General features: G+C 44.0%; 2 protein-coding genes across 2 annotated transcripts; one reads left to right on the top strand and one right to left on the bottom strand.

Annotated features, from left to right (window-relative positions):
- Positions 1-31,881: 31,881 nt before the first annotated feature.
- LOC139268448 (divergent protein kinase domain 1A-like) lies at positions 31,882-110,708 on the top strand. The gene is made up of 5 exons (XM_070886605.1): positions 31,882-32,190; positions 95,682-95,816; positions 102,954-103,061; positions 109,015-109,191; positions 109,268-110,708. Exons 1-5 carry the CDS (start codon positions 32,110-32,112, stop codon positions 110,078-110,080), a joined length of 1,314 nt encoding a protein of 437 aa, XP_070742706.1. The 5' UTR covers positions 31,882-32,109; the 3' UTR covers positions 110,081-110,708.
- A 2,409-nt stretch (positions 110,709-113,117) lies between these two features.
- LOC139268447 (large ribosomal subunit protein uL18A) lies at positions 113,118-142,797 on the bottom strand. The gene is made up of 8 exons (XM_070886603.1): positions 142,691-142,797; positions 131,876-131,945; positions 131,644-131,759; positions 131,153-131,287; positions 128,726-128,928; positions 121,007-121,184; positions 118,740-118,828; positions 113,118-115,316 (listed from the first exon to the last, which is right to left on the bottom strand). The coding sequence occupies exons 1-8, from the start codon at positions 142,691-142,693 to the stop codon at positions 115,217-115,219; spliced, it is 894 nt and encodes a 297-aa protein (XP_070742704.1). The 5' UTR covers positions 142,694-142,797; the 3' UTR covers positions 113,118-115,216.
- Between the last annotated feature and the right edge of the window lie 1,382 nt (positions 142,798-144,179).

Genomic DNA, 144,179 nt, shown 5'->3' with positions numbered 1-144,179 from the left:
TTTTTTTACCCTGTAAACGCACGCCAGAGCCTCTTTTTCATTAGCCTGTTGCAACACACACCCGACCCCGTATGATGACGCATCGCAAGTTAACACCAATGGTTTACATGGGTTATACAGGACAAGCAGTTTGTTAGAACAGAATAAATTTCTGACTTTCTTAAAGGCAGCCTCTTGTGAATTCCCCCATGTCCAGTCGTCTCCCTTGCGCAGTAGGGGTTCTAGCAGGGTGCTTAACCCAGGTAGGAAATTACCGAAGTAGTTAAGGAGTCCCAGGAACGACCGCAGCTCCGTCACGTTCTATGGTCGCGGCGCGTTCTTGATAGCCTCCGTCTTGGCGTCGGTGGGTCTGATGCCGTCTGCTGCAATTCTCCTTCCTAAGAATTCAACGTCCTGTGCCAGGAAAACACACTTCGAACGTTTCAACCTGAGCTCCACGCGATCCAACTGACTAAGAACCTCCTTCAGATTCTTCAAGTGCTCCATGGTGTCCCAATCTGTAACAAATATGTCGTCCTGGAAGACCACTGTACAAGGAACCGACTTTAGCAGGCTCTCCATGTTCCGCTGGAAGATCGCTGCAGCCGACCGAATCCCGAACGGGCACCGGTTGTAGATAAACAGATCTTTGTGCGTGTTGATGCAGGTGAGGCCTTTCGAAGACTCCTCCAGCTCCTGCGTCATGTAGGCTGAGGTCAGGTCCAGCTTGGTGAACATCTTCCCTCCAGCCAGGGTCACGAATAGGTCATCTGCCTTGGGTAGCTGGTACTGGTCCTGCAGCAAAAAACGTTTAATCGTTACTTTATAGTCCCCGCAAATTCTAACAGTACTGTCTTCCTTGAGTACCGGAACAATCGGACTGGCCCTGTCGTTGAATTCCTCCGGCGCGATGATGCCTTCATGTTGCAGCCTGTCCAACTCGATTTCCACTTTTTCATGCATCATATACGGTACCGCCCGAGCTTTGTGGTGGATGGGTCGCATATCGGGAACCAAATGGATTTGCACTTTCACCCCCGAGAAGTTTCCAATGCCTGGCTCAAATAACGAAGGGAATTTGCTTAGAACCTGGGTACATGCGGTGTCGTCGACGGACAAAAGCGCTCGGATGTCGTCCCAGTTCCAGCGGATTTTCCATAGCCAGCTAGTGCCAAACAACATGGGGCCATCTCCTGGCACAATCCACAGCGGGAGTTCGTGTACTGCTCCATCATACGAGACTTTGACTTCAGCACTGCCAGTTCCTTTGTGTAAGTCCTTAGTTTGGTGTGCATGGGGCTGAGCTTGGGCCTGCGTGCCTTCTTTCCCCACAGCCTGTCAAAGGCCGTTTTACTCATTATGGACTGACTTGCCCCAGTGTCCAGCTCCATAGACACTGGAATACCGTTCAGTTCAACTTTCAACATTATTGGTGGGCATTTCGTCGTGAACATGTGTACCCCGTACAGCTCTGCCTCCTGCGTACGAGATTCCAATTCCGTCTGATCCACTGTGGATCGATCTTCCTCTGCAACGTGGTGGGTTGCAGGGTTTGCAGGGCTTGCAGCTCACCTGCACATTCGTTGGGTTCTGCAGCCATTGCATGCATAGTGCTTAAAGTGGCATTGATGGGACCAATGATCATCTCCACAGCAGCAACAGGGTGTTAACTGTCTCGCATTAACAGTTGATGGCGGACTCTGGGACAATTGAGGTCGGGCCATAGCAGCTAGCGTGTACGATCTGCGCTGTACATTTCTGCTCAAAACCGATGTTACTTTATGCACAGTACTGGCCGAAACTTCTTTGTTCTGTGAAATCTGCTTGGTATTGTCGCTGGTGGACATAAATGCCTGGACTATCATTATGGCTTTACTCAGATTCAGAGTTTCTACAGTCAGCAGTTTGCGAAGGATTGTCTCATGTCCTAGTACAAAAAAGTCTCTGAGCATTTGTTCTAGGAATCCCACAAACTCACAATGTCCTGCAAGGCGCCTTAGTTCGGTGACGTAGTTCGCCACTTCCTGGCCCTCCGATCGTTGACACGTGTAGAACCGATATATCGCCATCAAAACACTTTCCTTAGGATTTAGGTGCTCCCGGACCAGATTACACAGTTCTAAGTAGGATTTCTCTGTTGATTTTGCCAGAGCCAGGAGATTCTTCATGAGGCCATAGGTTGTTGCCCCACAGACAGTTAGGAGGGTGGCCCTTCATTTGGTCGCGTTCTCGTCCCCTTCCAGCTCGTTGGCCACAAATTATTGGTCAAGTCTCTCCACGTAGGCCTCCCAATCATCCCCCTCTGAGAACTTCTCCAGGATGCCGACTGTTCTTTGCATTTTCGCGCGGTTGTTCATTACCTCGTTGCCAATTGATACACTCATAATAAATGGTCAGACTGAGTATTGTGTGTGATGAACAAGTGTGACCTTAGCTCCTTTATTAAGGTTCCAGAGTGCAGGTACCTCGTGGATGACCTGCTTATATACTGTACTCCCAAGGGATGCTAGGAACCCTTGGGACTCGAACAGGTAGGCCCTCTGGTGGTGTGATGCAGGTTACAAGGGGTTAAATACATAACAGCAGGAAAGTGATTGTGGTAAGGATAACCAGATTATATCAGGAAGGGATAGAGCATACAAACAAAAGAGTGCACTAACAAATAGAGTCCAGGTAAGAAAAAAGTGAAAAGACAGATAGGGCTATAGTACAAAATAATGTTATGATGTCTAATAATGTTAAAAAGACAAATCTAAAAGCACTGCATCTGAATGCACGAAGCATCCGTAATAAGATAGATGAATTAACAGTACAAATAGAAGTAAATGGATATGATATAGTTGCAATTACAGAGACATGGTTGCAGGGTGACCAGGGTTGGGAACTGAATATCCAAAGCTATTCAATATTTAGGAAGGACAGGCAAAAAGGAAAATAGGGTGGTGCGGCGTTGTTAGTAAAGGATGAAATCAGAGCAATAGTGAGAAAGGATATTGGCTCAAAAAATCAAGATGTAGAATCAGTCTGGGAGGAGCGAAGGAACACCAAAGGGCAGAAAACAATGGTGGGAGTTGTCTATACGCCTCTAAACAGTAATGGTAATGTAGGGGACGGCATCAAACAGTAAATTAGAGATCCATGTAACAAGAGTATTACAGTAATTGTAGGTGACTTTAATCTACATATAGACTGGCCAAACCAAATTAGTAATAATACAGTGGATGATAAATTCCTGGAGTGTGTACGAGATGGTTTTTTTAGACCAGTATGTTGAGGAGCCTACTAGGGAACAGGCTGTCCTAGATTGGGTATTGTGCAATGAGAAGGGGTTAATTAACAGTCTTGTTATGCGGGGTACTTTAGGGAAGAGTGACCATAACATGATTGAATTTTTTATTAAGATGGAAAGTGAAGTAGTCCAAACCGAAACGAGGGTCCTAAATCTAAACAAAGGAAACTACAAAGGTATGATGAATGAATTGGCTATGATAGATTGGAAAGATTCATTAAAAGGCATGACAGTGGATAGGCAATGGTTAACATTTAAGGGACAAATGTATGAATTGCAACAGTTATACATTCCTTTCTGGCGCAAAAACACAAAAGGAAAAGTGGTCCAACCATGGCTAACAAAAGAAATTAAGGATAGTATTACATCCAAAGAGGAGTCATACAAAGTTGCCAGAAAAAGTAGCAAGCCTGAGGATTGGGAGCAGTTTAGAATTCAGCAAAAAAGGACCAAGAGGTTGATTAAGAGGGGAAAAATAGAGTATGAGTAAACTTGCAAGGAACATAAAAAATGACAGCAAAGGTTTCTACAAGTATGTAAAAAGCAAAAGATTAGTGAAGACTGTCATGTATTCAACTGTCATTGTAACCCATGTATAAACTGACCTAAGTTGCACACCGTGAGAACATTGACCACGAGGTGGTGAACTTGTGGGAGACACTCCTAACCTGGACTTTAAGGTATAAAAGGGGAAGCTCCACCCACCTTCATCACTTCAGTGCTGGCTAATAAAGGTTACTGATCAGAGAGTGACCTTCTCTCAAGTGTGGGCCTCATGTGCATTTATACTTTATTTTAAGCCATTTAGGACCGAGATGAGGAGGAATTTCTTCACCCAGAGAGTGGTGAACCTGTGGAATTCTCTACCACAGAAAGTTGTTGAGGCCAATTCACTAAATATATTCAAAAAGGAGTTAGATGAAGTCCTTACTACTAGGGGGATCAAAGGGTATGGCGAGAAAGCAGGAATGGGGTACTGAAGTTGCATGTTCAGCCATGAACTCATTGAATGGCGGTACAGGCTAGAAGGGCCAAATGGCCTACTCCTGCACCTATTTTCTATGTTTCTATGTTTCTATAGTAAGGACATATTATTGGCGATGAGAAACTGGGATTTAAACACACGACCATGACCACTAGCAGCACAGACGAGAGGTACTGTGTTGGTGATGACTGGGACGATTTTATTGCGACTACAGCAAAGTTTCATCACCAAGGAATGGTTGGGACAGGATTTGGCCGACAAACGCAGGGCTCATCTCCTGACGGTTTGTGGATCCAGGATGTACTCCCTGATGAAGGACCTTCTAGCGGCAGAGAAGCCGGTGGACAAAACTATTGAAGAGATCAGTAAGTTGATCGGGGAACACTTTAAAATGAGCAGCATGCACATGACGATACACCGGTTTTACATGCACCGGCGGCGAGAAGGGCAAAGCGTTCCAGACTTCGTGGCAGACCTCCGGCAACTGGCGAGCCTATGTAAGTGCCCAGATGCATGCAGAGCGGAGATGCTGCGAGACTTTTTTATTGAGGGCATCGGGCACGCTGGGGTTTTCAGGAAACTGATTGAGACCAAAGACTTGACCCTGGAAACGGCAGCTTTGATGGCCCAGACATTTATCTCAGGGGAGGAAGAGACCAGAATGATGTTTGACAAAAATCTTGGCTTAAATGCAGAAAATGGACAGGGAGTCAACATTGTTAACGCGGGACACAGTTCTCTAGGCAGGCAGGGGCAATCAAACATGGGTAGTCGAACCCAAAGGGGGAATTCAACAGAGACAATGGCTAGCTGAACGGCGATTCATGCCATCGCAAGGGGCAATGCGGCCGGTAATGGGGTCATCAACACCTGTCAATGGTGCACTTAAGGACAGTTACAGAGACAGTCAGAGACGATCGACTGGTAATGGACCTTTTGTTTCCAACAACGGCTCATGTTGGAGGTGTGGAGGCAAACACCCAGCCAGAGCTTGCAGCTATCAGCAATATACCTGCAGAAACTGCAACGTCAGCGGTCACTTGGCGCATATGTGCAGGAAGCCTGTAGCCAGGTTGATATACGAGGAGGATGGGCCCGATGTAAGCCCTACGAGGTCAAATGAACACTGGAGGAAATCGCTGGAAGCTGAAGTTCAGCGGGTTGATGTGGAGCACATATACAGCTCGTACACCAGGACGTCACTGATAATGATGAAAGTGCTCCTCAATGGCATCCCAGTATCAATGGAGCTAGACACAGGGGCCAGCCAGTCCCTGATGAGTATTAAACAGTTTGACAAGTTGTGGGCGTCCAAGGCCAGGAGGCCAAAATTATTTCCGATTGGCGCACAGCTACGGACATATACAAAAGAGAACATTCCGGTGCTAGGCAGTGCCACGGTAGTCGTGACCCACAAAGATTCGAAGAACAGATTGCCACTGTGTATTGTCCCGGGGGACGGTCCCGCACTACTGGGGAGAAGTTGGCTTGCTGTCATGAACTGGAAATGGGGCGATGTCAATGCAATTTCTTCTGTGGAGCAGGTATCATGCTCCCAGGTCCTGGACAAATTTGACTCATTATTTCAACCCGGCATTGGTACTTTCATGGGGACCAAGGTAGTGATTCACATAAACCCGGACGCCAGGCCAGTACACCACAAGGCCAGAGCGGTGCCATACGTGATGCGGGAAAAGATAGAAGGCGAATTGGACCGCCTGCTGAGGGAAGGCATCATCTCGCCAGTCGAATTCAGTGACTGGGCGAGCCCGATTGTGCCAGTGCACAAGGCGGATGGGTCGGTCAGGATATGTGGTGATTACAAGGCCACCATCAATCGTGTGTCACTCCAAGACCAGTACCCACTACCGAGAGCGGAGGACCTCTTTGCAACGCTATCCGTTGGCAAACTTTTTTCAAAATTGGACCTGACCTCAGCTTACATGACCCAGGAGCTGGCGAGTGAGTCGAAGAAGCTGACCACCATCATGACACACAACGGGTTGTTTGAGTACAACAGATATCCATTCGGGATTCGCTCGGCCGCCACGATCTTTCAACAAAATATGGAAAGCCTCCTCAATTCAATTCCAAGGACGGTGGTTTTTCAAGACGACATCCTCATCACGGGTTGCGATACTGAAGAACACCTCCACAACCTGGAGGAGGTGCTACGCAGACTGGACCAGGTAGGGCTGCGACTGAAAAAGGCGAAGTACGTCTTTCTAGCTCCAGAGATAGAATTCCTGGGGATGAGGGTAGCAGCAGACGGGATCAGACCTACTGCATCCAAAACGGAAGCGATCCAGAGAGCACCCAGACTCCGTAACACGACAGAGCTGTGTTCGTTCCTGGGGCTGTTGAACTATTTTGGTAACTTTCTTCCCAAATTGAGCACGCTGTTAGAGCCGCTACACGTGCTCCTATGCAAAGGTCTCAATTGGGTCTGGGGGGACAACCAGGAAAGGGCTTTTGATAGAGCACGCAATTTGTTGTGCTCCAACAATCTGTTAACGCTATATGACCCATGTAAGAAACTTGTTTTAACGTGCGATACGTCGTCCTATGGGGTCAGGTGTGTGTTGCAGCATGTTAATGCTAAGGGTCAGTTACAGCCGGTAGCTTATGCCTCCAGGAGTCTGTCCCAGGCAGAAAGGGGCTACGGGATGGGAGAAAAGGAAGCACTTGCATGTATATATGCAGTAAAAAAAAAATGCACCAGTACCTGTTTTGCAGGAAATTTGAGCTGGAGGACAGATCACAAACCCCTAACGTCCCTTTTGGCCGACAACAAGGCCATAAATGCAAATTCATCGGCACGCATACAGAGGTGGGCACTCACGTTAGCCGCCTATGACTATACAATTCGGCACAGACCGGGCACTGAAAACTGCGCCAATGCACTCAGCAGGCTCCCACTAGCCACCACCAAGGGGGCAACTGAGCAGGCTGCTGAGATGGTCATGGCTGTTGAAGCTTTCGAAAGCGAAGGCTCACCCGTAACAGTCCGTCAGATCAAAGTCTGGACAAATAGAGACCCGCTACTGTCTTTAGTCAAGAAATGTGTCCTGAATGGGGACTGGGCAGCCACGTACGGGGCATGCCCTGAGGAATTTAAACCATTTCACAGGCACAAGGATGAACTCTCAATTCAGGCCGATTGCCTACTATGGGGAAACCGAGTAGTCATGCCCCAGATGAGCAGAGAGGTGTTCATCAGAGAACTCCACAATGAGCACTCGGGCATTGTCATGATGAAGGCAATTGCCAGGTCACATGTTTGGTGGCCAGGGATAGATGCAGACCTGGAACTTTGTGTTCGTAGGTATAACACGTGTGCCCAGCTGGGCAATGCGCCCAGGGAAGCCCCCCTTAGCCCCTGGTCCTGGCCCGCCAAGCCATGGTCACGCATCCATGTGGACTACGCAGGTCCTTTCATGGGAAAAATGTTTTTGGTTGTAGTAGAGGCCTACTCCAAATGATCGAGTGTGACATTCTCAATTCAAGCACATCCTCTGCCACGGTAGAAAGTCTACGGGCAATGTTCGCCGCCCATGGTCTACCGGACATCTTGGTCAGCGACAATGGCCCGTGCTTTACAAGCATTGAATTCCAGGACCCCATGGCAGGAAATGGTATCAACCATGTCAGAATGGCACCATGCAAGCCGGCCTCAAACGGCCAGGCAGAACGAGCAGTGCAGATAATCAAACAGGGGATGCTCAGAATCCAAGGGGGTTCCCTACAAAGCCGCTTATCACTCCTCCTGTTGGCCAATAGATCCCGACCACACTCGCTCACAGGAGTTCTACCCGCAGAGCTGCTAATGAAAAGGACGCTCAAAACCAGGTTATCCCTTATACACCCCACCATGAAAGAAATTGTTGAGAGCAGGCGCCAGTCACAATGTGACTACCATGACAGGAATGCGAGGGCGCGATGTATTGGTGTCAATGACCCTGTTTTTGTCCTTAATTACGCTGCAGGGCCCAAATGGCTTGCAGACGCTGTGATTACCAAAGAGGGGAATAGGACTCTGGTAGTTAAACTTACCAATGGACAAATCTGCCGCAAACACGTGGATCAAACAAAAAGGAGGTTCAGCAACCCCATAGAAGAAGCAGAGGAAGAACACGATGTCGAGTTCACGCCACCACACCGGAACCAAGTGGAGGAGAGCCCAGTCACTGTGGGCAGTCCGGACAGGCCTGAGGCACTGCAAACAGCAGACACTCAAGCCAGCGCCCAACAACCGGAGCCCCAACTCAGGCGCTCTATAAGGGAGCGTAAACCACCAGAGAGACTTAACTTGTGATCCCAATAAGACTTTGGGGGTGAGGTGCTGTCATGTATTCAACTGTCATTGTAACCCATGTATAAACTGACCTAAGTTGTACACCGTGAGAACACTGACCACTAGGTGGTGAACTTGTGGGAGACACTCCTAACCTGGACTTTCAGGTATAAAAGGGGAAGCTCCACCCACCTTCATCACTTCAGTGCTGGATAATAAAGGTTACTGGTCACAGAGTGACCTTCTCTCAAGTATGGGCCTCGTGTGCATTTATACTGTATAGTAAGGACATATTAAAGACAAATGTAGGTCCTTTACAGTCAGAAATGAGAACATTTATATTGGGGAACAAGGAAATGACAGAACAATTAAATAAATACTTCGGTTCTGTCTTCACGCAAGAGGACACAAATAACGTCCCAGAAATGCTAGGGAACCAAGGGTCTAGTGAGCAAGAGGAATTAAAGGAAATTATTATTAGTAAGAAGATAGTGCTAGAGAAGCTAAGGGGACTGAAAGCCAATAAATTCCCACGGCCTGATAATTTGCATCCCAGAGTATTAAAAGAGGCAGCCATGGAAATAATGGATGCATTGGTTGTCATCTTCCAAAATTCTATAGATTATGGAACAGTTCCTGCAGATTGGAGGGTGGCAAATGTAACCCCACTATTTAAAAAATGAGGGAAAGAGAAAACAGGGAACTACAGACCGGTTAGCCTAACATCAGTAGTAGGGAAATGTTAGAGTCTATTATAAAGGATGTGATAACGGCACACTTGGATAATATCAACGGGAGTAGTCAAAGTCAACATGGATTTATGAAAGGAAAATCATGTTTGACAAACCTACTGGAGTTTTTTGAGGATATAACTGATAGAATAGATAAGGGAGAACCAGTGGATGTAGTGTATTTGTATTTTCAGAAGGCCTTTGATTAAGTCCTACATAAGAGGTTAGTGTGCTAAATTAAAACACATAGGTTTGGGGGTAATATACTGGCATGGATTGAAAATTGGTTAACTGACAGGAAACAGAGAGTAGGAATAAACGGGTCTTTTTCGGGGTGGCGGGCAGTGACTAGTGGGGTACTACAGGAATCAGTGCTTGGGCCCCAGCTATTTACAATATATATAAATGATTTGGATGAGGGAACCAAATGTAATGTTTCCAAGTTTGCTGACGACACAAAACTAGGTGGGATTGTGAGTTGTGAGGAGGATGCAAAGACGCTGCAAGATAATTTAGATAGGTTGAGTGAGTGGGCAGATGCAGTATAACGTGGATAAACACGAAGTTATCCACTTTGGTAGGAAAAACAGAAAGAATAAGTATTATTTAAATGGTGATAGCTTGGGAAATGTCGATGTACAAAGGAACCTGGGTGTCCTTGTACACCGGTCATTGAAAGCAAACATGCAGGTACAGCAAGTTAGGAAGGCAAATGGTATGTTGGCTTTCATTTCAAGAGGATTTGAGTACAGGAGCAAGGATGTCTTACTACAGTTATACAGGGCCTTGGTGGGTCATACCTGGAGTATTGTGTGCAGTTTTGGTCTCCTTACCTAAGAAAATATGTACTTGCCATAGATGGAGTGCAGCGAAGGTTCACCAGACTGATTCCTGGGATGGCAGGACTGTCGTATGAGGAGAGATTGTGTCGACTTGGCCTGTATTCACTAGAGTTGAGAAGAATGAGAGGGGATCTCATTGAAACATATAAAATTCTGACGAGGTTGGACATACTGGATGTGGAGAGGATGTTTCCCCTGGCTGGGAAGTCTAGAACAAGGGGGTCACAGTCTCAGGATACGGGGTAGGAAATTTAGGACTGAGATGTGGCAAAATTTCTTCTCTCAGAGGGTGGTGAACCTGTGGAATTCTCTGCCACAGAAGGCTGTGGAGGCCAAGTCACTGAATTTATTTAAGAAGGAGATAGATAGATTTCTCGACACAAAAGGCATCAAGGGGTATGGGGAGAAAGCGGGAATATGGTGTTGAGATACAGGATCAGCCATGATCATATTGAATGGTGGTGCAGGCTCGAAGGGCCGAATGGCCTACTACTGCTCCTATTTTCTATGTTTCTATATTTCTATTTGAGATAAGAAATTGATCGATTAAACCACATTATTAGGCAATTAGAAAGAGGGGCCAAACAGGCAGCTTCATTGCTACAGCAACAAAGGCTTTCAAATTTAAATGCCACAGCAGCCATTGTTGAAGTGAATGAAAACAAATTAGAGTTAAAAAATACAAATTGGAAAACTTGGGGTTCCGGCAAGAGATAGAAGATGCTAGGGGAGCATTAAGGGAAGTAATTAAGAGGCCACATAGAGAGGCAGATCACTCCCTGTGCCAACTAGAAACAGCGAGGTTAAAAAGTAAGTTAGGGGAGCAGCAGGCCCTGGTATCCGCAGTAACATGGGGAGCCATAACAGAGACAACAGAAGAAGACAAGTGGGAGACAGATTTGGAAGAGGAAGGCAGTCAGTATAATTTCCAGGAGGGTGGTGAAGGATGGGATACCTTGGAGACACGAGAGCCAACCATAACAGTAGTAACCATTTCTTTACGATGTAATGCTCATGCTCACATCACCAGTAACCATAGCAACTCACAGCCCATATCTGGTGCTGACGCCACAGCAGGTAGCCACGAGTTGGGGCCCATTAATGATGGGGATGACCCACTGGGAGTTAACAGGAGGTGGGCAAATTTCAGGAGAAGTCACCTCGAGTTAGAGGAGAGAGACGTAACATGAGTCCTCCTCTTGGCCTATTCCACTTCCCTAAAAGATAATCTGCCAGACGCAGTCCTCCAGCCTGGCACAGCAGGTGGTAAAAGACCAGTTAAAGGTGAAGTCACCACCCACCGCAAATAAACCAGTGTCAATGGTGGAGGGATCTAGGTGTTACCTCTTTAAGGGACAGTGCTTTAATTGTAAGAAGGTAGGCCACATAGCAAAAAACTGCAGCAGACCCAGACAGGCACCGGACCATGATGCAATGCATAGATACCTCCCGAGAGATTAATCCAAGCCCTCTGGGACAGATCAATGATTGGACCAGTTGATAACCCTCATACAAACCCAAATTGCCACGGCGGGGATGCAAAATCATTTACCAGTGCATAGAATCGCCGATGCACACTCATTAGAGAGACCCCTTCAAGGATCCACCCTATAATGGGGTCCGGCCCCCAAAGATTGGTCAGAAGTGGGGTTCCAATGTGATGGTAGCAGAGGCCCCGTAGTCCTTATTGTCTTAAAAGGGGCAGGCGGCAGATTATGCTTATCGATACTGGCTCAGCCATTACCATCATCCACACCCGATACCCTGAACACCATGCAGCGGCGGGCAAGGGTTGTATGACCCTTAAAGGATATAACGGTGATACAACCACCACGTATACAGGGAAGGCCATTGAACTTTTGTTGGGAGGCCTCACTTATAAGGTCCTAGCACCGATGCTGATGACCATCCCCGACAGAAGGGGAATTGTAGGGACTGATGTGTTGGATCAGTATGGCGCAGTAATAGATTACAATCGCGATGGTGTTTGGATGGGATTGAGAGATAATGCAAGAGTGATAGAAATTTCAGATACTCACTCGGGTTTTGCAATTAAAAAGCCATCTGGGTATGACCCTCCAGGGAGCGAAAATGAAGCTGTGGCAAAACTAATTCAGGAACATTCGCCACATGGAAGCATGACTGTGGAAAAATGGCAGGCGAAGTCTATTGAGGGACCCCCGACTCATTCACTAAACAGTACCCCATCCCAAGGGAGAGTCACTTACATCCGAGACACCATAAAATCCCTCGTCGAGCAGGATGTTGTTAGGTCAGGCACTTTCACGACCAATTCACCCACAACTCTTTTGGTTGGATAAAATAAAACAGTTCAGTCAAGTGCCCTCCAATCTGGGGGACACTCCAAACATTTTTCAAAGCCCTTTTTTCCTTTTTTTGTTTTTTTTTTTGTTTTTTGTGTTTTTTTGGGGGTACTAAAATCATACATTTTACAAGTGCCCCCTATAAAAGGGGAGGGGGACACTAAAACCGGCAGTTAAAACAAATTAAAGTTTAAAACATATAAAATCAAATTAAAATTTGGTTGCCGGGCGTGATGATGCACTCCAGTCCCTCCGGTGCCCACCTCTCACGGAAGGCCGCGAGCATACCGGTGTACACCTCGTGCTCCATCTCCAAGGACACCCTGGCTCGGATGTAGGCGCGGAAGGGAGGCAGGCAGTCGGGCTGAACGACCCCCTCGACCGCCCGTTGCCTGGACCGGCTGATGGCACCCTTGGCCGTGCCCAGAAGCAGTCCTACGAGGAGGCCCTCGGACCTACCCGCTCCCCTCCGCACAGGGTGCCCAAAGATCAGGAGCATGGGACTGAAGTGCAACCAGAAATTGAGGAGCAGCCCCTTTAAATAATGAAACAGGGGCTGCAACCTCGCACACTCCATAAAAACGTGGAACACGGACTCTTCCAGACCGCAGAAATTGCAGGCGGCCTGGGAGCCCATGAACCGGCGTAAAAATTTATTGCATGGGACTGCTCCATGCACCACCCTCCAGGCCAAGTCCCCAATAAATAGTGGGAGGACTCCCGCGTAGAGTGCACTCCATCGGGGACCCTCGCCTCCTCCGGACGGCAAGATGGTACGCCATGGCGTGTCCGGACGGCAGACGAGGATGGCAAGGTTGAGAGTGTGCAGGAGCAGCCCGTACAGGAAACCCCTCCGCGCAGAACTGAAAGGCACGGAGGGGATTTCCCCGAGGCGGCTCAAGTTGTGAGGCGCCGGCTCCCGAGGGAGGTTCCGGGGTTTGGCGCCGATGAGGAATTCCGTCCGGACGGGGGTCAGTTCGGACGGGATCTCCCCACATGCTTGAGCCTCCTCGACACACCTAAGGGAGTCAGGGCCCAGAGCTGTTTTTAGCGACTCGATGGCATCGGCCGCGCGGCGGACGTCGGCCGAATTTAGGCGCCGTGCCAGCATGTCTGGCGCCATCTAGCCCGCTCCTTCGCCATCGAGCAGGTCCCTGACCCTGGTCACCTCGCCAGCCACAGCCCTCTCGTCCACCTGCCACCTGAAACCTCAGTCGTGGAGATACGGATTCCTGAGCAGCGGCTCCTACAGGACAGCCGCCACTCCAGACGGTGGAGAGCTGCACTTGGTGGAGACTTTGTTCCAGACCCTGATGAGTTCCTGGTAAAAGACAGGCAGCCTCTGGACGGCAGTCCTGACGCCCCCCAAGCTCACAAACAGGAGCTACGAGTCGTAGTTGAGGCCGTGCTGCTGGCGGAAGAAATACGTCGCCAGCGCACGCCACCTAGGAGGGGGCTCAACATAAAGGTATCTCTGCAGGGTCTGAGGACAGAAAGTCACTAGCTGGGTGCTGACACACACCAACGACTGACCGTCCTCCCTAAGCGGGAGACTCAAGACCGCGGCAGAGACCCAGTGCTTCCTGTTGTTCCAGAAGAAGTCTACCAGCTTCTTCTGTACCTTGGCGACAAACGTAGGGGGAGGGGCCAAAGTGACCAGCCGGTACCACAGCATAGCGGCCACCAGCTGGTTTATGACTAGCGCTCGACCCCTGTAGGACAGCACTCGGAGCAGTCCTGTCCAGCGCCCTAGGCGAGCGGCGACCTTGGCCTCCAGCTCTTGCCAGTTCGCCGGCCAGGCTTCCTCGTCGGGGCTAAGGTAGACTCCCAGATAGAGGAGATGGGTCGTGCTCCAGGCAAAAGGCCTGAGCTCCTCCGGCAGGGAGTCCACCCGCCACTGACCCACCAGGAATCTGGAACATTTCTCCCAGTTGATCCTGGCGGAGGATGCGGCCGAGTAAATCTCCTGGCACTCACGCATCTCCGCAGGTCAACGGGATCCTCTACCGTGAGGAGCACGTCATCGGCGTAAGCCGAGAGGACGACCTCCACACCCGGCCTTTGCAGAGCCAGTCCCGCCAACCTCGTCCGCAGGAGGCGCAGGAAAGGCTCCACGCAGATGGCGTGTAACTGGCCGGACATGGGGCATCCCTGGCGCACCCCTCTCCTAAAGCGAAGGGGCGCCGTCAAGGACCCGTTAACCTTAATCAGACACTCCGCGGCGGCGTACAAAAGTCGGATCCGGGCGACGAAATGCGTCCCGAACCCGAAAGCGCGCAGAGTTCCGAACAGATAATCATGATCCAACCAGTCGAACGCCTTCTCTTGGTCGAGGGATAGGAAGGCGACTGACAGACCAGCCCCAAATCACCCACATGGCCGGTTAAAAAGCCTGATGGCAGCTGGAGACTGACTATTGATTACAGAAAGTTAAATACTAACACCAGCCTGCTCATCGGTAGTAGGAGAAACTCCCACCATATTATCTCAAATTCCTACTGGTTCCAAGTACTTCTCGACCCACAACATTGCCAATGGATTCTGGAGTATCCCTGTTAAAAGGGAAGACCAGTACAAATTCGTGTTCACATTTGAGGACCAGAGCTACACCTGAACAAGCCTGCCTCAGGGGTTTCACAAAAGAATGGCTGCAATTTTAAAAGACTTTTCCTGCCCTAGCTGCTTGCTGCAGTACGTACACAACCTACTGCTGGCAACCGACAGCATGGAAGAGCATCTGTCCCTTTTGCAAGAACTGTTGACATTGTTGGCTCAGGCAGGACTAAAGGTGAATCTGCGTAAGGCTCAATTAGTAAAAGAACGGGTCACCGTTCTAGGAGTGTCCATTTCTCCAGAGGGATCATTCCCCGACTCTCACAAGGTGGAGATAATACAGTGACTGCCATTACCCAGTTCAAAACTGCCCTACGATCATTCTTGGGTTTGGTGGGGAACTTTATCCCAGGCTTTGCAGAGTGCGCAAAGCCCCTGTATGATTTGATAAATTGCAGGGTGATGACATACGCCCGGCATAGACTGATGCTCACACCCAGTCCGTGGCTAAATTAAAAATTGCAGTGATACAGGCCGCCTGTGTGATCTCTCCTGATCCCACGCAGCCCTTTCATTTGGAGGTTGGGGCCACAGTACAAAGCCTCACTGCAGTTCTGTGCCAAACGTGAGCTGATCGACTACAGCCAATGGCATATGCGTCTCGAATCCTGCAGGGGGCAGAAAAGACGAATACCTCATGTGAGTGCCACCTACTGGTCGTCTTCTGGGCGGTGCATCACTTTACTTTTATTACTAGGTTACAGGCTACAATCCTGCACAGCGGACACACACCTCTAAAACTACTGATGAAACCTGGAGATTCGCTAGTTTCCTTGCAGCGCCTCAGCAAATGGACATTGGAATTTATGGAAAGAGAAATTGATACCATTTCCAAACCCACCACATTGCTGCCACAATTTCTGATCTATGAGGAGCACCTGCATGAATGTCCATTACCACTGATTAACTTTGAGACCCATCCTGTGCAGAAAGAGCCCATACAGGGTGCCCCAGATGTCTAATCGATGGGTCCTCATATCACATTGAGAAATCCCCACACACCGGGTATGCTGTGGTATTGCCAGAAAGAATCATCCAGCCAAGGTGCAAAAGACGGTCTTCATAATATGCAGAAATCGCCGTACTTCTAACCTCAGATAGACCCATGAATATTTGCTCAGATAGTACCTATGCTATAAACACCATGTTCTCCTTGCCCCTGTATTACAAAAAAGATTATTGTACAATAGACCGTAACGCCCTGGTCCATGGGCCCTGGGTCACACCTTAAACAGTGATCCCAGTCCTACTTCATAGGAAAGGTAGCAGCCATAGAAAAGGAGGTCCACTTAGTGAGGGAAATTCCAGAGCAGACAGAACAGCCAAGGATGCTGCAATTTATGGGAGATAGAGGATATAGTTGTTGAGCCCTGCAATACTGTTAGCAAGGCCTCCCCAACAGATTGCCTCGATTTAAAATCTCTGCAGCAGCAATACTGGCCATATGCTGTTATAAGCGCCTGGCATGAGGAAGGCAGACCCCTTTGTCAACCGACAGCCTGGGCTCCCAATACCATACTAGCCACTGCCCCTAACTCAGATGAACAGTTGCTGACGTTCAAAAGAAAGCCAAACGCTTTCTTTGGTATGTGTTCCACCAGAGTTGGGTCAGGAACTGCTCTCCCTCTTTCACTCCCACTCCACAGCAGGGCACTATTCAGCCCTGGTAACCTTCTATAAGGTAGCATCCACAGCTTGGTGGCCTTCCATGAGGGAAACAATCAGCCAATATGTGGCACAATGCCTACCGTGCCTGCAGCACAATCCCCCTGTGTGCAATAACCGAGCCTTGCTTCAAAGCGCATCCCCACCTCAAGGGCCATGGACTCACCTCCAGAACGAATTCATTGGGCCACTTCCACAGGCACAAGGCAATTTTCAGCATGCCGTGGTGGTGGATCAATTCACTAAATGGATCGAAGCATACCCCTGCCACTCCAACACCGCAATCATGGCAGCCAAAACACTATTAAATCATCTGTTTTGTCGGTGGGGAGTACCAGTACAAGTGGACCGCGATCAAGGTTCACACTTTACCAGTAACATTTTTCCCACCTGCAGGAAATATTGGGGATAAAACATAAATTACATATTGCTCACTACCCCCAGTCATCCGGAGGGGTCAAAAGGGGGAACAGGACCCTCAAGTAAACATGAAAAAATTTGTGCGTGGACCACCCCACTCAATGGGCTAACATGCTGCCAATGTGCTTAATGGCAATGAGGTCCACACCTCACAAAACAACAGGGGTCTCCCCATATCAGGCCATAATGAGAAGACTCATGAGAATGCCAGGCCAGTTAACACTAACAGGGATGAGTCCCCTGACAATGAAATCATGTCGGTCCAAGTTGCTGGAACACGTGGTCGATCACACTGTTGCGCAAGCGGCAATTTCTCTAGCTGTGTGACTAGTAGTTGCCTGCGATGGTTCCTGAGTTAAATATCAAATTACACAAATGACAGTATCATTAATGTTCATTTAATACAGGAAAAGTACAAGACTCACTACTTATACTCTATAATTCCCCAATACAGAAGAAGTACAAGTCTCACCACTTATACTCTATTTAACTCTGCTTAACTCTGTTTAACTCAACTCTGTTTAACTCTGCAGACAAGGCATTCCAAAAGGTGTTCCTTTCTGCTCAAAATACTAACTCTGTTCAATTCAACATACTTTCATAGTTACCCAATAGTCCCGGGTGATCAATCCGGTCCTGACACTGTTGCTTCAAGGGTCGCTCCCTGGTCCCTGCTTCTGTTGAGTGTTGTTCCCAGGTTCTCGCTCCGGACTGTCCGAGCTTGTCTATCTTTATACATTTTTTGTCCCTCAGTTAGCCATGTGTGTTGCTATTAATTGCCTGCTTGTTTCTACAAGATACAGAGACATTCTGCTGTTATCTCAACTTGTCTCTCGCCTCCAAAAGTTATTACCAAGTTGGGAGTCTCCCTTCCCATGTGTGAACATTATCTTGATCAATTAAATTCTTTTACCACCCCTCGCTGTTTCCGCAGCTGGTTCTGTTACGTTAACTCCCTCCGTCCGTAGGCCTTCAATCTGTTATTCCTACACCTGACCTTTTGTTCAGTCATTAGCAATTGCCGGAACTTTATTAATTGGCATTCAGTATTTACACACTATCTCTTATCCTTTGAATTTGGCTTTATTATCCTGAAGCTTCCCAGCTGTTTTACAACTTTACCTCATCTCTTATCTCATTGACCCTGAGGTTAACGCCTGCTTGTGTTTTGTGCAAGAGAGTTTATTAGTTTTTTAGACCCAACGTCTGAACTAACTTCTTAAGCCTTTCTGATATTTCCACACACACCGATCAGATGAATCTATTTGTGGCCACCAAATTGGGGAAGTCAAAAAGACAAATTAAAAGGTACTTTGACAAGAGGTGGGAGACTCAGTAATGATTCCAAATTATGGGGAAAAGAAGCTGCCTTTGAGCCCAGGTGGTGGCGACTGCATACGATTATAGACCGATTGAACCCCGTGGTTTATTTGATTCAGTTACTGGGGAAAAAGGGCGTTAAGTACAAGAAATGGTTTCACATTAATCAGTTAAGAACTGCCAAAGAGTAAATACTGCACTGATCTTGTTTCCCACAGATTACGGATCCTCACGATTGTCGGGACGATACTGGCCACGACTGAAGCCGAGGGAAGATGGAGAAGCGGGAGCTGCAGCATGACTCACGAACATCATCAATGTGCTTTGAGAAGCGACAGTGCACTGAAGATACAGGAAGGGGAGGATCTCCGCTGGAGATGGTATTGTATTATTGTGAATCCCCTACGTGTGGTATACACCTTATGAGGTGGGGACTGAGTCAGGCCATCCACTTTTCTCTCTCTCTCTCTCTCTCTAAGTTTAAAACACATTATACCGCGGTCATGCACCTCACAGAAACATAAACAGCAGAGCTATCAGAGCCCTCTCAATGTTTATGATATGTGAACCCTGAGGAGATAAACCATATGAGGAGTCAATAAGGATATTTCCCCCTCAAGGTGGGAAGTCTGTAAGAATTAAAGTGTTTAGTAGTGATAACATTGATTCTGTATATATATATAAATGTTAAAAGTGTAGATTACATGAAAAGACAAGTTTGAAGAGACAAAATGGATACCTTCCCCAAGTTCATGTCTCCTGGCTGGGCAGAGCTCAAGTTGCAAAGGAAGCATGGCTTTGAAACGCACCAAACTAGAAAAAATGTAAATTGGAAAGTCATTAACCTAATCAAGGAATGGCACCGGCCCTCCAGACAGACACATGTATGAGGAGAAGTCAATCAGGAACGGCCGTGGAAACAATACCCAATCCTGAGGCTCTCTGAGAAACGATGGCCTTAAGAGGTATAAAAACTCAAGCCAAAGATTGCGCTCTCTCATGGCAAAAGCAGGACCTCCCTCTACAAAGGAGCAGGCCATGTGCTTTTCCAGAGGGAAGTAACCTATACCTTTTTGTACCTTTTTTTATTGTAACATTATTTATCTGTTGTAATTAAGTAGAGTTCGTAGGATACGAATAGACTGCTGTTGTGTTCGACAGGCTATGTGCATGTGTGTGTTTAATAAACTATTCCAAATTGTTTTAAAAGAATCAGTCTTGTTGTCAATTTAATGCCAGAGATTTAGAAATCTTACAGGGCTCTGGCCATAATCTTCCAATCCTCCAATATGGGAGCGGTGCCAGAGGATGGGAGGATTGCAAATGTTACAACTCTGTTCAAAAAATGGGAGAGGGAAAAACCTGGCAACTGCAGGCCAGTCAGCCTAATGACAGTGCTGGGGAAACTTTTAGAGACAATGGGGCCAAGTTTCGGCCTGAGTTGCTCCTGTTTTTTTGGAGCAACTGGTTTAGAATGGAGTATCTTAGAAATTTGAATTCTCGGCATTTAGTTTGCTCCAGTTCTAGTCAGTTCGAACAGTTTCACTTTGGAACAGAATTTTTTTTTCAAAAGGGGGCGTGTCCGGCCACTTACGCCTGTTTTCAAAGTTTAGGCAGTGAAAACTTACTCCAAACTAACTTAAAATAGAGTAAGTGAAGATTTTTGTACGTTCGAAAAAACCTTGCCTACACTTTAGAAAATCAGGCGTAGGTTACAAATTAGGCGTAGGGAACGAGGGAGGGGGGGGGGGGGGGGAAGAGGGTGGGGGGCGGAGGGAAGTCATTAAATTCTACAATCAATCCTTAGTCATACTTATACAAATATTATTCAAATAAATCCAACCTGAATAAAAATTTATAAGCAAAGAAAAGATTAAATAATCCATGTTCCTACCTGTGTGGAACAGCAGCAGTCTTCGAGCTGCTGTGCTTCAGGCAGGCCTTTCATGTTGGAGACAGGCAGGGGTGGCATCAGTGTCTCGACGGCAGCCCCAACAGCGGCAGCAAGCAGCCTTCAAGCTGAGCTGCGGTGCTTCAGGCAGGCCTTCATTCCGTTAGTGGCTGGCCGGCAGCCGAGGAAGCAACACGCACGCAGCTTTCGAAGGGGGTTGAGGCCAGTCGGCCATGCGATAGGGACGGCGTCAGTGGCTCGACGGCAGCCGAAGATACAGCAGCAGCCTTCGAGCTGTGAGGGGACTGAGGCCATTTGGCCACGGGATAGGGGCATCGTCAGTGACTGGACGGCAGGCAAAGACACAGCAATCAAGCAGCCTTCGAGCTGTGAGGGGGACTGAGGCCATTTGGACAGGGAGAGGTAGCCACATAGACAGTTTTATACTTAAATTTGCATAATGGTTGCTGCATTGTCAACACCACATATTATGCAATGGTTCGCCATCAATTCACTGCATAGGAAAGAATTGATTAGAGCTCACCGCACCAGGAACGTCGTAGCCCGTAGGTTGATGGGCAGGAGACCTTACCCACGTCGACAATATCGAACCAGGCGCTCGTACCTGGACATGAGCGAGGCTGATTGCGTGAAAAGGCTGCGTTTTCGCAGAGAAGTTGTCACTGAGATCTGTGATATGGTGAGAGCAGATCTGCAGCCCAGAAGCAGAACGCCAACTGCCTTGTCTGTTGCAGTGAAGGTAACAGCTGCACTTTCTTTCTATGCCTCGGGATCGTTTCAGGCTACAACTGGAGATGTGTGTGCCATCGCTCAACATGCAATACATGCCTGCATTTACCAGGTCACGGCTGCACTGTATGCGCGAAGGAATGACTTCATCAATTTCCCAATGACCGCACAAGCGATCCATGAGAGGGCTGTGGGCTTCTTCAGGATTGCTGGCTTCTCAAAGGTACAGGGCTGCATTGATTGTACCCACATAGCCTTGCGAGCAACTGAGAAGGATTCTGAGCAATACCGAAATAGGAAAGGTTTCCACTCTATCAATGTGCAGCTCGTGTGTGGCGACAAGCAGCGCATCATGTCAATCGATGCGAGATACCCTGGCAGCACCCACGATGCGTTCATCCTACGCGACAGCGTTCTATCTGACATGTTTGAGCAACAGCCAGAAGGGCAGAGCTGGCTACTGGGAGACAAAGGGTACGGCCTGACCACCTGGCTCATGATGCCCCTACGCGTGACACGGACAGAAGCTGACCGTCAATACAACATGGCGCACATAGCGACGCCCAGCATCCTTGAGAGGACCATTGGCATATTGAAACAGCAATTCCGATGCCTGGACCATTGTGAAGGACAGTTGCTATACTCTCCTCAGATTGTCGGTCACTTCACCGTTGTGTGCTGCATACTTTATAACTTAGCCATCATGAGGCAGCAGGAGCTGGTAGTGGAACCAGAAGACCGACGTGAGGGTCCAGTGCATGATGATAGTATTACGGAAGACCAGGATGTGGATGATAACGACGATCAGGAAAGCATGCAAGTACCTGATGCCGAGCACGAGGTCGGAGGAGGGCCGTCCATCGTGCCCCTTTAACGATTGCTCGAGCCTTGCGCCAGCAGCTCATCTGTGAACGCTTCAAGTACTGATGCCTGAGGGCTCTGCGACCACTTTTGCGCATGGACATGTTTATTCTTTGCAGTTGTTCCTACGCTGTGTTGTGTTAATGGAACATGAAACAGTTTTAATGAAAAAATATTTTATTGACAAGTTAATGTCACTGTAATAAAATATTTGTTGTATTAAACTATACTTTTTAATATGACTCTTGAAGATCACTTATAAACTTGTAAAGTTACAAAAGTTACAAAACAATCGCAATGTGAAAAATCTTACACTCTTAAGATCACTTAAACTTCAAGATCACTTTTTCGATGCAAAATTAAATAAGTTACAGAATGTGAGAGCATTTACACTATAAGATCACTTGAAAACCCTGAGATCACTTATAAGTTGTAAAGTTACAAAACTTACAAAACAGTTTCAATGTGAAAAATCTTACACTCTGAAGAACACTTAAACTTCAGGATCGCTTTTTAGGTGCAAAATTAAATAAGATACAAAAAAATGTGAGAGCATTTACACTATAAGATCACTTAAAAACCATAAGATCACTTATAAGTTGTAAAGTCACAAAACTTACAAAACAATTTCAATTTGAAAAACGCTACTACAGCTACATCAAGAACAAGAACAAAAGCAGCAAAGAAAGGCTGCAACCATGTCTCATCCATATCTCAGTGAATGTTCACTTCCTCATGGGGCTGTCATTTGATTGGCTGGGCTGTGTGCCCTTATTGCAGCAGCTACCTCAACCAGGCCCTCCCTGATGGCCTGTGCCGTTATTTGCATGTCCTCCCTGACGGCCTATGCCGTCGATTGCACTCCCTCGGACATTCCCTCCCTAAGTTCCCGTGTCATTACTGCTATTTCTCTCGTCAGGACCGTCAACTCTTCACCCACTGCACTGACGCCACCGGTGAGTGATCGGGTAAGCTTATTGGTCTCCATACCCAATGCCACAACCTGAGTCGCATCTGTTGCACGCTGCATCTCAGGAGAGCGTGTCTCCAATCTCCTTCTCATCTGCCTGGGTCTGCCTCGTGGCACCACTACACTGAGAGGCGCGGGCACGGACAGTGGGACTCTCGGTGTTGCAAGCGGCACCACTACACAGGGAGGCGCGGGCTGGGACTGTGGGATGCTCTGTGTTCCAGATGGCAGAACTAGAGGGAGAGGCTCGGGCTGGAACGGTGGGATGCTCTGTGTTGCAGATGGCAGAACTAGAGGGAGAGGCTCGGGCTGGAACGGTAGGACACTCTGTGTTGCAGATGGCAGTACTAAAGAGAGAGGCTCGGGCTGGGATGGTGGGGCGCTCGGTGTTCCAGACGACAGCACTCGAGTGCGAGCCATGGGCTGGGAGGTTGGACGAATGGGTGTAAACTGCTCCATGATATCAGCAGCAGCACTGGGACCCGCAGCGTCGGAATCAAAACCATAGTAGGTGGAACCAGAACCTATGCGAGAGGGAGGCGCAGGCTCGGATGGTAGTGTACTGACTGTAGAATGCTGCATTATACCAGCAGCACCACTGGGACCCGCAACAGCGGAAGCAAAGCCATGGAAGGTGGAACCAAGACCTATGCTAGGGGTTGAAACTCTGATGCCCCTTGATGGGGGCTCATAAACATTAATTTGGAAGCTCTCCCCTGCAGACATTTCAGTCATCGCTGCCATCATCCAGTCTGGATCGTCCGCAGCTGGTTGTACTGGTTCTTGTTCTATACCCTCAGGATCCTCAGAGTTGGCAGCAGCAGCATCGTCATCATCATCATCATGTTCTGCAAAATACATCAGAACAGTCAAATGTTTAACAGCAGGGAGGGGGCCGGATGGGTGGCATGAGTACTCTCACACATAGCAGGTTAGGCAGCAGGTTGATTTAAGGGCCACAATGCATTTTCAGGACTTACCCTCTTCCTCGCGTGCGGGCCCAGCTTGTGCTGTACTGATTGCTTTTCTCCATGTACGAATCATCATAGCAGCTACCCTTTGTTCCAAGGGTGTCAGTGGATGCAGATTGGGCACGCCTCCTCCTGTCCGAGTTGCCTCCCTTTTGTTGTGGGCCAATTTCTTCTGCAAAGAGTAAAATAGAACTTTTTACAGAGTGTGTCAGTCTGCAAGGTGGGACATACAGATAGCCAGGTTACAATTACAATTAAATTAAAAATGGGAAATATTACTTGACCAAGGTCGTGCCATTTTTTTTTACACTGGCTTCCAGATCTCATGGTATGCACCACTGCGCAGTAATCTTCTGCAACTTGGTTCCACCATTTCTTCATTCCTTTTGGTGGCACTTTTATGCGACCTCTGTTGCTGGTATCTAGCTCCTGCCATCTCTGCTCAATTACGTTGACCAATATCTCTACTTCCTCATGCAAGAAATTCTTTGTTCTTGGTGGACGTTGATCCATTGCAAAGTTGAATTGGCACTCTTATTTCTCAAAACACACAGTCCTTAATTTGCATACACCAATGCATCACCGATCCTGCAAGTTTAGCAGTGAAAAGCTGAACTCACTGATTTCAGCAGGTGATTTATTCAGCAGTGCTGCTAAAAGCACTCCCTCACACACAGAAATATCACAAACATTAAATTACAAGCCTGTCCAGGAACAAATCTTCACTTTTTCTCCAGTCCCTTTAAAAATGGCCGAGTGCCAATGTTTGTTTCACACTGCGCATACGCGCACGCTCCAACGCGCACGCGCAGGGTTGCCGGCACGACGTTGGCTCATTTGAATTAGACCTGCCCCCCCACTGCTTAGAGAATCGGCGCGAGTGTCTGGCTCCGCCCCCTGCTGTGATGTGCGCGCCGCGCCAAGCTGAGTTAGAGCTCCGAGGAGCCGGAGAATCTCGCAGTTTTTTTCCTGCGCACTTTTAGGCGCGAAGAACAGGCGTCCAGCTCGGGGCTGCGCCGTGCGGCGCAGCCCGAAACTTGGGGCCAATAATCTTGGCAAAAATAATTCTCATTGAAAAATATGGGTTAATGAATAACAGCCAGCATGGATTTGTTGAAGGCAAATCGTTTGTGGCTAACTTCATTGAGTTCTTTGATGAAATAATGGAGAGGATTGATGAAAGTAGTGTGGTTGATATTTTGTACATGGACTTTCAAATGGCATTTGATAAAGTACCACATAATGGACTTATTAGCAAAATTGAAGTAGGATTACAGGGGTAGTGGAAATGTGGATACAAAATTGGTTCAGGGACAGAAAGCAGAGAATAGTGGTGAAATGTTTTTCAGACTGGAGAGTCTTTTTGATGTATATTATTGACCTGGACTTGGTGTATACAGGGCATAATTTCAACGCTTGCAGATGACACGGAACTCGGAAATGCAGTAAAAAAATTAGGAGTACAGTAACAGACTTCAGGAGGACATAAACAGACTGATGAAATAGGCATACACATGGCAGATGCAATTTAATGTAGATAAGTGTCAAGTGATGCATTTTGGTATGAAAAATGAAGAGAGGCAATATAAACCAAATGGAACAATTTTACAGGAGGTGGAGGAACAGAGACCTGAGGGTATACATATACAAATCTTTTTTTTATGTATTCATGGGATGTGGGTGTCGCTGGTAAGTCAGCATTTATTGCCCATCCCTAATTGCCCTTGAGGAGGTGGTGGTGAGCCCCCTTCTTGAACCGCTGCAATCCGTGTGGTGAAGGTACTCCCACAGTACTGTTAGATAGGGAGTTCCAGGATTTTGACACAATGACGATGAAGGAATGGCGATATTTTTCCAAGTCAGGATGGTTTGTGACTTGGAGCGGAACTTGGATGGGATGGTGTTCCCATTCACCTGCTGCCCTTGTCCTTCTAGGTGGTAGAGATTGCGGGATTAGGAGGTGCTGTCTAAGAGTTTCTGCAGTGCAACTGTAGATGGTACACACTCCAGCAACGGTGCATCAGTGATGGACAGAGGGAATGTCTTAAGGTTATGGATGGGGTGCCGATCAAGCGGGCTGTTTTGTCCTGGATGGTGTCAAGCTTCTTGAGTGTTATTGGAGCTGCACCCATAGAAACATAGAACCAGAGAAACATAGAAAATAGGTGCAGGAGTAGGCCATTCTGTCCTTCCAGCCTGCACCGCCATTCAATAAGATCATGGCTGATCATTCTCTCAGTACCCCTTTCCTGCTTTCTCTCCATTAGCTGTAAGGGCCATATCTAACTCCCCCTTGAATATATCCAATGAACTGGCATCAACAACTCTCTGCGGCAGGGAATTCCATAGGTTAACAACTCTCTGAGGGAAGAAGTTTCTCCTTATCTCTGTCCTAAATGGCCTACCCCTTATCCTAAGACTATGTCCCCTGGATCTGGACTTCCCCAACATCGGAAACATTCTTCCTGCATCTAACCTGTTCAGTCCCGTCAGAATCTTATACATTTCTATGAGATCCCTTCTCATTCTTCTAAACTCCAGTGAATAAAGGCCCAGCTGATCCAGTCTCTCCTCATATGACAGTCCAGCCATCCCTGGAATCAGTCTGGTGAATCTTCGCTGCACTCCCTCAATAGCAAGAACGTCCTTCCTCAGATTAGGAGACCAAAACTGAACACAATATTCCAGGTGGGGCCTCACCAAGGCCCTATACAACTGCAATAAGAACTCCCTGCTCATATACTCAAATCCCCTAGCTATGAAGGCCAACATACCATTTGCCTTCTTCACCGCCTGCTGTACCTGCATGCCAACTTTCAATTACTGATGAACCATGACACCCAGATCTCATTGCACCTCCCCTTTTCCTAATCTGCCGCCATCCAGATAATATTCTGCCTTCGTGTTTTTGCCCCCAGAATGGATAACCTCGCATTTATCCACATTATACTGCATCTGCCATGTATTTGCCCACTCACCTAACCTGTCCAAGTCACCCTGCAGCCGCTTAGCGTCCTCCTCACAGCTCACACCGCCACCCAGTTTAGTGTCATCTGCAAACTTGGAGATATTACACTCAATTCCAACATCTAAATCATTAATGTATATTGTAAAGAGCTGGGGTCCCAGCACTGAGCCCTGCAGCACTCCACTAGTCACTGCCTACCATTCTGAAAAGGACCCGTTTATCCCGACTCTCCGCTTCCTGTCTGCCAACCAGTTCTCTATCCACGTCAGTACATTACCCCCAATACCATGCGCTTTGATTTTATACACCAATCTCTTGAGCGGGACCTTGTCAAAAGCCTTTTGAAAGTCCAAATACACCACATCCACTGGTTCTCCCTTGTCCACTCTGCTAGTTACATCCTCAAAAAATTCCAGAAGATTCGTCACGCATGATTTCCCTTTCATAAATCCATGCTGACTTGGTCCGATCCTGTCACTGCTTTCCAAATGCGCTGCTACTTCATCCTTAATAATTGATTCCAACATTTTCCCCACCACCAATGTCAGGCTAACTGGTCTATAATTACCCGTTTTCTCTCTCCCTCCTTTTTTAAAAAGTGGTGTTACATTAGCTACCCTCCAGTCCATAGGAACTGATCCAGATTCGATAGATTGTTGGAAAATGATCACCAATGCATCCACTATTTCTAGGGCCACTTCCTTAAGTACTCTAGGATGCAGACTATCAGGTATCGGCCTTCAATCCCATCAATTTCCCTAACACAATTTCCCGTCTAATAAGGATATCCTTCAGTTCCTCCTTCTCACTCGATCTACTGTCACCTAGTACATTTGGAAGGTTATTTGTGTCTTCCTTCGTGAAGACAGAACCGAAATATTTGTTCAATTGATCTGCGATTTTCTTTATTCCCCATTATAAATTCACCTGAATCCGACTGCAAGGGACCTACATTTGTCTTCACTAATCTTTTGCTCTTCACATATTTATAGAAGCTTTTTCAGTCAGCTTTTATGTTCCCTGCAAGCTTCCTCTCGTACTCTATTTTCCCCCTCTTAATTAAACCCTGAGTCTTCCTCTGTTGAATTCTAAATTTTTCCCAGTCCTCAGGTTTGTTGCTTTTTCTAGCCAAATTATATGCCTCTTCCTTGGCTTTAACACTATCCTTAATTTCCCTTGTTAGCCATGGTTGAGCCACCTTCCCCGTTTTATTTTTTACTCCAGTCAGGGATGTACAATTGCTGAAGTTCATCCATGTGATCTTTAAATGTTTGCCATTGCCTATCCACCGTCAACCCTTTAAGTATCCAGGCAAATGGAGGGTACTCCATCACACTCCTGGCTTGTGCCTTGTAAGTGGTGAAAAGGCTTTGGAGAGTCAGGAGGTGAGTCACTCGCCACAGAATACCCAGCCTCTGACCTGCTCTTGCAGCCACAGTATGTATGTGACTGGTCCAGTTAAGTTTCTGTTCAGTGGCGACCCCCAAGGATGTTGATGGTGGAGAATTTGACGATGGTAATGCTGTTGAATGTCAAGGGGAGGTGGTTAGACACTCTCTTGTGGGAGATGGTCATTGCCTGGCACTTGTGTGGCGTGAATGCTACTTGCCACTTATTAGCCCAAGCCTGGATGATGTCCAGGTCTTGCTGCATGCAGGTATGGACTGCTTCATTGGAAACAAATTCAATAACTTCCAAAATGGAATTGGATAAATACTTGGAAGGGGAGAAATTTTCAGGACTTTCGAAAAAGGGCAGGGAATGGGACAAATTGGATATCTCTTTCAAAGAGCCGGTAAAGCACAATGGTCCGAGTAGCCTCCTGTGCGGTATCATTCTATGATTCTGTTATATGTGAAGCCATTGGTTTCAGTTTTCACAAAAAAGCAAACTGAATTGTGAAATGTGATTCTAAAACACTAATAAAATCCCTGAAATCCAAAGCACTTAAAAGGAATTTAGCTTATTCAGTGGCCTTAATCATAGGCCTTTATTCAGGGCTTTTTTCCCATTTTTTTTTGAGCTGTCAGCTTTTTTGAGGCTGCTCGTCAGCTTTTCTGTGTTTTACAGATTGGCATGTAGGCAGTCCTTTGACACCATGAATCAGCTTTGTAGCCCTTCTCTGCATGATTCCAAGGTTTGGTACCTGCTTTATGCCTTGGTGACCAGAACTGAATGCAGTACGAGGCTAAACCAAAGCTATTCATACTGTGTCAGATGTAAACGCTACTGAGGCTGAACTCCAGGATATAGTCAATGTATTCGCTGAGGCATATGAAAGCATGGGCCTTACGCTTAACATCCGTAAGTCAAAGGTCCTCCACCAGCCTGTCCCAGCCGCACAGCACTGCCCCCCAATCATCAAGATTCACGGCGCGGCCCTCGACAATGTGGACCATTTCCCATATCTCGGGAGCCTCTTATCAACAAAGGCTGACATTCATGCGAAGATTCAACATTGCCTCCAGTGTGCCAGTGCAGCCTTCGGCCGTCTGAGGAAAAGATTGTTTGAAGACCTGGCTCTTAAATCTACCACCAAGCTCATGGTCTATAGGGCTGTAGTAATACCCGCCCTCCTGTATGGATCTGAGGCATGGACGATGTATAGAAGGCACCTCAAGTCTCTGGAGATATATCACCAACGATGTCTCCGCAAGATCCTGCAAATCCCTTGGGAGGACAGGCGCACCAACATCAGTATCCTCGTCCAGGCTAATATCCCCAGTATTGAAGCACTGACCACACTCGATCAGCTTCGCTGGGCAGGCCACGTAGTTCGCATGCCAAATATGAAACTCCCGAAGCAAATGCTTTATGCGGAGCTCCTTCATGGTAAACAAGCCAAAGATAGGCAGCGGAAGCGTTGCAAGGACACCCTCAAAGCCTCTCTGGTGAAGTGCGACATCACCACTGACACCTGGGAAACCCTGGCCGAAGACCACCCGAGGTGGAGAAAGTGCATCCGGGAGGGCATTGAGTTCTTCGAGTCTCAATGCAAAGAGCGTGAAGAGGTCAAACGCAGACAGCGGAAGGAACGCGCGGCAAACCAGCCCCATCCACCCTTTCCCTCGATGAATGTCTATCCCACTTGTGACAGGGTCTGTGGCTCTCGTATTGGACTGTTCAGCCACCAGAGAACTCACTTTGGGAGTGGAAACAAGTCTTCCTCGATTCCGAAGGACTGCCTATGATGATGATGACTGATTTGCCATTACAGATCAGCATTCGGTTTGCTATGTTAATTGCTGCAATGTAATGACTGGACATGACCAATATTGAGACTACTATCATGCCTATGCCTCTATCAGTTTCTCGCCAAGCTAGGTTTAGACTAAGAAAATCAGCTTTTATTTGGGAGATATTAAGGTTTTCGGTAAGAGTAATGGAATTGCCTGCCCTGCTTTGAGATTCTCAATCAGGCCATCAGTGAGAAGTAGCAAACAGAAGAAAGGCAGACCCTCACCTTGGCTCAAATGGTAGCACTCTCACTTCTGAGCCAGCAGGTTGTGGGGTCAAACCCCACTCCTTCTTGAGTACATAATTTAGGCTGACACTTCAGCATATTACTGAAGTAATACTGCATTGTTGGTGGTGCTGTCTTTTGGCCGAGACGTTAAAATGAGATGCCATCTGTCCTCTCAGATGGATGTAAAAGATTGCAAAGGCACCATTCAAAGAGCAGGTGAGTTCTCCCAGTGTCCTGACCAACATTTATCCGTCAACCGACATGACTAAAACAGATTAGCCGATCATTAATCTCATGGCTGTTTGTGGGACCCTGCTGTGCGCTTATTGGCTGCCGCATTTAATTATAACAATGACTACATTTCAAAAAGTATTTAATTGGCTGTGAAATGCTTTTTGAATGAAAGGCGCTATGGAAATGGAAGTTTTCTTTCTTTTACTGCTGTGGCTCAGTGGGTAGCATACTTGCCTCGAAGTCAGAAGGTTGAGGGTTCAAGCCCCATTCCAGAGACTTGAGCTCAAAAATCTAGGCTGGCATGCCACTGCAGTGCTGAGGGAGTGCTGCATTGTCTGAGGTGCTGTCTTTTGGATGAGATGTTAAACCGAAGCCTCTTCTGCTCTCTCAGGTGGATGGATGTAAAAACTCCTATAGCACTATTTCGAAGAAGAGCACGGGAGTTATCCCCGGTGTTCTGGTCAATATTTATCCCTCAATCAATGTCACAAAAACAGATTATCTTGTCATTATCATATTACTGTTTGTGGGAGCTTGCTGTACGCAAATTGGCTGCTGTGTTCCTACATCATCATCATCATAGGTGGTCCCTCGTATCGAGGATGACTTGCTTCCATGCCAAAAAGGGATGAGTTTAAAGGTGTTTCAATGAAGGATCCAATATTCCAGGTCCCAAACTACATCCTGAAGGATGGAAGATGCTTGTGCGAGGATTTTTTTAACGTGTGGTGGCTATTGCACACCAGCCAACATATGGGCTTGACAGAGCTAGGTTTTGGTCCAGTGGCAAGGATTAACCAAGACGACTGGAGACCAGCTCTGCTGGATGACCTAGTGCGCGCACATATTGCAGTGTGGGCTGGCCCATGCTGTCCCTGGGCTCACGCCTCTTCTGGGCCCCAAACTCCTTGCCTCTCCTGGTGCGAGAGACCATTAGCGGCAGGTTGGGGCCATAAAGGAGCGGCGAGCGGCGGCCTGGAGCAGCGTGTTTCCGACACTACAACAGTGACACTGCAAAAATACTTCATTGGCTATAAAGTGCTTTGGGAGCGCTGAAGTCGTGAAAGGCGCTATATAAATGCAAGCCTTTTTTTCTTTTAACAGTAGTTAAATTTAAATATGTAGAAACATTCCTTGTGTTGACTCAAACCTTATTTGAATAAGATCACAGTTGAAAAGAGACATTTTCCCTGTTTGCACTAACCTCGCAGTTGGTTCAAACAAAAATGTGTCGGCGAACTCCGCTCCATTGGCGGCGTTCTAAAAGCAGCTGCCGTGGCACTGCGCCTTTAACAGAGAGTGGTCAGAGTCGCTGGAACAGCAAGTGACAGCTTCAAACAAAACCTGGCAACGGGGAGAGCGAGGGGCAAATGAAGCTGCACGCACACAAGGTGGGGGCGGCTAGCTGTGGGGGTTGGAGTCAGGCGGCTGCCAAGTGTTCGAGGGCGTGAGAGAGAGAGAGAGAGAGAGAGGAAGAAGAAGAAGGAGTGAGTGAGAGTGAGGGAGGGAGGGAGTGAGAGGCACGGGCTGGAGTGGATGCGCTTCATTACCATGGCGAGGGGGCTGCTTTCCTGGGCCTCGCTGAGGAAGATCTGTGGCAGCCACTACTACATTCAGGTAGGTTAGGCCGGCTATTTAAAAAAATATTATATACACATATACATGCTAATTGATTCACATCGGGTTTAAATGGAAATATTTGAGAAACCAGAGAGAAGTTGGGGTTGCGGGAGGGGGGCAACACCAACCGTTTTTTCTTTTGAAAACGGTCATCGCTCGTGCTGGTGAGACTGTGTCACGTGACGCCGCCTCCATCCATCCATCCCGCCCGCGGCGGCTCGCCCGCCCGCGCTCTCCATGGAGACCCTGCATTGAATGAATGGCTGTGGTGCAGGGCGAGCTGGCCGGCAAGCCCACCCTCCATACACACACCAGCTTTGTAATACATATCTGCGTGTATAAACCATGTACGTTTTTTTGTATCTGCAGCCCCACACCACTCACACACAGAGACCACCTTTGTAATAGATGTGTGTGTGTGTATATATATAAAACATGTATGTTTGTGTGTTCACCCGGCCAGCTGCAGCCCCATACGCGCACACACACACACACGCCAGCTTTGTAATACATATCTGCGTGTATAAAACATGTATTTTTTTGTGTGTGTCTGTAGCCCCACACAGACCACCTTTTGTAATAGATGTGTGTATGCAAAACATGGATTTCGTGTGTGTGCACCCGGCCAGCTACAGCCTCTCTTTCTCCCCCCCCCCCCCCACTCGAGCTTTGTAATAGATGTGTGTGTGTATGTACATAAACATGTATTTTTGTGTGTGTGCACCCGGCCAGCTGCAGCTCCACGCATACATAACTACACACCACCTTTGTAATATGTGTGTATATAAAACATGTATTTTTGTGTGTGTGTACCCGGCCAGCTGCAGCCACACACACACACACACACACACACCACCTTTTGTAATAGATGTGAGTGTGTATAGTATTTTTTGTGTGTGTGCACCACCAGTGTGATGATATCTGGAATGCTGTTCATCTGTGACATTAGTTACTGTTTTAAATTGTTACACCCCTGAGTATTCTATTTTTGTTGTTGGTTGAGTTAAAAGTAACTCAGCCTTTCGGACAGTGATTTTTAAAAAAAAAAAGTGGATTTGTAATAAAGCAAAATGGTGAAATTAAAACAAAGGATGATTCTCTGTGGGAAAACAATCATTTCAGCCGGTGTGGATGTGGATTTGTATTGAAAATACTGACAATTCTGAGCTGGCTCCCTTTGCAGTTAGATTGCAGCACAGACCATGTTGTGGAGGATAGGTGATCGATGTGAAATCAAACCAACTAAGTAGTAGATTTTTTTTTTGCTAAAAGATTTGTGTTCGATTTCCTTGGCAAGTGCAGTTTGCTTTTTATTTTTATTTGTTTGTGGTTATGTATTTGGACAGAGTGGATACCAAATTATTTAAAAAGATGATGGTTTTCCAAAAAGGGGGTTTAAATCATTACGCCACAATTGTGCAAACCCTGAGGGGATGACGCACTTGGAACTATGAAATGTTCGGTGAAAATGCAGACCTTAATCCAAACCCTAGTTGGCATGTTGCAAATTTAATTTCGTACTAGTTGGTTGTACTGAAATATTTAAACAGGGCACTGATGTAAGTGATCAGTTTACTTTCAGATTGTGGAATCTGTGGAATGATGGTAATTAACCCCAGACTTGTCTTAACCTGAAGAGAAGGACAGAACAACTAAGGTCAACTAACAGCGCCGACTGGGGATTGAACCTGGGACCTTGCTGTCCAGTGTGCTATCGGGTCCGCTCAGATTTGGTTGGTTAAGGCATAGAGTTATACAGACCATGGAGGTTCCAGGTTTGATCCCCAGTTGGGGTCAAGGTTAAGATCCCACAAGTAGCTTGAACATCCCCCATTAGGATAGATTCCTTGACTTTGGTTCCTGTTGCTGATTGAGCCCTTCTCTCCCCCAGTTGGAAATGTGTGTGGATATTAGGTGAGGCTAGGATTGGGCTCATCTGTGAGAATTCCGCTCCCACCTGAGGTTGAATAGATTTGTAGCGTTCACAATTCGGCTGGCACATAAATAATGGACACTTGGTGTAAGATACTGGTAGAGGGTGGGGGGGAGGAAATTGGTAGAAAAAGGGAATTAAAAAAACCCTTTTACAGAAATATTTTAATGGATTTTTTTTCAGTGTATCTTTTTGAATTTAGCCTATCTCCCGTGACATTGCTCATGCAGAAAATTTTAAACAATTTGTCCCTTCCTGTAATTGTCTGCTTATATCCCTCTCTGGTTGTTGTTTGTTTGCTTTCCTCCCTGCTTCCCTCATTTTTCCTTTCGCTGTACGCATTCAGCATTTTCTTTCATTGTTCCTCTGTATCTCTCTCTGTTTCTCAAACAATTCTCTCATACTGTCTTTATAAGTCTTTTTGTAGGAGGAGAGGGTGGAAGGGGTAGGTGAGAGGGATTTAGGGAGACAGTTGGTCGTGGCAAAAAGAAGCCTGGAGTTTCAGGATCTTTGCATTTTGGGATGATCCTGGAGTAGTGAGCAGTTTTGGCAGCGGAGATCAGGGCACTCTCGCACTTTTGAAGTGTAGTCATTGTTGCAGTGTCGGAAACATGGCGACCAATTTGCACACAGCAAGTTTCACAAACAGCAATGTGATACAGGCTAATGAACAAATAATCTGTTTTAGTAATATTGATTGAGGGATAAATGTTGGCCAGGACACCGGGAATAACTTCCCTGCTCTTCTTTGAAATAGTGCCACAGGATTTTTTACGTCCACCTGAGAGAGCAGACGTCAGTTTAATGTCTCATCCGAAGGACGGCACCTCCGACAGTGCAGCACTCTCTCAGTACTGCAGTAGAGTGTCAGCCTAGATTTTTGAGCTCAGTCTCTGGAATGGGGCTTTGAACCCACAACCTTTTGACTCCAAGGCGAGAGTGCTACCCATTGAGCCACGGCTGGCACACATCTGGCGAAACTACGACAGTTTTATTCTGAACTTGAATAGAATGAATTGAATGTTTTTTAAAATAATTTCTTTACTTATAAAATGTCAGCTTGGAGGAGGAAAAAAAAATCAAGCAGAATTTATGTTTTTGAGCATTATTCAGTTATGATCCCTGCTGGAAAGTGTACATGTGTGGATTAAAAACAGAAATGCTGGAAATACTCAACTGGTTGGGTAGCATCTGTGGACAGAGAAATAGAGTTAACGTTTCAGGTCGATGAATGTGCAAGTTAGGGAAGGTTATCTGTAGATGGCAACATCCTGAGGAATTGTATCTCAATACCTTCAGGAGGGGACATGGAGTTCATTGGAATTCAGAAGAATGAGAGGTGATCTTATCGAAACGTATAAGATTATAAGGGGGCTTGACAAGGTGGATGCAGAGAGGATATTTCCACTGATGGGGGAGTCTAGAACTAGAGGGCATGATCTTAGAATAAGGGGCCGTCCATTTAAAACAGAGATGAGGAGAAATTTCTTCTCTGAGGGTTGTAAATCTGTGGAATTCACTGCCTCAGAGAGCTATGGAAGCTGGGTCATTGAATACCTTTAAGACAAAAATAGACAGTTTCTTAAACGATAAGGGATTATGGGGAGCGGGCGGGGAAGTAGAGCTGAGTCCATGAGCCAATCAGCCATGATCTTATTGAATGGCTGAGCAGGCTCGAGGGGCCTTATGGCCTACTCCTGTTCCTATTTCTTATGTTAACGGAAGGATGAAAAATTACAATATTTCTGAGCTGACAGTTTGTTAAATGGACTTGACCACATCCGCTCCATCATCAAGACTTCCACCTCTGTAACATTGCCCAACTCCACTCCTGCCTCGGCTCATCTGCTGCTGAAACCCTCATCCATGCCTTTGTCACTGCTAAACTTAACTATTCCAATGCTCTCTTGGCCAGCCTCCCATCTTCCATAAACTTGAGCTCATCCAGAACACTGCTGCCCGTATTCTAACTCAAACCAAGTCTCATTCACCCATCACCCCTCTACTTGCTGACCTACATTGGTTTCTGTTCCAACAATGCCTCAATTTTATAATTCTCATCCTTGTTTTCAAATCCCTCCGTGGCCTCGCCCCTCCCTATCTCTGTAGCCTTCTGCAATCCTACAATTCTATGAGGTCTCCGTATTCTTCCAATTTTGGCCTGTTGTGCATCCCTGATTTTAATCGCTCCATCATTAGTGGCCATGCCTTCAGCTGCCTGGGCCCTATGCTCTGAAATTCCTTCCCTAAACACTCTGCCTCTCTATCTCTCCTCCTTTAAGACGCCCCTTAAAACCTATCACTTTGTCTGTCCTAATATCACCTTATGTAGCTCAGAGTCAAATTTTGTTTGATAAGACTCCTGTGAAGTGCCTTGGGATGTTTTACTATGTTAAAGGTGCTATATAAATACAAGTTGTTGTTTTAAAATAATTAGCAAGCTAGGATTGTGACAGTGGAATGCACTTAATTGTGTCAAACTTTTAATTTTTTTGACTACTTACTTTCATGATGGGAATTTTTAAAGAATACCTATAATCTACACTGCAATTAAGATTACGGACTGAAAGTGCGAGACATTCAACCTATATATGTTATGTTGTGCTCTTTTTTTAAGGTAAGAATTTGTGAAACAACGTTACAAGCACAGTCATGCATCACATGTGAAAAACATGGAAAACACTAAGGTTTTGAGTTTGCAGTGCAGAATAACAGTATACAACTGTTTAATGGGTTCAACTGAACTTCCTTTCTACTATTTTAGCAGTCACGTTATGCTATTTAAAATAAATGGGTTAATGTCGCTGTGAAATCGAAGAGAGGGGAATTTTAGAAACTGACATTAAATGCTTGTACAGTGTCTAATTGTTTATAAAATTACATGTAAACTATACAAATATACCATGAAATCTTGCTGATACAGTATCTACAATATACATTGATAAAGCTGATCATATTTCTGAGATTAAGTCTGGGGAAAGCTAATGCAAGAGAGTTTACCCAGCCACATTTTCAAAAATATGCATAGTGGAAAGGCAGTACATTCTAAATCTCTTATGTCCACAGTGACCTTGTTTCTGATCTTTCCATTGCATATAACTCTCTTAAAAGATGTCCATGTTCTGCAAAATGGCAGTGAATTGGAGAATAACAAAACCAGTATTCTCCTCATGTTCCTTTTTTATATTTGCCTATTCAGTGTATATAGACTGAAGTGGGTTCCATGTTTTTCCAGGTTTCCAGTGCAAAACCTAATCAGAAATGAGGCTTCGTTATCTAGGTCAACTTTCTCTATGCTGGAATTTCAGTTGGGTTAGATTACATAGTGTTCAAATTGTGAAGACTGAATAAGAAGGAGACACATGGTTAAAGACTGAGTTAGAGAAAGGCTGGAAGGGAGGTCAGAGCAGAGATCAGAAGGCAGCCAATCAGGCTTTTTAAAAAAAAAACGACATTGATTTGAGGAGTGAATATTTACAGACAAAATTGCAATGACTTCCAGTGGCGTGCAGGAGCAATACAGAAAGGAAATTTAGATCCTCCCAGATATTCTATGTGGTACTGCCTCTCTATCTGTAAAAAAACACAAAAGCTGTCCTAATTGAGCGTTCTTAAAATCCTGGCAATATTGTTGGTCATTGGGACAAAAGATTTGCTTTCTCAACTTGGCCATTTCAATCACAAAGGACTCAGTAAAGGGAATCAATCACTGTACAATAGCAGGAACTTATACATTATACTACTTGCTTGTATAACTTTAGCATTTCGATCCTACACGATACATCTTCAAGTATTGTTCTGATGTATAATTGTTTAAGTTTCACAAGATGCTGTGCCTGAGAGTGGTAGTTCTTGTGCTACAAATAGTTTACTTTGAGAAAACCATCAAGCCCTAACATCTGTTTTGTTTTATACAATATATACAGAGGGCTTTAATAATTTTAGTTTTGATTTACTCACATAGAAAGTTGTATTAAACTTTGTCAGTAACAATTTTATCAAAGGAGAGTTGAAGTTGACACAACAATTTGCATTTATATAGCACCTTTAACATAGTAAACTGTCCCAAGATGCTCCATGGAACTGTTAACAAACAAAATTTGACACCGAGCCACATGAGATATTAGAACGGGTAACCAAAAGCTTGGTCAAAGAGGTAGGTTTTAAGAGGCATCTTAAAGGAGGAGAAATATGTAGAGAGGTGGAGAAGTTTAAGGAGGGAATTCCAAGCTTTAGGGCTTAGGCAGCTGAAGGCACAGCCGCCAATGGTGGAGTGAAGAAAATCGGGAATGCGGAAGAGGCCAGAATTGGAGGAGCGCAGAGCTCTGAGGGTTGTTGGGCTAGAGGAGATAGTGAAGGGTGAGGTCATGGAGTGTTTTGAAAATCAGGAGACATTTCTGGAGTGGGAGCCAATGTAGGTCAGCGAGCATAGGGCAACAGGACTTGGTGTGATATGGACAGCAGAGGTTTTGATGCACTCAAGTTTATGGTGGGTGCAAGGTGGGAGGCTGGCCAAGAGTGAATTGGAATAGTCAAGTCTGGAGGTAACGATGGCATCGATGAGGGTTTCAGCAGCAGATGAGTTGAAGCGGGGTGGAGAAGGGCCATGTTACAGAGGTGGAAGTAGATGGTCTTGGTGATGGACATAACCCAACAAATCAATGGTGCATGGAAAGCAATTGGAGCTTGTTGGTGTAAGAATTTGATAAATATCTTTTGGTCGAGTGGATGCAAAAATGTCTGTGCAAACTCAACACAGATGATTAAAAATAATTGTGCAGAAATGTCATAATTGGAAAATACAATGTTCTCTAAACACTGCGGCTGCATGTATGTTTCATTTGAAATTTGGGTTTATTACTGGGACATGTGAGCAGGTGGGCACAGAATTATATTTTTATAATCTTCAATAAATATTTTGTAACTGGCGAAATTCTATTTGACAGTGTTACAGATAAACAGCCCTATCCCTCAGGGTTATTATAAGATCAGAGATTTCCAAGAAAACCATCTTGAATATTTCTTTTAAAATTGCATTGAGGAGGTTTCTCCCATTGTAACTGTTCCAGACCTACATTTCTCACAGGACATAATTGTTCAATGAAAATATTTATGATTGTAATGAAGAAACATGCATTTTGATCGATATTATTAAGTTTTAATTTTAATTAAAAATCAGATTGGTATACTTACGTTACAACAGTGGCTACACTTCAGAAGTGCTTCAGAAGTTATGAAAGGCGTTGCATAAAGTGGAAGTCTTTTCTTTAGTGCTCAGTTACCTGAAATGTAGATAGTCAAATATGCTGTAGCACCATCGTGGGCCACCCCGACCTGCGAGAGAACATCTCTGCAGGTCGGGGTTTCAAAAAGAGCTGGCGCGCCGGGCCCTGGGATATCATGGGCCACCCCAACCTGTGTGAGAACATCTCCGCAGGTCAGGGCTATAAATAGAGCTGGAGCGTGCTACTGCAGCTTCCAGCGCGAGCTGACACATGTGCGATGGCTTCAAGGTGGCGACTGGGCGATGTCATCAGGACCCAGGTTGCTGTTTGGAGCGAAGGAAGAAACATTGGCGGGGCCCTGGTAAAGCAGAGGAGCGGGAAGGTCGTGGCGACTTGCAACAAATGATCGGGGCGGAGGAGCGATGAGGGATCATGGCTGAGATTTGGTGGGTGATTGTGGCGGAGGTTCCGCGAATGTTTTCATGGCGGAGGTGCGGCGAATGTTTGTGGCGGAGGAACGCCGAGAAATCGTGGCGGAGGTGCGGTGAATGAGGGTATGGGGCCCAGAAGAGCCGAGGGCCCAGGGGCCTGCCCACACTGCAATATGTGTGGACTAGGTCCGTGCAGCAGAGCAGGTCTCCAGTCGTCCTGGTTAACCCTTGCCACTGGATAAAGGCCGAGCTCTGTCAAGCCCGTGTGGTGGCTGATGTGCAACGGTCACCACACGTTAAAAAAAATTCCACCCTCTCAATTGCTGTTTAGGACTGGAACATCGAGTCCTTCATTGAAACATCTGTGAACTCATGTCATCCTCTTTCGAGGGACCGCCTATGATGATGAGGACTTCTTTACACCGTACAATTTTATGTAAAATCACGTGGTTGAATTTCTAATCTCCATGAAGGAAATTACAATATTGACATGCTTAAACTCTTAAGCTCTTGAGGTTGTACTATGTGAATTTTAGTATACAAACACTTAATTTGTTCACAAATTCCTTTGTCTACCATATTTGTGGATGTGTTAAGCCGTTTACTTTAGTATTGGTATGCAAATATTCACACACTACGATTTTGAAACCTAAGTATATTCTGATCACATTTCAGCAATCGGTTACGTAGCTGTCGGATTGAGTGGGTGGTATAACATTCCACTGAGCCCTTTTAGTCATGGATTTTACTTTGATGCGCCATCCTTCTCTGCTACCAAATCTATTGGATGCAGATAATAAGAGCAACTTTGCCAAATTTTAACTTTGCTTACATTGTAATGTTAATATGGGAAAGCAAACGGAATTTGTATTCATAGGGATTACTTTCTTTAGTTTTAATTGTTTGGGTGTGGAAAGAGAATCTGATCTATTCTTTCCCGACACCCTTCTGTCATTGCCACATACCCGATATGATCTGTTTGGTTATAGTGGCAAAGTGTCAAGGTTACAGTAAGTATTTTTAAGTACAAAACCAAGATGGACAGAGCCCAAAAATGCAGGATACCACCAACATTGAATCGCCTGAAGGAGAAGACTTGGCAAATCAGGAAGTAGTGATTCGGTGATGCGAAGCTTGGGTTTTAAATGCCTGAAATTTGTAGGAACGACTGCAAGAGGAAATTCAGTTTTATGGTCTTGAAGAGTTAGAGTAACAGATGGCAGGATGATGAGGCTTTATTTCAATATAGTGAGGATGGTGTATTTGGAATTCAAAGGGAACAAGAAAGGAAAGGTTGAGAGGAGCACTGACCATAGTAGTAGAAGTAAATGAGAGAACCAAAAGAAATGTTAAAATGGAAAAAAAGCTTGGAGGCTAGAGGTGAGAGATTAACATTTAATCACCAAGCTCTTTTCTTTTGTATCTTGTCCAGGAGCATGAGAGATGTAATTCAATCCTTCATCATGATGTTTATTTTTTTTAAATTACGCTCATTAAGAGTGAGGGAGGAGTGAATATTAGTGCTGGGGAATAGATCTCCACATTTCAGGCACCCAGTAGGAGCATCAGGCACTCCCAGGTGAGATATAGCATAGCCACATGCAAGATAAAGTTCCGTCTACCCTCTCGGACCTCAAATTCAGAAGAGCACGCCACTGCATCAATGGGATATTTATTTTTCATTTCGCACCAGCTATTCCGTAGCCCTCAGTGTGATTGCCAATTAGTACCAAATTAGGAAACGTTTTGTGCTGTAGGCATCTGTTTGCTAGGAACTAGATTGAGACAGCCCAAACTGATTTCGCTTGGACCCTTGTAGCCAGCAGAAAGAGGTGACTTTCATCCCATCAGTTTAGGGACGGATTTCAATCCAGATTCCAAAAGTGAATCTGCTTTCACCACCACCTCCCCTGGGCACTGAAGAAGGAGAAAACCTCTTCAATCTCATCTATGAATATTTGTGGTAGCGGTTCATCTGGACCTTTCCTTCTCCCCAACACAAACAACTAGGCCTCCAATTTTCCTTTCCGAACTAATAATATAATTATATAATTTCATATCTAGAATGATTTATAGTTCGTGTGATGTATAAAGCACCAGTCTCTTCTCCCCCCCCCCCCGCCCCCCACCAGTTGTTAAATAATTCCAGGGGTTCCCCTCCACTGCACCACTTGGAAACCCATTTCATGTACTGATCACTCTTTGCCTGTCACTAAATAGAACCGGTGCCCCCTTGTCCTACACTCACAATTTAATTTGAAGCTTTTTTGGATCGACCTTTTCCATACCGTTTACTGTCTTACACATTTCTGTAAGATCATCTCACATTTGTCTCTTTTCCTGGCTGAATATCCCTATTTTGGCATTTTTTATTTAAAAGTAGCAGTCAGTCTTGTGCTGTTTCCTGGGATTCTGTGGTTTTTCCTTCAGTTTATACAACATCCTGTTTGTTCCCTGTATTGCTCTTGCACAAAGTGCTGATGGCTTCAGCAAGCTATCCATAAGTACTCCCAAATACCTCTTGTGTCCTGTAGATTAACACCACTTCATTTATATTCTTCAGCTCATTCCCTTTCCCTAGTTTTACAACTTTGCACTTCTAGAATCATCGAATGATACAGCACAGAAGAGGCCATTCGGCCCATCGTGCCTGTCTTTTTAAACCATATCTGCTGCATGTCAATCCAAATGGCAGATGTCATTTAAGCTATTCCAATTTACTTGCTCTTTTTCACTTTCACATATAGTATATTTCTCATTGACAAAAGTAATCATTGTTTTTCCAGAAAAAATCTAATCGCAAGGGAAATAAAGTTTATAAATGACATTTTTGATATCATGGCTCGGAGTTAATTCCAAGAGACGCCCAGACCAGAAAACGCCCAGGTTGCTCGGTCAGTTTGTTCTCAGCTTGAACATTGCATAGGGCATTGCTGTTAGTGTCTCTGAGCTAGTTAGGTATAAGCTATTATTTAGGTATCAGGTTAGGTCCTTGCTCCCGGTAGTTTTCAGTTTAGTAAAATTGAAGCCCATGGGATTAAAGGAACAATGGCAGCGTGGATCAACGAGTTACTTTAGGCTCAAGTTTCCCGTTTTTTGGTGTATTGCCAGAGTTACACCTGTTTTTGGCCCCGACTTCTCCAAAAAAAATAACTAGCAAGTTTTGAAATTGCCGCCGCACAGCCTGTTCTTTAGCTTCGGGGGGTAGAGCCTAATGTCTGCGCCGACAAAACAATGCCCCCCCCCCCCCCTTCTGCGCATGCGCAAAAAAAGGACGTTTTTGGCGTGACTGCTATGCCCAGTACAGCTCCCAGTCTGCATTCGGCCATTTTTAAAGAGCCAGTTGTGTGTGAGAACTTTAATTCTCATTGGAAAAATCAGAACTGCAGTACAATATGCAACGCGGCTCAAGGATCAAGCATTTCTTACAGGATGAAGTGGAGGCACCAGTTACTGTAATTGAGGCCAGATGGCACGAGCTGGACACCAGCAGAGGTGTCACAAAAGTTTCACCAAAAGAAACGCTGAAACCAACTTGCAGATTACTGTGCAATGGTGACCACCCTGAGGTCTGGAGGCCAGTGCAAAAAGAAGTGGCAAGACCTTGGTCAAGTAGTTAGCGTAAGTAATATTTTCATTTATTCAATGGAATTGCAATTGTAAATGTGACCATCTGTATATGTCCCACCCAGCAGAAAGACACCCTCTCTAAAGTGTTATATTTTTATCTTTGCAGAGGAAGATGGCACACAACAAAAGGTAAAGAACTCGAACAGGAGGAGGCCGGCAAATCTGAATCCACTGACCCCCTTGGAAGAGAGGGTCGCTGCTTTGATGGGTCCTGCCTGGAGAAAAGCAACCACCACTGCACCAGCTGGGACCATACTCGAGGGAGAGCGTAAGTCCTGCAAATTCTATCGTCTGGCTTTGCTAAATGTTAAGTACTGCATGGGCTAGCCATGCTTCGGTTCACGGGGATGTCTCTGTCAGCTACGCTTCAGTTGATGCAATCATTCATCGTGGTCCTTCAACTGAGCCTGCTGCCTGTGCTGAGTGAACCTACTCATGCCACTCTGCCCCCTCCTCTGCTGCTAACCATTTGCTCTGTAATATTTTGCAGAACCTGAGGCCAACCCTGACGAGGCTGAAGCTGATGCAGAAGATTATTCAGACGCGGACGAGCCTAAAGAGGAGAACATCTTCCAATCCCACCTTCCAGACCAAGAGCATAGGTGAGGGGAAGGGGGGAGGTGATGGATAAAGCCCACATTGTTGTACTCACTCTGGAGGAGGTGCAGGTGCTGTCCATTGAGGTACCAGGCCCTTTCCTGAGTGGTATGAGTGTTGGGACATTCATGGTTTCTCATAGTCCGAGGCTGCGGGTTCTAGTGGGGTGCAGCGAGCCACACCCAGGGCTCCATCGTCCGAGGCTGCGGGTCCCAGTGGAATGCAGCGAGCTACACCCAGGGTGAGGAGGGGAAGGAGAGCTCGACAGCGCTCTCCTGAGGTGCAGGATCTAAAGGATATGGTTCAGATGATGGCAATAAGTGCGGAGAGCATTGACGTCATACTCCTGCACATCATCGGTGGGGTGGGTGATGAGGTATGGGGACTGTCGGGAGAAGTGACAACCCTCTCACGAGAAATGGGAATACTGTCGGTGAACATGAAGGAGGGAATGTTGCAGGTAGTTGACACACTGTTGGTGAACATGAGGGAGGGAATGTTGGAGGTAGTTGAGACACTGTCAGGGCACATGAGGGAGGTAATGTCAGAGTTAGTTGCTGCAATAAGGGAACACGCCCAGACCCCGTGCTCATTGACAGAATCAACTGCCACTCCCACTCCAATCCCCAGACCAGCCTCCGAAGAGGCCCAAGCCGGGCCTTCCACATTACTGCCTGCCCCTCACCCCCATCAAGAAGTGCACATTATCCGAGATGTTCAAAAGAATAAGCTTGGTACCAACCCGAGAAACGCTGCGCCACTGCCTGCGGGCAGGAGTGGAGTCAACAAGACCAAGCGCTGTGGGCAGTCTTGGAATAAGGTGGAGGAGAGATGGGTGCAGCCTTTCTTTGCTGCTGTTCTTATTACTGTTGTAACTGTTCTCAAATTAAAAGTTTTTTGTAAGTTATGTAAATTTACAGGTTTAAATATTTGTAAGTGATCTTAAAGTTTGTAAGTGATCTTAATTGAAAACTTTAAAGTTTGATACAAGAATATTTTTATTTAAGTTAAAGACAAGCAAGTGTTAAACTTTTGAATAAAATATATTTTAAATTATAACTGAATCATTTCCATTATTAACACAACTTTTTAAAGTAAAGAAGAATCATTTCCATCATTTGTTCCATTAACATAACATAACATTATGGAACAGGTCCAAACAGCAAACATGGTCCATTTGGAATAGTTGCCGCTGAGTCTTCAGGTAGCAAAGCATTCATGGATGACCTGCTGGCGCAAGGCTCATACAGTCGTTAAAGGGGCACGATAGCCCGCCCTCCTCTGCTGTTGTGCTCCGGGTTCAGGTAGTTGTATGGCTTCCTCGTCCTCCTCCTCCTCATCATCTGCATCTTCCTCATCATCAGCCACTCTCACCTCGGGTGGATCTTCTACTACCAGCTGCTGCTGCCTCGTGATGACGGAGTTATGCAGCACACAACAGTGAACTGATCGACAATCTCAGGGGAGTATTGCAATTAGAGTTCAGAATGGTCCAAGCATCGGAAACGCTGTTTCAAGATGCCAGTGGTCCTCTCTATTATGCTGCGCATCGAACATTCGACATGTTGTATTCCCGGTCAGCTTCCGTCCGGGTTACACTGAAACATGGCGGATATAGTGCTCTCGCACAGGATGAACGCATCATGGGTGCTCCCAGGGTATCTCGCATCAACTGACATAGAAACATAGAAAATAGGTGCAGGAATAGGCCATTCGGCCCTTCGAGCCTGCACTGCCATGCAATGAATTCATGGCTGAACATGCAACTTCAGTACCCCATTCCTGCTTTCTCGCCATATCCCTTGATCCCCCTAGTAGTAAGAACTACATCTAACTCCTTTTTGAATATATTTAGTGAATTGGCCTCAACAACTTTCTGTGGTAGAGAATTCCACAGGTTCACCACTCTCTGGGTGAAAAAGTTTCTCCTCATCTTGGTCCTAAATGGCTTACCCCTTATCCTTAGACTGTGTCCCCTGGTTCTGGAATTCCCCAACATTGGGAACATTCTTCCTGCATCTAACCTGTCGAAACCCATCAGAATTTTAAACGTTTCTATGAGATCCCCTCTCATTCTTCTGAACTCCAGTGAATACAAGCCCAGTTGATCCAGTCTTTCTTGATATGTCAGTCCCGCCATCCTGGGAATCAGTCTGGTGAACCTTCGCTGCACTCCCTCAATAGCAAGAATGTCCTTCCTCAAGTTAGGAGACCAAAACTGTACACAATACTCCAGGTGTGGCCTCACCAAGGCCCTGTACAACTGTAGCAACACCTCCCTGCCCCTGTACTCAAATCCCCTTGCTATGAAGGCCGACATGCCATTTGCTTTCTTAACCGCCTGCTGTACCTGCATGCCAACCTTCAATGACTGATGTACCATGACACCCAGGTCTCGTTGCACCTCCCCTTTTCCTAATCGGTCACCATTCAGATAATAGTCTGTCTCTCTGTTTTTACCACCAAAGTGGATAACCTCACATTTATCCACATTATACTTCATCTGCCATGAATTTGCCCACTCACCTAACCTATCCAACTCACTCTGCAGCCTCACAGCATCCTCCTCGCAGCACACACTGCCACCCAACTTGGTGTCATCCGCAAATTTGGAGATACTACATTTAATCCCCTCGTCTAAATCATTAATGTACAATGTAAACAGCTGGGGCCCCAGCACAGAACCTTGCGGTACCCCACTAGTCACTGCCTGCCATTCTGAAAAGTACCCATTTACTCCTACTCTTTGCTTCCTGTCTGACAACCAGTTCTCAATCCACACTACCCCCAATTAGCAATCTTGTTGTGCAAGGCCCCTTGGGAAAGAGTGACCATAATATGGTGGAATTCTACATTCGGATGGAGAATGAAACAGTTAATTCAGAGACCATGGCCCAGAACTTAAAGAAGGGTAACTTTGAAGGTATGGGGTGTGAATTGGCTAGGATAGATTGGCAAATGATACTTAAGGGGTTGACTGTGGATGGACTTTGCACATTAATCTCTTGTGTGGGACCTTGTCGAAAGCCTTCTGAAAGTCCAAATACACCACATCAACTGGTTCCCCCTTGTCCACTTTACTGGAAACATCCTCAAAAAATTCCAGAAGATTTGTCGAGCATGATTTCCCTTTCACAAATCCATGCTGACTTGGACCTATCATGTCACCTTTTTCCAAATGCGCTGCTATGACATCCTTAATAATTGATTCCATCATTTTACCCACTACTGAGGTCAGGCTGACTGGTCTATAATTCCCTGTTTTCTCTCCCACCTTTTTTAAAAAGAGGGGTTACATTGGCTACCCTCTACTCGATAGGAACTGATCCAGAGTCAATGGAATGTTGGAAAATGACTGTCAATGCATCCGCTATTTCCAAGGCCACCTCCTTAAGTACTCTGGGATGCAGTCCATCAGGCCCTGGGGATTTATCGGCCTTCAATCCCATCAATTTCCCCAACACAATTTCCCGACTAATAAGGATTTCCCTCAGTTCCTCCTCCTTACTAGACCCTCTGACCCCTTTTATATCCGGAAGGTTGTTTGTGTCCTCCTTGGTGAATACCGAACCAAAGTACTTGTCCAATTGGTCTGCCATTTCTTTGTTCCCAGTTATGACTTCCCCTGATTCTGACTGCAGGGGACCTATGTTTGTCTTTACGAACCTTTTTCTCTTTACATATCTATAGAAACTTTTGCAATCCGTCTTAATGTTCCCTGCAAGCTTCTTCTCGTACACCATTTTCCCTTTCCTAATCAAACCCTTTGTCCTCCTCTGCTGAGTTCTAAATTTCTCCCAGTCACCTACTTCATAATGTTCTGCTCCAATGAGATTATGGAGAGTAGAATCACTCACTCAGGAAACAATAAGGAGTACTCTCCATTTAAAAAAAAAAAATCACAGACAAATGTTATGATCGCAGTGCAAAGAAATACTGCATAAAATATCTGTTGGGCTGCTTTAGACACAGTTCTCAGCAAACATCGGTAATATTTAGGATTAAGTGCTAATTCAAATGATTAGCGCTCCTTAAAATCTTTATTGGTAAAAGACCTGTAATAAAATTTGAACTGAACCTGCAATTATAAATATAAAGCCTCCCCACCAATCTTCTTTGTCCTCCAACCATCAGAGACTCTTTGCTGGGGTATGAGTCCATGGATGCCAGTCACCATCTAGGACCTTATGCAAATGGCCATTACTTTTGTTTGAACTTTAATGAGGGTCAGTAGGGTGTTCAACCATGGGGAAAATCGGAGTCGAGTCTGATCTGATCTTCGCCCGATACCAACACATGCACATTTCCAGCCAGGGTTTCTGGAAAACTACCAAGATTAAGGGCTCAATTTTCCCCAGTTATCTGTGCTGTTTTTGTGGCCTAAATTAAAATATCCAAGTTTCCCCAAAGATTGTGCGCCAGCGGAACTCAGTTAGTTATGATTTTTTTAGGTTAATTTTTTTTTGCATCGTAGGGAGCGTAACCTGATGTCTGTGCCAGTTTTTCACATTTATGCAAGTTTGGCCAATGTACATTTTTCCTAGGATGGTGTATGTGACCACTCCCAAAAAATCTTCTGGGCACTTAAGAAAAACCAGCGCACAGTAAAAAAAATCGGCGCAGAAAGAAGCGATTGTTTTTAGGCGAAGTTTTGGAGGGAGTCAATAACACATTAAATATGCATCATAAAACTTAATTTTTTGAAACTTAAAATGCAGAAAATGAAGTCTAATGTAATTCTTTAATTTTGGATTTTTTTCAAAGTGCCACGCCACTACCGAACGTCTCGAAACCGGACCGGAGGTTCAGAGTGCCGGCCGCCAGAATCAGTCCCTCGCCCGGTCACAGGGGCTCGGCTTCAAAAGAAGCCAGAGGGGTGTGGAAGCCGAACTGAAGGAATGAGAACCCTTGCGCTTATGCAGCAGCCCGGGGTGGGTAGGGGCGGGGGGGGGAAGGGAGGGTGTTTGCCGAGCCCGTGTCTGGACGAGGGAGCGATTCTGCCAGCCAGCCCTCGAGCCCAGTGAGAAGACAGTCAGTGGTAGGGTGGTACTTTGAAAAAAGTCTAAAATTAAGGAATTGCATTAGACTTCGTTGTCCCAAATGTCTTCATTTGAATGCTTCCCGTTCTAAGCAAGCCTATTGCGCATGCGCAGACCTGGGTGTGGTCCATATTAGAGCGTCGACCTTGGGGAGAGAGAGAAAAAAAAGCTTGTCCTGCTGTTTTTAGCTTCTTGCATAGGTTCAATTTAATAATGGGGGCAATACTGATAATGCCATACCTTGTGCAAGCCTTCTGCATGATGGTGCTGCGGAGGAGACGATTGATTCAACATCATCGCATGAGGAACCTCAGAGTCCGCAGGAGGCCTTACCCAGGTCGGGTATATTGAGACAGGCGTTCGTACCTGCACCTGAGTGATGCAGACTGAGTGAGAAGGCTGCGTTTCCACAAAGAAGTTGTAACCGAGATCTGAGTTAGTAAAACAGACCTGCAACCTAGAAGCTTCAGGACTGCTTTGTCAGTTGAAGTGAAGGATACAGCTGCACTTTCATTTTATGCATCGGGATCATTCGAAGCCACAACTGGGGATGTGTGCTCCATTTCTCAACATGCAACACATATCTGCATTCGGCAGGTGACTGCTGCACTATATGCCCGGAGGAATGACGACATAAAGTTCCCCATGACCGTCCAGGCAATGTGTGAAAGGGCTGTGGGCTTCTCCAGGATTGCTGGCTTCCCAAAGGTACAGGGCTGCATTGATTGCATCTACATTGCCTTGCGCGCACCTTTGGAGGATTCCGAGATGTACTGGAACAGAAAAGGCTTCCACTCCGTTAATGTGTGTGACGACATGCATCGCACCATGTTTGATAAGTGGGTGAGTTTTAAGGGTTATTCTCTTTAACTATTTGGAGGCTGGAATAAAGTGTTAGTGGCAATTGCCAGTAGCTTCTAAGTAAGTAGCAGTTTAATTTAAAGGGGAAAAGTTAAATAGTTGGAAATCTTTCAGGTTTAGGCAGAGAAAAACAAGGTAACTCTCCAGAAGGAGGCAATTAGCAGCTAGTTAAAACCAGTTCTGTAAACGACTGACCAGTAGTGAGTCATCTGACCTAGACACAGTTTAAAAAGAGGCAGCTAGTGCAGAGCACGGAGTGCAACAGCATAGAGTGGCATTTGTGAGTTTGATAAGTAGGGGGTGGCTGGTACTGTTTTGTCTTGTTTTTCCCTACCAGTGCTGACACTAGAGCAGCTGATCAGGAGTGCGAGAGTAGGAGACGGAGGCCCAGAGACCAGCCCAACCAGTTGCAGACAAAGATAGAGGGGTGCAAAATCGAGAGGTGACTTACCAACTTGGCTGTTAGGTGATTGGCTGTTCGATTGGTAAGTATAACTCTCTTTTAGATTGGTTTACTTGGCAGCGAACTACTAAGTAGCTGTTTGGTGTTTAAGTAAATTAATTTAAGGGTTAAGTCATGGCAGGAGAGCTCGGACCCATGTCATGCTCCTCCTGTGCTATGTGGGAAGTCAGGGACGCTTCCAATGTCCCTGACTACTATGTGTACGGGAAGTGTGTCCAGCTGCAGCTCCTGACAGGCTGCATGACGGCACTGGAGCTGCGGATGGACTCACTCAGGAGCATGCGCGATGCTGAGAATGTTGTGGATAGCACATTTAGTGAGTTGGTCATACCGCAGGTAAGGGTTAGGACAGATAGTGAATGGGTGACCAAGAGACAAGGCAAGAGCAGGAAGGTAGTGCAGGAGTCCCCTGCGGTCATCTCCCTCCAAAACAGATATACCGTTTTGGATACTGTTGGGGGAGATGACTTACTAGGGGAAGGGACCAGCAGCCAGGTTCATGGCACCGTGGGTGGCTCTGCTGCACAGAAGGGTGGGAAAAAGAGTGGGAGAGCTATAGTGATAGTGGACTCTATTGTAAGGGGAATAGATAGGAGTTTCTGCGGCCGCAACCGAGACTCCAGGATGACATGTTGCCTCCCTGGTGCAAGGGTCAAGAATGTCTCGGAGCGGCTACAGAGCATTCTGGAGCGGGAGGGTGAACAGCCAGTTGTCGTGGTACATGTAGGTACCAACGATATAGGTAAGAAGCGGGAAGAGGTCCTACAAGCTGAATTTAGGGAGCTAGGAGTTAAATTAAAAAGTAGGACCTCAAAGGTAGTAATCTCTGGATTGCTACCAGTGCCACGTGCTAATCAGAGTAGAGGGAGCAAGATAGTTAGAATAAATACATGCTTGAGCAGTGGTGCAAGAGGGAGGGATTCAAATTCCTGGGACATTGGAACCCGTTCTGGGGGAAGTGGGACCTGTATAAAAGGGACGGTCTGCACTTGGGCAGGACTGGAACTGGGGGTAACATTTGCTAATGCAGTTCGGGAGTGTTTAAACTAATATGGCAGGGGGATGGGAACCTATGCAGCGAGATAGGGCGAAGTAATATGGAGTCAGAAACAGATGGTAGAAAGGTAAAAAGCAATAGTGAAAGGCCGAGTAAACAAAGGCAAGAAACAAAAAGGGCTACATTACATCATAATTCTAAAAGGACAAAGGGTGTTAAAAAAACAAGCCTGAAGGCTTTGTGTCTTAATACAAGTATCCGTAATAAGGTGGATGAATTAACTGTGCAAATAGATGTTAACAGATATGATGTGATTGGGATTACAGAGACGTGGCTCCAGGATGATCAGGGCTGGGAACTCAACATCCATGGGTATTCAACATTCAGGAAGGATAGAATAAAAGGAAAAGGAGGTGGGGTAGCATTGCTGGTTAAAGAGGAGATTAATGCAATAGTTAGGAAGGACATTAGCTTGGATGATGTGGAATCTATATGGGTAGAGCTGCAGAACACCAAAGGGCAAAAAACGTTAGTGGGAGTTGTGTACAGACCGCCAAACAGTAGTAGTGATGTTGGGGAGGGCATCAAACAAGAAATTAGGGGTGCATGCAATAAAGATGCAGCAGTTATCATGGGTGACTTTCATATGCATATAGATTGGGCTAATCAAACTGGAAGCAATACGGTGGAGGAGGATTTCCTGGAGTGCATAAGGGATGGTTTTCTAGACCAATATGTCGAGGAACCAACTAGGGGGGAGGCCATCTTAGACTGGGTGTTGTGTAAGGAGAGAGGATTAATTAGCAATCTTGTTGTGCAAGGCCCCTTGGCAAAGAGTGACCATAATATGGTGGAATTCTACATTAGGATGGAGAATGAAACAGTTAATTCAGAGACCATGGCCCAGAACTTAAAGAAGGGTAACTTTGAAGGTATGAGGCATGAATTGGCTAGGATAGATTGGCAAATGATACTTAAGGGATTGACTGTGGATGGGCAATGGCAGACATTTAGAGACCGCATGGATGAACTACAACAATTGTACATCCCTGTCTGGCATAAAAATAAAAAAGGGAAGGTGGCTCAACCATGGCTATCAAGGGAAATCAGGGATAGTATTAAAGCCAAGGAAGTGGCATACAAATTGGCCAGAAATAGTAGTGAACCCGGGTACTGGGAGAAATTTAGAACTCAGCAGAGGAGGACAAAGGGTTTGATTAGGGCAGGGAAAATAAAGTACGAGAGGAAGCTTGCAGGGAACATTAAGACGGACTGCAAAAGTTTCTATAGAAATGTAAAGAGAAAAAGGTTAGTAAAGACAAACGTAGGTTCTGTGCAGTCAGAATTAGGGGAAGTCATAACGGGGAACAAAGAAATGGCAGACCAATTGAACAAGTACTTTGGTTCGGTATTCAGCCTGACCTCAGTAGTGGGTAAAATGATGGAATCAATTATTAAGGATGTCATAGCAGCGCATTTGGAAAGTGGTGACATGATAGGTCCAAGTCAGCATGGATTTGTGAAAGGGAAATCATGCTTGACAAATCTTCTGGAATTTTTTGAGGATGTTTCCAGTAGAGTGGACAAGGGAGAACCAGTTGATGTGGTATATTTGGACTTTCAGAAGGCTTTCAACAAGGTCCCACACAAGAGATTAATGTGCAAAGTTAAAGCACATGGGATTGGGGGTAGTGTGCTGACATGAATTGAGAATTAGTTGTCAGACAGGAAGCAAAGAGTAGGAGTAAATGGGTACTTTTCAGAATGGCAGGCAGTGACTAGTGGGGTACCGCATGGTTCTGTGCTGGGGCCCCAGCTGTTTACACTGTACATTAATGATTTAGACGAGGGGATTAAATGTAGTATCTCCAAATTTGCGGATGACACTAAGTTGGGTGGCAGTGTGAGCTGCGAGGAGGATGCTATGAGTGACTTGGATAGGTTAGGTGAGTGGGCAATGTATGGCAGATGAAGTATAATGTGGATAAATGTGAGGTTATCCACTTTGGTGGTAAAAACAGAGAGACAGACTATTATCTGAATGGTGACCGATTAGGAAAAGGGGAGGTGCAACGAGACCTGGGTGTCATGGTACATCAGTCATTGAAGGTTGGCATGCAGGTCCAGCAGACGGTTAAGAAAGCAAATGGCATGTTGGCCTTCATAGCGAGGGGATTTGAGTACATGGGCAGGGAGGTGTTGCTACAGTTGTACAGGGCCTTGGTGAGGCCACACCTGGAGTATTGTGTACAGTTTTGGTCTCCTAACTTGTGGAAGGACATTCTTGCTATTGAGGGAGTGCAGCGAAGGTTCACCAGGCTGATTCCCGGGATGGCGGGACTGACCTATCAAGAAAGACTGGATCAACTGGGCTTGTATTCACTGGAGTTCAGAAGAATGAGAGGGGACCTCATAGAAACGTTTAAAATTCTGATGGGTTCAGACAGGTTAGATGCAGGAAGAATGTTCCCAATGTTGGGGAAGTCCAGAACCAGGGGTCGCAGTCTAAGGATAAGGGGTAAGCCATTTAGGACCGAGATGAGGAGAAACTTCTTCACCCAGAGAGTGGTGAACCTGTGGAATTCTCTATCACAGAAAGTTGTGGAGGCCAATTCACTAAATATATTCAAAAAGGAGTTAGATGAAGTCCTTACTATTAGGGGGATCAAGGGGTATGGCGAGAAAGCAGGAATGGGGTACTGAAGTTGCATGTTCAGCCATGAACTCATTGAATGGTGGTGCAGGCTAGAAGGGCTGAATGGCCTACTCCTGCACCTATTTTCTATGTTTCTATGAGAGGAATCATACGGATTCATCCAGCATTTTCTGCTTTTGCAACAGAAAAGTTGTTTTACAAATGATTGTTGGAGCAAGAGGAAGTCTGAGAGACTCCATTTATTGCACAAATATCTTCCCTGATGCATTCACATGGAGTTAAAGAAAATACACAATTTCTTACTTGTAGAAGACATTAGTTAGGTCATGGTTGCAATATTATGTTCCGTTCTGAACATCCCATTATGTGTCCTCGAGACTTGAGAACAAAAATCTAGGCTGACACTCCAGTGCAGTACTGAAGGGAATACTACAGTATCAGATGAGACATTGAAACTGAGGCTCCGTCTGCACTCTTGGGTAGAAAGGTCCCAATATTTTGAAGAAGAGCAAGGGAGTTATCCCTGGTGTCCTGGCCAATATTTATCCCTCAATAAACATCACTAAAACCGATTATCTGGGAACTTGCTGTGTGCAAATTGGCTGCTGCGGTTCCTACAACTGTAACTACACTTCAAAAGTACTTCACTGGCTGTAAAGCACTTTGGGATGTCCTGAGATGCTCATGAAAGAAGCTATATAAATGCAATTCATTCATTTTTTTCCATTTTGATCCATTAGCGATATATGTCAAAGTCAGAATGGTGTGTGACTTGGAGGTAATGTTCCCATGCACCTGCTTCCCTTGTCCTTGTAGCTAGTGGAGGTCACAGGTTTGGGAGGTGCTGTCGAAGAAGTCTTGGAGACTTTGGGCCCAAGTTTCCACAGGATAAAAAACGGGCGCCCCTCCGAGCTGGACGCCTGTTTTTCGCGCCTAAAACGGTGCCAGAAAAAAAATGCGCTCTTCTCGAGCGCTTTGCAGCTCCTTGTCTGTTTGGCGAGGCGCCCAGGGGGGCGGAGCCTACACTCGCGCCGATTTTGTAAGTGGGACAGGGCGGGTACTATTTAAATTAGTTTTTTTCCTGCCGGCAGCGCTGCGCGTGTGCGTTGGAGCGTTCGCGCATGCTCAGTGTGAAAAAAACATTGGCACTCAGCCATTTTTGTAGTTCTTTGTAGCTGTTTAATTTTTGAACATTTTTTAATAAAATCACATTGCCATCAGCACTGAGGCTACCCTTCTCACTGTCTCCTTCCCCTTCCTCCCCTCCGCGGCAACAAACGGCTCTCTCCTTCCCCTCCCTCCCCTCTCTCCACGGCAACAAGCCGCTGTTTCCTTCCCCTCCCTCCCCTCCTCTGCGCGGCAACAAGCCGCTGTCTCCTTCCCCTCCCTCCCCTCCCTCCACGGCAACAAGCCGCTGTCTCTTTCCCCTCCCTCCCCTCTCTCCACGGCAACAAGCCGCTGTCTCCTTCCCCTCCCTCCCCTCCCCTCCACGGCAACAAGCCGCTGTCTCCTTCCCCTCCCTCCACGACAACAAGCCGCTGTCTCCTTCCCCTCCCTCCCCTCTCTCCACGGCAACAAGCCGCTTCTCCTTCCCCTCCCTCCCCTCCCCTCCACGGCAACAAGCCGCTGTCTCCTTCCCCTCCCTCCCCTCCGCGGCAACAAACCGCTGTCTCCTTCCCCTCCCTCCCCTCCACAACAACAAACCGCTTTCTCCTCCCCCCCCCCCCCCCCCCCCCCTCCCTCCCGCTCAGCGGCACGAACGGCTGCAGAATTCTCCCTGGCTGAAGCACTTTCACACAGGTAGGCAGATGGTTTATTTTTTCTTGGCTTATAAATGTTTATTCAGGTTGGATTTATTTGTATAAGTATAAATAAGGATTTATTATAGAATTTAATGACTTCCCTTCCCCCCCCCACCTCGTTCTGGACGCCTAATTTGTAACCTGTGCCTGATTTTTTAATGTATAGAACAGGTTTTTTCAGTTCTACAAAAATCTTCACTTGCTCCATTCTACTTTAGTTTGGAGTACATTTTCACTGTGGAAACTTTCAAATCAGGCGTCAGTGGCCGGACACGCCCCCTTTTGAAGAAAAAATTCTGTTCCAAAGTAGAACTGTTCTACCTGACTAGAACTGCAGAAAATAAAATGTGGAGAATTGCGATTTCTAAGATAGTCCGTTCTCCACCAGTTGCTCCTAAAAAATCAGGCGCAAATCATGTGGAAACTTGGGCCCTTTGTGTGGTGCATCCTGCGGCTCGTCCACACTGCAGCCACAGTACGTTGGTGATGGAGGGAGTGGATGTTTAAGTGTGTGAATGGGATGTTCTTTATGGAACGTAGTTTGAATGGAGAAAGGAAATCTGAAATAGTAGAGAAAATATGTACGGGAGACTTTGTGGTTCCTTTACGCAACTCTATGGAATTACCTTTACCTAATATATCTCGTGAGTACCATTTTGCATTTTAACCACTACCAATGAGGTGCCTAGAGGATAACGCTGGGAAGCATTGTATCACAAACTATAGTCATGTGGGTTATATAATTCATAAATGGCATAGGCATCACCATATTATGGCAGCTGTAGTGTAAGAGTTTGTTTTCTAATCAGCCATGATCTTATTGAATGGCAGAGCAGGCTCGAGGGGCCAAATGGCCTACTCCTATTTCTTATGTTCTTATGTAATCCATCTGTGGCCCAGCATGGGAACGGTAGCATAGAGGTTATGTTACTAGACTAGTAGCCTGGACTAATAATCTGGCGACGGCAGTTCAAATCCCACCATTTAAATTTAAATGTAGTAAATTAAATAAATCTGGAATCAAAAACTAGTATCAGTAATGGTGACCATGAAACTGCCAGATTGTCAGAAAAACCCATCCGATTCACTAATGTCCTTTAGGGAAGGAAATCTGCCATCCTTACTTGGTCTGGCTTATATGTGACTCCAGACCCACAACAATGTGGTTGACTCTTAACTGTCCTCTGAAATGGCCTAGCAAGCCACTCAGTTGTACAAAACCACTATGACAAAGTCAGAACTGTGGGGGTACCTTCACAAGACAGACTGCAGTAGTTCAAGAAGGTGGCTCATCACCACCTTCTCGAGGGCAATTAGGGATGGGCAATAAATGCTGGCCTTGCCAGTGATGCCCATAATCCCATGAATGAATAAATTAAAAAAATCTTTCTTACTGATATGTGTGCTTCTAAAATTACAAATGCAAAAATTTTGGAAGCCATACGAACATGAATGTTTGGCAAACCATTCTGAGATGGTCATTATGAAGCTTTTTTAACTTACATATTATAGAGAATGTTATCACATCTTTTAGAAATATCCAAGAGCATTTCACAAACATTGAATTACCTGTAAGTGCAATTACCTTTGTTAAATCGGTAAACGTGGAAGCCATTTTGTACATAGCAAAATCCCACATAAGATGAACCATCAGAGAAAATGTTGACTAGTCATCAAGAAAAATGCTCTATTTTAAATAGTGGTATTGGATCTTTAACGTCCACTTGAAACAATAAAACAGGCAGATGGAGCTTCAAGTTAGTTGTCTCATCCAAGGGGCAGCACCTTTCACTGTGCATCCATCTCCGAGTATTGCACTGGAGTGGCAGCCAAGGTTATGTGCTCGAGTCCTGTAATGGGGCTCCACAATCTTCTAACTTGGAGGTGAAAGTGCGAACAACTCCGCCCAACTGACATCCTTCAGCCAGTAATTTGACTTGCAGTGAACCCCCACAGAAATAGGCAACTGTCCTTCAGCAGTTGTGAAAATAGGGAGCTGCAACTTCCAAATAAATGTTGAATCTTGTGGAATATATGTTTCCCCAGATTTTATTCCCTTCACTCCCCCTGTGATGCCCTACAGTTCATCCAAATGTCTGGGGATAAGACTGGGTAGATGGACATCCACAGGCATCCAAAGTAAGGGGGACCTTTTTACTGTGATTTCTGAAGAATTTTCTCCTTTTTGATATCAATGCACTGGGTCACAATATAATTTGATCACAGTGCTAAAGTTACAGTATGCCTGTTCTGTTACTATCCTACTCATCAATGTCCAGTAGATCAGAGATGAGTAAGATGAAAAGGATGGTTGTTCTCCCTGTCAGCCCCTCTTACAGTTGAAAGATTCTGGTATTCCTTTAGGCTTAACTATTGATCATTGATTTGGAGGGTATGTTAGCACTTGGGGTTCATTTGCTGCTGCATCAACTTCTAGCATCTGGATGTAATCTCCATTCAACGTTTGGCCCTAAACGTGTTTGATACACTTTTGAGTCTGCTAGTGTTTGCTCGAATTATTGCCAGATTGTCAGTGATTTTGGTACAGTGGCTCTTGACATTGATATTGGCCAGATCCTAGCTAATCAGCAATGCTGTTACCTTTGCTTTGGTCTTTGTGGCAGTAATAAGGACAAATCTGAAAATGGTGAACTGCTACCCCCACCATTTTCAGTTTTCTATTTGCTATCCAAAATGGAATGGCACTTGGCTGATGCGGGAAAGGAAATTACTTTATTATACACGAGGCCTAAATTGCAATCTTGTCTTCCATTTGTATTATTTCGCAGTTGAGTCTTTGCAGTACCAAGGAACCCAGCTTCTAGCCAAGACTTCGATTTTGTTTGGCCTTCTATTTTGCTTACCGAACAATGACTACACTTTAAAAGTAATTAGTTGGCTGTAAACATAAGAACATAAAAAATAGGAGCAGAAGTAGGCCATTGGGCCCCTCGAGCCTGCTCCGCCATTCAATAAGATCATGGCTGATCTGATCATGGACTCGGCTCCACTTCCCTGCCTGTTCCCCATAACCCCTTACTCCCTTATCGCTCAAAAATCTGTCTATCTCCGTCTTAAATATATTCAATGACCCAGCATACATAGCTCTCTAGGGCAGAGAATTCCATAGATTTACAACCCTCAGAAAGAAGAAATTTCTCCTCATTTCCTCATCTCAGTTTTAAATGGGCGGCCCCATATTCTAAAGTGCCAAGGGGCATCCTGAGCATGTAAAAAGTTAGTTTTTTTTTCCTAATCAGTCTAACCTTTTAAAAATTTTTTTTTTAATGTTTTCTGTCCCCCCCCTACTAATGCTCAGACTCTTCCAGTGACGGGACATCTTTACACTTGTCATTCCTCAGTGGTATTGCACCAACAGACTAAATACAGGAAATCACCTGCACAATGCTGATACTTCATGATAGAGGGGAGACCCAACAAGATAGTAAGAAAAGTATGCTCTTCAGTAAGAAATATATTTTACCCAACAGATTGGGTCAAAATTTGTTCACCTGGGGTGACTCCAGCTGCTGATGCTATAGTGGTCGTATTTTTTCCAATGTAAACAAGTTGCTAAAGTATTGCAGCAATCTACAGTTTGCCCTGGATATATAGGTATGCAAATTGTTTCCCACACTGAGAATTCCAGGCTTCCTCTCAGACATGCATTTACAATTACAAGAAACTCCCTCCTTGGGGAAAGATCATAATCTTGATTGATTGGATTATACACCCGAAAGTTTCAAGTAACACCAGCCAAGGCTAAATACAATGCCTGGCATGTTTCTAAAGTGAACCTGCATTGCCCTGACTTGTATTGCCAGACATTCATCTTTCAAAACAGATTTAAAAAAATATATGAACAGAAAATACAGGAAATGCTCAAACGTTACCTCTGTTTTCCTCTCTCTCCACAGATGCTGCCTGAACTGCTGAGTATTTTCAGCATTTTCTGTTTTTATTTCAGATTTCCAGCATCCACAGTATCTTGCTTTTGTCTTTAGATTTTTTTTTAAATGGCTTCACGGGGTTGGGGGTAATATATTAGCATGGGTAGAGGATTGGCTAACTAACAGAAAACAGAGAGTCAGGATAAATGGGTAATTTTCCGGTTGGCAAATAGCAACTAGTGGGGTGCCATAGGGATCGGTGCTGAAGCCTCAACTATTTACAATCTATATTAATGACTTGGATGAAGGGACCGAGTGTAATGTAGCCAAGTTTTCTGACGATACAATGATGGGTGGGAAAGCAAATTATGAGGAGGACACAACAAATCTGCAAAGGGATATAGACAGGCTAAGTGAGTGGGCAAAAATTTGGCAGATGGAGTATAATGTGAGAAAATGTGAGGTTATCCACTTTGGCAGAAAAAATATAAAAGCAAATTATAATTTAAATGGAGAAAAATTGCAAAGTGCTCCAGTACAGAGGGACCTGGAGATCCTTGTGTATGAAACACAAAAAGTTAGTATGCAGGTACAGCAAGTAATCAGGACGGCAAATGGAATGTTGGCCTTTATTGCAAGGGGGATAGAGTATAAAAGCAGAGAAGTCCTGCTACAACTGTACAGGGTATTGGTGAGCCCACACCTACCGTACTGCGTACAGTTTTGGTCTCTGTATTAAAGGAAGGATATACTTGCATTGGAGACTGTTCAGAGAAGGTTCACTAGGTTGATTCTTAAGATGAGGGGATTGATTTATGAAGATAGGTTGAGTTCAGAAGAATGAGAGGTGATCTTATCGAAACATATAAGATAATGAGGGGGCTCGACAAGGTGGATGCAGAGAAGATATTTCCACTCGGGAAACTAAAACTAGGGGACATGGTCTCAGAAAAGGGGGCTGCCCATTTAAAACTGAGATGAAGAGGAATTTCTTCTCTCTGAGGGTTGTAAATCTATGGAATTCTCTGTCCCCAGAGAACTGTGGAGGCTGGGTCATTGAATATACTTAAGGTGGAGATAGACAGATTTTTGAACGATCAGGGAATGAAGGGTTATGGGGGGCAGGGAAGTGGAGCTGAGTCCATGATCAGATCAGCCATGATCTTATTGAATGGCGGAGCAGGCTCGAGTGGCCAAGTGGCCTACTCCTGCTCCTATTTCTTATGTTCTTGTGTTCAGATGAAGAGCCATAGACCTGAAATGTTAACCCTACCTTCCTTCCTCCGCAAATGCTGCCTGACTTGCCGAGTGTTTCCAGCATTTTCTGTTTTTATTTTATGATGAATTTCACGATGGATTTAAAATAATTGAATTGAGTACAAGTTCAACAATTTACATTTCTTTTGGATTCATTATGTACAAAGAGAGATCTGAGTGCTTTAGAAGTCGTTAGATAATGAGTGTGCACGGAGGCGGATGGGAGTAAGTGAAAATAAGTGCCCCTGCAGCAATCTGCTGCTGTCACATTTCCAGCTAGGTTTATCGGTCACATTAAACATTTTGCAGACAAGTGGGATCCTGTCAGATGTTTAGGTGAGAGAGATTGTTGGGGGAAGATGCACGCTTCATTTCCTGGCCAATTATTTTTGATCACCACCACCACCAAAAACAGATTAACTGGTTACTTACTGCTTATGAGAAGTTGCTGTGTGCAAATTGGCTGCCTTGTTTGCTTAGATTGCTGTAACTGCACTTCAAAAGTAATTGGTTATGAAATGCTTTAGGATATCTTGAGATGCAACTTTTCCTTTCTTTCTCCCCCAAGATCCAAGATCACTTTTCATTTAAGGTGATTGGCAGAAGAACTAACGGCAACATGAGGAAAAACGTTTTTTTTATGCAGCAAGTGGTTAGGATCTGGAATGTCTGAAAGGGTGGTGGAGGCAGATTCAATCGTGGCTTTCAAAAGGGAATTGGATAAGTACCTGAAGGAAAAAAATGTGCAGGGCTACGGGGAAAGGGCGGTGGAGTGGGACTAGCTGAAGTGCTCTTGCAGAGAACCAGCACGGGCTCAATAGGCCGAATGGCCTCCTTCTGTGCTGTAACTATTCGATGGTTCTATGACCACCTTTCTTGCTGTTGTACTGCCTTGTTTGGCATGAAGTTTTCATCCTACATATTATCGTCTACCTACTTCCTGTACTGTTGATCATATATTTGGTGCTCATGGAGACGGAGTTTATCTCGAGACTTTGGAGAAAGTGACGTTATGATATAATCAATAATTTTCATTTGTGTAGTTCCTTTAAAAGTAATGAAAACTTGCCTGCGCCTGCATTTGCCTGCGCTTGTTTTCTGCATGCTCTTGGCGATGAGACTCGAGGTGCTCAGCGCCCTCCCGGATGCTCTTCCTCCACTTATGTGACGGTCTTTGTCCAGGGACTCCCAGGTGCTGGTGGGGATGTTGCACTTTATCAAGGAGCATTGAGGGTGTCCTTGAAACGTTTCCTCTGCCCACCTGGGGCTTGCTTGCCGTGTAGGAGTTCCGAGTAGAGCGCTTGCTTTGGGAGTCTCGTGTCGGCGATGCAAACACTATGGCCCGCCCAATGGAGCTGGTCGAGTGTGGTCAGTGCTTTGATGCTGGGGATGTTGGCCTGATCGAGAACACTGATGTTGGTGCGTCTGTCCTCCCAGAGAATTTGCAGAATCTTGCGGAAACATCGTTGGTGGTATTTCTCCAGTGATTTGGGGTGTCTACTGTATTTGGAACACGTCTCTGATCCATACAGGAGGGGGGGTATCACTACCGCCCTGTAGACCATAAGCTTGGTGCCAGATTTGATCTTCGAAGACTCTCTTCCTCAGGCGGCCGAAGGCTGCGCTGGTGCACTGGAGGCGGTTTTGAATCTCGTCGTCGATGTCTGCCCTTGCTAATAGGCTCCCGAGGTATGGAAAGTGGTCCATGTTGTCCAGGGCCGTGCCGTGGATTTTGATGACCAGGGGGCAGTGCTGTGGCAGGGTCAGGTTAGTGGAGGACCTTTGTCTTACTGATGTTTAGTGTAAGGTCCATGCTTTCGTACACCTCAGTGAAGATGTTAACGATGACTTGGAGTTCAGCCTCTGATGTGCTCAGACGCAAACGTCGTCCACATACTGTAGTTCGATGATGGAGGATGGGACGGTCTTGGATCTTGCCTGGAGGCAATGAAGGTTGAACAGGTTCCCACTGGTTCGAAAGTTTAGTTCCACTCCAGCGGTGAGCTTCTTGAGCGTGAGGTGGAGCATTGCAGCGAGGAAGATTGAGAAGAGGGTTGGCGCGATGACGCAACGCTGCTTGACCCCGGTCTGGAGGTTGATTGGGTCTGTGTTGGATCTGTTGGTCAGGATTGCGGCTTGCATGTCGTCGTGGAGCAGGCGGAGGATGGCGACAAACTTTTGGGGGCAGCTGAAACGGAGGAGGATGCTCCATAGTCCCTCACGGTTAACAGTGTCAAAGGCCTTTGTAAGGTCAAAGACCCAAATAAACCAATTATTAGGTGGTTGACAGACAATAATGCTTTTAACTTTGCATTTGAACTTTAATCGCTCGTCCACGGTGTTCACGCTGCTCGGGGACCACGTCTGTGAACCTGAGGTGGTAGTTGAATGGCCATTACTCCAGCTGATTACTTGACAGCATCAAATGTACAGTAAAAGCACTCACCTGACAAGGGAAAAGAACTCTCTCCCCATTGACAGAATGCTTCTCTCATCTCTACTTCACATGCCATCTATTCCATCAACGTGGGTGCCCTTTATATACTGTCTCATCTTGGTCCTCAGAATTCGACCACGATCAGTCCCAACATCAGGAGCACCAACAACACCAACCGTCTCCCCAATCACCTGATGATGCACAGGAAAGCCAGGGATGACCGCATCGTGGCCAGATTTACTTCACTTAACTCTGTACATCCTGGCTGCCACATGATGTGCCAGGTTGGCACCACCCTACACTATAAAGTATCCCTACAATGTCCAAGCCATTCTTTCACACTCCCCACCATTGCGGGGGTACCGTTATGTCTCACCATTCACTGCAACTCACCAAGTCACTTCCAAAGGTGCATACAAATCTGTCCAAGAACGGAAAGTGTTGAAAATTAAGGTTTCAATGTTTGACAGCACATTAACAGAAACTTTACATGAACATTGGATAATACACCCAAGTGGCTACCCTTGTGTGTTGTTAGTTGGTATGATTGCACTAAGATGAGGGCAGGTGTGAGGGGTGGCTAGTGAGATGGGGATGTGATAATGTAGGTAGAGGGATGGGTGGAGGTACAAGGTAAGTTGGTGCGGGTAAGGATTTGCAGGAGTAGGGTAGGGAAGGCACAGTGATGGGGATGTGATGAGAGGCACAGCAGGATGAGGTCGAGTGTGACTTTGTACTTGCGTTTCCTGATGTAACAAGATTATTGAAAAGTTTGTGCCACTGCACCCAGGTCCTCCTGACCACATCCCTGCTTGTGCCCTTCTGTGCAATTTGAAACCAGGCTGTGTTGGTCTCCTGGGGAGTTCTCTTCGGCTCATCGGAAGGGAACAGGACCTCCCTGCGTGCTCTGATGGAGGGAGTCATGGGAGAACCTGGGTGCAGCCGTGCAAATTGTGATGTGATCGTCAGTGTTTGGAGCATCTCAATGCTGTAGAAGCCTGACAGCATAAACGTCAAATGAAAGCTGGCCATGGTCCCTTTTAAGGAAATTGACTGAATTGGGCCGGGAAATGTGCTGGGCGGGCTTAACAACCCCTATCAATGTAAATTCATTTTCCAGAGCAGGATGCAGATGGCAGCGGGGCTGTGACCTGCTGTGGTGAGCTAAATCCCGGCCTATGTCCCATTAGGTCAGAAACCTTAGTGTTCTATTCCTATGATTTTGTTTCCAAAAGAAAAATGTCTTCTGACCATCCATGGACCTTCTCTCTCTCTCTCTCTCTCTCTCTCTCTCTCTTTCTCTCCACTCACACTCTCTTTCCCGCGCCCCCCCTCTTGCCCCCGCGCCCCCCCTCTTGCCCCCGCGCCCCCCCTCTTGCCCCCGCGCCCCCCCTCTTGCCCCCGCGCCCCCCCGCCTCTCTCCCTCTCTACCCACCCGCCTCTCGCTCTCCCTCTCTACCCTCCCCCCCCCCACGCCTCTTGCTCTCTACCCCCCCCCCCCCCACGCCTCTCGCTCTCTACCCACCCCCCCCCCCACGCCTCTCGCTCTCTACCCACCCCCCCCCCCACGCCTCTCGCTCTCGCTCTCTACCCACCCCCACGCCTCTCCCTCTCGCTTGCTCTCTCTCTCTCTCTCTCTCTCTCTCTCTCTCTCTACTCCCCACCGCTCGCGCTCTCTCTCTCTCTCTCTCTCTCTCTCTCTTTCCCCCCCACCCATACCCCTCTTGAGACAGCTGGTATAAGTGGTTCAAGAGACAATTGGATACATTGCTGGGACGAGAAGAAATTGAGGGAAACGGTGAAAAGATGGGTTGGAGTCTATCAACGGACGGATTTGTTGCGCCCAATGGCCTTTTTCTAGCCAACCTTCCGTTGTTGATTGTGAAGGAGCAGCACTGATGAAATTTGTTGATTAGGTTGCGACAAGCCACCCTCTTGACTGAGCAGGATATGGTTGAAAGGTGAATTGTGCACACCAAAATTAATGAAACATTTTAACAGATATTATAAAATTGTAGATATGTGGTAATTACTTTGTCCTAGAACATGTTCTACTTGCATATGTTTTGACAAAGCCTGGTACAGAATTCAGTGTTTTTTTAATCGAACTATTTCAATTTTAACATACAATTATATCATTTAAACAAAGGATCAACATGTACTCTGACTTTTAGAACAAAAGCTACAAGCACTGAAGCAGCAACAAAACTGCTGCATTTCTTAAATACATTTTTTTACATCATTGTTAAAGCAAGGATCTTCATGCAATTGGGACTGTTCTAGACTAAGGTGCAAATAGGATTAGTACTGAGATGGTTAATTCCTCCAATAGGAATAATAGTTCCTTATACTGCTGGATTAGCAGAGAAATGTCTAAAGAACCACAAACCACGATTAAATAATAGGAGATGTAAGGATGATTGCATATTCTGAATTTTCACTTGATTACCCATGGCGATCAAAGAGTATTTTATGCCAAACTTTCCCTCAAGGGATTGAGTGATTTAGTGTCCATGATTGTCTAGATTGTACATGATCCGCAATAGGAACAGGCGTAATGGGTTGAATGTCCTTCTCACATTCCATGCTTTATGCCTTCATGTTGGAGAATACTGTTTTGCTTTTCGAAGTACATTAATGACTTCCATCACCAACTGTAACAATGTTAAAACTGGTCAGTCAATGTGGTTTTAAAAATAGAAAACGCCAGATCACAGGAACTTTGCTCTGAAAGCTTAACGGATGTTTTGCTTCAGCTTCACTTGTATAGTTTGTCATCTGAACCCCAAGAATGTTCTGCAGCTTCATAATGCATGATTCACCCATCTGTCATTCTCTGTGCAGTGTTTAATTAAGAATAAAAAGTCAGTGTGGGTTTTCCCAAATGCTGTGCAAATCAACAACAACAACTTGTATTTATATAGCACCTTTAACGTAGTAAAACATCCCAAGGCGCTTCATAGGAGAATTATGAGACATGAAATTTGACACCGAGCCACATAAGGATAAATTATGGCAGGTGACCAAAGCTTGGTCAAAAAGGTAGGTTTTAAAGAGCATCTTAAAGGAGGAAAGAGAGGCGGAGAAGTTTAAGCAGGGAATTCCATGGCTTAGACAACAGAAGGCACGGCCACCGATGGTTGAGCGATTATAATCAGGGATGCTAAAGAGGGCAGAATTAGGAGCGCAGATACCTTGTGGTGGGGTTGTGGGACTGAAGGAGATTACGGAGATAGGGAGGGGGCAAGGCCATGGAGGGATTTGAAAACAAGGATGAGAATTTTGAAATCGAGGCGTTGCTTAACCGAGAGCCAATATAGGTCAGCGAGCACAGGGGTGATGGGTGAGCGGGACTTGGTGTGAGTTAGGACATGGGCAGCCGAGTTTACGTAGGGTAGAATGTGGGAGGCCAACCAGGAGTTCGTTGGAATAGTCAAATCTAGAGTTAACAAAGGCATTGATGAGGGCTACAGCAGCGGATGAGCTGAGGCAAGGGCGGAGATGGGCGATGCCACGGAGATGGATTGGCGGTCTTGGATATGTGGTCGAAAGCTAATTTCAGTGTCAAATATGACAGCAAGGTTGTGGACAGTCTGGTTCAGCCTCAGACAGATGTTGAGGAGAGGGATGGAGTCAGTGGCTAGGGAACGGATTTGTGGAGGGGACCGAAAACAATGGCTTCGGTCTTTCCAATATTTAATTGGAGAAAATTTCTGCTCATCCAGAACTGGATGTTGGACAATTTTGAGACCGTGGAGGGGTCGAGAGAAGTGGTAATGAGGTAGAGCTCGGTGTCATCAGTGTACATGTGGAAAGTGATGCTGTGTTTTTGGATGATGTTGCCAAGGAGCAACATGTAGATGAGAAATAGGAGAGGAGCAAGGATAGATCCTTGGGACACCAGACGTAACAATGTCAGGGTGGGAAGAGAAGCTGTTGCAGGTGATTCTCTGGCTATGATTAGATAGATAAGAATGGAACCAGGCGAGTGCAGTCCCACCCAGCTGGAGAGGATGGAGTGGTCAACCATGTCAAAGGCTGCAGACAAGTCAAGAAGGCCGAGGAGGGATAGCTTGCCTTTGTCACCGTCACAAAGGATGTCATTTGTGATTTTGATGAGCGCCGTTTCAGTACTGATTGGAGGGATTCAAACATGGGCAAAGATTTGGAAGGCGACGACTCGTTCAAGGACTTTGGAGATGAAAGGGAGGTTGGAGATGGGATGGTAGTTTGCAAGGACAGCAGGGTCAAGGGTTTTTTTGAGGAGAGGGGTCATGATGGCAGATTTGAGCGAGAGGGGGGACAGTACCTGAGGAGAAAGAATCGTTAACAATGTCCGCTAACAGAGGAGCCAGAAAAGGAAGTTGGTGGTCAGCAGTTTGGTGGGAGTAGGGCCGAGGGAGCAGGAAGTGGGTCTCATGGACAGGATGAGCGCAAAGAGGTCATGAGGGGAGATCGGAGAGAAACTGGAGAAAGATGTGAGGTCAAGGTTAGGGCAGAGGGGATTCTTTGAGAAAGTTTGGCCCGGTGGGCTCGGGGAAGGAAAGGACTTGGCAGAGGCAGCTGAACAGATAGTCTCAATCTTGGCATTGGTTACAGTAAAAATTGCAAATGATCTTTAACAGCAGTTCTGAGACTGCAATTGTGCAATTTAATCAGACTGCAGCTGGTGGGATAATAGTGGGAGCTAATGGAAAGTTTATAATTAGGGTAAGAAGAGGGAATAAGTTCATGAAATATATCCCTGCACTCAATGCTAGATATGAGATTAAGATGCGAGTTCATGTGGGTTTTTGTTCTTAAAAGTTTCTGAATTTTAAAGGAATTTATTTTTTAGAATTTTCTGTGTGTCTTTTTGGATTCAAGAAAGAGATCAATTAGCTTTTGTTCAGCCTGGTTTTAACATTCATGGCATTGTGGCAATAAGACAGCATCTTTCACAACTGATGCCTCGAAGGCAAAAGGTTGTGGGTTCAAGCCTCATTCCCAAGACTTGAGCCCATAATCTAGGCTCACATCAGTACAATACTGAAGAAGAGCTGCATTGTTAGATAAGTCGTTAAACCGAGGTCCCACTGCCCTCTCGGGTGGATGTAAAAGATCCCATGGCACTATTGAGAAGAGCAGGGAGTTCTCCTGGTGGACTGGCCATTATTTATCCCTCAGCCAACACCACCGGCCATTTATCTCACATCTGTTTGTTGGACAGCTATGATGACATTGATTGCTGTGTTTCCCAACATTACAAAGCGACAACACTTCAAGCATACTTAATTTGCCTGTAAAGTGGTTTTGGAGGTGCTTAAGTTGTGACTGATGCAGTCAGTATTCTTCTTTCTGTCTGTCCTTCTCCCTTTCTGTTCTTCGCTGACCCCCCCTCCCTTTTTAGCTCCTCTTGTTCCTCCAAAGGTATTCCGATTCTCCTTACACAAACGCACACATGTCAAGTGTGCCAGCATTCATTGTATAAGCTGATATGTATAATGGGCACTTGGTTAGGATATCAGAGATGCCAGCACTAGTGTACCCCAGAATGAGTCCGTGCTCAATGACTTGAGAGAATATTCAAGGTGGGCAAATTAAATAAAGCAAAGGCAGAATGAAGTGAAGAAGACAGGACAAAGAAAATCTCTTTTCTTTTTTGAGCACGTTTTCATTTGAGAAGAATTAACCTTGAGTAGTGATGAAAATGAAAGATATTGGCAATCAGAGATTGTAGTTGCCTTTATAAAGAATTTGAAGTTTTTGTGCTCTACTGGATTTGTTTAAAACAAGTTAAAAGAGCTTTACTGCTTTCTTCAACAAAATTGCACTCCATCACGGTCCGAATAATGTGGGCAAAAGCATATGAACATCAATCACTGGTGAATTCCAAGCCTGGTCAGCATTACAGCACATATGGAATGTGTATATACTGTATAATGACAGTGAACAGTTCCAACTGTTGACACAGCAAGATTTTTGTTTTCTAACTGCAGCTCAAAATGGCGCCCTCACACAGGGCTTTCTTCACTGTACACAATCTTTGACTTGGAATTAACCTACTAAAAAAACTAATTTGCACAGGGTACAATGGCAATTGCCATTTTCGCAAATATAATTTATTACATGCAGCAGTATCCTTTATATTTGAATTGCAGCTGACTGATGGCAACTGCCCTACTAAAGTTAATAATTTGATCATACCTATTACCTACAACTGTGCATTATCTTAAAACTTATTTTACGACATTTTTGTGTGCTGGGAATGGTTACATAATATAAAGAATATATTTGAATATCAGACATTTATTTGTCGAATTTATTTCAGAGAGTTTCCCTGCTTTTAAACCCCCATTAAGTCTTTAGCTTAGTCAGTGCTTTGAAACCTGTATTTGCATTGGATATCATGGCTGTAGTTTTAAATTTGTGGGCTCCTATAGGTTTACGCTGTTTTTCTAAGGTTTCTGCAGCTTTCCGTTGAAGTTACGCCGCTTGAATCGAAGAATCTCAATGGAAATTGATCCCTAAATATTTACCCGCAACTGGCATTAGACTAACTGGTCTATCGTTGCCTGGTTTATCCTTCACTCCCTTCTTGAAAAAGGGTGTTACATCAGCTCCTCTGCAGTTCCATGACACGATTTTCATATTTAAGGAGGACTGACTCTGCTATTACTACTTTAACTTTTGGCAACATTGGATGCAAGCCAGCAGGACCTGGTGACCATGTCATTTTCTACATTTATCTCTGTTATCTTTAACAATTGTTCTGTAATCTTCCTGGAGGATATTTATGTTCTCACCAACGTTTGTAAAAAAAAAAGATGCAAAATATTAATTTGCTACCTCTGCCATGCCTTCATCCTTCACAATTTAGATTCACTTCTTCATCTCCAAGTTGCTCTACCTTTTCTTAAACTATTCTTTTAATTTTTGAGATGCTTAGAAAAGCCGTTAATATTTTCTTATTTATATTTTCTGTTAATCTGTTTTGTATTCCCATTTTAGCCCTTCTAATATCAATTTTCACATCTCCTACTACCCTATCTATAATCCTCATGATTATCTTTAATGTTGGCCCTAACCATCATGGGCTTTCCTTTTAAGTTTGATTAGATTTAATCTCTATTTATACTTGAAATTCTATACTTTGCTGCACTCCCTTTCCACCTTGTAAAAATATATTTATTTTGTATTCTATGCCTCTCATTTGAAGATTTCTCACTGTTGAACTATCAACTTATTTGCCAGTAAAAACAGAAAATGCTGAAAATACTCAGCAGGTCAGGCAGCATCTGTGGAGAGAGAAGCATTTCAGGTCGATGACCTTTCATCAGAACCTATTTGCTAACTTTTCCACGAGTTAATTTGGGCTATGTTTTGCTTTATCTCACTGAATGTTGCCTTTTTTCAGTCCAGCATATTCTTCTTTTTGACTCTGAATTGTCCTTTTCTACTTTTGCATTGCACCTAACTACGTATTGGTCACTATTTCACAAAGATCTCATATGCCACGCTTCATTTCCTGGAATTAAATCAAGCGATGCTTCTTTTCCACGTTGGACTAGAAATGGTGATTTTCAAAGCAGTCCTGGATGCATTCTAAAAACCGTTCCCTTCTTTGATCAGATGCATTATCTGTATTTCAGTTAAAATCACCCAGTATTATTTCTGTTCGTACATATTTCTCGGAAATGTCTGCAGATCTTGTTTCCATCTCATCTCCACTATTTGTAGCTTGTAATACACACCAAGAATTGTACAATTTCCCTCCCTATTTCTTAACCATATCCATCTGGATTCTGTATTAACACAACACCCTAGAATGTCCTTGCATTCTAGCTTTGTAATAGAATTCTTTTCTAACACAGCCACGCCATCCCCCCCCAGCTTTTTAAAACAAAACCTATTTTTTCCCCGAAAATGTTATAACCAGGACTATTGGCCCGGACTTTACAGTCAGCAGCCAATGAACGGCAGCAGCCATTCATTACACTTGCACTAACCCACAGACTTTCTTTGGGCTTTTGCACTGGCACTTGTGATAATTAGAAATCGAAAATGCGCAGTGCCCTCTACAGGGGATCTGGGACCTGTGAACAGGGAAAGCAACTGTGTCTCCCCTTAACCAATCAGATTTAAGAATTTTTACAGAGGCTCGCAGAATTTGAACCAGGAAGTGTAAGTTATATTTAATTCAATGCTAAATCATGAACAGAAAGTGAAATAAAGGGAGGGAAAGAAAGATGGGATTAGGAGAGAGAGAGAGAGAGAAGACAAAGAAAAAGTTTAAAAAAATATTTATATATTTTAAATATCCAGCAATAATTATAATCTGAAGGAATGAGACTCTACATTTGTAAATTAATTTTCAGTGCCAGGGAGGTTGTTGGCAGTAATTAAGACTTATCAGACTGTTAAAAATCCACTTACACTAGAATGGACAAGTCCTAACATGCCTGGAGAGTATAGTGGGTATCTTGTGGGTAACTTCATGTGCTGAGTCTCTTGGTGAGAAACTGTTATAGTGCAGGTTCTGGAGGAGTCGGGAACTCGGACAGCAACTTCCAGATTTCCACGTTTAACTGTGCATGTGTGGTTGCCGGAGATTTAATCTTTAATAATTTTTACCGCAAGATCCGAGCTATTTAGTTCCCTGTCCCACCTAAACCTAAACCGCATCTCTGTTATAGCTGCTACATTATATCCCTCCATAGTTATTAATGCTTTTAGAATCATAGAATGGTTACATCATAGAAGGCGGCCATTCGGCTCATTGAGCTTGTGCTGGCTTTCTGCAAGAACACTTCAGCTAGTCCCACTCGCCCGCCCTTTCCCTGTAGCTCTGCAAATATTTTCCTTTCAGGTTATTATCCAATTCCCTTTTGAAAGCCACAATTGAATCTGCCTCCACCACCCTTTCAGGCAATGCATTCCAGATCATAAACATTCGCCTCATGTCGCCTTTGGTTCCTCTGCCAATCACCTTAAATTTGTGTCCTCTGATTTTCAACCCTTCTGCCAATGAGAACACTTTCTCTCTATCTACTCTGCCTCAACCCCTCATGATTTTGAACACCTCTATCAAATCTCCTCTCCACTTTCCATGCTCTAAGGAAAACAATCCCAGCTTCTCCAGTCTATTCACGTAACTGAAGTCCCTCATCCTTGGAACCATTCTTGTAAATTTTTTCTGTACCCTCTCTAAGGCCTTCACATCCTTCCTAAAGTGCAGTGCCCAGAATTGGACAAGATACTCCAGTTGAGGCCGAACGAGTGTTCCTTGCTTTTGTAATCTATGCCTCTATTTATGAAACCCAAGATCCCGTATGCTTTTTTAACCGTTTTCTCAACCTGCCCTGCCACCTTCAACGATTTGTGTACATATACCCTCAGATCTCTCTGTTATGCACCCCCTTTGGAATTGTACCCTTTAGTTTATATTGTCTCTCCTTGTTCTTCCTACCAAAATGTATCACTTTGACTTTTCTATGTTAAATTTCATCAGCCACGTGTCTGCCTATTCCACCAGCTTGTCCATGTCCTCTTGAAGTCTATCATTATTCTCCTCGCTGTTCACTCTATTTCCAAGTTTTGTGTCATCTGCAAATTTATCAATTTTTATCCCATCCAGTATCTCAACTACCTCCTCTTTCACTACGACTTTGGCAGCATCTTCTTCCTTGGTAAAGACAGTTGCGAAGTACTCATTTAGTACCTCAGTCATGCCCTCTGCCTTCATGCATAGGTCACCTTTTTGGTCCCTAATTGGCCCCACCCCTCTTTCTATTTCTACACTTTAACTCCCCAATTTTGTTTTGAATGCTTTGTGCATTGACATGCATCCTAATTCCAGTTATTTTTGTAACATTGACCCTTATTCTTTTTCCTAGATTTCTCATTTAGTTTTTTGATGCCCCTTGCTCCTTCTACAACAGTTTTTTTTTACATCTAACTACCTCATAGCCTATTTCATTCTCTTTCTCCTCTGACTGTGTTTTCTCATTGTTTATTTCAGTTAATCCTTCTTCTTTAATCCAACAGTTTTAATCATCCAGCTCTCCCTCTTTAGTTTCAAACCTAGACTTTGTCTGACCCTTGACTTATTATTTAAATGCCCCTGCTCTGCTCTATTTATCTTCTCATTGGTGGTTTTTCAGATCAGGTGAAATCCCCCCTACAGAGGTATATCTGTATTGCTCACTTAACGGTGATTTGTTGCCTTTTTTAACGAATAGAACGTTTAAGTCAACCAGATGTAAATGCTATGGGCATTGTGTGCTTGTGACACTTTCAAGTATGTATATTTTCCCATATACAACAGATGTGTACTAAATGCAACACTTTTTTTAATTGCGTAAAAGAGTTGCATCCATTTTTGGAAGATGTGTTTGACATTAATTCTCAACTTCAATCTCCAACTAGGGGTTTTCAGAATGGTGCCCACTGTGTTGAAAGTTTCATCACTTTAAAGTTTGTTAAGAACATAAGAAATAGGAGCAGGCCCACCGAGCCTGCTCCGCTGTTCAGTAGGATCATGGCTGATCATTGACCTCAACACCCCTTTTCTGCCCGAACTCCATATCCCTTGATTCCCCTAGACTCCAAAAATCTATCTATTTCAGCCATGAGTATATTCAGAGATTCAGCATCCACAGCCCTCTGGGACAGAGAATTCCAAAGATTCACAACCCTCTGAGTGAAGAAATTCCTCCTCATCTCTGTCTTAAATGGTCTACCCTTTATCCTGAGTCTGTGCCCCCTAGTTCTAGACACTCCACTCCAAACAACTTCAGCATCCACTCTGTCAGTTCTCTTCAGAATCTTGTATGTTTCAATGAGATCACCTCTCATTCTTCTAAACTCCGGAGAGTATAGGCCCATTCTACACAATCTCTCATCTCTCTCATCATAAGACAGCCTCTTATCCCAGGAATCAATCTAGTGAACCTCTGTTGCACCGCCTCTAAGGCAAGTATATTCTTCCTTAGATAAGGAGACCAAAATTGTGCACAGTACTCCAGGTGTGGTCTCACCAAGGCCCTGTACAATTATAGCAAGACTTCCTTACTCTTGTACTCCAAACCCCTTGCAATAAAGGACAACATGCCATTTGCCTTTCTTATTGCTTGCTATACCTGCATGCTAGCTTTCTATGCTTCTTGCACAAGGACACCCAAATCTCTCAACACCAAAATGTAAAAGTTTTTCATCATTTTAAAGAATATTCTGTTTTTCTATTCTTCCTACCAAAGTGAATAACCTCACTTAGTCTATCTATATTCCTTTGCAGACGCTTTGTGTTCTCATAGCTTACTGCCACATCTAGCTTTGTATCATCAGCAAACTTGGATATTTTATACTCGGTCCCTTCATCTAGATCATTTATATAGATTGTAAATAGCTGAGGCCCCAGCACTGATACTTGCAGCGCCCCACTAGTTACAGCCTGCCAACCTGAAAAAGACCCGTGTATCGCTGTTTTCTGTCTGTTAACCAATCCTTTATCCATGCTAATACATTACCTCCAATCCCATGAGCCTTTATCTTGTAATAATCTTTTATGTGGCACCTTATCGAATGCCTTTTGGAAATCCAAATATACTATATCCACTGGCTCCCCTTTATCTATCCTGTTAGTTACATCCTCAAAAAAATGAATACATTTGTCAAACACAAATTTACCTTTCCCAAAACCATGTTGACTCTACCTAATCATGCCATGATTTTCTAAGTGCCCTGATACCATTTCCTTAACAATGGATTCTAGCATTTTCCCAACAACTGATGTCAGGCTAACTGGCCTGTAGTTCCATGTTTTCTTTCTCTCTTTTTTCTTGAATAGCAGTGTTACATTTGCTATCTTGCAATCCGTTGTGACATTTCTAGAATCTAGGGGATTTTGAAAGATCAAAACCAATACATCCACTGTCTCTGCAGCCACCTCTTTTAGAACCCTAGGATGTAGGCCGTCAGATCCAGGGGATTTGTTGGCTTTTAGTCCTATTAGTTTCTCTAGTACTTTTTCTCTACTTATATGAATTACATTAAGTTCCTCACCCTCATTAGACCCTTGGTTCCTCACCATTTTAGGTATGCTGTTTAACGTTTCTGCCATTTATTTATTCCCCATAATAATTTCTCCTGCCTGAGCCTCTAAGGGACCTATGTTTACTTTTGCTACTCTCTTCCTTTTTACATACTTGTAGAAGCTTTTACAATCTGATTTTATATTTCTTGCTAGTTTTCTTTCATAGTCCATATTTTTCCCTAATTATCAATTTTTTGGTCATCCTTTGCTGGTTTCTGAAACCCTCCCAATCCTCAGGCTTACTACTATTGTTTTCAACATTATAAGCTTCTTTCAATCTGATGCTATCCTTGGCTTGTTTAGTTAGCCATGGATCATGATTAACCATGATAATCACCATTAACCGTGACCAAACATCAGTGTCTCCCTGACAACGGAGGCAGCGTGAGCCTGGAGCAGCTGGAGGGAGATTTAAACATCAGCGTCTCCCTGACAACAGAGGCAGCTCGAGCCTGGAGCAACAAACCTGAGGACTAGGAGAAATTTAGAATTCAACAGAGGAGGCCTAAGGGTTTAATTAAGAAGGGGAAAATAGAGTACAAGAGGAAGCTTGCAGGGAACATAAAAACTGACTGCAAAAGCTTCTATAAATATGTGAAGAGAAAAAGATTAGTAAAGACAAACGTAGCGCTTGCAGTCAGATTCAGGTGAATTTATAATGGGAAACAAAGAAATGGCAGACTAATTGAACAAGTACTTTGGTTCGGTCTTCACAAAGGAAGACACAAATAACCTTCCCGATGTACGAGGGGTCCGAAGGTCTAGTGAGAAGGAGGAACTGAAGGATATCCTTATTAGGTGGGAAATTGTGTTAGGGAAATTGACGGGATTGAAGGCTGATAAATCCCCAGGGCCTGATAGTCAACATCCCAGAGTACTTAAGGAAGTGGCCCTAGAAATAGTGGATGCATTGGTGATAATTTTCCAACAGTCTATCGACACTGGATCAGTTCCTATGGTCTTGGAGGGTTGCTAATGTAACACCACTTTTTAAACAAGCAGGGAGAGAGAAAGCGGGTAATTATAGACCGATTAGCCTGACATCAGTAGTGGGGAAGATGTTGGAATCAATCATTAAGGATGAAATAGCAGCACATTTGGAAAGCAGTGATAGGATTGGTCCAAGTCAGCATGGATTTATGAAGGGTAAATCATGCTTGACAAATCTTCTGGAATTTTTTGAGGATGTAACTAGTAGAGTGGACATGGGAGAACCAGTGGATGTGGTGTATTTGGACTTTCAAAAGGCTTTTGACAAGGTCCCGCACAAGAGATTGGTGTACAAAATCAAAGCGCATGGTATTGGGGGTAATGTACTGACGTGGATAGAGAACTGGTTGGCAGACAGGAAGCAGAGAATTGGGATAAACGGGTCCTTTTCAGAATGGCAGGTAGTTACTAGTGGGGTGCCGCAGGGCTCAGTGCTGGGACCCCAGCTCTTTACAATATACATTAACGATTTGGATGAAGGAATAGAGTGTAATATCTCCAAGTTTGCGGATAACACTAAACTGGGTGACGGTGTGAGCTGTGAGGAGGACGCTAAGAGGCTGCAGGGTGACTTGGACAGATTAGATGAGTGGGCAAATACATGGTAGATGCAGTATAATGTAGATAAATGTGAGGTTATCCATTTTGGGGGCAAAAACACGAAGGCAGAATATTATCTGAATGGCGGCAGACTAGAAAAAGGGGAGGTGCAACGAGACCTGGGTGTCATGGTTCATCAGTTACTGAAAGTGAGCACGCAGGTACAGCAGGAGGTAAAGAAGGCAAATGGTATGTTGGCCTTCATAGCTAGGGGATTTGAATATAGGAGCAGGGAGGTCTTACTGCAGTTGTACAGGGCCTTAGTGAGGCCTCACCTGGAATATTGTGTTCAGTTTTGGTCTCCTAGTCTGAGGAAGGACGTTCTTGCTATTGAGGGAGTGCAGCAAAGGTTCATCAGACTGATTCCAGGGATGGCTGGGCTGTCCTATGAGGAGTGACTGGATCAACTGGACCTTTATTCACTGGCGTTTAGAAGGATGAGATTCTGACGGAACTGGACAGGTTAGATGCGGAAGAATGTTCTCGATGTTGGGGAAGTCCAGAACCAGGGGACATAGTCTTAGGATAAGGGGTAGGCCATTTAGGACTGAGATGAGGAGAAACTTCTTCACTCAGAGAGTTGTTAACCTGTGGAATTCCCTGCCGCAGAGAGTTGTTGATGCCAGTTCATTGGATATATTCAAGAGGGAGTTAGATATGGCCCTTATGGTGAAGGCGATCAAGGGGTATGGAGAGAAAGCAGAAAAGGTGTATTGATGGAATGATCAGCCATGATCTTATTGAATGGTGGTGCAGGCTCAAAGGGCCGAATGGCCTACTCCTACACCTATTTTCTATGTTTCTATTACAGGTCCTGTGAAAGGGACAAAATGTAATACAATTATTACATCACAAAGATGGAGGACGGTGATTGGTTCGTTCATATTAATTGAATCACTGGACAGAATGAATTTTAAAGAGAGCTAATAACTGATTTAATTTGCTTCAATTGCTGATTTTCTAATTTTAACTTAATTTATAATTATGGTATAAATGTTGTTATTATAATTAATCTTTATACTGATTTTACTATTGTATACTCCTTATTGTATTATTTACAATGTAATTTGAATTTTTTTTAAAGTTTTTTTCGCCTGTGTCTATCTGCGTGCGCATTTTGGCTGCTGCTTCAGACCCGAGTCCTTAACCTCTTTTTACACTTCCCTTTCCCACTTTTTCTCTCCTTATCGCAATGGTCAATATCTAACGTGTTGTAAAATTGTTGTGAAGCACCCTGGGACGTTTTACTACGTTAAAGTAGTTGTTATTATGGATGGATCACTTTTCCTGTGTAGTTTTTGTTTCTCAATGGAATGTATTTTTGTTGAGAATTATGAAATATTTCTTTAAATGCGAGCCATTGCTTATCTACTGCCATACCATTTAATCTATTGTTCCAAACTACCTTAGCCAACTCGCCCTTCATACCTATGTAATTGGCTTTATTTAAGTTTAAGACTCTAGTTTTGGACTTCGGCAAGTCACTCTTAAATGTAATGTGAAATTCATAATGTTAGTGCCTTCAGAACAATAAACTTGGTGGGTGGGGGTCGGGGAGGTGAAAAAGATCTATACACTTGTCATGCAACCGGAAGTATTGACTTGTCGTTCAACTTCATATGATTTTAATCACATTTCTGTGCAACTTTGTCTCATCAGACACCAGATCCATTTGTTCCTCTTTTACCCCAGGGCCCCAAACGCCATGGCTCTTGCTTATGCCCTGGGCACTCCCAGCATCTCAGCCAAGCAGCTAGAATTATTGTAGAAGCACAGGCAGGCTTTTTGACCATCGAGGAGTATCACAGGCAGACCCAATCCTGTCCTCATTTGTTAATCAGCAGTCTTGCCTGATTAGTAATCTTAAAATATTATTTGAAATAACCTAAATTGTAATCTGTGAGTGCAGTCAGTTCTGCTAATGTTTGTACTGAGTGTGCTCTCTGTTCCATACAATAATAAGTAAAATATTCTTAACATTTCAGACAGTAATCCAAGCATTTGTCCTCTTGTTTTTGGCATTGTGATTGATTTTTTGATGAGACATTGACGCAGCATCAAATCATGCTTTATATGGAACAGTGCAGAACTTGGGGATGTACGCTTTGCAGACAACATCAGCCTCATTAATAAAAAAATATCTAGAAAACATCCAAAGAAAGACCAATGATCTCTCTGACACAGCCAGAAAAGTTAGGTTATACATCAATGGTGCAAAATTCCAGTTCGCAAAAGTTAATGTTGACTCTGACGAAGAAATACACAAACTCTGCATTCTTTCACCTGCTGAGGCAGTGTGGTGCAAGACATTGGAGACTGCATGTCGTTTCAAAGCTCGCTTCGAAAACACTCGTGGAGCTTTTCAAACGGATTACTCAATCTGGAAATCAAGTGTGATTAGAGAAAAAAACAAAGTTGAGGGTTTCTTAAGAGCAACCTATATAGATCAGAAAGGGGATGGTTGAACAAAGCCATCCAAAAGAAGCTCAACAGCATTGGCTCTTGATCTTCAGCTGGTTTAACAAAGTGATAAATGAACGTGTACTGCATAGATGCCACCACTGACTAAAATGGTCCGGGAAAAATGATGAACCTACATTTGCTCGCGTTATGAGAATTCCTGATGCAAGTATCCCAAAGCAAACATGGGATTGGAAGTCACGAGACAAATAAACTAGAAGTCAACTGAGAGAAGCTCAGAATGGATGCAGCTGTAGTACACTGCCAATTATGGGAGCTGGAGGCAAAAGGCCACAACAGAATTGGATGGTGTCAATTGGTCACTGCCTTGTGTGTCTCAACAATACAGGAAGAATGATGCTGATAATGGGCTTAATTTGCCCCAAAGCTTTTTTTTGACGTACTTGATGAGTTGCGTCCGTTTTTTGAGACCCAAGTACGCCAAAAAAATTTTTGTAAGTTTCCTCGTTTGATTTCTTCATTTTGGTGCAGCCTAACCTGTCTTTTAGTTTTGGGGGTGGAGCCTTGATCTGCACCAAAAAGATCGGGTTGCCACGGTAACCAGGGACATAATGTGGGCTGAGGGTGCAAAGTGAAACATACAGCCAACTCTCAACACATTAAAATACATTGCAGCAACTTAAAAACACATTAAAATACATTGCAGCAACTTGCTTCCAATTATTAAAGTGTCTATGCCGGTGCCGATCCTCGCCCTGGCCGAGTGGTCTCCCGGTCCACCCGCCCCGAGCCCCAAGTGCCTTGCTGGTCTGCTCCCCTACCCCTGGCCGAGTGACCTCCCCCGCCTGTCCCTAGCCCTGAGTGTCTTGCTGGTCTGCTCCCCCACCCCTAGCCCTGGCTGAGTGACCTCCCAGTCTGCTCCCCCGCCTGCCCCGAGTGCCTTGCAGGTCCCGTTCCCCTGCCCCTAGCCCCGAGTGGCTTGCTGGTCTGCTTCCTCCGCCTGCCCCCAGCCCCGAATGGCCTCCCAGTCCACTCCCCCGCCCCTATCCCAGGCCGAATGGCCTCCTCCCGGTCCCTGCACCTAACTATGCCAGAAAGGCGCGCCGCCCCCACCCCCAACCCACCTTTCCCCCTCTCTCTTATCTCTACTGCTGCTGCTGTCCAGGCATCTGCTGCACTTGCCTGCGCCGATTTCCATACTTGCGCTGATTTCCTTAACTCTCCAGAAGGTTTTCCTGCAGAGGCCACATACGCTGGCCTAAGAAGAACTGGAGTAACTCAGCTGGCCAAACTTCCCTAAATGGCTAGAATTGGCGCAGGTGGCAGGTTATGCCCCCTTTGGCTGAAAAAAAAATTCCCCAAAAATCGCAACTAACTGTTTCGCTGGTGCAAATTGATCGGGGAAACTTTTTTTTAAACTTCGGCCTAAAAAAGATGCCTGCTCCAAAAAATGGTGCAAATCACTGGGGAAAACTGAACCCCATGAATCCTAGCAAGTTGCCTGTGGCAAGTTGGTTAAGTTATTATGGTAGACATCATGTTCTCAAGAATGTTTGCCAACATTTATAATAAATGTGTTCTTAAATGGTTTTTGTTCGCATTCATAAAATATACGTCTCCTGTTTAAAATTAGTCTGAAACAAGCATATTAATATTATTGCACAGTATCTTAGAATAAATACAATATGCAATCTATTTCAAATATTACTAAACTAAATCTAGTACATTCTGGATTCCCCAGAAGAGAAGTATAGGGAATTGACCAGTTTAGAATCTCTAGCAAGTACTGCTAAAGCCAACTAACTAAACATGAAATGATTGATCCTTTTTGTTGCCTTTTACCAGAAGGTACTCCCATAGGGATGCCGGGTGGTCTGTCCGGTTATATTCTTATTATTGTTTCTTGTAGTGGTTTATTACAACTGAATGGCTTGTTAGGCCATTTCAGAGGGCAGTTAAGAGTCAACCACATTGCTGTGGATCTGGAGTCACATAATCAGCCAGACCAGGTAAGGCCGGCAGATTTCCTTCCTTAAAGGGGAATTATTAGTAAACCAGATGGGTTTTTACAACAATCCTATAGTTTCATGTATTTCGGGTCCTTCATTGAAACACCTGTGAACTCGTCCTTTTTTTGGTGTGGAAACAAATCATCCTCGTTTTGAGGAACCACCTATGATGATGATGATAGTTTCATGGTCACCAGCTTATTATTCCAGATTTAGTTAATGAACTGAGTTCAAATTCCACAGCTTCCGTGGTGGGATTTGAACTCGCATCTCCGGATTATTAGTCCAGACCTCTGGATTACTAGACCAGTAACATAACCATTATGATACTGTTCCCTATTGCACAGTATAACTGCATTGAGAAAATCTGGAGATATATGACTGTGGCTCAGTACTTGAAACGGTATAGTTGCGCATACCACTGTAAGAATGAATGTCCTTCTGTTAAATTGAATTGCTCGCTGCCTTAATGGCCCGGTGAGTAAAGGTGCCATCCAATGAAGCAGTAAATCATACAGTCCACCAACATTTCCCAATCTATCACCATTTTAAAAAAAATACCCTGCTTTTCTATTTTTTCTACCAAAGTGGATAACTTCACATTTCTCCACATTATATTCCATTTGCCATGTCCTTGCCCATTCACTCAGCCTGTCTAAGTCCCCTTGAAGCCTCTTTACATCCTCCTCACAACTTACATTCCCACCTAGCTTTGTATCATGAGCAAACTTGAATATATTATATTTGGTCCCCTCATCCAAATCATTGATATAGATTGTGAATAGCTGGGGTCCAAGCACTGATCCTTGCGGTACTCCACTAGTTACAGTCTGCCAACCTGAAAATGACCCGTTTATTCCGACTCTCTTGTCTGTTCATTAACCAATCCTCAATCCATGATAGTATATTACCTCCAGTCCCACGAGCCCTAATTTTGTTCAATAACCTCTTGTGTGTCGCCTTCTGAAAATCCAAATGCACCACATCCATTGGTTCCCCCTTATCTATTCTGCTAGTTACAACCTCAAAAAACATGATTTGTCAAACATGATTTCCCTTTCATAAGTCTGTGTTGACTCTGCCCAATCTTATTATTATTTTCGAAGTGCCGTGTTACCACATCCTTAATAATAGATTCTAGCATTTTCCCTACAACTGATGTCAGGCTAACTGGCCTGTAGTCCCCCGTTTTCAATCTCCTTACATAGTGGGGTTACATTTGCTACCTTCCAATCTGAGGGAACCATTGTAGAATCTGTGGCATTTTGGAAGATGACAACCAATGCATCCACTATCTCTATAGCCACCTCTTTCAAAACCCTAGGATGTAGGGCATCAAGTCCAGGAGATTATCAGCTTTCAGTCCCATTAATTTCTCCAGTACTATTTTTTTACTAATAGTGATTTCTTTCAGTTCCTCATTCTCGCTAGACCCTTGGTACTCCACTATTTCTGTGAGTTTTTTTTGTGGCTTCTTCCGTGAAGGGGGAGAAATTCGTTCGTACCTCTGTTGCAACGTTAATCCAGGCGGAGCGGTACTTTTAGCACCTTGAAAAAGTTTGCGCCTCCCACCCAGAAATTCATCAGAATCGGTCGAAGAGCTGACAGGGGCGATAAATCAGTCATTGCACACGAGAGCTTGGTGGGGGGGGGCCATAACGAAAGTTTGGTCGCTACATTTTGCGGGCCCATTGCGCATGCGCGGAGCTCCGAATCAGATTCCTGGAAAAGCCGAGTCTTAAAGGCGTGGCAAAGTAATGTACCCATTAAAGTTTTCAAAATCATTTGCTTTCAATCTGTACTGTTATGTCTGTCTGCCGCTGCAAACTTGGAGGCTCACACACCGTGCTCTGTGTAAACGTTATACTGACTGTGGCCTCCGAGGGATGCGCTTCCTCATCTCTTTAAGTAGCCACCAGTTAACGACTCTGCAAGCCTGTACCGACTATTTTTCCAGGCATTGTTATTGGCGGGTGCTCAATGAGGTGCGCACACCAAATTTACCGAACGGAGCGCAAGCGTTTGCATTGCATCAGGAATACATCATGATCAGAGTGATCGTCAGCAGCCAGGCACGAGCGGTTTGTGCCCCCGATGAGCCTCTAATAAATTTTCCATCGGGGTGCTAAAAGCTGCATGCCCGGTCACTAAGCTCTAACGCTCACATTAACACTCCCTCTGGCCGCTAATTGAGATTATAGACAACCGAAAATCCAGCCCAAAGTATTAGTTTAATATCTCTGCCATTTCCTTATTCCCCATTATAATGTCTCCTGTCTCAGCCTGTAAGGGACCCACATTTAATTTTGCTAATCTTTTCCTTTTTACATACCTTTGGATTTTTTACCATCTGTTTTTATATCTCTCGCTGGTTTACTCTCTCAGGTTCTATTTTCCCTTTCTTTATCAATTTCTTGGCCACCCTTTGCTGAATTCTAAAATCCTCCCAATCCTCAGTCCTCAGGCTTACTGCTCTTTTTGGTAATATTATAAGCCTGTTCCTAATACTATCTTTAACTTCTCTTATTAGCCACGGTTGGATGACTTTTCCAGTGGGGTTTTTGTGCCTTAAAGGAATGTATAGTTGTTGTAAATTATGCATTAATTCTTTAAATGCTAGTCATTGCTTGTTTACCATCATACCTTTTAATGTAGTTCCCCAATCTAAGCCAACTCGCCCCTCATACCTATGTAGTTTGCTTTGTTTAGATTTAAGACCCTAGTTTTGGATTTAACTAAATCACTATCAAACTTAATATAAAATTCTATCATTTCTATTATGGTCACTCTTCCCTAAGGGCCCCTTTAATACAAGGTTATTAATTAATCCTTTCTCATTGCACAATACTAGATCTAAAATAGCCTGTTCTCTAGTTGGTTCCTCAACATACTGATCTAGAAAACCATCGTGTATACATTCCATGAATTCGTACTCCACACTATTACTGTAAATTTGGTTTGCCCAGTCTATTACGTAGATTAAAGTTCCCCATGATTACTGTACAGGGCATTACCCTTGTTACATGCACCTCTAATTTCCTGATTTATACTTTGCCCTACATTACCACTGCTGTTTGGGGGCCTATAAACAACTCCCACCAATGTTTTCTACCCCTTGCTGTTTCTTAGCTCCACCCAAACTGATTCTACTCCTTGATTTTCCGAGCTAAGATCCTGTGTACAGTTTTGGTCTCCGTATTTAAGGAAGGATATACTTGCATTGGAGGTTGTTCAGAGAAGGTTCACTAGGTTGAAACATAGAAAATAGGTGCAGGAGTAGGCTCTTCGAGCCTGCACCACCATTCAATAAGATCATGGCTGATCATTCACCTCAGTACCCCTTTCCTGCTTTCTCTCCATACCCCTTGATCCCCTTAGCCGTAAGAGCCATATCGAACTCCCTCTTGAATGAATCCAATGAACTGACATCAACAACTCTCTGCGGCAGGGAATTCCACAAGTTAACAACTCTGAGTGAAGAAGTTTCTCCTCATCTCAGTCCTAAATGGCCTACCCCTTATTCTAAGCCTGTGTCCCCTGGTTCTGGACTTCCCCAACATCGGGAACAATCTACCTGCATCTAACCTTTCCTGTCCAGTCATAATCTTGTATGTTTCTATGAGATCCCCTCTCATCCTTCTAAACTCCAATGTATAAAGCCCGAGTTGATCCAGTCTCTCCTCATATGTCAGTCCAGCCATCCTGCGAATCAGTCTGGTGAACCTTCGCTGCACTCCCTCAATAGCAAGAACGTCCTTCCTCAGATTAGGAGACCAAAACTGAACACAATATTCCAGGTGAGGCCTCACCAAGGCCCTGTACAACTGCAGTAAGACCTCCCTGCTCCTATACTCAAATCCCCTAGCTATGAAGGCCAACATACCATTTGCCGCCTTTACCGCCTGCTGTACCTGTATGCCAACTTTCAATGACTGATGAACCATGATACCCAGGTCTCGTTGCACCTCCCCTTTTTCTAATCTGCCAGCATTCAGATAATATTCTGTCTTCCTGTTTTTGCCACCAAAGTGGATAACCTCACATTTATCCACAATTATACTGCATCTGCCATGCATTTGCCCACTCACCTAACCTGTCTTAAGTCACCCTGCAGCCTCTTAGCGTCCCCCTCACAGCTCACACCGCCACCCAGTTTAGTGTCATCTGCAAACTTGGAGATATTACACTCAATTCTTTCATCCAAATCATTGATGTATATTGTAAAGAGCTGGGGTCCCAGCACTGAGCCCTGCGGCATTCCACTAGTCACTGCCTGCTATTCTGAAAAGGACCCGTTTATCCTGACTCTCTGCTTCCTGTCTGCCAACCAGTTCTCTATCCACGTCAGTATATTACCCCCAATACCATGTGCTTTGATTTTGCACACCAATCTCTTGTGTGGGACCTTGTCAAAAGCCTTTTGAAAGTCCAAATACACCACATCCACTGGTTCTCCCATGTCCACTCCACTAGTTACATCCTCAAAAAATTCCAGAAGATTTGTCAAGCATGATTTCCACTTCATAAATCCATGCTGACTTGGACCGATCCTGTCACTGTTTTCCAAATGCGTTGCTATTTCATCCTTAATAATTGATTCCAACATTTTCCCCACCACTGATGTCAGGCTAACCGGCCTATAATTACCCGCTTTCTCTCTCCCTCCCTTTTTAAAAAGGGGTGTTACATTAGCTATCTTCCAGGCCATAGGAACTGATCCTGAGTCGATAGACTGCTGGAAAATGATCACCAATGCATCCACTATTTCTAGGGCCACTTCCTTAAGTACTCTGGGATGCAGACTATCAGGCCCCGGGGATTTATCGGCCTTCAATCCCATCAATTTCCCGATCACAATTTCCTGCCTAATAAAGATATCCTTCAGTTCTTCCTTCTCACTAAACCCTCGGTCCCCTAGTACTTCCCCGGAAGGTTATTTGTGTCTTCCTTCGTGAAGACAGAACCAAAGTATTTGTTCAATTGGTCTGCCATTTCTTTGTTCCCTGTTATAAATTCACCAAATTCGATTGCAAGGGACCTACGTTGTCTTCACTAATCTTTTTCTCTTCACATATCTATAGAAGCTTTTGCAGTCAGTTTTTATGTTCCCGGCAAGCTTCTTCTCGTACTCTACTTTCCCCTTCTTAATTAAACCCTTTGTCCTCCTCTGCTGAATTCTAAATTTCTCCCATTCCTCAGGTTTGCTGCTGTTTCTGGCCAATTTATATGCCTCTTCCTTGGATTTAACACTATCCTTAATTTCCCTTGTTAGCCATGGTTGAACCAACTTCCCCGTTTTATTTTTACTCCAGACAGGGATGTACAATTGCTGAAGTTCATCCATGTGATCTTTAAATGTTTGCCATTGCCTATCCACTGTCAATCATTTGCCAGACTATTCTAGCCAATTCACGCCTCAAACCATCGAAGTTACCTTTCCTTAAGTTCAGGACCCTAGTTTCTGAATTAACTGTGTCACTCTCCATCCTAATAAAGAATTCTACCATGTTACGGTCACTCTTCCCCAAGGGGCCTCGCACAACAAGATTGTTAATTAGTCCTTTCTCATTACACATTGCCAGCTCCCTGGTTGGTTCCTCGACATATTGTTCTAGAAAACCATCCCTAATACACTCCAGGAAATCCTCCTCCACCGCATTGCTACCAGTTTGGTTAGCCCAATCAGTATGTAGATTAAAGTCACCCATGATAACTGCTGTACCTTTATTGCATGCATCCCTAATTTCTTGTTTGATGCTGTCCCCAACCTTACTACTACTGTTTGGTGGTCTGCACACAACTCCCACTAGCGTTTTCTGCCCCATGGTATTCCGCAGCTCCATCTATACCGATTCCACATCATCGAAGTTAATGTCCTTCCTTACTATAGCATTAATTTCCTCTTTAACCGCCTCCTTTTCCTTTCTGTCTATCCTTCCTAAATGTTGAATACCCCTGTATGTTGAGTTCCCAGCCTTGGTCACTCTGGAGCCATGTCTCCGTGATGCCAATTACATTATACCCGTTAACTGCTATCTGCGCAGTTAATTCGTCCATCTTATTCCGAATACTCCTTGCATTGAGGCACAGAGCCTTCAGGCTTGTCTTTCAAACACACTTTGCCCCTTTAGAATTTTGCTGTAATGTGGCCCTTTTTGCTTTTCGCCTTAGGTTTCTCTGCCCTCCACTTTTACTTTTCTTCTTTCTATCTTTTGCTTCTGCCCCTATTTTACTTCCTTCTGTCTCCCTGCATAGGTTCCCACCCCCCTGCCATATTAGTTTACCCCATCCCCAACAGCACTAGCAAACACTCCTCCTAGGACATTGGTCCCGATCCTGCCCAGGTGCAGACCGTCCGGTTTGTACTGGTCCCACCTCCAGAACCGGTTCCAAAGCCCCAGGAATTTGAATCCCTCCCTGCTGCACCAGTCCTCAAGCCACGTATTAATCTGAGCTATCAAGCCATGTATTCATCTGATTCCTACTCTAACTAGCATGTGGCACTGGTAGCAATCCTGAGATTACTACTTTTGAGGTCCTACTTTTTAATTTAGTTCCTAGCTCCCTAAATTCGTCTTGTAGGACCTCATCCCCTTTTTTTTTTACCTATATCGTTGGTACCTATATGCACCATGACAACTGGCTGTTCACCCTCCTTGTTCAGAATGCCCTACACCTGCTCCGAGACATCCTTGACCCTTGCACCAGGGAGGCAACATACCATCCTGGAGTCTCGGTTGCGGCCGCAGAAACATCTATCTATTCCCCTTACAATTGAATCCCCTATCACTATAGCTTTCCCACTCTTTTTCCTGCCCTCTTGTGCACAGAGCCATCCACAGTGCCATGGACTTGGCTGCTGCTGCCCTCCCCGATGAGTCATCCTCCCCCAACAGTACCCAAAGTGGTCTATCTATTTTGCAGGGGGATGACCGCAGGGGACCCCTGCACTACCTTCCTTCCACTGCTCTTCCTGTTGGTCACCCATCCCCTATCTGACTGTATACCCTTTCCCTGCGGTAAGACAAACACACTAAATGTGCTATTCACGTCATTCTCAGCATCGTGCATGCTCCAGAGTGAATCCACCCGCAGCTCCAGTGCCGCAATGCGGTCCGTCAGGAGCTGCAGGCGGATGCACTTCACGCACACATAGTCGTCAGGGACACCGGAAGCGTCCCTGACATCCCACATAGTACAGAAGGAGCATAACACGTGTCTGAGCACTCCTGCCATGAATTAACCCTTAGATTAACTTAACTTGGCAACAAGGCTAAAAGATTACTTACTGATAAAGAAAAAGAAAAACTACTTGCGAATCACTTACCCCCTTGGCTGTGACGTAACTTTTCGATTTCTTTGTACTTCATTTTTGCCTCCCTGCTACAGCTGCACCGGCTGGGCCTTTGTAGGCCTCCCGAAATTCCCGGACTCGCGCTGCTCCGAGCTCCCGCCTCTCCGACTGACTGCTCTAACTCCCGCTGGCCTTTATAGGCTTCCTGAAATCCCTGGACTCGCGCTGCTCCAAGCTCCCACCTCTCCGACTGACTGCTCTAACTCCCGCTGGCCTTTATAGGCCTCCTGAAATCCCCGGACTCTCGCTGCTCCAAGCTCCCGCCTCTCCGGAGATGACTGGGTTGACTTCTGAAGATAGGTTGAGTAGGTTGGGCCTATACTCATTGGAGTTCAGAGGAATGAGATGTGACCTTATCGAAACATATAAGATAATGAGGGGGCTCGACAAGGTGGATGCAAAGAGGATATTTCCACTCTGCAAACTAAAACTAGGGGACATAGTCTCAGAATAAGGGGCCGCCCATTTAAAACTGAGATGAGGTGGAATTTCTTCTCTCGGAGGGTTGTAAATCTATGGAATTCTGTGCGCCAGAGAGCTGTGGAGGCTGGGTCATTGAATATATTTAAGGTGGAGATAGACAGATTTTTGAGCGACAAGGGAATAAAAGGGGTTATGGGGAGCGGGCAGGAAAGTGGAGCTGAGTCCATGATCTTATTAAATGGCGGAGCAGGCTCGAGGGGCCAAATGGATTATTCCTGCTCCTATTTCTTATGTTCTTATGTTTCTCTCTACTGTCTTTATCTCATCCTTTATTATCAGGGCTAACTCTCCTCCACATGGTATTGGGGGTAATGTACTGACATGGATAGAGAAACATAGGGCCCAAGTTTCCACAAGGAAAAAAAACGGGCGCCCCTCTGAGCTGGGCGCCCATTTTTCGCGCCTAAAACGGCGCCTAAAAAAATCCTCGCTATTCTCCACCTACTTACAGGTCCTCTGGCCCTCGGCGCAGCCAACACGAGCTGTGGGGGGGTGGAGCCAGGTCCCGGCGCTGAAAACAGTGCCAGGACCTCTGCACGTGCGCGCTACAGTGGGCACGCAAGTGCAGTAGCTCCAGTCGCCGAACTGTGTGGGAGGGGCCCGAAGCACGCAGCCCCTTGCCCTGGCCCAATGGCCTCACTGGGGCTGCGTGAATAAGGCTCCTCCCACGGCCAGCTCCTGCTCCCCGCCCGACCTGACCCGACATCCGCCCCCCCCCGCTCTCTCCCTCCCTCCTCTCTCTCCCTCCCTCCTCTCTCTCCCTCCCTCTCTCTCTCTCTCTCTCTCTCTCTCTCTCTCTCTCTCTCTCTCTCTCTCTCTCTCTCTCTCTCTCCCCCTCCCTCTCTCCCTCCCTCTCTCTCTCTCTCTCCCCCTCCCTCTCTCCCTCCCTCTCTCCCTCCCTCTCTCTCTCTACCTCTCTCTCTCTCTCTCTCCCGCTCAGCGACACGAACAGCTGCAGAATTCTCCCTGGCTGAAGCATTTTCACACAGGTAGGAAGATGGTTTATTTAATGTTTTCTTGGCTTATAAATGTTTATTCAGATTGGATTTATTTGTATAATATTTGTAGAAGTATAAATAAGGATTTATTGTCGAATTTAATGAGTTCCCTTCCCCCCCCACCTCGTTCTGGACGCCTAATTTGTAACCTGTGCCTGATTTTTTAATGTGTAGAACAGGTTTTTTCAGTTCTTCAAAAATCTTCACTGGCTCCATTCTACTTTAGTTTGGAGTACGTTTTCACTGTGGAAACTTTCAAATCAGGCGTCAGTGGCCGGACACGCCCCCTTTTGAAGAAAAAATTCTGTTCTAAACTAGAACTGTTCTACCTGACTAGAACTGCAGAAAAAAAAATGTGGAGAATTGCGATTTCTAAAATAGTCCGTTCTCCACCAGTTGCTCCTAAAAATCAGGCGCGAATCATGTGGAAACTTGGGCCCGTAGAAACTAGGTGCAAGAGTAGGCCATTCGGCCCTTCAAGCCTGCACCACCATTCAATAAGATCATGGCTGATCATTCCCTCAGTACCCTGGTTGGCAGACAGGAAGCAGAGAGTCGGGATAAACGGGTCCTTTTCAGAATGGCAGGCAGTGACTAGTGGGATGCCGCAGGGCTCAGTGCTGGGACCCCAGCTATTTACAATATACATTAATGATTTAGATGAAGGAATTGAGTGTAATATCTCCAAGTTTGCAGATGACACTAAGCTGGGTGGTGGTGTGAGCTGTGAGGAAGACGCTAAGAGGCTGCAGGGTGACTTGGACAGGTTAGGTAGTGGGCAAATGCATGGTAGATGCAGTATAATGTGGATAAATGTGAGGTTATCCACTTTGGTGGCAAAAACACGGGGGCAGAATATTATCTGAATGGCGGCAGATTTTGAAAAGGGGAGGTGCAATGAGACCTGCGTGTCATGGTTCATCAATCATTGAAAGTTGGCATGCAGGTACAGCAGACGGTAAAGAAGGCAAATGGTCAATGGCGGCCTTCTTAGCTAGGGGATTTGAGTATAGGAGCAGGGAGGTCTTACTGCAATTGTACAGGGCCTTAGGGCGGCCTCACCTGGAATATTGTGTTCAGTTTTGATCTCCTAATCTGAGGAAGGACGTTCTTGCTATTGAGGGAGTGCAGCGAAGGTTCACCAGACTGATTCCCAGGATGGCAGGACTGACATATGAGGAGAGACTGGATCAACTGGGCCTGTATTCATTGGAGTTTAGAAGGATGAGAGGGGATCTCATAGAAACATATAACATTCTGATGGGACTGGACAGGTTAGATGCGGGAAGAATGTCCCGATGTTGGGGAAGTCCAGGACCAGGGGACATAGTCTTAGGATAAGGGGTAAGCCATTTAGGAATGAGATGAGGAGAAACTTCTTCACTCAGAGTTGTTAACCTGTGGAATTCCCTGCCGCAGAGAGTTGTTGATGCCAGTTCGTTGGATATATTCAAGAGGAGTTAGATATGGTCCTTACGGCTAAAGGGATCAAGGGGTATGGAGAGAAAGCAGCAAATGGGTATAGAGGTGAATGATCAGCCATGATCTTATTGAATGGTGGTGCAGGCTTGAAGGGCCGAATGGCCTACTCCTGCACTTATTTTCTATGTTTCTATGTTTCCATTTTGCCTATCTTTTCTAAAAGTTAAGTATCCTGGAATATTTAGTTCCCAACCTTGGTCACTTTGCAACCATATCTCTGTAATGGCTATTAGATCAAACCTATTACTTTCTATCTGCGGTATTAATTCATCTATTTTGTTGCTTATTTATATATTTTGTTAAATTTCGTGAGATGCGATAACTGATTTTAGTACCCTGGACTGGGGAGGAGAAATATTGCCCAAGATTCTCACTCTCTATTACATTCCCCCCCACCCCCCCGCTATTGACCATCGCTGGACAGTAAATATGTGCGGGGACATCAGAGGAGGACAGTAAATGTGTGCGGCGAAATCGGTGGAGGACAAGTTCTGGCTCAACTGTGATGCCATCCACTGTTGAAAAGCTTCCCGAAACACATTACTAAATTAAGGATGGCCCCTCAGTCAACAAATTATTTTATTTCCAACTTGCTCTTATTTGAAACCAAGGCATAAGTGTACTAAATGGTCTTTTGAGCAATTTTCCTAACTGATTGTTTTTGTTTATATCTGGAACCGATGTTTAGGACTAGATTTGCACTATTCCAAGAGGTACAGAATAAGTTAGTCTACCCAAGAGTAGATTCTTCAGTATAATGGTTTGCCATGCATGTCAGACACTCAGTTGATCAGACTCCAAAAATAAAAATGTTGAGGTGAATTGCAATGTCCCTTTCTGCACCTAGAAATGTGGTGAGTGTATTTTAATCCTCTGCCTGTCACTAGTGTGAAAAAAGAACTTGTATGTATACAGCACTTTTCACGACCTTGGGACGTTATAAAGCGCTTCACAGCCAATGAAGTACTTTCGAAGTACAGTCGCTGTTGTAATCTAGGGAAATAGTTTGCGCACAGCAAGGTCCTGCAAACAGCAATGAAATATCAACATTTTATTGGAAAAATTACATGCTAGTAAGTAAACCCATAAACTGCTATTCCTACGTACCTCACGGTTCTTCTGTACTCTAGCTCAGTGTTAGCACTAGAGAGGAAAGAGAATATTTGAACCCTTTATATTATTGTACAGGAAAGTAAAGACTGCAATTTTTCAAAAACCTATTACAGCATTTGCCTATACAAATGAGTTTCTGACATTTATTTAATAGGGTGCAGTGAATTGTCAGGAGACTGTTAGTGGACCATAAACAATTTAAATTAAGTTCTATGCTTTGACTGTGTGTCATTTAAAATACCTTATTTCCAAGTGATTTATGCTGCTCGAATGAGAAGCAATTGATTTCTTCACAGTAAAAAGCTGCGTTAGAACTTGTAAACCATTCAGTCTCCAGGTTCTTTTTTTAAAAAAAAAAACAATTTCCACACCATCCTAATACTAGCTACATCAAGAATTCCGGGCACTCACTTAAGTCCTTTCAATTTGTAACATAGCTCATTCAAGCTGTGCCTCTCCATCACACGCCCCCCTACCCCCAACATTTTAAACTTAGAATTGCATCTCAGATTTTTCTTCTAATTCTAGCATTAAACTTTTTTCTGGCATTTAAGCAGCTAAAAATGGTTAACGTACCAGCACTAAGCATAAGTAAGCTTCCCAGCACGTGTTCAGCCAAGAGGTCATTGACTTGCAACATTATCTGGAGCTCAGTGGGAAGAATTGTGGTTTCAGCGACATAGCACCCATCCAGATTCCATTAATAAGCTCGGTTGGATTGTCGTTCAGCAGCAGTTTCCAAGACTACCATGGATCTGTTGTCTTCAGGTATTGGGACACTGACTCTTGTCATAGAGGCTTGACTGAGTTCCAATTGGCTATTGCTTGAGATGTACCATCTCAGGAATACTTTGACTTGAAAAAGGTCTTGCTTACTTCCTGCCGCCTCCTCATTTATTTTCTCCTCTTTCCATCCCCCATCCCCTTTCTCAAGAAGAACAGTTAGTACTTGGTCATTAATCAAAATACAGGCATGTGTTTGAATCCTCGGTGGGCAAACAGCAGGATCTCCTCACTAACAGCATGGTAAGCAGCACATCTCACCATAAGAAATATGTGTGTACTACCACCATTCTCATGACCACAGCATGAACATATATTAAATCTTATGTGTGCAGGTGCATGGCTTTAGCATAATTTGCTTACCTCTCTGCAGCCCAGTCATAGGTAGGCATCAGGCCTTGGATATATGAACAAGTTTTCTCGTACGTAGTCTCCAGATAATTCCTTGTAGTAGCTCTTGTACCAAGTCTCAGTTTTCTCATCAGCTGTATGATGGACATCCATTTTCAACTTGCTGGAAGGACCTATGCTTGTTAAAGATTTAACAAGTTCGCACAGAGTGTTCTTTTTGTGTTTGGCACGTAAGGTATATGTGAATGATTTAGTTTTCAGACATTTTGTGTAAAATGTCAGACAGGGCATCTTGACTTGCAGGTGGCTGGACTTTATTCACCCACAACATGGTTTGCATCTGCTCTTCAAACGATCAATGCTGATTTTCCTCTGTATGTACATATTACTGAGAAGGCAGCAAAGAACAACAATACCGGGGCCGAACTTGGTAATGGCCGTCAAGAGACCGGGCGGGAGATTGATGAAAAATAATTTAAAAGTTGGGCTGGCGGCAAACGAGCGACATATACCGTCAAACTGGGCGGGAGCTCCCAACCTCGGCGGCAAAGGCAAATATCTATGTCCCCTCATTTAAAATACTCAACCACTGGAAACAATTTATTTCTATTTACTCTGGTCCATCCCTTCAGAATTTTAAACACCTCTATCAAATCCATCAAGTACACAGGGGGATTAAACCATTGGATTCATAAAACTCCAAGATGGCTTGTATTTTTTAAAATGTATATGTTGCCGTATTATAGGAAGGACATGATTGCACTGGAGAGGGTGCAGAGGAGATTTACGGGATGCTGCCTGGAATGGAGAATCTTAGCTATGAGGACAGATTGGATCGGCTGGGTTTGTTCTCTTTGAAACAGAGGAGACTGAGAGGAGTATAAAATGTTAAGGGGCCTGGATATAGTGGATAGCAAGGGCCTATTTCCCTTGGTGGAGGGGTCAATTACAAGGGTATAGTTTTAAAGTGGTTGGTGGAAGGTTCAGAGGGGATTTGAGGGGAAGCTTCTTCATGCAGAGGGTTGTGGGGGTCTGGAACTCACTGCCTGGAAGGGTGATAGAGGCAGAAACCCTCACCACATTTAAAAGGTGCTTGGATGGGCACTTGAAATGCCGGACCTAGAGCTGTTAAGTGGGATTAGACTGGATAACCTCTTGTTGGCTGGCGCAGAAACGATGGTAAGTTCTGAAGGGAATCTAATATGGCTAGAGTAATCTCCTGGACTAGTTTTAATCATCTGGATGGGTTGGAGAGGAATTTTCCCAGATTTTTTTCCCCCCAATTGGCCTGGGTTTTTATCTGTTTTTTGCCTCCCTGGTTGGGGTGGAGTATAAAATGTTGCGATACATGGGGTATCGCAGCCGTGTGGGGTGGACTGGTTAGGCCGGATGCTCTTTACCTTTCCGCCATTGTCCATTGTTTATATGTAACCTTCAGGGCTGCTGACCAAGGGAAGTGTGGCTCTTTGTCGGCTGACGTGGACACGATGGGCCGAAATGGCCGCCTTCTGCGCTGTAAATTTCTATGTTTCTATGTTTTGAAATAGTTTGGGTACATAATGTATTTTGAAGTTAATAATTGGGGGAAAAAAATTCAATTTTTGTGCTCACAGGCCCGCTTACCATGTGTACGAGTCAAGTACCTCTTCTTTTCATGGCTTGCAGTGTTTGTTGGGAGTTGGGTGGTGTATGTCCAGTATTCCACTCATACAGAATTGTGCCGGGCCCATGACTGCAAGAAAATCATTGTAAGTATTAATATTTGTGTTCTAGTTACTGATATGGTATCTGCTATTGTGTTCAAATGAATCAAATTTATTAAATCTAAAAGGTAACTTAATATTTTGTGCTTTACTCTGGTTTTATCATCCTGGATATTATTTCAAATGCTAAATTTAAGTTTGCTCATGGTAAGAGTATTTGCATTATAATATAATATCTTGATTATGAAATGTAAAGATTGGAAGGAAATACCTTTTTGAAAGGAACGATGTTATTGTGCAGAAGGGAGGTCCCTTCTCTGCCTTTCATCACTAAAATACAAAACCGGTTGAGGCAGATTTATGTATAACTTTACGCCTTTATAATGTGTCTCCAGTCTTCCAGCGTTAACAGCTCCATGGCCCCTGTCTGTTCTAGTTACTTGTTCATGTTTGTTCGTTCGTCACAGTGCTCATATGAGTGGATCTAATACAGGTCCTTATTGGAGATGCCTCAGTCCTTGTAAATATGTGGGCCCCACGCATTCCCATGTTGGAATATAAACAGATGATACGATACTTTGAACAACAAAAGTCACGTGAAAATTGGATAACGATGATGTTTACCATCTCAAGCAGGATGCGGTGATTCACTTGGAATCACTCCAATTATCGAGGCGACTTCTCTACTGCTGAACATGGCTGCATCGTGTCATTCCCTGAATCTAAAGTCTTCCCACTGTGGCTGCATAAAGACGGTCTACATACAACACCATCATTGAAGGCTGCACAGCAGCTCAGAAATGGAGCACAATGTCCATTTCGCTGAAGAAACTATGAATTGTGTATTTCGGTTGTTCCTGAAGTCTCTGCTGCAGTTTAAATGCATTGCTGTGTTATATGATCATATTTCAGACCAGCAGGCTTGACAATGTTGTGGTAGATTCATGTGTCAACCTGAAGCTTTCCTTCTTCCAAATAGTAACCGGCGCCAGGTTTCTGCTTCACCTCCAACAAATCCACATCAAAACCCTTCAGCGAGAGTGCAACTTCAGTGAAATATAAAACGATGATCAGAAGCTTGTTTACATCGATCCAAAGCAGAACAATACAGACCTTAACTCATTATCACTATGAAGTAATTTGTATGAGTAACCTTTGAGTCCCTAGCATTTTGGGAGCTCCGAGAGAAACCCGACTTGTAAATCCTTTTCTGCTATGTAAATGTAATTTTGAATAGTTCCTGTTTCCAGTTCCAGTATCCTCTTCGGCAAGCATTGCACCATTTCATTTAAGCTTTTCCCACAAATCCAGATTTTTCTCTCTCGCTGCTTCACAACAGTCTGGTTATCCTCCAAATTTGGACGTATTTGCCAGCAATTCAGATAAGTTTGCTTTATTTTTTTTTTCTATTGCATTGCATGTTACATTTCTGAATTATGTTGAATTGTTGGAAAAACTATAATAGATGGGAAAGTTTGCAATAATTTCCATGTTTCTGCCACTTTGCAATTTGCTAAACATCTTACGGCATGCATTTGTTCTTGCTTGCATTTATGTATGTCAATTAGGTTATAAAATGTTGACAAAAGTAATGTCCCTGAATTTAATTTCTAACACAAATATATTTATTATTTTTTGTATATTTATGCCTGTGTTCTATTTCTATCCAAAGGTTAATCATCATGATACCACTGTAACCTGGGGACCATCTGGAGCAATAAGGAAGCCCACAGCCTGCTTGATATTTGGATTTGGGGCATAAATCAGCATGCATTTGCTGTGCACAATGGCATACTTAGAATTTGCCAGCAAAATGTAACATTCCTTTTGCATATCTAGCTGCATCAAAGATGTTACAGGCAGTGCTGATGCCATAGCAGGCCAGAATCAACCAGGTATTGCACAGGGGGCACTTCTATTGAATGTAGACTACAGGAAGGACGAAGAGCTAAGAATTGCATGGTTGTTGGTTTATTTGCTAAAACATGTCCTGCAGTTGTCCATGTCTCTATAATTGCAAAAGCATACAATTCCTTATAAGAAGGACCGTCAGCCATAATTGCTCAGTCTATTGAGAGTGAAGGATGCGAAGATGATAACACTGAATCGGGCACAGGGCCATCCCAGGAGATGGAAACCACTCAAAGAGCACCATAAATCACCATGCTCTCTAAGTTCCAGATTCATATTAAGGCACCATATTCACAACAAACAGCTACATACTTTTAGTACCATATGTTCATTCATCCTACACCCACTACCATCTTTTGTGGCCAAAGGGGACTACATTTATGCAAGTATTCTTACTTTTCCCATGTATTACACGGGAGGAGCTACAATCTAACGTAACTTACAGCAAGGATGAAGAGCAAGAAGGAGTCGATGACCTCCCCCCAGTTCACCAGTCAAGCGTAAAATGTGAGAAATTGTAGGAAACCTCCTGCAATCGGGACTTAATGGTACACTCGGGAACAAGGAATGGTACACTCGGTAACAAGGAATGGTACACTCGGACACGAGGAAATGCTGGTCAGCCGCTAACCATGCAGTTATTGAAGCGTGAGCCATCAGATCTCTAGCATATGATATGAGGAAGGATGAGTAACTCTTATTATTAACACCATTGGTGACCCAAACAAGGAGCATGCACCTCGGGATATGTATCAGTATTTTAAATCTACGCATCAGAACCTCTACCACCTTTGCTCCCAAATGTGCACTGAATGTTGTACTGTAGTGTGTCGCTATTCTACATGTTTACAACTGTTTGAATTTTGCTGTTTTTTTTTTGCTGTTTCAATAAAACATTTTAGTGGCAGTTGTAATGTTTTCACTTTCTGTTGTTCTTCTGCAGATTAGAGAATGTGTGTGAAGGGACTGTGCAGCACTGTTCAAAGAGGAGCCAGACATATCTTGCACATCACGGATCGAGAATGAGTACAGTTTCTGGCCTAGCAGACATGCCATGTAAAATAATTGATTATGCTCAGGGAGTTAGAATAGAATTGTGAAGAGGAAGTAGGTTCAGCCGAGTGTTGCATTTCCGGTAAGAAAAGGAAGATGAAAAATAAACAAGGAACTGTATTTGCAAATATAATAGCAACCGGAATCTGCTATTCTAATGGTGAAATTATGAACGGTTTTCCCTTGGAGGGTCATAGTTGCTGTAAGCAGAATTTGTGAACTATTAACAATTAACACAAAGCTAGCATATGACATGGATCATTGACCTGAATACTGTAACTGCATATTGAACATGACAGTTGTGCCAGAGTACTGGCGGGTTTCCAATGTAACATCCCTCTTCAAAAAGGGAGAAGGAGATAACTTATAGACCAGCCAAACACTGATAGTCAGGCAAGCTTTTAGAGACCATAACACGGGATAAAATAAATGTCCAAAAAGATAAGAGTTAATTAAATACTGCCAGTGTGGACTTGTAAAAGGCAAATTGTGTCTGACAAATTTGAGTCTTTTGAGATAATGAGATGCAAGTGGATTTATACAGATTGCACATCACTGGTATCCTTCAGAACTGTTAGGGTGCCAGGCCACAGTATTGTTCATGTCTTGCAATAAACCATGCATATCCACACAGGCCATTTGCTCGGCAGCTTTGTTACATAAGAAATAGGAGCAGGAGTAGGCCATTTGACCCCTGGAGCCTGCTCCACCATTCAATGAGATCATGGCTGATCTTCTACCTCAACTCCACTTGCCTGCACTAACCCCAAATCCCTTGATTCCCTTAATATCCAAAAATATATCAATCTCGTTCTGATCCACAACCCTCTGGGGTACAGAATTCCAAAGATTCACAACTCTCTGAGAAGAAATTTCTCATTTCAGTCCTAAATGGTTGACCTTTTATTCTGAGACTGTGACCCATGGTTCGAGATTGTTACTTCATTGAATCATAAAATGCAACAGTTGTGGGCAATAAAAAAAGGTGATGGATGCATCCTTGTACTGCAGAAGATATCTCCAATGGGCTTCCATTTCCCAAAAGCTTGCTCAATTGCCATTTGCGCACTCCACCTCAATTGCAGCTGCAGCGTAAGTCAGTAGTTGTGGTATATTTAGACTTTCAAAAGGCTTTTGACAAGGTCCCACACAATAGAATAGTGTTCAAAATTAAAGCGCATGGTACTGGGGCTAATGTACTGACGTGGATAGAGAACTGGTTGGCAGACAGGAAGCAAAGAGTAGGAATAAACGGGTCCTTTTCAGAATAGCAGGCAGTGACTAGTGGGGTATCGCAAGGTTCAGTGCTGGGACCCCAGCTATTTACAATATACATTAATGATTTAGACGAAGGAATTGAATGTAATGTCTCCAAGTTTGCAGATGACACTAAGCTGGGTGGCAGTGTGAGCTGTGAGGAGGATGCCAAGAGGCTGCAGGGTGACTTGGACAGGTTAGGTGAGTAGGCAAATGCATGGCAGATGCAGTATAATGTAGATAAATGTGACGTTATCCACTTTGGTGGTAAAAACAGGAAGGCAAATTATTATCTGAATGGTGACAGATTAGTAAAAGGGGAGGTGCAATGAGACCTGGGTGTCATGGTACATCAGTCATTTGAAAGTTGGCATACAGGTGCAACAGGCGGTGAAGAAGGCAAATGGCATGTTGGCCTTCCTAAAGAGACAATTTGAGTATAGGAGCAGGGAGTTCTTACTACAGTTATACAGGGCCTTGGTGAGGCCACACCTTGAATATTGTGTACAGTTTTGGTCTCCTAATCTGAGGAAGGACATTCTTGCTATTGAGGAAGTGCAGCGAAGGTTCACCAGACTGATTCCCAGGATGACAGGACTGACATATGAAGAAAGACTAGATCGACTAGGCTTAAATTCACTGGAATTTGGAAGAATGAGAGGGGATCTCCTAGAAACATATAAAATTCTGACGGGATTGGACAGGTTAGATGCAGGAAGAATGTTCCCGATGTTGGGGAAATCCAGAACCAGGGGTCACAGTATAAGGATAAGAGGTCCATTTAGGACCGAGATGAGGCGAAACTTCTTCATTCAGAGTTGTGAGCAAGTGGAATTCTCTACCACAGAAAGTTGTTGAGGCCAGTTCGTTAGATATATTCAAAAGGGAGTTAGATGTGGCCCTTACGGCTAAAGGGATCAAGGAGTATGGAGAGAAAGCAGGAATGGGGTACTGAAGTGCACGATTAGCCATGATCATATTGAATGGTAGTGCAGGCTCGAAGGGCCAAATGGCCTACTCCTGCACCTATTTTCTATGATTGTCAGCAATTGGTTTTAGAAGCCGCATATGCTGTGGGTATGCAGCATTTCCATGGAAGTTAATTGGCACCTCGATGCTATTCGTCCACACAGCACTCTTGATTAAACAATGTTCCAAATGAATTTATAGTGTGCAACGGATAATTTGCCAGCAAACTTGCATCATGAACTCATCTTAACCATCCAACATACTGCCTACAAATTATTGAATACAAACCCTTGCAATTGTAAAAATCTGTAGGATCATTATGTGATGTTACTGGAATATGGCTTTCCGCTATTGCACCAGATATTTGCGGGAAGATCATTTTCTTTTTTAAAACCAGTGACAATTCAGGCTCGTTGTCTGCATGACACTTTAAACTGTGATTGCAGCAGTGTAATAATTAATTAGTCTGCACAAAGTGACCCAGATTGTGGATGGCACAGCACCAAACAAGCATGCAGAATTCTCAAAATCTGTAAGATGAAAGGTAGTATCTGTACGAGATCTAAAAGTACATACATACTTTCTATACGATATAATACTCATTTGGATATTCGGCATCCAGACCATTTGTATTGCTTTCTGTCAAGAATATACATTTTTAAAATCCTACTGCGAATTGAACGGTATCACAAGTAACGGCTGTTGCCAATGTTTCTTGCATGGCAATAACTATTTCCAACAAGAGAAAGTCTAACCACCACTTCATATTCAATGGCATTACCATCGCCAAAACCCCCAACATCCTGGAGCGGCAGTCACCATTGAGCAGAAACTTAACTGGTCCGTGGCTACAAGAGCAGGTCAGAAGCTGGGTATTCTGCGGCGAGTGTCTCACCTAACTCCCCAAAGACTTTCTACCATCTACATGGCACAAGTCGTGAGTGTGATGGAATGCTCTCCAATTGTCTTGATGAGTGCAGCTCCAACAGCACTCGAGAAGCTCAACACCATCCAAGACAAAGCAGCCAGCTTGATTGGCACCCCATCCACCATGTTAAATATTCACCCCCTCCATTACCGGCGCACCATGGATGCAGTGTGTACCATCTATAAGATGCTCTGCAGCAACTCGCCAAGGCTTCTTCAACAGCACCTCCCAAACTTGTGACCTCTACCACGTCGAAGGACAAGAACATCAGGTGCATGGGAACACCATCACCTCCAAGTTCCCCTCCAAGTCGCACACTATCCTGACTTTGAATTTTACAGGTTGAACCTCCCTTATCCAGAACCACCCCTCGTCCGGCACCATTCCCGGCCACCGGGTGGCGCATGCGCAGAACTCCGACATGGACAAATTGAAGTCCTTCGTCACTGCCGACTCCCACAATTGTTGGCCTGACCCCATTGATCCACCGCTGCCACCCCCCCCCCCCCCCCCCATGATATTTCTGCTGCACTCCCAACCCCAAGTCAGCCAGCACCGCTATCTCCTTGCTCAGTACCTGTACCATCCAATTTAACGTGACCATCCCTCGTCAAGAAAAATCTCTTATCCAGAACAGGCCAGGTCCCGAGGGTTCCGGAGAGGTTCAACCTGTATCGTCGTTCCTTCATCGTCGCTGGGTCAAAATCCTGGAACTACCTCACTACACGGACAGCATCGGTTCATGAAGATGGCTCAAGGGCAATTCAAGGGCAATTAGGGATTGCCAGCGACCCCCCCACGTCCCATGAATGAATAAAAAAATATATAATACTTCACTCTCATTGTGTAGACATAAATATGCAGATATTTTCATAATTTTTTTCTTTGAGAAATGCATCTGATTTCATCATAAGTATACATTTGTATATTTATCAAACCCGGAGTATCCCTTCAATTGCATTCAATTTTAAATATTTTGAAAATTTTTTAAGTTCAGAATACTCTTCATGTAACTGATAATGTTTCTGAAAGGACCATACAATCTTGTGCTATTTCTCTTCTAGTGCGATAAATATAAGAAGGGAATTATTGATGGATCAGCCTGTGGCAGCCTGTGTGATAAAGATACTCTTTATTTTGGCAAGTGTCTGTCTAATAAACCTAATAACCAGGTAAGAACATTTCTAGGAATTTGTCTTCTGAATCATTAAAGCCTACACGCAGCATGCAGTTCTAATGTTTTAAAGTAATATATTGCAACTACCTATAATATTTCTTGGAGTGGTAAAGTGTTTTATTATACAATGGGCTGCATTGCTGATTACCATGTTACATAGAATTATATAAAATATACAGCACAGAAACACAGTCCATGCTGGTGTTTATGCACCACACGAGCCTCCTCCCGTCTTTCCTCATCTAAATCTATCAGCATAACCCTCTAATCCCTTCTCCCTCATATGCATGTCTAAGCCTCCCTTTAAATGCATCTATACTATTTGCCTCAATCACTCTTTGTGATAGTGAGTTCTACATTCTTACCACTCTCTGGGGGGAAAAAAAGTTTCTTCTGAATTCCCTATTGGATTTCTTGGTGACTTTCTTGGTGACTATCTTATATTGATGGTCTCTAGTTTTGATCTTCCACACAAATGGAAACACTCTGCGTGTCTACTCTATCGAAATCTTTCATAATTTTAAAGACCTTTATTAGGTCACCCCTTAGCCTTCTCTTTGCAAGAGAAAAGATATCCAGCCTGTTCATTTTTTAAATTTCAAAAATATACTTTATTCATATAAAAATTTGCACGATACATTGGAAGGCAGTTCAGTATGTTTGGATGCGGTCGGCAATTCCATACAATACATTTGGATGCTGATGGCAGTTCCGTTCAATACATTTGCTTGCTTTACATTTCAGGTTACAATTCAGTACAATCCAGGATACATTGTAATACAGTCATCAAATTACATTACATGTGGCACTACACAGTACATAGAACGGGTGAGGGTACAGTTACATTTCTTTACAACATACATTACCCAGCCTGTTCATCCTTTCCTGTTAGGTATAATCTCGCATTTCTGGTACCATCCTTGTAAATCTTTTTTGCACCCTCTCCAGTGCCTCTATATCCTTTTTATAATATAGCGACCAGAACTGTACACAGTACTCCAGGTGTGATCTAACCAAGGTTCAATACAAGTTTAGCATAATTTCTCTACTTTTCAAGAAATAAACCCAAGTGCTTGGTTTGCCTTTTTATGGCCTTATTAGCAATTTGTTGCTACCTTTAGCAATTTGTGTATTTGTAATCCGAGATCCCTTTGCTCCTCTACCCCATTTAAATGCTTATTTTCCAAGTAATATGTGATCTCCATATTTTTTTTACCAAACTGTACTATCTCACATTTATCAGTGTTTAAATTCATTTGCCAATTCTGCAAGTTTATTAATGTTGTCTTGTAATTTGTTGCAGTCCTCCTCAGTATTTTATCTCTATCCCCAACCCCCTGCCAATTTGGTGTCATCCGGAAATTTAGAAATTGTGATTCCAAAGTCTAAATCGTTAATATAAATTGTGAACAACATTGGTCCCAGCACTGATCCTTGTGGGGACCACACTTAATACCTTTTGCTACTATAAATAGCTATTCCCTGCTTTCTGTCTTGGAAGACAGCTAGCTATCCATTCTGCTACTTGTCCCCTGACTCCAAATGCTCTGACCTTATTCATTAGTCTATTGAAGACCATTTGGAAATCTTGATAAATTACATCATCTGCATTTCCATCCTGACTTTCCTTTTTTATTTCTGTGCCTGTAGAATATTTTACTATTTTGTTATATGTTCTTTGATCATTTAATTTCATAGTGCCTTCCTATTTTTTTTGAACTTCTCTCCTAATCTCTTTGTATTCTCCCTTGTCATGCTCTCCCCTGCTGTCCATGTACTTAGTGTATGCCTCTTTCCTTAGCCTCAATTTTTCCCTTATGTCTTTGCCAACATTCATGTCCATTTTATTTTCCCAATTTCTATTCTGAGCCCCTCAAAATTGGCTTTATCTTAAAACATATTATATTGTGGTCACTGTTGCCTCGATGTTTCCCTACTTTTACTTCTCTTGTCTGCTCTGGTTTATTCCCCATTACTAGATCCAGTAGCGAATCCTCCCATGTCGGGCTTCTTATGTACTGGATTAGAAAGGAGTCCTGCACACATTGTAAGAACTCCATTCCCTTATCTCCTTTCAGTACTTTGTGGAAGGAGGCGGTTTCTATTTCTCTGGCTTTGAAGAACTGTCCTGCATAAAATTGTTTGATATTTTATGGACTGTTATATACATTGTTGCCTGCAGTTTAACATGTGCAATAAAATTATATTAAAGCAACAAAAAATTCCAAGTGCTTTTTCCACAACTTTTCAAATCACATGGTCATGCATAATTACGCCTGTCGAATTTGAGCTTTCAACGGCTAATAATTAACTATCGGGTTAAAGAAATAGCACAGCATAGTACAAACATCAACTTTACAACCACAAGTTATGCACTTTTTCATTTTGATGACATCCATTCACATCTTGTTAATCTGCCAGTAAATCTGTTCTTTTCCATTCTTGTGTCTATTTTCAAATGTGAAAAGATTTTCAACATTATTTTCTCTTACTACTCATACTACATCAATAGAAGATGTGTTGGACTTTGCTTGCAAGCTATTCAAGCAGATCATATCTTTGAATAATTATTATCTAAACATGTAATCCTTACCTACCATTATAATCCACATTTTGTTGTTCTTCTGCCCTATACTAAAGCATTGTTATTTAATAAGAACATGAGAGTAATATGTTTCTCCGTGAGCCACGTTAAGGAATTTTATTTTGTACAAGAAACTTAGAAACTCTAATCTCGAGAACAGCCGTGGCTCAGTTGGTAGCACAGACATCTCTGACTCGGGAGGTTGTGGGTTTAAGTGGGTTCAAGTTCCAGGCTGACACTCCAATACAGTACTGGGGAAGTGGTGCACTGCCAGAGGTGCCGTCTTTCGAATGTGACATTAAACCGAGGCCCCAGCTGCTCTCTCAGGTGGATGTAAATGATCCCATGGTGCTATTTCGAAGATCAGGGGAGTTATCCCCAGGGTCCTGGCCAATATTTATCCCTCAATCAACATCACTTTAAAAAAAACAGATTATCTTGTCATTATCACATTGCTGTTTGTGGGAGCTTGCTGTGTGCAGATTAGCTGCTGCGTTTCCTACATTACAACAGTGATTACACTTCAAATAGTACTTAATTGGCTGTAAAGCGCTTTGGGATAGCCTGAGGTCGTGAAAGGCACTATATAAGTACAAGTACATGAGGGAGAAAGGAATTATTTCTTTCTTAAAACTTGAAGGTATTTACTGTGGTACTGTCCAAGGGTGGTGGGCAACTGGCCATTAATCATGCACAAACCTTGACCGAAGTATGGGTGGGCTATTTGCTCACGGATGGCATTACAGTCGTGCCCGATCCTATGCACATGTGCATTTGCAGCCGGAGTTGTAGAAAGCAATTGAGTGGGAATCCTGGCTAGCTTTGCTCCTCCTTAACACGGGTACTGAGACCAACGATCATCATCATTGGCAGTCCCTCGGAATCGAGGAAGACTTGCTTGCACTCTTAACATGAGTTCTTAGGTGGCTGTACAGTTCAATATGAGAACCACAGTCCCTGTCACAGGTGGGCCAGATAGTCGTTGAGGGAAGGGGTGGGTGGGACTGGTTTGCCGCACGCTCTTTCCGCTGCCTGCGCTTGATTTCTGCATGCTCTCGGCGACAAGACTCGAACTCAGCGCCCTCCCGGATGCACTTCCTCCACTTAGGACGGTCTTTGGCCAGGAACTGAGACCAACTATAGTGTCCCTATCACTACACTGGTTGCGATCAGCTAATTCAGCACAGACCAGGGATTGATTTGGCACCTTCTTGGGTTGATATGACTTAGCTCTTCATTGGATCGGCGCAGTTCACTTTGAGTTTTGGGATCACCACAAAGTAGAGGTTCTAGTTATGCTATCCAGTACTCTCAGATGCACTCTGGCAGTCTCTGGTTTTTCAAGCTCTCCTGAGCCCTGACTGATGGTCTTTTTGAAAGGCATTTATTATGAATTACATAGAATGTACAGTATAGAAACAGGCCATTCGGCCCAACTATGCTCCCACCCTACTTCATCTAATCCTAGCAGCATATCCTTCTATTATCTTCTCCCTCATGTATTTATCTAGCTGCCCCTTAAATGCATTTATGCTATTCGCCTGAACTATTCCTTGTGGCAGTAAGTTCCACGTTTAAAGTACTCTATGGGTAAAGAGGGTTCTCTTGAATTCCTTATTGGGCGTGTAAGTGTGTCTCTCGTGGTAGTTCTCGAGCTGAGAGCCCACACTGTGGACCTTTTTTGTTTTTTTTTAAATGTAGTGCTCTGATCCACATCTGAATTCTTGCCTAAAATTGTGTCACATTCTGACTCAACTAAGTTATTCCTGGTTTCAAAAACAGATCAGATATGATCAATTTTTAATGATGCGAGTTTTACATTTGCTCAAGGAGCATCAGTTGGCCAATTCACAGATTAAAAATGTCTTGATAACCAAGGGGCAGTTTGTTGACTGTGCCTGTGACATAAACTATTCCCCACACATTAGCTGTTGCTTTGGATTCCAGGGTTAGATGTATGCCACAGCACCATCTGGCGGTCTGTTCAGTCCTTTGCATGATGCTGCTAGCTCAATACGTCTGTCTGAAATGAAGCGTGATTTGGAACTTGGGAGTTTGAAACTCTCGTAAGTCTGCAGATCGAAGAGAATACAGATCAAACATAAGAGGGCTACGTAGAAGAAAGAGATTTTTCAGGAACTTAATTTTTAAAAAATGTTCTCTTTCCCCTTTTTGGGCTACTATCTTGTCCAAGAGAATGGACTGAAAACCTATCATACCACTCATGCCACTACAGTGGATTCTGGGAGCTACTCAAGAATGACCTCCAGTACTTGTATATTCATCCCTGCCTGTGGGTAAGTAGTTGAGAATGGGGACTACCACTGTGTAGAGAATTGTAGGTGTAAACCTGTGGCCAATTTCCCCCGCCCCACCTTAAACATATTAACCAACCTGTGTCCTTTTCGGTTTCTAATTCAGATCTCCAGCATTTTTCTGTTTATTCTTGCCATGCTTACTGCTGGGGATCTTTTTCTCCTTATCGGTTCAAAACTTCTTGCCCACCCCTTTTTGTTTCCTCAGCTTTTTGGGTTTGTTTACTGACTTTTATTTTCTGACTTCTGCTTTTTAAACCCACTTGGCTCCGAGGAGCCCCTGTACATGTAGTGAATGAGATCTAGGTACGTATAAGGTTCCTCCTACCCCTATTTTTTTGTTAGCTCGCAGCCCACCAATATGTCTTGCTTCAAGTTGATTTGGTAGGTTTTTCTTTTGTTGAAACCATTGTTTGATTTTTCTGGAAGATTGTTTAAATATATGGTAAGGGCTAAAGTTCATACAGTAGGCTGTTGTTTGTCAATTCTGGTCAGTATTCCTGGATGCTAATCTTATCCCATGATAAAAATTCGATAGGTTGAAAACGTGGCAAACAATCTAGATAAGTGACAATTTCTTTACGTATTGCAAGTTTGAAGACATGATGATGGTCATAGTGATTATGTTAAGTTGCCAAGCAAAGATGATGAGATCAAGTTCATCTTCTGCACTGTTCCTGTACATTTGTGATTGACAACAGAGGTCAAGAACAGGTTCCCTATTTATCATCTTTGTCTGAGAAGGGAACAGGAGTTTTATGAATTTTTTTTCAAGTAGTGAAAATTGACAAGTAGTATGATGTATAATTTACCATTTGAAATTGGTTTGGAATATTTTCAAAGAATGTAAATCAAAAACTTGTATGATATAATCAATGTTTTCCAGTCAGTTCAATACGACCTATAATTTTGGACGAAAAATAAGTTATAAATATTTTTTCGATATTGTTAAAATCTTCATTGAACCAAAATATTTCAGAAACTTTAATTTATTATTTTTTAAACAATTTTTTTCATTGTTTCATAAATGGTGTTTTATTGCCTTCAAGGTGTACAGAGGAGTATGGGATGAATCACAGGTAGTCTTAAAATGCAGACTTGAAGACCTTTTCCACTTTGATTTGGATTCTAACATGGAGCCGAGGAAGGAGATGGTGCTATTTGACAAACCAACAAAAGGGACTTCCATGGAGGAATTTCGAGAAATGGTTTACAATCTCTTAAAGGTAAGCTTTTGTATACATGTTCAAAATTAGCGCAAATCTTAATTCGAGAACAGATTAAATATTGTCTTTTCCTCAGGCAAAGCTTGGTGATCAGACAAACCTTCAGGAGCTACTCAAATTGGTTGTCACCGTAGCAGATGGAAATAAAGATGGTCATGTCTCCCTTGCAGAAGCAAAATCTACATGGGCATTGCTACAACTTAATGAGTTTCTGATTACGGTGATTCTCCAGGACAAGGAGCATACACCAAAACTACTTGGATTCTGCGGAGATCTTTATGTAACAGAAAAAGTCCACTACAGTTACCTGTATGGACTCACTATTCCTTGGGTTTTGGAGTTCTTCATTCCTTCTGGTCTGAGGCGTAGTATGGATCAGTGGTTTACTCCCTCCTGGCCCAGAAAAGCTAAGATCTCAATAGGACTCTTAGAATTTGTTGAGGATGTTTTTCATGGAACATTTGGTAACTTCCTTATGTGTGACATGAGTGCAAATAATGTTGGCTACAATGCTAAACACGATTTAAAAATGATAGATATGAGAAAAGTTGTACCTGAAGTTAGTTTTAAACAATTAATTGGAGGCCGCCACTGCGAGACTGATGTGGATTGTGTCTATGGCACAGACTGCAGGACAACATGCCATCAAAGCAAAAAGCAGTGCACCACGGAATTGGATCAGCCAAATCTGACTAAAGTCTGCACATTGCTGAAAGACTATCTTTTAGATGGTGCTCCTTCTGATGTGAGAGAAGAACTGGAGAAGCAGCTTTACTCTTGTACAGCTCTCCGAGGAGCAGCAAGTCAAATGGAGATGGAACACTCCTTGATATTAAACAACCTAAAGACATTGCTGTGGAAGAAAATTTCTCATACAAAAGATTCCTAAACACTAACGCGACAAGAAAATTCTTCGATCAATTGAACATCTTTGGAAAAGCTTTTTTTTTTGGTAAAAGGTTCAAATTGCTTCAGTTTGACCAGGCAGCACACAACAGCATCCTTCACAATGTTTTCCTGTTTCTTACTGTTAAACATAAAAACTAAAACCACTAGAGATTTTACTTTTAGTTCTGTGGATATACATTTTGCTGCTTTTCTTTTAATGGGTTTAAAAAAAACACTTACACAGCATGAGAACTTTTGTATGTTTTTTTAACTACTGTTTGTAGCATGGTATTTATTTGCAGGAGAGAATGCAGGTTAATATTGACACTCCCTTTGGCTTAAATAAAATTACATGTTAAGATGGTAAACTGGAAAAAAAATCTGTAAATCAAAAAGGGATTGCTTTTCCTTCTATTTTAGATTAGACAGAATTTTGAAATGCATTAGAATTGCAACTATAATAATTAGAATGCAAAATTTGTTTTAAAAAATTGTAATTGAGCACTTTATATTCATATTCATTTCATTAAATCCTGTTGGCTAAGTGTACAGTATTTAAAAATGCCGTGCCAGTTTTTGTGCCTATAAATGGCCATTAAAATTATTTCACGTTGTTTGTTCAAAGCTAATATGTATATAGTTTTTAAAATCTCGTCAATTGCATTAATACATCTTTATTAACGTTTCAAGTGTAATACGCTGTACCTGATTGTATTTTTCCATTCTAATTTGCCCTCTGCCTTCCTATTTTATTATGCAGTTTATTATGCACGATAAACACGATTATGTAGTCATAATCACATTGCTGTGCATAAATTGTCAGGTGCGTTTCCTGCATTAGAATAGTGACTACACTTCATTGGCTATAAAGCTCTTTGGGCAGTCCTGCAGTCATGAAAGGTGCTGTATAAATCACAAAATCATCGAAATATACAGCACAGGAGAGCCATTTGGTCCATTTTGTCTGCCGACCGAAAAAGAGCTATCCAGCCTAATCCCACTTTCCAGCTCTATGGCTGTAGCCTTGTAGGTTACAGCACTTGAAGTGCATATGTAAGTACTTTTTAAATGCGTTGAGGGTTTCTGCCTCTACCACTCTTTCAGGCAGTTCCAGATCCCTACCACCTCTCCCTAGCAGCACTGTGGGAGTACCTTCACCACAAGGACTTCAACGGTTCAAGGCGGCAGCTCACCACCATCTTCTCAAGGGCAATTAGGGATGGACAATAAATGCTGGCCTTGCCAGCTACGCCCACATCCCAGAACGAATTTTTAAAAAAACCTCAGTGCAAAAAACTCAATTCCCCTCTAATACTTCTACCAATTACTTTAAATCTACACTCTCTGGTATTGACCTCTCTTTTAAGGGAAATAGGTGCTTCCTATCCACTCTAGCGAGGCCCTCATAATTTTATATGCATCAATAAGGTCGCCCCTCAGCTTCCTCTGCTCCAAAGAAAACCCCAGCCTATCCAATTTTTCTTCATAGCTAAAATTCTCCAGTCCTGGCAACATCCTCGGCAATCACCTCTGTACCCTCTCCAGTGCAATCACATATTTCCTGTAAAGTGGTGACCAGAATTGCACACAGTGCTCTAGCTGTGTGGCCTAACTATACAGTTCAAGCATAACCTCCCTGCTCTTGTATTCTATCCGGGGCAAATAAAGGAGTTAACTGCAAGTCTTTTCTTTCTTTCTCCCCTTGATCCTGCTTTTCTTGAAGTCAGTAAGTCATAGTAAGGTGTTATCCCTCTGCAAACTTGCTAAAGTTCTCAATGTAAACGATTTAATCTTGGACATTGAGTGACGGCTGTCTGTTGAACCATGCACTTCTCACGTTAGACACTGGGTAGCAAGTGAGAACAGGGCTTTTTGTTTTAATCCCAACCCATGACCTAGTGTCCCCAAATTTTTGCCTGAGTTGAGGTCATCAGCCAACTGAATATAAACTGGTTATCAAGCTTGGGATCTTCCTGGTCTGGATGATTCAGTGCCGCACCAATGAGCCATCAGTGGTTGCCACTCAATTCAGTTCTTCTTAACTATTTTGTTACAGTATAGTTTTAGGTATGTAATCTCAAATAAAATGGCTAAACCACTACTGCTTCACCGCTATCCACTACCCCTACTGCCCAGTCTAGACTGCTGCATCGCTATCCACTGTCCCTACTGCTTGGTCTAAACTGCTCCACTGTTCCACTGCTATCGACTGTCCCTATTGCCCAGTCTGTACTGCTCCATCGCTATTGGCTGCCTATGCTGGTATGTTTTAATGGTCCACCCCACTGATGTGTGTGGCTTTTTGTGATCTTCAATGCTGCGACTGCCACGATCATCTGTGATCTCCAGTTGTGCACTTGGCGCAGTAACATAGTTTCCGTGATCTTCTCCAACTGCGCCATCATATTCTCAACCTCCTGTGGGATTAGTCCTAGTCAGTCTGTGAAGTAGGTATTGCTTCTGCTGTTGGTTGAAGTATTTTTAATTTCCTAGGGCTGGATGATTGAAGTTGCTCCTTTATTGGTTTAAATCAACCAATGAGGGATCAATCTTCTTCCAATCATCTTGGCCTGAGCTCAAAAAGCTGAAGCCAACAGTTGAAAAAACTTAAATGCACAAGTATGTAAATAGAAAACAGCCAACCTGGTGCTTTATGGGCTGGATAATAGGAGTTTGCGGGTGCAATCCGCAGAAGTGGAAGTAAAATCTCTGCCTATGACAAATGGCTTTGTTAAATAATAACCAATATGACAGGACTTTCATTTCCAGCATGTGCTCCAATATCGTTAGCTATTCTGTAGAAAGCACATTTGGGCATGCTGTAAACTTATATAATTAAGCACTCAGTATGTAAATCCACTAAACACCATATTGCATATGTGTGTAATATTTCATTTTTAATGAAATTGATATCCATCTTACTCCCAGTATGTGCTGTCAACAAATTCTATGGCATGTTGCATTTAGTTGACAAGCTAATTGCATATGAACCAGAAAAAAATGGATGAGTGTAGAGATAGATCGCTTAATGACATTGATTTGGTAAGCAAAACATTTTATTTTGTTATGTTAAGCGTCACTTCCATTATGAAATTTAAACTGAAAACTCTACAATTACAAGGTTAGTTAGACAACAATTTTTGTATGGAGACTTCAGCATCAGTTTTTTCTGTTATGTGCAGGTGTCATTTCAGATCACAGTATTTAGGTTTCTTTTGCCACCATTACATTATTTGTATGCCTCCTGCTTGACAGTTCTCTATTTCCTGTGAGTTTGCCTGTTGCCCCATTTTGTTCCCAGTGCCGCTTTTATAGAGGATGGACAGGTGACGTGAACTTCGTGCTCTTGCAATACTGTGGTATAATAAGCAGCATTGGTTGTAACTTTCAAAGTATAGCCACAACATATTTACGCTGGACTGGTGATTTGCACACTATTGTGAAATCTAGAAGGTTGTGATTTTACATAGAATATACAGCACAGAAACAGGCCATTTGGCCCAACCAGTCCCGCTAGCATTTACCCACTTTCCCAGTATAAATCCAGGTAATCAGGGCTGAGATCAATCAGAGCCAGTTAACTTGTAAATTTCAGAATCCAGGTTGTAAGAAACCAGGATGAAATGCCTGACTTTCTTAATTTTTAATACATGACATCTGGAAAATGAGGCTGACATTCCCTTCAAGGTTGTAAAGTATAACTGATAAAACAATTAGTTAATTCAAAGGTTAGGTGACAATCAGAACATTGTGGCAAGGTCAATTAAGAGCTTGCAAATATTGTGATTCTGGTCATTTCCTGCATTTTTCTGTACATTAAAAAAATATAATTCCTAAGTCATTTGTAAACAGCAACACATATTTGCATTATAAACAGGTGTGATTAGTGAGTATCCTGTAGCATTGCTCACAATAAGTCATATAAAACATAAGAAATAGGAGCAGGAGTAGACCAGTAGAAACAGTCAATCTCTGTCTTAAATTTATTCCAATGTCCAGGCTTCCACAGCTCTGAGGCAGCGAATTCCACAGATGAGCTCTTGTGGCATTTAAAGTAGGGTGTATGTTTTCACTACGGAGGTGAGATTGTGTCCCTCAAACTTGCAGTCTAATTTTAGGGAAATGGCCTCACATCCAAGAGTTCAATATTCTCCGTGAGAGAACGGTGCAGTTTGGGAAATGTTTTATGCTCCAGGTAAGATGCACTAGGCATTAAGTGACTGGCTTTTGTTTTAAACACAAAAAAACACCATTCACTTAGACAAAATACAGGTTAAATGCAACATTAGAGGGTGTCTCATACCTTGTGAGTCAGAGAATATGCTGTTCTACAGTGGGAGTTGCACCATGTCACATAGCATTGTGCAATCTCATAACTATGTCTCTAATTTTGTGTCATGCTTTTGTTTTCCACTCTAGCTTTTGCCTTTTCTTGTCTCTAGGCTGACTTTAGTGCAGTACTAAGGAAGTGCTGCATTGTTGACGGTGCTATCTTTTGGATGTTAAACCAAGGTCTTGCCTGCTTGCTTGGGTGGATATAAAATATCCCATACCACTTCAAAGACAAGTTCTCAGTCTACCCTTCACCTTCAGACACCTCATAGGGATAAACCCACTGAGCTAACTCCAGGAAGGCAAGATGCAAGTCCACAGAGCCAAGGCTTGGGGATCCTCAAATATGGGCAAAGGTACTCCGAGATTAGACAGCTAGGAGAACCCTAGAAATTAAAGCATTCACTTGTAGAGTTATCTGAAGCTGCCAGGTCCTGTATATATTGCACAAGTACAATTAAAGGAAAATCTGCTTTGTGTATCAGATAACAACACTAAGAAGCCAACAGTGCACTATGGACGTGGATTAGTCCCGTGTAATATCAGCAGAATAAACCCATTCTCTGCACAAACGGCACCTGCTTGTCTTCAAGACTGAAATGGGTCTCTGCCAGTTGCAACTGGGGAGGGAGGGGAAGACATCACAACGCAAGGTAAATAAAACTCAAAATGAAATCCAAAGATTTCCCCCCCCCCCACTCCGTAATTAGCAAACACAAACAGAAGCACTTTTTTTTCTTTAAATTTATTTGGACAAAGTTTATATGAATTATTGGATTTATTTTTTTTAAACAATAGCCACTCTTCAACTTTCGCCACTCTGTTCCTGTGCCCGGAGAAAGCTGGCCTTCTTTTGAGCAATACGATCCCTTCTCTGTTCCAATGACAACTTGGGGCGGTTCCACCTATAAAATGAGCAAAATAGTTACAAGCGTCTCCATTATGAAGTTACATTTATTTAAGTAGAAAATGAACAGCCAGTGCAGAACACTGCATTTAAGGAACTCAATAACTTTCAACCAACCAGCACTTGTAGCATTACCACTGGGCTCAAATGACAGTATTAAACTATGACATGATACTTGATTTTATCTTTAATTTCACTGAATGCAGTAGCTAGCACCCAAATTGCCTAGATGTAGGCAGAGTTGGAGTATAAACATTTGGTTTATATTTAAATTTATTTTAAAAACAATACTGTCACATCCAATTATTAACACTGATTCTACCCATAGAGTTGGTCGCATCAGTACAAAGATGAAGATAGCAATTAGTAACATAATTGAACAAGTTTGGATGCTCGAGATGAACAAGTGACCAAAAATACAAATAAAACTGTAAAACTAAAAGTATTTTAGTAAGGTTGGAACAAAAGGTGGGAAAGTTAACAGGTTGAATGGCCTGCAAACTACTAAAGCTGGGAATGGTTACATAAAATGCAATAGAATTTGAATTTATAAAGCACCTTTTAATGTAGGAAAAACAAGACAACACTTTGCAAAAGCATAATCAGCCAAGAATTGCCACCAAGCCAAAGGGGAAGAAATTCGGATGAGTAACTAAGTTTGGTCAGAGGTAGGTTTAAAGAGCATTTCAAGGGAGTGAATTTCAGGGCTTAGGGCCTACATGGCTGAACTCCTAGCCACCAGGGAATGCGCAAGAGTCCAAGGACCGTAGGGCTGAATGAGATTAGAGATGAGGAGCGGTGAGGCCATAAAGGGATTTCAGAAAGAATATTTTTTGGAGATGGTAAAGGATGGAGATGCCAGTGTAGGTTACGTGAGCATTAAGGTGATGGGTTGGTGCAAGTTAGTAAACTGGCACCAGAGTTTTCATTCAGCTAAAGTCTATGGAGGGTGATAAGCCAGTCAGGAGAGCATTGGAATAGTTGAGTTGGGAGAACATAAGAAATAGGAGTCGGCCCTCTGGCCCATTCAATAAGATCATGGCTGATCGTCGACCTCAACTCCACTTTCCCGCCCGATCTCCATAACCCTTGATTCCCCTAAACTTCAAAAATCTATATCTCAGTCTTGAATATATTCAGAGACTCAGCATCCACAGCCCTCTGAGACAGAGAATTCCAAAGATTCACAACCCTCAGTGAAGAAATTCCTCCTCATCTCTGTCTTAAATGGCCTTTCCCTTATACTGAGACTGTGACCCCTAGTTCTAGACATTACAGCCAGGGGAAACAACCTCTCAGCATCTATCCTATCAATCCCCTTCAGAATCTTGTATGTTTCAATGAGATCACCTCTCATTCTTCTAAACTCCAGAGAGTATAGGTCCATTCTACACAATCTCTCATTATAAGCAGCCCTCTCATTCCAGGAATCAATCTAGTATACCGCCTCCAAGGCAAATATATCCTTCCTTAGATAAGCAGACCAAAACTGTGCACGGTACTCCAGGTGTGGTCTCACCAAGGCCCTGTACAATTGTAGCAAGACTTCCTTAATCTTGTACTCCAGCCCCTTTGCAATAAAGGACAACATGTCATTTGCCTTCCTTACTGCTTGCTGTACCTGCATGCTAGCTTTATGTTTCTTGCACAAAAACACCCAAATCTCTCCGAACACCATTTAAAAAATATTGTTTTTCTATTCTTTCCACCAAAGTGATTAACCTCATATTTCCCTACATTATACTCCACCTGCCATCTTACTGCCCACTCACTTAAGTCTATCTAATATCCCTTTGCAGGAAGGGTCAAAGGCAGCAATGAAGGTTTCAACAGCAGACAGGCAGGGGCAGAGATGGGCATCAATAGAAAGATGGAAACAGGCGGTATTTGTGCTGGACAGGACATGGGGTCAGTAAGCGTCAAGATGAGACAGTGACTGAGGAGCAGTGGAAAAGGCACAGGTACGGAGTTTGTGGTGAGGCTTTGGTCTTTCCCATGTTTAACTGGAGCAAATTGTGGTTCATTCAGGATTAGATATTGGACAAGGCAGAGGCAGTGAAGAGGTGGTGGAAAGGTGGAGCTATGCATCATCTGCGCATGTGGAACCCAACCTCACGGCTTTGGATGATTTCGCAGCATGTAGATGAACAAGGAGGGGATGTGAAGAGTAGATAGTTGGGGGGACTTGAAGTAATAGTATCGGGGTTGGAAAACAAGCCTTTGCTGGAGAAGCAGTGGCTACAATTGAATCGGAGCTGGATGGGTGCTTAGGTGGAGGATCAATAAACAAATGGCACCCTGATAAAATAGTTCTTCCGAAAAGCAGGGAAGACATACATGGTGCTGGAGTCAGAAGATGAGGGCAGGAGGAAGAGCAGAAGCACAGCCACTTCTGTTGAGGAGAAATTATAACTCCACCTCCTTTTCTGTTCAAAACAAGGAAAATAGATTGATGGGCATGTTGAACTGTGGCTTTTCTCTGGCTTTTTTGATTTCATTTCTGCACCGCACCTGCTAGTTTATGCTCCCCTCCCAACTATTATTTTCTTGGTTGAGCATTTCCCATGCCCTTTCATTAATGCTACTAGTGTGCTCTTTTAATGTCTTTTCATTGCTTGCCTCAGTGAAGATCTTTATCAACTAACGGCTCCCTATTTTTTACTATTACAACAGTTGGTAGGCTATTCAAGCCAATAACTTCCACGTCTGTGATTGTAATGTATTTCTTTGCCCTGTTTTCAACCCTACTAAAATATTTTATGCTTCATTTCTGATGCAATGTTACACCTAAAATGTTAACCGTTCTCCTCTTAAGATATTTCAGAACCTGCTATGCACTTCCAGTTTTATATATATATATATATATATATATATAAAATATATATATATATATTTAAAGTAGCTCATTCCAAGCAAGCATTACATATGGTGGGAAGGCTTCAGTAGTAGCAGTGGACTAAATTAATTTACTCGTTACAAGCAGTTACGGTTGGGTGGAAAATTTGTTTTAAAGTGGAGGTTCAGGTTCAGCTATGAGTATCTTCCACCCTTCAGTAACCAGCTAGGGCTTACATACTTCAACAGCCACTTGACTGAAGTACAAGAGAGCTGCTGAGGCTCACTGATCTGTACATAGCAAGAATCAATATCTTTAAGGATGCCCAAAGTAGATGGAAAACTAACATGGTTTAGCCACTAGTAAATGTGCATAGATTTTCACTTCAGAAAAAAAGTTGCACTCTTCCAACAACCATGAGTTCCTTTAGTCCGTTCTGCAGCTAAAACAAACCTGTAACATTCTACCTATAAGATCACACCTCTTATCGAAATAATTTTTTTTTTCTTTGATTGAACGAAGATTAAAGGTTACATTTTACTTACTGTGAATGTCATTAGTGAACAAAATATTTATGTGCAATACCTCTTTTTCTTGACTTCTTTCTTGGGCTTCTTCTCATGAACCGGGTTTTCTCGGATAGCAGCATGAGCTTTCTTGAAAGAATCCTCTATCTTTGAAAATAACAATCTCTAATGCTTAAAAATAAACTTGCACCGTGATCAAACATTTCCTTTACGAGTACCCCTTCAGTTTGAAAAACATGACAGCTTCCCCATAATCAGTTTTTAAAATTCACTCAGGATATGGGCATCAGTAGCAAATCCAGCATTTATTGCCCCAAGAATTGGAAATGTGCCTTCTTGAATCGCTGCAATTGTTGAGTATATTTTCCACAGTATCTATAATATTGTCAAATTAAGCTATCATTTTTTTCTTTAAAATTTACGGCACAGAAGGAGGCCATTTGACCCATTGTGTCTGTGCCAGACGAAGAGCTATCCAGTCTAATCCCACTTTCCAGCTCTTTGTCTGTAGCCTATAGGTTACAGCACTTCAAGTGCATAGCCAAGTACTTCTTAAATGCGACGAGTGTTTTTGCCTCTAAAACCCTTTCAAGCAGTGAATTCCAGACCACCACCACCCTCTGGGTGATAAAACTTCTCAACTCCCCTCTAATCCTTCTACCAATTACTTTAAATCTATGCTCCCTGGTTGTTGATTTCTCTGCTTTGGCTAATAAAGGAAACTATCGCATATACCTTCTTAACCACCGTATCTACCTATCCTGCTACTTTCAGGGATCAGTGGACAAGCACTCCAAGGTTTCTCTATTCCCCTACACTTCTCAGTATCCTACCATTTATTGTGTATTCTCTTGTCTCGTTAGCCTTCCACAAATGCATTACCTCACACGTCTCTGGATGGAATTCCATTTGCCACTTTTCTGCCCACCTGACCAGTCCATATATCTTCCTGCAGTCTACAGCTTTCATCTTCACTATCAATCACACGGTCAATTTTTGTATCATCATAACCCCTAAATTGAAATCTAAATCGTTGATTTGTCTCATTACTTATGACTCATTCTCTTTTCTACTAATTGGTTAATTTGTACTTTAGTTATTCAATCATATGCAAAAATATTTTCTTTCAAAATATAATCACAATTACCCATCAAAACTACAAGTAGAAATATGAAATTTAACAATTCAAAGGAGAAAGAATGTACCCAATCCCTCCTTCCAATCGCAGCAGCAACAACTTGTCCCCTGCCCTACCATCCCACCTCTATGCCAAATGAATACAAACTCGGTTCCATCCCCTCTCAATCATGCAAGGTCCAGCTTGTCCAGTTCTACAAGCTACCATGGCCCAGCCACAGAGCACAACTGTTGTTTGAGGCTGAACCAGACCATTCGCAAACTTAGCATCCTATTTGGCTCCAAGATAAGCTCTACCTCCACAACAGTGCCCGTCACTGCCCCTGACTCAGTTCAACTGCTGAAACCCTCATCCATGTCTTTGTTACCTCTATACTTGACTGTTCTCCCATCAACTTGAACATATCCAAAACTCTGCTGCCTATATCCTAACTCTCACCAAGTTCCCATCACCCCTTTTCTCGCTGACCTAATTTGGCTTCCAGTCCAGCAACACCAATTCAAAAATTCACATCCTTGTATTCAATCCCTCCAGAGCCCCGCCACACCCCTCCTCATCTCTGTAACCTCCTTCTGCAACCCTCAGATCTCTGCGCTCCTCCAATTCTGGCCTCTTGTGCATTCCTGATTTTAATCACCACCATTGATAGCCACACCTTCAGCTGCCGAGGCCCCAAGTTTTCGAATTCCCTCCCTAAACCCATCCTCCTCTTTACCTCTCTTGCCTCCTTTAAGATACTCCTTAAAACCTACCTCTTTGACCAAGCTTTTAGTCACCTGTCCAAATATCTCCTTGTGTATCTGTGTCACGGTAATAGATATGTTTTTAAAAAATGACTAACATAACAGAATAAATCAAACAGGATATTCCTGTGTCTCCCTTAACTTGAACTTTAGTTTCCAAAATTTGCATTGTCGTAGGATTCTGAACATTTAACTATCACAAATCCTCACCACAAAAATGTATTTATTCAATCAGCCTCCTGTAAAAAATATCAGAACAAATTTGCCACTATTTTATCATCCAACCTCTCTAAAAAAAAATATACAGATAAGACCATGTTCTTTGTCTCTTCTACACCCTCCCAATCATGCGCACTGGGCTACAAACACTGGATTCTGAAGACAGTCTGACATGGTCTAGTGTATGCTTACTAAATAACTAACCGGAAGATTACAATTCCTTACCATGTCAGCTGTGACTCCATGTTTAATGTACTGAGAAAATTGCTTCTTATAGGCATCTTCGTCCTCCTCCATCAGGTAGCGCATATAGTCCGCTATATTCACCCCAAAGATATGTTTACGGTGGACTTCAGGATTGAATTCCTTGCTCTCAGAGTCATAACCAGGGAATCGCTTGGTGCTGGGAAATTAAAATACATCACTGCAGTTAGTATTACACTTGTTTTTCTTCTATTTTGCAAAGTTATAGGAGCTGCTTGAAACAAAGTTTCCCTCAAAATGTTAGTAATCTCTGGAATTATCTAATTCTACATGCTAGTGGAAGTAGAAATAGGAAACTATGGCAGGTTAATGCGTGGCTAGAGACATGGTGCAGGAGGGAGGGCGGGCTTCAGATTCCTGGGACATTGGGACTATTTCTGCAGCAGGAGGGACCTGTTCAAGGTGGACGGGTTGTACCTGAAAAGAGCAGGGACAAATATCCTCATGGGCAGGTTAACTAATGCTGATGCAGTAGAAATAGAACGCAAACTGGAGCTTGAGCGGCACATTAGTCTGCATCGAGTCATGACTGCTTATCCCGATGACGCTTTTACCAACCGATACCCAGAGAGGAGTTTGCATCATCGTCTAAGACATGGAAATGGATCCTGGTAAAAGCCTCCCTGGTAAAGTGCGACATCATCACTGACACCTGGGAGACGCTGACTGAAAACCGCCCGAGGTGGAGAAAGTCCATCGGGGAGGGCGTCGAGCTCTTTGAGTCCCAACACAAAGAGCATGAAGAGACCAAGAGCCAGCAGCGGAAGGAGCTTGCGGCAAACCAGCCCCACCGACCCCTTCCCCCAACGAATGTCTGTCCCACTTGTAACAGGGTCTGTGGCTCTCGTATTGGACTGTTCAGCCATCAAAGAACTCACTTTGGGAGTGGAAGCAAGTCTTCCTCGATTCCGAGGGACTGCCTATGATGATGATGATGGGATCCTGGAGCATATTTCAAATTTACCAATTTAACACTTTGATCTCTCAGTGGGGCTATTAATTCTTGCACATTTACTCACTCGTTTTATTATCCCACTTAATTAGCGTAACGAAATGGACCCAGGCATACTGGACATTGCTTTCATGGTTAGCACAATTCATTGTGTGTGGCAATGTTACCTCTAATTTTTTTTTTGTGCGCAGTACCTTTAAATTTGATGCACGGTATTTCTTCCAGCGACAGGAGCTGGTGAGAGGCCTGCATGGACCTCGCGACTGATGTGCCACTGCGCACCTTTAGGAGGACATTGGATTGAGGCCCTCAACAGCTCACCAAAACTTGTTAGGTGGCCATCCAGCCCAAATAATTGCCCATCCTGGTTTAAACTAATGTGGCAGGGGTTGGTGAGCTATAGGCACAAATTGCCACATTGGGAATATGGTAAAGTGGCAATAACTGAGACCTGGCTCAAAATAGGGACGGGTTGGATGCTTAATATTCCTGGGAACGAGGTGTTCAGGAAAGATAGGGAAGTTAAAAAAAGGAGTAGCAGTTTTGATTAAGGAAAATATTACTAGAAAGAGAATGTCTCTAAGGGATCAAAGACAGAATCTATTTGGTTGGAGTTCAGAAACAATAAAAGGGGCTATTATAATGGGTGACTTTAATATGCACATAGATTGGGCTAACCAAACTGGAAGCAATACGGTGGAGGAGGATTTCCTGGAGTGCATAAGGGATGGTTTTTTAGACCAATATGTCGAGGAACCAACTAGGGGGGAGGCCATCTTAGACTGGGTGTTATGTAATGAGAGAGGATTAATTAGCAATCTCGTTGTGCGAGGCCCCTTGGGGAAGAGTGACCATAATATGGTGGAATTCTGCATTGGGATGGAGAATGAAACAGTTAATTCAGAGACCATGGTCCAGAACTTAAAGAAGGCTAACTTTGAAGGTATGAGGCGTGAATTGGCTGGGATGGATTGGCGAATGATACTTAAGGGGTTGACTGTGGATGGGCAATGGCAGACATTTAGAGACCGCATGGATGAACTACAACAATTGTACATTCCTGTCTGGCATAAAAATAAAAAAGGGAAGGTGGCTCAACCGTGGCTATCAAGGAAAATCAGGGATAGTATTAAAGCCAAGGAAGTGGCATACAAATTGGCCAGAAATAGCAGCGAACCTGGGGACTGGGAGAAATTTAGAACTCAGCAGAGGAGGACAAAGGGTTTGATTAGGGCAGGGAAAATGGAGTATGAGAAGAAGCTTGCAGGGAACATTAAGACGGATTGCAAAAGTTTCTATAGATATGTAAAGAGAAAAAGGTTAGTAAAGACAAACGTAGGTCTCCTGCAGTCAGAATCAGGGGAAGTCATAACGGGGAACAAAGAAATGGCGGACCAATTGAACAAGTACTTTGGTTCGGTATTCACGAAGGAGGACACGAACAACCTTCCGGTTATAAAAGGGGACGGGGGGTCTAGTAAGGAGAAGGAACTGAGGGAAATCCTTATTAGCCGGGAAATTGTGTTGGGGAAATTGATGGGATTGAAGGCCGATAAATCCCCAGGGCCTGATGGACTGCATCCCAGAGTACTTAAGGAGGTGGCCTTGGAAATAGTGGATGCGTTGACAGTCATTTTCCAACATTCCATTGACTCTGGATCAGTTCCTATAGAGTGGAGGGTAGCCAATGTAACCCCACTTTTTAAAAAAGGAGGGAGAGAGAAAACAGGGAATTATAGACCGGTCAGCCTGACATCGGTAGTGGGTAAAATGATGGAATCAATTATTAAGGATGTCATCGCAGTGCATTTGGAAAGAGGTGACATGATAGGTCCAAGTCAGCATGGATTTGTGAAAGGGAAATCATGCTTGACAAATCTTCTGGAATTTTTTGAGGATGTTTCCAGTAGAGTGGACAAGGGAGAACCAGTTGATGTGGTATATTTGGACTTTCAGAAGGCGTTAGACAAGGTCCCACACAAGAGATTGATGTACAAAGTTAGAGCACATGGGATTGGGGGTAGTGTACTGACATGGATTGAGAACTGGTTGTCAGACAGGAAGCAAAGAGTAGGAGTAAATGGGTACTTTTCAGAATGGCAGGCAGTGACTAGTGGGGTACCGCAAGGTTCTGTGCTGGGGCCCCAGCTGTTTACACTGTACATTAATCATTTAGATGAGGGGATTAAATGTAATATCTCCAAATTTGCGGATGACACTAAGTTGGGTGGCAGTGTGAGCTGCGAGGAGGATGCTGTGAGGCTGCAGAGCGACTTGGATAGGTTAGGTGAGTGGGCAAATGCATGGCAGATGAAGTATAATGTGGATAAATGTGAGGTTATCCACTTTGGTGGTAAAAACAGAGAGACAGACTATTATCTGAATGGTGACAGATTAGGAAAAGGGGAGGTGCAAAGAGACCTGGGTGTCATGGTACATCAGTCATTGAAGGTTGGCATGCAGGTGCAGCAGGTGGTTAAGAAAGCAAATGGCATGTTGGCCTTCATAGCAAGGGGATTTGAGTACAGGGGCAGGGAGGTGTTGCTACAGTTGTACAGGGCATTGGTGAGGCTACACCTGGAGTATTGTGTACAGTTTTGGTCTCCTAACCTGAGGAAGGACATTCTTGCTATTGAGGGAGTGCAGCGAAGGTTCACCAGACTGATTCCCGGGATGGCGGGACTGACCTATCAAGAAAGACTGGATCAACTGGGCTTGTATTCACTGGAGTTCAGAAGAATGAGAGGGGACCTCATAGAAACATTTAAAATTCTGACGGGGTTAGACAGGTTAGATGCAGGAAGAATGTTCCCAATGTTGGGGAAGTCCAGAACCAGAGGTCACAGTCTGAGGATAAGGGGTAAGCCATTTAGGACCGAGATGCGGAGGAACTTCTTCACCCAGAGAGTGGTGAACCTGTGGAATTCTCTACCACAGAAAGTTGTTGAGGCCAATTCACTAAATATATTCAAAAAGGAGTTAGATGAGGTCCTTACTACTAGGGGGATCAAGGGGTATGGCGAGAAAGCAGGAATGGGGTACTGAAGTTGAATGTTAAGCCATGAACTCATTGAATGGCGGTGCAGGCTAGAAGGGCCGAATGGCCTACTCCTGCACCTATTTTCTATGTTTCTATGTCTATGCTACTCGGTGTATTTTATAGGTCACCAAATAGTGGGAAGGAGATACAGGAGCAGAAGGCATGGCTGAGGTACTTAATGAGTGCTTTGCATCGGTGTTTACCAAGGAAGAGGACTTGGCCAAAGCTATAGTAAAATGAGGAGGTTACTGGGATATTGGATGATATTAAAAAATAGAGGTACTAGAAAGACTGGCGGCAATTAAAGTGGAAAAGTCACCCAGTCCGGATGGGATGCATCCTCGGAAGCAAGGTTAGACATTGCAGAGGTAGTGGCCACAATCTTCCAATCTTCCTTAGATACAGGGGTGGTGCAAAGGACTGGAGGATTGCAAATGTTACACCCTTGTTCAAAAAAGGGGAGAGGGATAAACCTGGCAATTACCGGCCAGTCAGTTTAACATCGGTGATGCAGCTTTTAGAAACAATAATCCTGGAAAAAATTAACAGGCACTTGGACAAGCATGGAGTAATAAAGGAGAACCAGCACGTATTCATAAAATTGAAGCGCATGGAAACAGAGCATTAGCAGCATTGATACAAAATTGGCTAAGACATAGAAAACAGTTGTGGTGAATGGCTGTTTTTTGGACTGAAGCGAGATGTATAGTGGCATTCCCCAAGGTTCAGTACTATGGCCACTGCTATTTTTGATATACATTAATGACTTGGACATGGAGGTACAGGGCACAATTTAAAAATGTACAGATGACACAAAACTTGGAAGTGTAGTAAAAAGCGAGGAAGATAGTAATAGACTTCAAGAATGGGCAGATGAAATTCAACACTGTTTATGTCTTCTTGAAGTCTATTGTGAGGTGATGCAATTATGGTAGAAAGCATGAGGAGAGACCATGCGCACTAAATGGTATAATTTTAAAGCAGTGCAAGAACAGAGAGTCCTGGGGGTGCTTGTGCACAATCTTTGAAGATGGTAACAAAGGTTAACAAAACAATTAATAAAGCATATGGGATCCTGGGCTTTATACAGTACATAGAGGCAGAGTACAAAGGCCAGGAAGATATGCTAAACCTATATAAAACATTAGTTTGGCCCCAGCTGGAGTAGTGTGTCCAATTCTGGGCACCACACTTTAGGAAGGATGTGAAGGCTAGACAGAGAGAGTACAGAAGAGATTTACTAGAATGTTTACAGGGATGAGGGATTAGTTATGTGGATAGACGAGAGAAGCTGGGATGTTCTCCTTGAGCAGAGAAGGCTGAGGACATTTGATGGAGGTACTTAAAATCATGAAGGATTTAGATAGAGTAAATAAAGTGAAACTGTTTCCAAAGGCTGAAGGGTCGATGACGAGAGGGCACAGATTTAAGGTGATTGGCAAAAGAACCAGAGGCGACATAAGGGAAACATTTTTTGCACATCAAATGATTCGGGATGTGGAATGTACTGCTCGATAGGGTGGTGGATACAGATTCAATACTAGCCTTCAAAAGGGAATTAGATAAATACTTGAAGTAGAAGAAAAAATGCAGGGATATGGGTAAAGAGCAGTGGAGTGGGACTAACTGGATTGCTCTAAGAAAGAGCCGGCGCAGACTCGAAGGGCCAAATGCCCTCCTTCTGTGCTGTACTATTCTATGATTCTATCAAGAGCAAAGCAAAGAATAACTCAAGTACGCTCACTCAAAATTATATCATAAAACAGCTACAAAAAACTCAAAATAACTACAGTTTCAGAAATCTATGTATGAACCTGACTGTTCTTTTAGTATAGACTTAAGAACATAAGAAATAGGAGTAGGCCATTTGGCCCCTCAAGCCTGCTCCGCCATTCAATAAGATCATGGCTGATCTGATCATTTCCTCAACTCCACTTCTCTGCCCACTCCCCATAACCCTTGACTCCCTTATCGTTTAAGAATCTGTCAATCTCCACCTTAAATATATTCAATGACCCAGCCGCCACAGCTCTTTGGGGTAGAGAATTCCACAGATTCACAGAGAAGAAATTCCTCCTCATTTCCATTTTAAATGGGCGACCCCTTATTCTGAAACTATGCCCCCTAGTTCTAGATTCCCCCACTAGGGGGAAGCATCTTCTCTGTATCTACCTTGTCCAGCCCCCTCATAATTTTATACTTTTCAATACGATCACCTCTCATTCTTCTAAACTCCAAGGAGTATCGGCCCAACCTGCTCAACCTTTCTTCATAAGACAACCCCTTCATCTCAGGAATCAACCTAGTGAACCTTCTCTGAACTGCCTCCAATGCAAGTATATTCTTCCTTAAATAAGGAGACACAGTACTCTAGGTGTGGTCTCACTAACGCCCTGTACAGTTGTAGGAGGGTTTCCCTCCTTTTATACTCCACCCTTGCAATAAAGGCCAACATTCCATTTGCCTTCCTAATTACTTGCTGTACTTGCATACTAACTTTTTGTATTCATGTACAAGGACTCCGAGATCCCTCTGTACCACAGGATTTTGTAATCTCTCTCCATTTAAATAATAATTTGCTTTTTTATTTTTCCTACCATCCACATTATACTCCATCTGCCAAACTTTTGTCCACTCACTGAGCCTATCTATATCCCATTGCAGATTCTTGGTGTCCTCTTCACAACTTGCTTTCCCACCTATCTTTGTATCAACAAATTTGGCTACATTACACTCGGTCCCTTCATCCAAGGCATTAATATAGATTGTAAATTGTTGAGGCCCCAGCACCGATCCCTGTGACACCCCACTTGTTAGTTTGCCAACCTGAAAATGACCCATTTAGCCCGACTCTATTTTCTGTTAGCCAATTGTCTAGCCATGCTAATATATTATCCCCAACCCCGTGAGCTCTTATCTTGTGCAGTGACCTTTAAGTGGCACCTTATCGAATGCCTTCTGGAAATGCAAATACACTACATCTACTGGTTCCCCCTTTATCCACCCTGCCCGTTACATCCTCAAAGAACTCCAGAAAATTTGTCAAGCATGATTTCCCTTTCACAAAACCATGCTGACTCTGCTTGACTGCATTATGATTTTCTAAACGTCCTGCTACAACTTCCTTAATAATGGACTCCAGCATTTTCCCAATGACAGATGTTCGGCTAACTGGCCTATAGTTTCCTACTTTCTGTCCCCCTCCCTTCTTGAATAGGGGTGTTACATTTGCGGTTTTCCAATCTGCTGGCACCTCTCCAGAATCCAGGGAATTTTGATAGATTATAACCAATGCATCCACTATCTCTGCAGCCACTTATTTTAAGACACAAGGATACAGGCTTAGGAACAGTCCGAGGCCACGACATTATTCAAATTAGTTGGCAATGTTGTTCATGTCATCATTTGGTGTGACCTATTCAAGTTTTTGTTCCAGTTAGACAGTGCCTCAGCTCAAAGGCATAGTTGAGGTCTAAAATTAGTAGTAATGGATGCAATCGCCTATAGGCTACACCACCTTCACACATCTGTTTTAGAAAGACTCACTCAAAAGCAGTTTTTAAAAAAAATCAAGTTTGTACTGTTCAGGACAATTCAACATCAAGCATCACATCACAAAATTTAAGCCCGAAACAAAGAAATGGTACCAAAACCAAAGTCCGACCCATTGCCTGAACATTGCCCATACCTGTGTGGAATAGACAGGCCACCATCGACTGCACCTTTCAAAGCTCCAAAGACTTTGTTGCCCGTGGTGGTTCTGGCAAGCCCAGCATCCAGATAGCAGGTGAAAGCACTAGGCTGTCCATCAATGCTTTCCACATTGTATTCATCACCGGTCACCTCCACCTGACCTTCATAGGTTTTGTCCAACCCAAATTTGTGAAGCAGCTTTTTAAAAGAAATGGACAAAACAAATTGTTACCGGTCTTACCTTTTTTAAAAGTAAACCCATAATAACTGGTTTTGCTCAGAGCATTGCCTTGTCTAGAATCAGGCTTTAACGTTCATAATTTAGCAATAGCTACTGTATATATTTTGGATAACTATATTACAATGTACATGGCATTCAAATTTCATGTGAAACATGCAGTGAAATGTTTTTCAAAATCCCTTTAGACAAGGTAGTGTGACGAGGGTCACAGTGGGTTAGAGCACTGCCATTTCACCAGGGGTGGGGAGGAGAAGAAGTTTGGTTCTGAGATTGGGGTTAAAGTATAGTGTTTAAAGCAGAGTAAAGGATGCTTTATTCTCCACCTGATCCATGTTGTAGCTAACTTGACATGGAAGGGTTTGATGCCAACATTAGGTCCCAAATCCTGCACAATATTCACCAAACACTTAAAAAGGTAACCATCTGCAAATGCTTCCTTTTGTGCCAAAAACTCAAATTAAAGAAAACCTATGTATGTGCATACGCAGTTTTGATACAAAAATATGCAACAGATTTAAGATTGAAAACTCAGATGCCGAATTTCAGCACCAGAGTGAGACAAGCACCAGGAGTTTTGATACTGACTGGAAAGACAGGAGCCATCATATCTTTGGATCAAGCCACAAACTTTGCATCTTTGCGACCAATTACATTTTCACCCCCATCCCCCAGGTCATGCTCAAGGTGAAACCAGATATTCCCAACATTGGCTTCCTATTCGATCCCAAGCTGAACTTCTGGCCCCATATATTCTCCATGACAAAGACCTACTTCCACCTCCTTGACTTCATCCACCTCCACACCTATCACAGCCCATTTGCCACTGAATACCTCATCCATTCATTGCTCAGCTCCAAGTTCAACTATTCCTCTTCTGATTGGCATTCCATTCCCCACCCTCTCTAAGCTTCAGCTCACCCAAAAATTCTGCCGCCCCATCCTATGCTGCATGTGGTCCTGCTCACCAATCACCCCTGTCCTTGCTGCCCTACATCGGCTTCCCCAATCCCCCGCCAACCCACCCCTTACCAGCTTCTCAAATTGAAAATATTATTCCTCATGTTGAAATCCCTTTAGAGGCTTTGCCTGTCCCCATCTCTGTAATTTCTTCCTGACGTACCATCAGCGTTCTCGCTCATTGCAACATCCCCAGCATCGAAGCACTGACCACGCTCAATCAACTCTGTTGGGCTGGCCACGTCGTCCGCATGCCCGATACGAGACTCCCAAAACAAGCACTCGACTGGGAGCACCGACACACCAAGCGCACCCCAGGTGGGCAGAGGAAACGCTTCAACGACACCCTCAAAGTATCCTTGAAAAAGTGCAACATTCCCACCGACACCTGGGAATCTCTGGCCCAAGACCACACAAAGTGGAGGAAAAGCATCCGGGAAGGCGCCGAACACCTTAAGTCTCTACGCCGAGAGCAAGCTGAAGCCAAGCGTAAACAGCGAAAGGAGCGCATGGCAACCCAAGCACCCCACCTACCTATTCCTTCAACCACCGCCTGCCCAACCTGTGACAGAGACTGTAGATCCCGCATAGGACTCATCAGCCACGAGAACTTATTCTTGTGTGGGAGCAAGTCATCCTCGGCTCCGAGGGACTGCCTAAGAAGAAAAACTTCTTCCAGCCCTACAACCTCAGAGATTCTTGGCCCCTAACCCCAGTTCAGGTAGAAAGCACACACTTCCATCCTCGAAGAGCCTCATCTCCGCCCTAGGTTTTGTAGCTCAGGTAAAATGGCAGATTTGGCAACTAAAAGCTCCTGTATATATTTAACCATTGCAATAAAAAGGAAGGCTTGCAGTTATATAGTGCCTTTGACGACATAAGCTCGTTACAGCCAATGAAGTACTTTTGAAGTGTAGTCACTGTTGTAATGTAGAAAAATAGGCCAATGCAAAGACCACTGTAAAACTTACATCCCAAACCTCACATTTTGTATTCTGTTGTTTATGACAAGAATCACCAGTAGCTTTACTACATTAAAAAGGAACACTTGGTGGTTAACAGTCATTAAAATCCAAATATTAAAGCTTCTAGATCCTTCCTATACAGAATCTGAACTAAGGAAATTGTTCCAACAAGTGCAACTAACCATCTCAGAAATAATCTCCAACAAACCAAGAGCCTTAAAATCATACTAGTAAAAATCCAGGGAGCTTCTGAACTTACCCTGCGGGCAAGTAGTAGACCAGTGCAATAAGATGCAGCATAGTTTGTGAGCCCAACTTTTATGCCATACTTGGGTAATTCATGGCCATAGGCAGCACATACAATGATATCACCCTCAATCTTAGCATATGCAATCTGTAAAATAAGAAGTCATATTTTTGCATATTTTTACACATTATAGAAACATAGAAATTTACAGCGAAGAAGGAGGCTATTCCAGCGCATCGTGTCCACACCGGCCGACAAAGAGCCGCACGACCCTTGGTCAGCAGCCCTAAAGGTTACATATAAACCTATGAACAATGATGGACAGGCAAAGAGCACTCAGCCCAACCAGTCCGCCTTACACAACTGCAACACCCCTTATACTGTAACATTCTACAATCCATCCCTTTACACACATTATGTAAAATCTAAATGCACAATTTATTTGCTTTCTGACAATAGCCCCTTTTAACACTGAAAAGAAATCCTTAATGCAAGTTCTTTACCTGGCATATGATGTCCCTGTTGGTGAATCGTACAATCATCCGGTACTTTGGAGTGTTGTACTTGTTCTTATCTTGTACCACCAAGCGTTTTCGTGCAAAGTAATCAGTCTTTCCCTCTAAAAATGGGAGAAAGAACATTTTAGGATACTGCCCCACCACTGATTGTAGGAACTTTGCGTATCTAAAGACGGTGTTGAAAAGTCAGGACTGACAGATTCCCCAATTAACTTGCCTCTCCTCCTCCTAAACTTCACTTGGTACCGCTTGAAGTACGCCTTGCTTTTCACAACTTTAACAAATCCCTACGGTTGGAAGAGAAAGAACACAATTAGAGTTATAGAATCTTAATGTGTAGGGTGAACGCATCCAAAAAGCAATTTTAGCACTTACCAAATTGTCACGTATGCTAGCTATTTCAAAAACATTGTCACTGTTACACCTATGCCAGTTTTCCTGGATCAGAGTTCCATGAACAATAGATACAAACGTGCAGCACCAATGCTCAGGGCTTCACTATACGAACATGAACAAAGAACATAAGAACATAAGAATTAGGAACAGGAGTAGGCCATCTAGCCCCTCGAGCCTGCTCCGCCATTCAATAAGATCATGGCTGATCTGGTCGTGGACTCAGCGCCACTTAACCGCCCTCTCCCCGTAACCCTTAATTCCCTTATTGGTTAAAAATCTATCTATCTGTGACTTGAAAACATTCAATGAGCTAGCCTCAACTGCTTCCTTGGGCAGAGAATTCCACAGATTCACAACCCTCTGGGAGAAGAAATTCTTTCTCAACTCGGTTTTAAATTGGCTCCTCCGTATTTTGAGGCTGTGCCCCCTAGTTCTAGTCTCCCCGACCAGTGGAAACAACCTCTCTGCCTCTATCTTGTCTATCCCTTTCATTATTTTAAATGTTTCTATAAGATCACCCCTCATCCTTCTGAACTCCAAGGAGTAAAGACCCAGTCTACTCAATCTATCATCATAAGGTAACCCCCTAATTTTTGGAATCAGCCTAGTGAATCGTCTCTGTACCCGTTCCAAAACTAGTATATCCTTCCTTAAGTAAGCTGACCAAAACTGCACGCAGTACTCCAGGTGCGGCCTTACCAATACCTTATACAATTGCAGCAAGACCTCCCTGCTTTTGTACTCTATCCCTCTCGCAATGAAGGCCAACATTCCATTTGCCTTCCTGATTACCTGCTGCACCTGCAAACTAACCTTTTGGGATAAAAGAGTTTCATGCACAAGGAGAGGGACTGGAGTGCATCGTCACGCCCGGCAACCAAATTTTAATTTGATTTTATGTTTTTAAGTTAATTTGTTTTAATTGCCGGTGCTTTTAGTGTCCCCCTCCCCTTTTATAGGGGGCACTTGGAAAAAAAATTCAATTCTGTGCCCAAAAAAAAAAAGGGCATTGTAAACGTTGGTGTTTCCCCCCAGATCGTGGGGCACGGTTTAATGTTTTTTGTTTACTCCTAAAAGAGTTTCATGCACAAGGACCCCCAGGTCCCTCTGCACCACAGCATGTTGTAATTTCTCCCCATTCAAATAATATTCACTTTTACTGTTTTTTTTCCCCCAAGGTGGATGACCTCACACTTTCCGACATTGTATTCCATCTGCCAAACCTTAGCCCATTCGCTTAACCGATCCAAATCTCCTTGTAGCCTCTCTGAGTCCTCTACACAACCCGCTTTCCCACTAATCTTAGTGTCATCTGCAAATTTTGTTGCACTACACTCTGTCCCCTCTTCCAGGTCATCTCTGTATATTGTAAACAGTTGTGGTCCCAGCACCGATCCCTGTGGCACGCCACTAACCACTGATTTCCAACCGGAAAAGGACCCATTTATGCCGACTCTCTGCTTTCTGTTCGCCAGCCAATTCTCTATCCATGCTAATACATTTCCTTTGACTCCGCGTACCTTTATCTTCTGCAGTAACCTTTTGTGTGGCACCTTATCGAATGCCTTTTGGAAATCTAAATACACCACATCCATCGGTACACCTCTATCCACCATGCTCGTTATATCCTCAAAGAATTCCATTAAGTTAGTTAAACATGATTTCCCTTTCATGAATCCATGCTGCGTCTGCTTGATTGCACTATTCCTATCTAGATGTCCCGCTATTTCTTCCTTAATGATAGTTTCAAGCATTTTCCCCACTACAGATTTAAACTAACCGGCCTATAGTTACCTGCCTTTTGCCTGCCCCCTTTTTTTAAACAGAGACGTTACATTAGCTGCTTTCCAATCTGCCGGCACCTCCCCAGAGTCCAGAGAATTTTGGTAGATTATAACGAATGCATCTGCTATAACTTCCGCCATCTCTTTTAATACCCTGGGATGCATTTCATCAGGACCAGGGGACTTGTCTACCTTCAGTCCCATTAGCCTGTCCAGCACTACCCCACTAGTGATAGTGATTGTCTCAAGGTTCTCCCTTCCCACATTCCTGTGGCCTGCAAATTTTGACATGGTTTTTGTGTCTTCCACTGTGAAGACGGAAGCAAAATAATTGTTTAAGGTCTCAGCCATTTCCACATTTCCCATTATTAAATCCCCCTTCTCATCTTCTAAGGGACCAACATTTACTTTAGTCACTCTTCCGTTTTATATATCTGTAAAAGCTTTTACTATCTGTTTTTATGTTTTGCGCAAGTTTACCTTCGTAATCTATCTTCCCTTTCTTTATTGCTTTTTTAGTCATTCTTTGCTGTTGCTTAAAATTTTCCCAATCCTCTAGTTTCCCACTAACCTTGGCCACCTTATACGAATTGGTCTTTGATTTGATACTTTCCTTTATTTCCTTGATTATCCACAGCTGGTTATCCCTTCTCTTGCCGCCCTTCTTTTTCACTGGAATATATTTTTGTTGCGCACTATGAAAGAGCTCCTTAAAAATCCTCCACTGTTCCTCAATTGTGCCACCGTTTAGTTCTTGTTTCCAGTCTACTTTAGCCAACTCTGCCCTCATCCCACTGTAGTCCCCTTCGTTTCTGACACAACTTCCTCATTCTCAATCTGTATTACAAATTCAACCATATTGTGATCACTCATTCCGAGAGGATCTTTTACGAGGAGATCATTTATTTTTCCTGTCTCATTACACAGGACCAGATCTAAGATGGCTTGCTCCCTTGTAGGTTCTGTTACATACTGTTCTAAGAAACAATCCCGTATGCATTCTATGAATTCCTCCTCCAGGCTACCCCGTGCGATTTGATTTGACCAATCTATATGTAGGTTAAAATCCCCCATGACTACTGCTGTTCCTTTTTCACATGCCTCCATTATTCCCTTGATTATTGCCTGCCCCACCGTGAAGTTATTATTTGGGGGTCTATAAACTACGCCGACCAGTGACTTTTTCCCCTTACTATCTCTAATCTCCACCCACAATGATTCAACATTCAACATCAAAGCCATTTGCACCCTAGCAACAATAGGGTTAAAAGGTAAACGCTGTAGGTACAGGTAGGTTAAGTCCATTTCACACGTATCCATTTATCATCTTTTGCATTCAACCAATTAGATTCTGCTTACTCTACTGTTGGGAAGCATGCACACAGGTTTCTGCAAATGTGCACTTGTGACCACCCTTAACCGATCCTACTCGTGAAATACCATATTTCCAAACAGTAAGTTAACAAAGTTACCCAAACTCACATTTACCGTATTTGAACGATGAACAGTTTGGTCAACGAAAAGTCATTTGGAGATGTCAGCTAGAAATCAGAGAAGCTTGCGCAAGGTTAATAACCCTGCATCTGTATCCAATCTCAACAGCTCAGGTGCTACAAAGAACTCTTATCTTATACTCAGAGGCCGGTTGTCAAAGATAGCAACACGTCAGACCCCGAGGTGTGGTACAAGAGTTTTTGGATGGGGAGTGAGAGTCTTGATTTTTAATTTCAAAAACGGCTAGCCTTGTTGCAAAGAATAGTAATGATCTCTCTACATTTGAGTGGAGACATTTCCGTGCTTATTTCCACATTTGCAATAATAATATCTTCAGACTCATTAGTTTTATTTCCTAAGGAACAAAACAATAAATGTTTCATTAGCACTAAACGAGAGAAAATTAGTCTTTATAGAAAAAGGTCCGACACTTGATATGCCTCAATCTGAAAACACATGATGGGAAATAAATTGAAAATTCAACTAAATTCCCTTTTTCATTGCCTACTTTCACCATCGCAAACACCATTAGGACTAGTTACATAAATGAGCCACGGTTTACAATAAAACTGAATAACTGCAGACACAAAACTCAATGTATAGCATTATTAAAAATAGTGTAGTGTTAAAATAATTGGAACTATCAAGCAGAGCAGACTGTAGGAATGCAATTTCCATCAGAATCGTTGACCAAATTGTCCATCGTTCAAGGAGTGAGGGTTTTGGGCTGGAGGTTACAGAAATAGGTAGGAGCGAGACCGAGGAGATGTGAAAACAAGGATGAGAATTTTAAAATTGAGATGTTGCTCATCATTGGTGGTCCCTCAAACGAGGATGACTTCCTTCCAGAAGAGTTCACAGATGTTTCAATGAAGGATCCGATATTCCAGTCCTGAACTCCAATTAAAGGGGTGGAAGATGCCTGTGCGTGGATTTTTTTAACGTGTGGTGACCGTTGCACATCAGCCACCACACGGACTGAACAGAGCTAGGCCTTTATCCAGTAGCAAGGATTAACCAGGACGACCGGAGATCTGCTCTGCTGCATGGACCTAGTGCGCACACTTATCGGCTCTTCTGGGCCCCGTACCCTCATTCGCTGCACCTTCGCCCACGATGTTCCAGTGCCCGGCGTTCCAGTTCTATTTATAGCCCCGACCTGCGGTGGTGTTCTCACACAGGTCGGGGCAGCCCACAATGTTCCAGGGCCTGGCCCTCCAGCTCTATTTATAGCCCCGACCTGTGGCCCACGATGTAGCCAATGTATGTCAGTGAAGACAGGGTGAATGGGACTTGGTGCGAGATAGGACACGGGCAGCAGAGTTTTGGATGACCCCAAATTTCTGGAGAGTAAAATGTGCGAGGCCAACCAGGAGTGCATTGGAATAGTTAAGTCTCGAGGTGATAAAAGACATGGTTAAGCAGCCGATGAGCTGAGGTAGGGCAGAGTCGGGCAATGTTACGGAGGTAGAAATAGGCGGTCTTTGTGGGGTAATGCATTTGGGGAGGGCTAACAAGGCAACGGCATACACATTAAATATTGGCCGGCGCATACACGATGTATGCTGTAAATTTCTATGATTCTATATGCGGTCGGAAGCTCAACCACATCAAATATAACATCAAAGTTGCAAAACAATCTGGTTCAAGCAGTTGTCAGGCAGAGAGATGGTTTCGGTGGCTAGGAAACAACATTTATGGTGGGGACCAAACACAATGGCTTCGGTCTTCCCAATATTTAGTTGGAGGAAATTTCTGCTCAGCCAGTACTGGATGTCGTCAGCGTACATGTGGATTCTGTGTTTTCGGATGATGACGCCGAGGGGCAGCATGTAGATGAGAAATAGGAGGGGGCCAAGGATAGATCCTTGGAAAACACCAAGAGGTAACAGTGCGGAAGCAGGAAGAGAAGCCGTTGCAGTGTGATTCTCTGGCTATGATTAGATAGATAAGAATGGAACCAGGTGAGTGCAGTCCCACCCAGATGGACGACGGCAAAGAGGCATTGGAGGAGGATGGAGTGGTCAACCGTGTCAAAGGCTGCAGACAGGTCAAGAAGTTCGAGGAGGGATAGTTTGCCTTTGTCCCAGTCACAAAGTATGTCATTTGTAACTTTGAGAGCCGTTTTGGTTCTGTGGCAGGAGCAGAAATCTGATTGGAGGAATCCAAACATGGAGTTCCGGGAAAGATGGGCACGGATTTGGGAGACAATAGCACGTTCAAGGATTTTGGAGATGGGGCGGGTGTTTGCAAGAACACAGAGGTCAAGGATTAGTTTTTTGAAGAGAGGGGGGATGACAGAAGATTTGAAGGTGGGGACTGTTAACAATGTCAGCTAACATGGGAGTCAGGAATTGGGCTTTCGGCAGTTTCGTGGGAATAGGGTTGAGGGAACAGGATCTCATGGACAAGATGAGCTCAGAGAGCGCATGAGGGGAGATAGGAGGGAAACTGAAGATGCGATTTTGGGGCTAAGGCAGGGAGGGAAGCGGCAGAAGCAGCTGAACAAATGTTATCAATCTTAGTGACAAAGAAGTCCATGAATTGGGAGTTTTTTCCAGGGGCAGACACAGAAGGAAATAGGGTTGGGAAGGGGGATGTGGGTGGAGAGCGATACAAATAAGTGATCAGAGATGGCCTTATCTGTGATTGACACGATGGGAGTAACGAAGCCACGTGAGATGGCAAGTTCAAAGAGTGACCGTGAATATGGGTTGGCCAGTTTATATGGAGGGAAAGATTAAGAGAGGAGAGAAGGCAAGTGAACTCAAAGCAGAGAGCATGATGAACTTGCCTGGATGAGTGCAGCTCCAACAACACTCAAGAAGCTTGACACCATCCAGGTCAAAGCAGCCCACTTGATTGGCACCCCATCTTTAAAACATTCACTCCCTGCACCACCGGCACACTGTGGCTGCAGTGTGTACCATCTACAAGATGCACTGGAGCAACACGCCAAGCTTTCTTCGGCAGCAACTCCCAAACCCGCAGCCTCCACCGCCAAGAAGGACAAGGGCAGCAGGCGCATGGGAACACCACCATCTACAAATTCCTCTCCAAGTCACACACCATCCTGACTTGGAAGTATATCACCAATCCTTCATTGTTGCTGGACCAAAATCCTGGAACTCCCTCCCGAACAGCGCTGTGGGAATACCTTCACCACATGGACTGCAGCGGATCAGAAGGCAGCTCACCACCATCTTCTCAAGGGCAAATTAGAGGGGCACCAAATGCTGGCCTTGCCAGCGACGCCCGCGTCCCATGAACACAATAAAAAAAATTGAGATGGAGTTTGAAATCACCGACAATGAGAAGTGGCTTAGTGCAGAGACTGAGGGAGGAAAGCACTGAAGGTATCTCAGTGAGAAAATGTTTATGGTACTTGGTGAGGCAGTTCAGAATGAGAATTTTAAATGAGGTGAGGGGCCGGAACAAGGCAAGATGCTCAGAGGAGGAGGAAGTGCCAGAGGAGAGACAGACTGGGAGGGGCAAGTGGTGGAGGGTATAGCCAGGTGGCGAGGTTTCATTTAGGGGAAAGGTGTCATCATACCTCAGCCAGGTTTCCGTCAAGGCCATGATGTCGATGCAATCATCCACGATAAGCTCATGGTTGGCAAGGGCATTGTTTGCAAGCGAGCAGACATTCTGTAGGGCTAACCTACTGCCAGCATCCACAGGGTCACTCCTGGCAGGGATGAGTGGGACAGGAAAGAGAGTGGCAAGATTAGCTCCCAGTGGGCGGCAAGCGAGTTGGGATGGGGAAGCTGGTGTTGCTGCTGGTAAGGAGGCAGAGTCGAGTACCTCAATGGGCCCTTTGAATTATGCCAAGCGAGTCACAGAGGGAAGCTGTAGGCTTATCCAAGAGGGAGTCAAGCCTGGGACGGCAGTCGGAGAGTTGGAAGGGTGAGGAGTGCTGAAGGGTTGAGGTAGAGATTTGGGAGGGCAGAATACCCGAGAGAAAAGTGAAAGGAGGCATGACGTCAGGAGAGAGGCCTAGGAAGGGTAAAGAGAAAAGTAAAAAAGGAGGAGGTGGAAATAGCAGTGATGGGCTTGGTCCAGTTATATTGGTTGATGGGGGAGTTTTTTTGCTTCATGTAAATAAGATCTTTCCAACTTGATCACTTTTGGGAGTAAGTGTGAGGGTTCAGTTCAGACTGAAATATTGCCCAGTAGCTGTTGTCAAAAGGCAAGTTTAGATGGTCTTAAAGGAGGGAGAGGTGCAGAGACAGAGACATTTAGGGAGGAAATTCAAGAGCTCAAATAAAGCTTCGTGGCACCAATATACAATTTAAACACCCTTTCAAATGCTAACATTTTCTTTCTCCCCAATTTAAAATAACTATCTCAAGACCAGCACCTTTGCCACACCTCAATCAACACCATGCAAGTTAAAAACACTCTCCTATTTTATGAGCATCTGGTTTAGCATAATACTAAATCCAGATACTCTGTCCCCAGTAATATTTAAATCAGGTCTTCATGTTGTCACAGTATCTTCAACAAACAACTTTTATTTATACAGCACCTTTAACGTAGTAAAATATCCCAAGGCGCTTCACAGGAGTGTTGTAAGACAAAAACAAATTTGACACCGATCCACTTAAGTAGAAATTACAACAGATGACCAAAAGCTTGGTCAAAGAGGTAGGTTTTAAGGAGTGTCTTAGAGGAGGAAAGAGGCGGAGAGGTTTAGGGAGGGAGTTCCAGAGTTTCAGGCCAAGGCAGCTGAAGGTACGGACACCGATGGTTGAGCAATTATAATTAGAGATGCTCAAGAGGGCAGAATTAGAGGAGCACAGATGTCTGGGGGGGGGGGGGGAGGGTTGAGAGATTGGAGGAGATTAGAGAGATAAGGAGGGGTGAGGGCATGGAGGGATTCGTAAACAAGGATGAGAATTTTGAAATCGAGACGTTGCTTAACCAAAAGCCAACGCAAGTCAGTGAGCACAGAGATGAAACTTGGTGCGAGTTAGGACACGAGCAGCCGAGTTTTGGATGACCTCAAGTTTACATAGGGTAGAATGTGGGAGGCAAGCCAGGAGTGCGTTGGAGTAGTCGTCTAGAGGTAACAAAGACATGGATGAGGGTTTCAGCAGTAGATGAGGTTAGGCAGGGGCGGAGACAGGCAATGTTATGGCTTAAATCTGCCGTTGAAAATATTGATGCTTTTTTAGATTTTGTGGTAGTTTATTTCAGACTATTTACAGGAAGCTGGACTTCACTGCATGCCTCAGTTAATAGGGTCACTAACAGATTTCCTAGTTTATGGCCTTGTCCGAGGCAATGTGATTCTGATACAACCCCACCACTTATAACGGGTGGCTCATGCAACCGTGATCTGTCCACTTTACGCCAGGTCTGGTATAACGGGCATCACATGCTAAACCAAGTTGTTCTCAGAGCGTATTTATCTCAGCCAATTACTCGGGGGAATCTGTGAAAGTATTCCTAAGTAGATGCACTGTAAATAGTGAATTATGGCCTGAACCAGGAGAGTCTGTGGCTCTGACACTAACTCCAGTAAGCATCGACTTACTTTCCAATAAAACACTGGTCTCCAGCTGTTTCTGCCCAAAATAAACGGAGCACTAAAGGCACTATAACTGGCAAGTTTGAAATCAACGCTAATGCAAATGGTTTTCACTTTCTGGCCGATTGTTTTAAACCTGGTCATTTTAAGTGGCAAGGACTGTATATCAAGTAAGTTTAAAAATTTGAAAACAAAAAGTTGGCAACAGTAAAAGTGACCATGAAGCTGTTATTGTAAAAAAAATCTGGTTCACTAATGTCCTCTAGGGAAGGAACCCTGCCATCCTTACTTGATCGGAGTCGATGTGACTCCAGTCCCTAACATCATCATCATAGGCAGTCCCTCGAAACGAGGATGACTTGCTTCCACGCCAATAAAGGATGAGTTTACAGGGGTTTCAATGAAGGATCTAATATTCCAGGTCCCGAACTACATCCTGAAGGGTGGAAGATGCCTGTGTGTGGATTCTTTTAACGTCTGGTGGCCGTTGCACACCAGCCACCACACGGGCTTGACAGAGCTAGGTCTTGATCCAGTGGCAAGGGTTAAAGCAAGACGACTGGAGACCTCTCTGCTGCACGGGCCTAGTCTGCACACATATCACAGTGTGGGCTGGTCTGTGCTGCCCCTGGGCCCGAACTCACGCCTGTCCTGGGCCCCGATCACATCCTTAACAATAACCTAACTTGCTATTCAGTCACAGCAAACCACTTCGGGATTAGCAATACAGATTACTCTGTTTATATTCAGGAAGTGTATCCCTCATCTTTAAAACTTTGTAAGATCATAAGAATTAGGAGCAGGAGTAGGCCGTACGGCCCCTCGAACCTGCTCCGCCATTCCATAAGACCATGGCTGATCTTCGACCTCAACTCCACTTTCCCGCCCCGTCCCCATATCCCTGGATTCCCCTCGATTCCAAAAATCAATCTCAGCCTTGAATATACTCATCGACTCAGCATCCACAACCCTTTCGAGTACAGAATTCCGAAGATTCACAACCCTCCGAGTGAAGAAATTCCTCCTCGTCGGTCATAAATAGCCGACCCCTTCTCCTGAGACTGTGCCCCCTAGTTATAAACGTTCCAGCCAGGAAAAACAATCTCCTAGCCTCACATTATACTAAAGTGTCCTCAAAATATTCCATGTTTCAAGCCCTCACCAACTTAAGACCATTCTATTGCACTAACTGCACCAAACTTAACAAAACTGCAGAACATACTTTGTTCCCCAATACCTAAGAATGTCACTCTCTTTCTCTCATAAATACATGTAGGTTACAGTTTAAACAATCTGACAGGCTAACAAATTGAGCCACTGGGCAAATGAAAAAAATATATACACAGCATTTACACGGTGTCTATGATGGTATGGAAATTGCACTCACACCTATCGACTTAAAGGACTTAAAATTCTTGCAAAGTTGGTATCAAACGTCAAATCAGACGATTAAGTTTTTGTGCAGTACAGCCCGAGAGCCGAGGCCTAAGTTCAGCACAGGACTTCCCAGGACAGGCATCTATTTCATCCCAAGTGATTTAGTCCAGTGTGTAGTTATTGCACGGGTAAATGCAACAAAAACCCAACCAAATGCAAATGCAAAAAAACGCACTAGTTTAGCGCGCAACATTTCCTCCATACACAGTGCACTGAGCAGAATCTGTGCTGCCCAATGGCCACGTTGGAACAGGGACAACAGCCGACCCCGCCGACAATCGAACGCCATCCTGCGCAACACGGCACACGGCTCGGTTTCTGAAGGATCTGTGCAATCACTGCAGCTCTCCGCTGGGAGAATCGATATGTATGTTGGGGAACTACTAACCATTTTTAGTAGATTTTACCCTCTATCACCCGGGACCCAGGCGATTTTCTCGGGCAGGCAAATTCCACCTAACTGGGAAAAGGCCGCTCATGATGCGCATGTGCGGCACGTAGACTTTTTTTTGTGTGTTGCAAAGTTCTGACAGGAAGATCCTCGGCTTTATAAAATCTGCTCTATAAAGAGCACAGCGCCCCCATACGTACAGGAGGACGCTCATACAGCTAAAAGCCAAAACAATCACACCCAGTGAACTGAAGCGTCTGCAAAGATAAGACCACAAAGTATGGTCCAAAAAAATACTATCTGCACAACAATAGCAACAACTTGTATTTATACAGCACCTTTAACATAATGAAACGTCTCAAGGCGTTTCACAGGAGTATTATGAGACAAAAAAATTGACACCGAGCCACAGAAGGAGAAATTAGGGCAGGTGACCAAAAGCTTGGTCAAAGAGCTAGGTTTTAAGGAGCGTCTTGAAGGAGGAAAGAGAGTTAAGAGGCTGAGAGGTTTAGGCAGGGAATTCCAGAGCTTAGGGCCTAGGCAACAGAAGGCACGGCTACCAATGGTTGAGTGATTAAAATCAGGGATGCTCAAGAGGGCAGAATTAGAGGAGCGCAGACATCTCGGGGTGGAGGGGGCGGAGTTGTGGGCCTGGAGGAAATTAAAGAGATAGGGAGGGCCAAGACCATGAAGGATTTGAAAACATGAATGAGAATTTTGAAATCGAGGCGTTGCTTAACTGGGAGCCAATGTAGGTCAGCCAGCACATGGGTGAGCGTGACTTGGTGCGAATTATGTAGGGTAGAATGTGAGAAGTCAGCAACAGATGAGCTGAGGCAAGGGTGATGTTACAGAGGTGGAAATAGGTGGTCTTAGTTATGCTGCGGATATGTGGTCGAAAGCTCATTTCAAGGTCAAATGTGATACCAAGGTTGCAAACAGTCTGGTTCAGCCTCAGACAGAAGTTGCGCCTGAAATGTTTACCCGTGATGCCAAATTGGGAGGTATAGTCAATACCGAGGAAGGCTGCGACAAATTACAAGACATGAATAAATTTGCAGGAGGGGTGTGTAATTGGCAAATTAATTTCAATATAAATGGTGCATTTTGGTAGGAAGAATAAGGATTTCCACATACTCCTTGGAAAATAAGAGACTAAATGGAGTAGAAAAGCAAAGGGATCATGGGGTAGAGGTATGCAAATCACTAAAAGTAGTGACACAGGCCATAACAAAGCAAACAAAGTTTAAAAAAACAGAAAATGCTGGAAATACTCAGCAGGTCAGGCAGCATCTGTGGAGAGAGAAACAGGGTTAACCTTTTGTCAGAACTGGAAACATTTAAAGATGTAACAGGTTTTTAAGCAAGTGTGGAAGCAGGGAAAGAGGAGAGGAAAGACAAAAGGGAAGGTCTGTGATAGGATGGAAAGCAGAAGAGATTAATAGACAAAAGGGATGATGGTGCAAGGCAAAAGGAGGTAGTAATG

The sequence above is a fragment of the Pristiophorus japonicus genome, chromosome 8 (assembly GCF_044704955.1).
Source record: "Pristiophorus japonicus isolate sPriJap1 chromosome 8, sPriJap1.hap1, whole genome shotgun sequence".
Classification (NCBI taxonomy): domain Eukaryota; kingdom Metazoa; phylum Chordata; class Chondrichthyes; family Pristiophoridae; genus Pristiophorus; species Pristiophorus japonicus.
This window is presented reverse-complemented; position numbering and strand designations above follow the sequence as displayed.

What these genes read in the sequence shown, in the direction of transcription:
- LOC139268448 (XM_070886605.1), top strand. Translation starts at nt 32,110, where the DNA reads ATGCGCTTCATTACCATGGCGAGGGGGCTGCTTTCCTGGGCCTCGCTG. An exon ending in CTAATAAACCTAATAACCAG is followed by an intron (nt 103,062 to 109,014) that starts GTAAGAACATTT and finishes ATTGCCTTCAAG; the next exon opens with GTGTACAGAGGAGTATGGGA. An exon ending in TGGTTTACAATCTCTTAAAG is followed by an intron (nt 109,192 to 109,267) that starts GTAAGCTTTTGT and finishes TCTTTTCCTCAG; the next exon opens with GCAAAGCTTGGTGATCAGAC.
- LOC139268447 (XM_070886603.1), bottom strand. An exon ending in GTCTACTACTTGCCCGCAGG is followed by an intron (nt 128,929 to 131,152) that starts GTAAGTTCAGAA and finishes TCTTTTAAAAAG; the next exon opens with CTGCTTCACAAATTTGGGTT. An exon ending in ATGGAGTCACAGCTGACATG is followed by an intron (nt 118,829 to 121,006) that starts GTAAGGAATTGT and finishes TTATTTTCAAAG; the next exon opens with ATAGAGGATTCTTTCAAGAA.